Genomic DNA, 108,950 nt, shown 5'->3' with positions numbered 1-108,950 from the left:
AAACTCACAAACTTTTCCCAAATGCGAATCTTTTGGTTGATGTTTCTACGCCACAGTGCATAAATCACGTGGTCAAACGCAAGACCGCTTTGCGGAGATCTCGCTGGCTATTGTTTTGCGAACTTTGTAATGGCGGACGGTATTTACGCACTTTTCAGTGGGAAATTTCCAGCCCCCGTACGCAAGTATCGTTCCAATTTTTCGCTATTTGTATAATTTTGAACCTATACAAAAGATTTATGTTAAAAAAACTCGGAAACAAAAACAAAAATTTTCGTCGTAGTAGCACTTTAATAATTTGGAAAACTACGCTCCGATCGTTTTTTTTTTGTCTCCAAGTTAAGACCAGGGTTGCTGAAATAACAAAAGATTCAAATACAGGAATATTTATTTGATTCATTGTCAGCGCTGACAGTATAAAACGCAAAACAGAATTTCAGAGTACCGTTTAATGGCTTTTTCTTAGTTTTGAACGTACCAAATCAGTGCTAAGTCGAGCTATTTGAATGCAGCCCCCTAATCTCTGTCATGTTGCTTCTGGTGATAATATCGTATGTATTTATGGTATAATATACAATATAATTTTAAAATTTATATTGCGCAGTTTTCATGACGAGATGATCAACTGCGCATTACAACAATACATAGAATAAAAAGGATTAAATGATTGAATTAAATTACATCATGTGTTGTGTAAAATATTAAAAAGCCTAGCTAAGAAAAAAAAGGCTTACTAAAAGGTACGTCTTTAAAAGTCTTGCTAAAAGTAAATAAAATGACATTGTCGTGTAAGTAAACCTAACTAAGAATGAAAAACCTTACTAAAAAGATGAGTATTTAATATTTTTTTAAAAGTGTCAGCAGATTTGGCCATTCTAATTTCCAGAGGTAAATCGTTCCAGAGTTTAGGCGCCGAAGCAACGAAAGTAGGATGAGACAGTAGTATTCCGTCGTTAGATCGCAGTCGCCATATCTTGAGGTTAAAGGCTTAATTTTAACAAGATCATTGAAATAGGACGGTGGTAATTCATGAATGGCTTTGAAAGTTAAAAGTAAAGTTATAAAATTAATACGAAATGAGACAGGAAGCCAATGCAGCTGATGGAGCACTGGGGTAATATGCAAAATTTGCCCTGCATAACGACAATTCTGGCGGCTGCGTTTTGAACTCTCTGCAACTTGTCAATATGGCATTTAGGCACACCATATAATAGACTATTACAGTAGCCTATTCTGCTACTATGAAAAGAGTGGATAAGAGTAGCAGCTGCATCCATTGAAAGGTATTTCCTTATGCGTCTAATGTCGTGCAAGTGATAGAAAGCGGCACTAGTGCACATTTTGGTAATATGTACGGCCATAGTAATTTGATAATCGAACCACCCACCCACATTCCGCACCACAGACACTTGCTTACATCGCAATCTCCGACCCTGATAGTGTTAACAGCAGCCTTTTTTAATAGATGCCGTGATGCCATTACAATAAATTCGGTTTTGTAGTCATTAAGCATAAGTTTGTCCGAGGTCATCCACTACTTAACGTCCCGAGGTACAGGTTTCCATTGATCTAATTACCTTATCTAATGAATAAAAGCACAGCTTGGGTTAAACGATAAATAAAGCTGGGAGTTATTTGCATAACAATGAACTTTTGGAAGGTGACCACCGACAATGTCAAAGATTTGGCTTGAATATATGTCAGACAAAAGGAAACCTAGGCATGATCCCTGGGGAACGCCATAATGAAGATGAAATACATTTGAAAGCGCTCCCTGAACAGATATTAGTTGTGTTCTATAAGAGCAGAGCCACGAAAGAGCAGTTCCATTCAGACCCAGCTTTGATCTTAAACGTGTTAACAAAATACTAGGGTCCACAGTATCGAAGGCAGCGCTCAAGTCTGACAGAACGAGAAGAGTCACATGCTGCTTGTTCATGTTTGTCAGAGTGTCATTGTGAACTTTCACTAAAGCTGTTTCCGTACTATGAAGTTTCCTGTATGCATACTGGAACACTGGATACAGATTGTTCTTAACAAAGTGCGACTGAATCTGATCCGCAACAGCACTCTCCGTGAGCTTGGAAATATAGATTACTAACAGGGCGTAGATTCTTAAAATTGGACGAGTCAGATCCACACTTCTTCAATAAAGGTATTACTATTGCCTCTTTCCATACTTCAGACCAGACCAGACTGCAAGGATGAATTAATAATTAACGTAATTAGTATAGGTAACAGCATGATTTGTAGTGATATTTGGCATAAATACCACGAGTGATATTTCGAAATTGTTATACGTAATTTCACGAGCCGTTAGGCGAGTGAAATTTGAGACAATTTTGAAATATCACTAGTGGTATTTATGTCAAATATCACGTACAAATCATGCTATTATTTGTTTATACTACTACCCACAAAAGGTTTGTAATTTTCACATGTAGGTAATTCAAATTAAGCTAAAATACCACTGTTCTAAGCCAATCAAATTGCAGTAATTTTTTGTGTAGTAGTATAAAAGGCAAAAGTTCATCCATACACTCAACTACCAATGACGTGGGTACAGGATCTAATGAACATGACTTTTTTGAAGATCGCATAACAATGTGCCGTATATCATCCATTGACAGCGATTTAGAACTGGTAAATGAATTATAAGCAATATTACTCTCTATGTCTTGTGTTGACACATTAGAATTCACAGCATTTCCTAGTTTAGAGTGAATGCTTGTCACCTTGTAAATGAAGAACCCGCCTATGTTATTTGCAACCACCACAGCGTTAGATCCACAGGGCAAGGATGATGTTTTTGGTAGAGGTCATGATAGTTCGTGAACGAGTTACAGTCTATATGTAATTTACTCAACCCTTTTTCTACTGATGGAGACATTTAATTTTGTTCTATCACTTGTGAGTCAGTGGACAAGTCAAGATCTTAAGCTTATATTATAATATTATTATTGAAATACATCTTTTTCAGTGATTCAGTGTTTTTTGAATTGAAATTTAGCATTTGTCTTGATTTTGAAGTGAGGTGCTTTTGGAACTCAGGGAAAGAATTACCCAGCCTAAAACACTGAGGATGTTTTGCATGTGGTATTTCTCGCTATTACAAGTTGTTTATCAACCAGTACAACTGTAGGGCATCAACAATGTTATTCACAATAAAAACATCACACAGATTTTCAAGCTGGAAAAGGTGCAGAGGAAGTGCAGTTTGTATTCAAGGAACTCCTGGATGAGACCTAAAATGGGCCACCCATGGTCTTATAGACATACCACCCCTCAAAGACTTACTCCCCACGCCATGTAAGAACACTAGAAATTTCCACGCAAAGAAGTATCGACCCCTGGCCTGCAATATCAAGTACTATATGGGAACATTTCCCCCCTCCACTGTCAATCTATGGAATACTCTCCCTCCTGCTGCCACATTGGACTAGCTGAACATTGCTAAATTCAAAGATGAGCTTGACCATCTTTATTGACTTTATATTTTCTGTGTTTAATAATCAATGTTTATGTTTTAGAAAGTACTGTATTTTTTTTCTTTTTTTGTACGTAATTATTATTCTACATCCACGCAATGATTACTGCCTTTGCGGATTAATAAAGTAAAAAATAAGTGATTAGGCAGAGGGTATGTTTTGCTCATTTAAACTGACAGAGAGCCAGGAACAGGCTAGAAGACATTTACCTTGCAAAGGTTCACGTATTCACTGAAAGTATATGTACCAGTAAAATTTAATCAGTTAGTAAGAACTTTCTGTGCTTTATGCAGTCTATCAACTATAGGTAGCAATCAGCCTGAGTAAATTATCTTAAAACTAGGGAAACAGGTTGCCTGCAGTAAGAATACATGTGTCTTCACATCTCCTTAATGTTAAGCAGGGGATCAGACTCACAAAGGAAAGCCTCCCTAAATTAAAACACAGTTATATTACATCCTACCTGGTGGAAGATGGCAATAAGATGCTGGACGAGGCTTACTGAACCTGGCCCCTGAAACCTCTGGGACAAGGTTTTAGCCAGAAGGGTGTTGAGCCGTGCTTTGGACGCCCATTTTGGGAAGAAATACAAGGAAAATTCACTGAAAACATACCTCAAAACGGACCAGAATATTCGCACAGTAACCTGGCATCACCAGGTTTCTGGTCACTGCGGTGAGAAAAAACATAAAGGGACATGCTGTCCTGGTTGGTCTCATTGTCAAGCTCAGTCCCTGAGCTAACTCGCCATGGGTTAGGAAGGGGCCTCCAATCCCTAGGTGAGTGGGAGGGTGCTGCAAAAGCGTAGTAGTGTCCGTTAGTCTTGCTCTGGGAGAGTCAGTGCACTCGTCATGTCTGCCTTTAGTTTGGCATGTCAAATTCTTTTAATGTTTGAGGCCTATTGGCCAATGAAAGCATTACCCTCAAGCACGTGCTAGGCGAGGGGGGGGGGGGTGGGATGAAGTCAGGGGTGTGATTTAACCTTAAATTTTCTACTTAGAACGTGGATCCTCTGTCATTTAGAGCCTTCAAGCAGCTTGAGTGTATGGCCAAGTCCAGAGTGCCGGTTCGATGGACTTGAATGTCTCTTTTGCTAGTCAGGAACCAAGACGAAGAGTCGCCTTAAGGACGGTGCCAGGGGGGGGGGGGGGGGGGGGAGAGCGAGCGCCACGACTCCAATAGCGCCTAGTACTTGTTTCGTGTACCTATGATCCACCGATTTATGACATCACATCCGGTTGCAAAGTTGCTGCTCTGTTTTGGCGCGAAGCACCAAGATGGACGCCCGATGCTATTTGGTTTCTTCGTTATTTTAACCAACAGGCTAACGGAATTATGTATCTTGAATGCCGAGAATGTTGAGAAGGTATCTAGCCGGCCTTTCAAGCAAATGTCATAACCAAACAAAGAAGATTTAGTATTATTTTAATGATAAATATCATGCAGCTGCGTGGAATGTCATGGCGAGTCTTGCGATGTTTCAAAACGAGTGTCGTTAACGTTTTTCGGCTGTTGCGGCCTATGATTTAGAGAAGTCATCAATCCAAATATATTTTCCTGAGCGGAATAGAATGGGGGAAAACGCCGATGGCCACAGTTAAAAGTGTTCGCCGCTGGAAGGCTGGATCACGCCCCGTAAAGTTGCAGAAACTTGCACTAAACTGCATGGTTTTGAGGAATGTCATGGCGAGTCTTTCGCTGTTTGTAATCGAGCGTCACTCAAGAGTTTGGCTTTCGCGGCTTCTGATTCATCAAAGTCATCAATCAAAATTGCCTATCCTGAGTGAAATTCCGTGGAGAAAAAGCTTATGGCCACAGTTTAAAGTGTTAACAGCTGGAAGGCTTGGCACTCGACGTAAAGTTGCTGAAAGCTCTTCTCGACTGTAGGTTTGAGCAATGTAATGGTGAGTCTTTCTCTGTCTAATCGACCGTCACTCAAGACGTTGGCTTTTGCATCTTCTGATTCACCGAAGTCATCAATCAAAATGCCCTATCCTGAGCGAAATACCGTGGAGAAAAAGCCTATGGTCACAGTTTAAGGTGTTAACAGCTGGAAGGCTTTGCCACTCGACGTAAAGTTGCTGAAAGCTCTAGTCAACTAATTTCGAAATAGTCACATGTTGCGTGCTTCTGGAAGGTTAGTGTTGGATTTTTAGCATTTAATTTGCCCTCGAAGAGTTATGTTTAGAACAAGCCTTAAGCCCAAAAGTAGTCCAATTTGTCATTATCTGAGAGAAATCAAGAAAGTTTGTGCCCTTCCTTTTTTTCTAAGCTTGCAAGGGTAACGCACCTGAAAAGAAACCCTTATGCACTACAAGTTATATTGTCAAAATGACTAGTTCGAAATTACTCCTTATCTTAACTGATAACTACAACACTTATTTAAAAATGTATCGCTCCTGAACATGTGTTGATTGGTTCTTGACCTTTACAGTTAAAAATTTACAGTGATTATAGTTATGTAATTAATTAGTAAATCAAAAAAGAATGAAATTAAAGTTTAAAAAAAAAAACAGCTGTTTTAACTGTTTTAGAGGTTTGAAGGTCTGAAGGGATCACTAGAGCTGTAATATGAGACTCAATAAGAGGTCTAGTTACTTTAGAACACGTTAGAAGTTTCCTGCAGCAAAACACACATTTTGGCCTGGTAATTACTTGTATTTCTTGATGTAAATTGCATGCTATGAATTAAGTGTCAGTTAGGGTCATTCATAATGCTGTACTGCACCTTATTTTATCTGACGATTATCTAAGGTATAAAAAATGAATTTTGTGTATTTTCAAAGACTTCAATATATGCTTACTTTTGAATTTATAAACAATATATATTTAAATCCTACACTGTAAGTCTGGTTGTCAGTGCAGCCTGTGTCGCAGACATAATCTATTGCCGGTTAGTAACATCTGCAAAGCTGTGCCAGTATTCTGGGCTGCCAATCACAATGTGTTTCGATATTCCCTTCAACCTGATTGGCACAGTGACAATGGTATTTTTAAGAGGCCAATCATAGCACATATGCAAGTGCTAGTTCACAGGTGGGCCACGGGGTGCCCAGAAGCAGGATTTCAGTGCTGTCTCACAGGGGGACTTAACCAGAAGTTTAGTTCTGTTTGTGGCTCAGGCTAGTCCTCTGGGCATTAATGTTTAAATTATGTGTTTTATGTTGCTTAGCTGGGAAGACAAACATAGATGACAGAAGAGCACAAACAAGAGAATATCAAGAAGTATTAAAAAGTATATCTACCACACAACTCGTAAAGAGAGGTGAAAGTCTGTGAGGACAGAAATGTTGTTACAGAGCCATAAAACATTAATGTTAAGTACAACTCACTGTCAAATAAGTTAAAAGGAAGGAAGAATGCTGACATTTCGAGGAATACACTTTTCTGGTTTATGGAAAATCTGCAGCAACAGAAGACACTGAATCATGTTGAGCTGGTTCAGGATGTCAATTCTGTTTCGATGGAATCCTCTGACAGTGTCTAGGCCAGTGTACAGTAGTGTGCTTTGAAGCTGGTCCTTGGTAAGACATTTCTTGACTTTACATGCCAACTCTCTTTCAAGGACCTCAAGGCTAAGTGTCTGTTTCCCTGACATTCACTTTCTTGTCAGGGATCAGCAAATTTTAACTAGACGACTGTGTTAACTGTAGTTTTTTTTGTAAGACTTAAAAAACTTCACAGGAAAGACTGAAACTAATGATCTTGCACTAAGCAGCTTTGAAGAAATCAAGGTTTCTCGGGGGGGGGAGGGGGGAGGGGGGCGGGGAGGCTGTGCTGCACATATTTCCCTTGGAGATACGAAGGCAAACACCCTAGATGCAACTATAGGAAACCAAACTAACCTTGAATTTAATAGAGAGTATTCACTCACTTGGCTTATTAGTTTGGGACACCAATATGGCCACCGTGACGCCATGTGAATACTCTCTATACTTCAGTCAGTTTCTCATGTTTATTTTCCATCCCTAAGCATTCTGTTCCTCCCGTGGAAAGGAGTTGGTGGTTGTGTTATGACAACTTAATCCCTTAGTGTTCTTCATCCCTCAATTAATCAGTTTGAGTAAAGGATGGTTAATATGGTCCTGATTAGGAGAAGAAAGCTTTCTATTAAAGGCACCATGGTCTAGAAGACCAAATGTAAATCCCTATCTGACCTCATTGACATGGAGAAACAAAAAAGGGATTGGCTAACACCAACATAGTGATGTGCAGTATTAAGCTCAACAAGGATACAGGAAAAATCCACAACTGAGAAACTGGTTTTTAAGAACCTGTCACGCTAAAATTTTCCAGTTAGGCTGTCTTTATAAAAGAGCACTCAAATTTGAAACAGGTTATTAATCATAACCATTACAATTTCCTCAAATTTGATCGGTGCATTAACTGCTTTATTTTTCTTTAATCATTGTGTATAGTTGCCTGTAATCGGACAGTTATGTTAGCCAATCATATTAAATACACTCAGCTAAACCCACCAATCACAGAAGTTATTATGATAACCATAGCAACAATCACTTACCCAAACAAACTGGGGATTAATCCAAAATGGATGAATATGCAACATTTAGGCAGTGTCTCCACCAGTGATATTTTCCCTTACTTTGGACATTTGGTATGAACAAACACTCTTTCACCAAAAAGAAATGCATCTATTTTCTTGGAAATTGTAACGGTTATAATTATTAATTGGTAACAGATTGGTTATCAAAAATTAACATAGCCAGATGAGCTTATTTACAACTCCATTTTTCAGACCTGCAATTTATTTAAGGCTGTCTTTTAAAGGAACCACAAGAACAGCATGTATTTTTATTTTCAGCTTTAATAAATTCCAGACTATTTTAATGATCTGGGGCCGGTTGCTCGAAGCCTGGTTAGCGCTAACCGTTGGTTAAGAGGTATCAAAATGTATAGGTTTCCATGGTATTTAACGCTGGTAAGCACTAACCATGCTTTGAGCAACCCGGGCCTGGTTAGAAAATCCTCTTAACAGATGGAATAGCATAATGTGAATTAATAAATCCTTTGATCAAACTGTCTTCTGCTTTTCTCTTGCCAAACCATATTTCCCTACAGAGGAGCAAAGGTTGTAGCAAATCAGAAAAATAAAACAAAGACAAGAGGCTACACCTGAAACCCCTCTTTACTGTTACTTTAACACTCAGGGAGAAGGTTATGGTACTTCTGTACAGGTATGTGCCATGGAATAGGGAGTGGGTTTTGAGATGATCAGTCTTTATCCTACACTACTTGGCTTGGCTTTCTGATCCGTTGGTAGGGTTCCTTTGTAAAATTATACTAGCTCACCGTCAGTAGATAACCTTCAGGGGTTTCAAAATGTTTTAAAAGAGGCAGCCGAATCTGGAGGACGGGGGCACTGGAATTGCTGGCAACATACAATCAAGTAGCCGATGGAACTCCAGTGGTCACTGGCTTGTTTTGAAACCACTGAAACCTCTGGTAAAAACTGAAGATACATTGATGGGATCAACTGATATGAACTTGAGCCGAGAGCTACTGAACAATAAAAAAAAACACTCTTTTTATACAAATCAAGCCGTTTGAAGATTGAAATAGGAGTGTAAACACTTTTTGACACAAAAAAGATGTTTATAATTATCTACATTTACCCAATATTTCCTAGACCTTCACTTGTTGGGGGATTGTGTGTTAAAACAACTTGAACATTGCATTGAAAGCCTGTTGTCAAGGATACAACTAAGAAGAGATGGTATATATTTGACTGTATTTTTCAGTAGATACTGGAAAAGAATCAAAAATGCATTAAGAATCTAAGCACTAAGATTTTGAGCCAAATACAGGATCAAAGGACGTTAGTCAATAACAAGGAATGTGGATATTTATTTTTGGAAAAAGGAAATAAATACAGCTTGAATTTCTCAAGGCTGGTTTGCACGTTTCTAAAATTCATACATGTAATTTATTGAAAATATTTTGATGTTTCTTTTTGTTAGAACAATAACAATATCATTGATCAATCAAATAAAGTAGGTGAACAAAATTTCAGTATTTCCTTTAACACTAGAAGAAAAACTGTTGTATACATACTAATTATACACAGCTGTATATCATTATTATTATGGTTCAATTTTATCCCTGGATAATTTTAGTTTCCTTTATGTCATACTCATTATCATACATTTTCATACCCAAAAACACAGGAAAAAATTTAAATTGAAGTATAAAGCAAAAAAATAAAAATACTGTCCATGTATGGCCAAAAGAAAAAAATGATCACTGGCTCACTCAAAGCTGCACTGAGTGACTGTTTGTCCTAACAAGGTTTGAACTCTCTGTTGGATACTCCCTTTTGCCCCACCAGCTACAGGTACATACCCCTCCCCCTCAGGCATGCCATTCAACATTGTAATAAAAGAAGACCACTGTCAACCTTATTAAAGAGTAAAAACATTGTTATTAGGAAACAGAAAAACCATTCTACTGAAGTGAATTATTGCAGTAACCTTCGAATTTTGGTTCCATCGCTTACATGTATTGTTTCTAGTAACAAAAAGTGCAAGTCTTAAGATGAAATTTTCATATTACAGAACAAAAAATATCCTTCCTTTTTCCAGGGAGGCCATTTTCTCCCAACAACTCCCTACCAGGTAGAAATTTCATTCAAGTTTCATATAAAATACTTTTTGTTTGTTTTGGCCATGAAGACCCCCTCTCCTTACAACTTTTAAGGATCCTAGAATCAAATAATGCAAATATCCCTTATGCACAACTGTCTTACAATATGGATTTTAAGGCTCGGCAAGGGAAAATTGGCAAAAAATATACTTCCAGTCCTTCACATGTAATTGAACTGTCTATCCCCTACCACACAGACAGAAAATAACTGGCAATGCAATTTTGCTTATCTGTGCAAATTAAGTTTGCTGTCATCAAGTTTCACAATCCCCCATAAGCAACAATGCACTCTGTCATACAGTGTAGGAATGCTGTTACCACCCCTGAAATCCACTAAGCAAAAACCTTGCATGCCTCCCTCTAAAACAATAAATTATGATCACAGCAATTGCAGGCATGTGGTATCTTTCTGGTATACTATCGTACTCAAAAAACGCTATTAGTAATAATAATTGATCAACAAGATTATTGTTTTTGTTATAATATTGTTCTTCTTGGTGTAGGTTCTCTTAAAATCTCCACCTCTCCTGGGGCACCACCTCCCAAAGCAAACGGTCTATTCTCTGTCTCATTTTTTCTATTTTATGTGTTTCTTACACAATAAAATACAGTTTTAGAGATCCAGTAGAAAGTGCTGTGAGAAAAAGGGTAGTTCTTTCTGATGTTTTACTGCCCTTTTCTAATAGCAACCACCTGTTCTTGAAGAATTTCCCTTTCATCAATCATTTAAAAAATTATCTAATTCTCTTAACTATTAAAAGCTCACGATCTAACATAGAATAACTCTAATATTTCGCTACTCTACGCTCCTTGTAATTCTCTCACGTGCACTAAAGGAAAAAAGCAGCAAACCTACTAACCTTATCTATGCGACATCATGCCAGAGGGTCTTCGAACAGCAGAAGACTGAGCCCTTGCAGCAACTTTACGTCGAGTTATAAAGCCTTCCAGTTGTTAACACTTTAAAACTGTGACCATAAGCTTTTTCTCCACGGTATTTCGCTCAGGATAGGCAATTTTGATTGGTGACTTCGATGAATCAGAAGCCGCGAAAGCCAAACTCTAGAGTGACGCTCGATTACAAACAGCGAAAGACTCACCATGACATTCCTCAAAACCATGCAGTTGAGTGCAAGTTTCTGCAACTTTACGGGGCGTGATCCAGCCTTCCAGCGGTGAACACTTTAAACTGTGGCCATCGGCGTTTTCCCCATTCTATTCATTCAAGATACATAATTCCGTTAGCCTGTGGCTAAAAATAACGAGGAAACCAAATAGCACCGGGCGTCCATCTTTGTGCTTCGCGCGAAAACAGAGCAGCAACTGTGCAACCGGATGTGATGTCATAAATCGGTGGATCATAGGTACACGAAATTTCGCTAAGTCGTGGGCCCCCCCCTGGACGGTGCCCACTAATGTGAAGTATTTTTTCCCAGATAATGACTATGTGAGACAAGTAGATCATATCAGGGGTTATTGAAACCCAAAAAGAAAACTGGGGGTAACCACTCATTTTTCAGAGATAACTGCTCCTTAATATGGAGGAAAACGCTGAATAGGCATTTTCTAGAAAAATGATAAAAAGTTATTTTTTTCCCCAAATTTCAGGGTGTACGCGTGAACTGGCACAAATGCTATGATAATTGTGATAAGGTTTCAAAATAAGCAACAAATGATAACATAACAACTGCTCTTTATACGTCTTTTTTTTGAAATATCAGCACAACTGGGAAGTTATCAGCAGTTATCCCTCTTCGCGCGTTTGCCTTAAAAATAGTGTAAACAACATTTTCCCCGAACCAAAAATTGATCGTTTGCTGAGAAGGCTTATTACTTTCATTTGGTAAGATAAAGAGTAGGGGTTTTAGAAGTTAAATTGGTTGGTTTCGACCTTCACTTAATCGCTTTGGGGGTTATTTACAATTTTTCCCTCTCCGGTCAGTTTCACTATTGCTTCACTCAACGCGGAGTACTCTGGGATATCCACAATGGCTAACAGTCAGAGAGAACAACAACCCACGAAGGAGAGCAAGAACAGAAAGTGAAACAGGACATTCCATGGACTCTAAGGAAAACAAATTATACTATTGCATTCAACTGGAGCTTCTCCGTCTCAAAAATTTAACAAACATCTTTGGAGAAGAGAAATCTCCAAGGTATTAGAGATTACTTCCAGCGCACATAGAGTAGTATGGCGTGCTCAAGATCCAAGGCTGGTGCTGTAAACAAACTACTGTACTTTAGTGGAAAAAAGTTGACACGGACTGTTAGACAGATACTCCTTCAATCGTTTGCTTACCTGTTCATGTCCTCAAGATTTTTTTAACGGTGGATGTAATATGGATTGTAAACCTTCCATTGTTTTTAATCATTTTACCAGGTACGTCGATCGAAGTGTTATTTAACTTGCATACATTCAATGAGCTTATATCTGTACTTTGCGCCATCTCTTTCGGGTTTTGCCACAAGTGTCATATGACATAAATGATTTGCATAGACTCAAGTTCCATACATGAGCTCTCTTAAAAAAAAAAAAGGAATACTGCGAAAGTAGTTGTACCGAATGCGTTTATGTACCCTCATATATAAACTGGTCTATAATGATCATTTTATATATTTCGTTTTGATTTTTTTTACTGTAGCATTCTGTGTCATGATCATTCACTATTTTTCGTTCCTAAATGTTAATTTTCGACTTAAAAGTGTCAGTTAAACCTAAAAAAGTCTAAGAATGGAAATACTTTATTTTACCTTCCATCTTTAGTTTGTAAATATCCAAATGGCAGCTATGTCTAAATGTCCAGATTATGTGTGGCGTGGAATTGAACCTTAAGAAATACTATCTACACGACAAGCTGCCAATGAGTTAATAATTTCAGTGCTTAGTAATGCCAAAATGCTTAAATAACAATGCTAATAGTAAAAAGCATAACAATTTTTTACGATTTTTTTCCACGATGAAAGCGTTTCCTTTGCGGTCCGCAAGTATTTGTGAAGCTGCGATTTCAGCAATCTAAGCAATCTTGTGACAGTTTTTTTCTTGTTTGTTCAACAAATAAAAGCCTCGGACTCTCACTGAAAGGGACATCTGTATGTACTCGAACGCTTTAAATCTATCTTCTGGAGAATAATTACATAAAATCTTACAAAATTAAAGAAATATTCAGGAAAGTGTTTATAGCCGATTAGCCGATAAAACGCGAAGGACGCGAGGGAAAGGTAAGCTTGCAGTTTCTCAATTAAGCGGAGGACTTAGGGCTATTTTCCCTCTGATTTACTGATCCTTGCCTATTAAGGGAGTTTTTAGTACCCAAGCTCCAAGCGTAACTTCTCGAAGCAATAACTTTTGATATTTTTGAACTGACTTTTGTTTGACCATAAAATGTTTGGTCAGATCGATCATACGGCAGAAATAGCAACATGCGCATACTTCTTCGGTTTTCAAAGAACTGACAAGGTAAATAGAAATAATTTTTCATCTGTTGAAAAACGACGCATCTCTTCCACAAGAAATTACTAGTACCTCCCAGACTTACAGGGAACAAAACCAGTTCGCGTGTCCTGCGTGTTGCGCATTTCTTTCGCGTCGCGCGCGACTACCTTGGCATGCGCAGAAAATGTACGCAGTAACAATAGTGGACACCGTCCTTAACAGAACCATGGGTAAGAGCTGAGTTTCTTGACAATATTTACTTTAGTTGAGTTAGTTTAAGGTGTGTGGCCTCCAGGAGCCCGCTGGTGCGGTCTTCATAAATCCGGCTAGATATAATCTCTTATAATTTTATGGGAAAACATGACTTCTGGATGGCCAGTTTTCAATGTCTGACTAAACACCTGCTCTGGCACAAGCAATTAAGCATTTTTTTTAATACCTAGGAAATACATTCATAAAAAAAAAATACATTTACGCAGCAAAAATGCTGGGGACTTCAATTGCTTACCGTAATTTTCTGATTACTCTGTTTCTTCATTTCCACTTCATTTCCGCAGTTCATATACGATTTATTTCATATATCATTAACAGTCATTTCTTTTCACGGGAACATATGATCCCACAATTGACCTGCCCCCAACGTCAGTTGCTTCATAACTCAGTTGGTAGAGCATCGCACCGGTATCGCGAGGTCACGGGTTCAAACCCCGTTGAAGTCCTGATTTTTTTTTTTCAGGCTTCTTTACGCAATTGCATAAACTGTGTTCACTGCGACGGTCATTTCTTCATTTTCATTTCATTTCCGCAGTTCATATATGATTTATTTCATATACTAGGGGTACCTTCCGGCAAGTGCCAACGAGGCGAATTCGTTTATCTTTTGTGGAGTGAGCCTATTCAGATCTTCTTTCATAATTTTAGAGGTTTAAAATGGATTTGGATATAGAAAAGGATGGCACCCAACTTCAAAACAACAACTTTGGCACATTATAGGCTTTCACTTTTATCAGACAATAACAACATGGCTTGAAGCTTTGTTAGTAAACATGAGCAAGTTAGCACTTATGTGTCATGTAAAACACATGCTGGTTGACAAAATCTCTCGAAATACGTAAATAAATTTAAAAAAGGTCCGCAAATACGTTGCATTCCTCGCGGGAGGTGAGGACTGGCTCTATGTAAATCGACCTGCGAAGAAGACGCTGGTTCTGATATAAGTTTTGAGAATATAACCCTATGCCTTGATCAACTACCGCTTAAAATTCAGTTCGCAAAGGAAAAGAGAACACTGAAAACCCTGGTTCTGAGTCGCGAAGCGAACACCCTACCTCAATATAAGTCGAGCTGCAAAGAACAAGCTAGTTCTCACAACAATTTGAGCGTAAAACCCTAATAATAATAATAGTAATAATAATAATAATAATAATGGAATTTATATAGCGCCTATACATCGCTGTTCTAAGCGCTTTACAATGTAAAAAAAGGACATAAGAATATCATTAAGCACAAGCTTACATATAACCCTACTGTACACAACTTAAAAAGGAAAGAAAAAAACAAAAAACAAAAACAAATATGACGAAACTAAATGTCATATACCTTTTTAAGAAGAAACGTTTTCAACTTAGATTTAAAAAGATTAACATCAGAACAAGCTCGAATTTCAAAGGGGAGATTGTTCCATAGTCGGGGGGCAGTAACGGAAAACGCTCGCTGGCCATAAGTTTTCAAACCCTATTCCTTGATCAGCTGCTGCTTTAAACACAATTTATAAAGCAAACCAAAGCATTAATTGCCCTTTCAAACTAGAAATCGTATTAAAGCTTGCTCACCAGTTAGGTCCTCTTGAACAGACAACGAACAACTGCACACTGAATCACCCAATCTCGAACCACGAGTTGTAAATACAAGACCATGACGTCACTACCCAAATATGGTGTCTTACTTACTTACTTGTGCCTGTCTTACCTCCTAAGAGAGAACACAGACATAATCTAAGACAGTCCAGGGCTTATGCCATGCCCTGCACACATACAAATCGTTTTAAGAACACTTTTATTCCAAGTATGTGTACATAATTTTTTGGACCAGTTTGTACCTAGTTATATAGAGAGAGTTTTTCGCATTTTTATAGAAATGTTTTTTGTTATAATTTCAATTAGTATTTATATTTTTGGAATTTATTTAATCTTAGTTTTAAGTAATTGTAACGCAATTCAGTCTACGGACTGCCATGTTCGATATTTTAATAAACTATCTATCTCTATCTATCCAAATATGGTCAAAAATGCAAATTTTAGAGGGTTACGCAGAATTTGAGAGTTTTTGCCTTCATTGCGCGACGTTATAATTCTGCCGCCGAGTCAACCTCGCTTCTTAGCTCGGTTGCCCCGCTGGCAATCATTAACACTCATTTCTTTCACGGGAACATATGAAACCACAATTGACATGCTCCCAACGTCAGTGGCTTCATAGCTCAGTTGGTAGAGCATTGGACCGGTATCTCAACGCTTGACAACAACCAAGTTTTTTACAGTCATGTTTTTCGAAACAATTTGCATTTTTCCTCTAAAAAATAGGTTTTATTTCTTTTTTTATTTATTGAATTATTGCACCACACTCAATCATTATAAGCAATAAAGTATTTTATCAAATTTATGATTGTAATCCAGGCTTATTGGTGACTAAACTGAAAACCATGCTCGATCTGATTGAAATCCCTTCCAAAACGACTAATAAAGACTCTGGAGCGCAGGTTCATATCAACGGCTTACCCATTATGATGTAGCTAATAAAGCGTTCGGGTTTCATGTGTTAAAATCTAGTGAGTCGTTTGTTCTAGGCATCCTCCAAATTATTCTTAAGTGTCTTCCAACGGACGTTTAAGTTATCAGCGACATGTTAATAAGGGCAAAAAGGACCTTCTCAACACTATCGAACTATGGAACTTTTTTGAAAACCTTCTTGAATTGAATATTTCCTCTCAAGCCCAGCTGCAATATAGCTACTTAATGAATGTCATTATACCATTTCAAACGATATCTCTGTAGCCTTTGGGGTTTACTGTGTAAAGAAGTCAGCACTTCGGTAGCAATGAACCTCATTGCCTGCACCATCACTCCATGGAGGATTGCTGCCAATTACCCTTCTGCCTTACTCATGTATATATTAATAGCGAAAACTCTAACAGTAAATGAAGATAACCGTTTCAAATTAGCGATGAAACTTAATCACTAAAATCATTTCGCATGTACTTATATAAGGAATAATCTTGTGCAGACATGATCAAGGCGTCCAGGGCGGTTCTGTCGGCCATTGGATGCTAATGTTCACCTTACATAATTACTGTTTCTCTTTGGTGTTTTCTAATTTAAAGCAATGCTTTTTGGACGTTCTCTTACTGGGTTATTTTAAATGTTTTACAACAGGCTCAAAATACAGCGAAAAAACTCGTTTAGCACTTTCGTCCGCCACTCATAAGATTTCGTATCTTTCCTCCCGGGAATACTGTTGTATCGCCTTCATGTTTACACCATACAGACAATTTGCTTTTCCACTCTTCCTTTTTCCTAAGAGACTTGTCTGCGTGAAGTGACTGTTTTTACCAAAGGAAATCGAATGTAAAGTAGGCCACATAATCATTTTTAGAGATGCCCTGCCTGATCTAAATAACTTCGCGTTGCCAAAGGCTTTTCCACTTTGTTGTTGATGATCGCGTAGTTCAGGGAATTCAGCTCAGATAATATTTCACTTAGCTGAATTTTTATGTCTTCAAGGGATGCATATTCCACTTCATCACCACTGTCTTCAATATCAGAATGTTCCGGTGACACTAGTGGAGGTACTAGGGCATTTTCATCCTCCTCAATTTCATCTGGGCTTTCCTTCTTCCACACGGAGCGCATAAGGCTAATAAAGGTACCGGAAGATTTCTTCTTTCGAGAAACAATTTTGGAAGAATTTTTTTGCAACAGCCTCACTGCATGGAGTAGCTGGCCTGGGAAACTAATCATCTTACGTAAGACGGTTTTGTACATAAGCCGTCCAAGTTCTGCATCTTCAACCTGAGAACTACACTTCTCTTTTCTGACATCTTCGTAAGGCAAAACCAAAATAGCGACAAAAATGTTGATCAAAACGAAGACCATAGCGATAAAAAATAAAAACACGTAAAAGTACGCAAGGACCGGGAACGTCTCATGCATCTTTTTATTACCGATGGATTTGCCAATGGCTGCGTAAAGGAGTACCTGCAAGCATTTAGAAAACGAAGCAAACGAGGCCAAATAGGGTCCAAATGCCAGATACAAAAATTGTGTAAACGCAACACAAGCAACGAAAAACAGCGCCGAAAACGACATAATTGGTCGAGCGGAAGTCTTGAGGGTTCCGTACATCTGGCCAATGTGAGGATTAAACCGAGTGAGCCTCAACAGCTTTAAAGTTATTAGAAAAATTGCCAGTGATAGCAACAGTGTTTCCACGTCCAGCAAACTTGTGATAGCATCAGAGCTGAACGTTTCGAATGGGTTTTTCTGTATCCTCTTCACATACTTGGTGGTGTGTTTTGCCTTAAAGAATGACACACATATTGCTGCTATGGAGATCAACAGAGGAGTCAACTGCACCCAATTCCATACCTGACGAAAATATCTTCGTTCTCGAACACACTTAACTATTTCAATAACAACGAATATAAGAATAACAGCAAGAAAAATAAGCTGGCATGCCTCATAAAATGACTGAAAACGAGGGTTTGACGACGGGTACAGCGAAATCGCCCTCACGTCCACCGAAGTAACAGCCTGACCAGTTGGCAACACTTCATATGCGTTTCGGACGTTACAGAAAAGCGACGTCGATGGATTAAACAGCGTAAACTCTATGAATACAGCAGCAGTACGTTCATCAACCCAATCGTACTTCTTTAGTTCTCGTACTACGCGTGAGGCGGTTGCAATGTTGTAGCCGAGATCAGCTACAAACCCACCGCCACCATACTTCCTTTCCACAGCGTAGTGAGAAAGGGTATTAATCTCTGAGGAACTTTGGTATTCCCATGGCTTCGGGAAGAAGTCAGTTTTAGTTTCAAGGAGACTGCTATTTTCCAACTGGGTCCACTTTGGCCCATAAGTTGAACTTCGGTCTTCGGTATCACTGGAGTATGACTGACGACAGCCTGCGTAAAGGTCTCCAACAGCTTCATCCATTACGACTGCAGGGCATCCAATATCTTAATAAAGGCATAGAGTGAATTGGTTAAAAATAACAATTATTAAAAAGCGGGGATTTTCGGCAAGAAATTGGGGAGCTTAAAGAGGCTGGACTTTACTGCTGTCCAGGACATGTTGATAATATTGCCAATTAATTCCTTATTGTCAATAGAACTTAGCACCCTCGCTCACCATCAAGTCTCTAGTAGCTCAGTGGGTAGAGCATCCGACAAGATCACGTAGGGTCGCGGTTTCGAATCCCATCTGGGGCTCGCATTTTTTCCAAGCTTCCATTTCATGCCCCAAAATAATAATAATAATAATAATAATAATAATAATAATAATAATAATAATAATAATAATAGTAATAATAATAATAATAATAATTAATAATAATAATGGATTGAGAGCAGAAGAAAGATGAGGAAAAGACACTCAAGTATGGGCCCATGATGTGGGAGCTGAAGTAGAGATACAATGGTTACAGGGTTGAACAGTACAACGTAATAATTGACGTACTGGGTGGTTACTCTAAACACCTAGAGGTCGGTGAGGAAGCTACTTGGAGCGAGAGCACGGAGCGTACTTGAGCGAACGCAGAAGTCGGTCATCTCAAACACTTTAAACATTGCCAGAACATTTAAGATAAACACTTTGTTAAGGCGCTAAGGACTCCAGTTTTAAGGTTTTTGTTTTTTCTCTAGAAATCTAGAAACACAAGCTTGCTGATGTTTTTACTTAGATTTTTTAGAACATTAGAGTTTGATATTTTTATAAATAAGCTTTTAGTAGAGATAATCACATTATGATGGCCTCGTTTAGGTGTATAAGAGATAATGGGAATGTAAAAACTGAATAATTTTCTGAATAGGCCTCTATTAGAGATAATCATATCATCATGTCTTAGCGCAGGTTTTACAGAGTATCGGAATTTAATAATATTCTGAATTGGCTTTTTAAGTAGAGAGATTCATATCATTATGTATTTTAGGATCGTATTAGGTTTCGTATCGACCTTTTTCTACTTCTAAGTATAGCTTCTCAAGTGGTGTAGGTTACGCTATGTGCTCTATACTACTCATAATGTGGACAGCATTCCAAAGTTTCATACTGCGACATAATAATAATAATAATAATAATAATAATAATAACAATAACAATAACAATAACAATAACAATAACAATAACAATAACAATAACAATAACAATAACAATAATAATAATAATAATAATAATAATAATAAAACACTGCCTCATGTCAAATCAATTTGTCCCTTGAAAAGCTGTTAGGCTAACAAATTCTCAAAAACTTCAAATATCCGTTTCAGTCTTCTTGAAGTTTAACCACCCGTACCTCCTTTTGATATTTGCCGTGTTATTTTAACCTTTTTTTTTACTGTTTTGAGTTGTTATTTTTATGTTTCATTCAGTTTGGTTGCAGATTCCCCAGTTTGAATTTTGATACATTTCGTGACACAGCCCCTGTTAGCAACGACGACGGTGACGGTGGCGAAAAGGTCTCTTAAAATGATGCGCATCCAAAGTTGGTGTTTTGCTAATCTAAACATATTGCTTATGTGGGCGTTCTCTTTGTAAGCAGTCGAGAGGACGACAGAATCGAAGAATTGTTTAGCTCGGCTGCAGATATTCTCTAAATAGCAGATGTCATCTACAGAGTGCATTCTTGCTGATCTTCGTATGTCTTTAGGCATAATCTCGGCTGTTTCTTCTTCGCGAAACGTACCAAACAACGCAACCTTGTCTACAGGATTCTTGGTTACCGTTCCTTTTTTTTTTTTAGACGATGTCATCATTTTTCCGGATAGTTTCCCAAATTTGGTTTACACTAGCTGGTTGTAACAAATTAGCCATGGGATTTGAGCTAATCTGAATAAAAGAGAAATATTTTGAAAAATAACGTCAATGAGGTTGGCGTGTTTTAAATTTAAATACAAACCAAACTCACCTTTCTTTACTCTTAGTTGTCTGAGTCGTGGCATTCCCAACATAAAGGTTTGCTTGTCACTTATGAATCCCTCTTTGTACTTGAATGGCTGCCCATTGTACCATTTAGTGTTGTACAGGCTGGGAAGCAAGTCATTTTCAGTCCAATTCCACAGAGAGTCCTTACTGTCCACCTAATAAACAAGTACCGGTCAAGAGTAACTTAAAAATTACAAGCAGTCGCTGAAAACTTGGTTCATGAGGTCACAAAACTGTTTCTTGATTTTTCCGCAGTTGTCTTTTAAATTTAACTTTCGACAAGAGGGATGTTTTATGCTTGCCTTAAATGGTAAAGGTGACACGATAATGAAACGATAAATGAAAGTTTAACAAAAAGAAAAAACAAAACAAAACAACAACAACAACAACAACAACAATAAAAAAAAAACAGTATAATAACAAAGTAATAGGGCACAGCACACTTCAAATAAACTTTAACACGTTATGTCCAGCCACAAAATTTGCAAGTGATAAAAGTACAGTACCGTAAATGATCGATTAAGCGCCGCTCTCGAATAAACGCAGCGGCGACAATTCGGGTAAATAAACGCCCCACTTTTGTTACGGCGCTTGATATAAGGAGATATCAAAACCGTCTCTTTTGAGGAATAAGACCTCGACCAACTCGTGACCTCTAAAGCTGGAAACTCTTGAAACAGGATTCATATAACAGTTCGAGGCATACATATACTATATTTAATAATTATTCGCCAAAGGCGAAGTTAATATTGTTGATTAGTATATACACACTCAGTGATCTTGGTAATTCAAGCAATCTGATTGGTTAGCTATCTCGGACTATGACGTGATATTCACCACGCTAGGCGGTGAATATAAAGCAGAACAAAATCGCTGTCGTGAACTGGGTGTTTTGCAAAAGTTTCATAGTAAAGACTTTTTGAAAATACACGAATATCCAAGTGCTGATGACTTTGAAGGCAAGAAAAGACTTCATGGTGTTTAAACAGCGTGATTTATTGTGAAGTGGTTTACTGTAGCTGACTTTTTGTACGCTCGAAGCTATGTTTACCAATACAGAGGAAAACGAGGTCGCTTTGTCACTGTTTTTGTGATTTTGGGATTTTCTCGCAAGACCAATTTTGCCTGAATGAGAAAGTTTTCTTTCTCGCTTCTTGCAAATGCTGTAAACAGCGACTACGATCAAGGTGAGCGTTGTTTATCTCCAAAGTTCTATGCCTTGTTAACTTGCTGGCACGTACAATTTTCGAAAATATTTGCCCTCCTCTTTTCTCCATAAATTAACTTCTAATCTCAAAATAGGCAAAATTGGTCCTGCGAGAAAATCCCGAAATCACAAAAAAAGTGACAAGGCGACCTCTTTTTCCTCTGAAGTGGTAAACATAGCTTCGAGCGTACAAAAAGTCAGCTACAGTAAGCCACTTCACAATAAATCACGCTGTTTAAACACCACGAAGCCTCTTCTTGCCTTTAAAGTCATCAGCACTTGGATATTCGTGTATTTTTAAAAAGGCTTTACTATGAAACTTTGGCAAAACACCCAGTTCACGACAGCGATTTTGTTCTGCTTTATATTCACCGCCTAGCGTGGTGAATATCACGTCATAGTCCGAGATAGCTAAACAATCAGATTGCTTGAATTACCAAGATCACTGAGTGTGTATATACTAATTAATAATATACACGAAAAAAATAGTCAATTCTGATTGGCTGAGAAATTAATGCAGTTCTCCAGTAACACGAGTGCAAATTACAAATGGTTTCAAAATGATTACAAATGATTGGTTGAAAAAACAAAAGAAACCAACGAGAACCAATCGGATAAGAGCTGTTTTGACAACAAAATTCAGTAAGGAAGTGGCCGCGGTTTTCAGCAAACAACGATTTGATTTTGCATGCAAAACAATAGAACTTTTTAAAAATATTCCAGAACCCGAACTCAGTAAATAGTACGTCTCTCGGGCTAAATGTATTGAAAACGTAGTGCTAAAAGAAAAATACTGTCAACAAAATCGAGGAAAATGAGCCAGAGAAACTAAACAAGCTATTTAAAACAGACTTCGCTGAAGTAAAAGAAAAGAACAAAAACGGTGACAACCACATGCAAGCCATGACAGCTACATTTTTCAGGCATTTGCATGAACAAGGGTACAATTTTCCATCATAACAACAGAGACTTTAAGCCACGAATGTTGTCCGTTGGAGGAGAAAAGTGTCCGGTTGCTCTCTATAAGTTTTTTGTCGAGCGAAGACCTCTATTATAACATGAGATGGTGTGGTTCTTTCTACCTGAACAGTATCAAACGAAACCGAAAACTTGATGACAAACATCTGGTTCAAACTAAACCAAAGGGCGAAAATACCATGAGTAACCGATAATGAAAAGAATCTGTAAATGATACTAGCCTTGAAGTTTAAAGTGAGAAAAACGTGTTCACGAATCATATATAGCGCAAGAAAAACTACAGACAGCAAACATTGTACGCTCACATATCGCCAGAGTCACAGGACACAGAAGTGTAAAGTTCCTCGACGACTACGATGAAGACAAATAAATAATAATAATAATAATAATAATAATAATAATAATAACGAATATTTATACAGGATAGCCCTTCAGTGCAAGAGCACTGTTATCAAAGGGGTCCTGTCATAATAACATAATATAAGGATAAAAACTAAAATAAGATAAGAATGACTACGCAACTAACTAACTACACTATACAAAAAATTGATCTAAAGACTCCCTAAATAGTATCCTACAGCTAATTTGCTTGATTTTTAAAGGTAAAGAATTAAAAGCTGAAGCGCCTAAAAAGTAAAAACTTTTCCGAGCAAAGTCAAGTTTCACTTTCGGCAAAGCAATGGTGGTCCCGCTGTTCATCGTATTAAAATCGTGGATTAAAAGATTAAAATAATCTTTGAAAGGACTACAAACATTGCCTTTTAGGCAATCAAAAACAAATAAACAAGCCTTTTTCTTTAAAAAATTTTCAATTGAGGATAGACGGAGTTCACAGTTTAGACATTTTGAGTTTTGCAGAATAATCCTGTGGCTTCGTTGTTCCAGGTTTCTTATTTGGCACCTTCGTGTCTCTGACCAACCAAGCGTAATTTGACCGCAATAAGTAAATATGGGCATTATCATTGCTCTGTAGATTCGTTCAGCGCTTAAGGTGTCAGTGTTAGAACGGATTCGTCGTAATAAATTCACTCTTCCTGCAGCTTTCTCGTATGTTTTGTAAAAGTGCATGCAGTGACGACGAAAAAGAGCGACGACGACTCTCTGTTGCAATATACAAACGAAATAATTAAAACCCCAGCGCTGAGAAAAAGCAAATATTGGCAGTTTCCGACATCACAACAACTGTTGTTCCACTTGCCCATCGATGGCAACGTTGAAAGAAAACAAATTACCTTCTTCATTTTCGAGTTTTAAATCTCAAAAATATCTCCATGAATCCAGCCAGTCATGGGGGTCTCAGGAACGGACAATGATGAAAAGTCATTAAACACCGAAGCAAAAAGTATCTTTCATCTTTGGCTGCTCGAAGCGTTCTCCTGCTTTCAAAACAGCAGTATACTTCTTGCCGAGCTTTCTTAATCGAGGATGACTTTAAGAACATCTGCTCGCTCTACGGGCTCGTGCACTTTTGTTGCTCTTTGAAAAATTTACGCGTGCTTATTTATTCCAGATTAAGAAAAAAACATATCATTACTCATACAAACTGTGCCTAGCTAGTACGCGGCCACTTAATTCTCTTCATATTCCCCTCAGTGTTTTACCTGTAGTTGAAATTAGCGCCGCTCTCATATAAGCGCCGCACCTATGACAGGGAAATGAAATAAGCGCTGCTGAGCTCAATCGATCATTTACGATAAGCTGCTTCTTTAAAGAAACAAATTTTTACTGTTTAGCTTAGCAGCTTTTAAATGTGTTTATGGCTTGGTCTGAATGGGACTGTAGACTCATTTTACAACCCTTTTTTGGTGGACCGAATTTATCCGAAACTAAAATATTATATTTCGGTTTATATTTGATTTTCTGCGACAGAAAATGGGCGTCATAATTTGACATTTTCGTGTCAAAATATAAGCCAATTTGATTGGCTCAGTATTTCATATTTTCAGGCTAACAAAAATACTGCAAATTAACCAAAATAGCCAAATCTGATTATCCCTCTGAAGGGTGATCCGGCGTGAGCCTTTAAAAATGGTCTATTTATGCAATCGATTCGTCACAGGGACTTACGTTGGTTACAGGAAGGTAAGATGTTTTTCAGCATTCAGAGCACTCCACATAACAAACCTTATGGTAAAATTGTTTGCCCCTGGAGCAGATTTAGTTAAAAATATCGATCCAATGTTCGCCCTGGGGATTCTGATATACTAAGACATAGGACTGTCCTAACAAACGATTTTTCCAGCCCCTGAGTAACTTGTTATTCCTGAATTCCTATCTATATTAAAAGATATTTTCAACACCGTGGTAACTCGACTTAATTCACCTTATCAAAGTCACCTAGGAGGCTGATTGTTGAATTGGTGAATTGGTATCGGGATGAGTCTTGAGCTGCATAAACAACGAACATGAGGGCGATACTTAAGACCAGAAACGACACAAATTCTTTAAAAGCCTGAGCCATGTCCCAGTTTTTACTGCAGACTTCCTTTTCAGCTTTTTTGTCTTCAGTGGACGTAGCCTTGATTTGTTTTACCTTTGGGCTCTGAAAAATAGAAGGTCCCACGACAGTTTCATGCCCTGTTGGCTTTTTTATCAAAAGTGATAGGACTATCGCGAAGGCTACCAGCTTGACGGGTTGATTGATAAGGATATCTTGAAAAATGGACACCAGTATAGATGTCAACCATCGGTTGGACTTATCTCCCCCCCATGCGAGGCTATATAACACTGTGATGGTGGCTCCAGTCACAGCAATGGCAAGACAAAACAACCAGGCGATGTAAATAAAAAACGGTGGAAGGAAACCCCGATTCTTTGGTTTCTTTCTTCTCTCTACTGTATCATAGAATTCACCGCTTGATCTTATGTTCTTGAACATTAACGCCACGAGTAAGTTAGGTGGGAAAGCTATTAGACTGCTTTGAATTCCAATTATGACTTGTGTCCAGCTCATGACTAGAGGCCCAAACTTGAAGGTATCATCAGTCTGAGAATCACCTTTTTCATAGAACATAGCGTTGGTAGCCATGGCTGTTAAAAAAAGGGAAAGACAGCAAGATAAACGCTGGCATCGTGTGAACGGGTTCTGAGGGGGTCGTGTGAACAGTGAAATCCAAATATGTCCCTCGCTTAAGTTTCGCGCCGTTCTTCCGTAACAGAGAGGTTTAAATAACACAAGTCTGTCCCTTTTCCTGGGTTCAAGATAGAGCTCAACAGATCCAGCTCTTTTGTCCAGAGAAAGCCACTGGTTAGCAAAAAAGTACCACTCTTCCTCTGTTTCCTGGTTAGTTACGACAATTTCTTGAAGAAACCAGGCCGGATTGGATCCCTTGTTGTCATGCCAGATAAGGATATCTGTAAGGTTTCCTAAGGAATTCGGCAATGCAACAATGAAATTATTGACACTTCCTCGAGAAAACAACTTTTTCCTGGCCAAGGGATCTGTCAAGGAAATCATTCCACTGCTTCCCTGTTCACCATTTATAATGAGTGCAACATTTGCAGATGTCCCACAGTTAATCCACATTCCTGTTGCGATGCTCACGTGGTAAATGTTTTTGTTGGAAGAATCATCGGTTGAATGTAGTTGAAAGGGGTTATCCACTATCTCTGTGTTTCTTTTGCTAGTGTGGCCATCCATATGTAAAGATTTGGTTATGAACACATTTGCAACAACCTAAAACAAAGCACACAAACACTTAACCTGATATTATCAAAGAACAACTATTAAAATAAAACACTTAAATTCGCCCTCTATCAAAGATATACTGCTCGTTCTTTCCACAGCAAAAGAAATGTACTTGAAACTTCTTTTTTTTTATAGGGGGCAGCGGTTCTTTAGAATTGTCACGGACACCTTAAATTTGTTAAATGGTCGAATGGTAACATCATGGGATTTCGTCTTAAGATACAGCCTTTACAAGTGGTAACGCACTCATCTCTTTGTGATACTCTCTGTATTTTCGTTGAAATGTATATCATCTCACTAGATCCCTCAGTTCTAAATGGAAGGATAACCGCTTCAGAATGAAACCAGTGACTTTAAAGTCTGAAAAGGCCAATGGTCTAACGTCATTGCCCAACGACAAGACCGTATGAACTGAGATACGATGTTAGATCCCAGCGAGTATGACCTTACAAGCTAATTAAAGACCCCAGTTGAACAAGTGCCAACGGGATTGGAATTCGTGACCTCATGCTTGGCAAACTAGTGCTCATTCAACTGAGCTAACCGGGTGGTGGTTTCAGTCTCGCAGCCTACTACACTATGACGAACGAACCCCAAAGGGCGTCTGCGGAGAGGCTACCCACACTATTGAAGGAAATTACTTTTAATGAACTGTTTATTTATAACACTTGGAGCTAAAAACGCACCTTTCTTTTGTCGTTCTTGTCAGCTCGGCGAGCCAGCACTAGACCGATAAAGTATATGCCAAATATAATGCACACAGTAGCAAGCACGACAAAGTCTTCGGGGTCTCCCTTTTTTAAATTTTCCAAAATTACGTCAAAGTCGATTGGGTTAGGAGCTACACCTCCAAATGCTGACAGATGATTGCAAACACATTGCAGATTCTCACTGAGTTCATCCGATCCAACCTTTTAAACAGGAAATAATAGAAGCTTTTAGTCTGGCGCAACTCCCAAAATTAATGTTTTACCACGCCAACTTTCCGGGGACTTTCAGTAAAAATTCTAGTCGCCAAACGTGACCCAAAACAATTCATTAAATTAAGATGCCACTAAAATTTGGTCGAAATTAGATAGCAGGGAATTCGTTATGCTACTGGGCCGAGTTGTTCAAAGCTGGATTAAGATAACCCAGGGTTAGTTCGAAATTTGAATTCAGATACGACAGCTTAAAAAGAAAATTCAGTTTAATTATTTTTGTCAACGATTTGATCATTGGCTACTCTTAAAAGAATATGGAAAATTGTCCGAGAAAAGGCTTTTGATGAAAAGAAAAGGAGACCCGGGTTAAAATCTAACCCTGGGTTAGCGCTAATCGGCCTTCGAATAACTGGGCCCTGGTATTTATTTGAAGACATACATAATTTCAAATAAAAAAAATCTATGCGTGAAAAGTGGTCTTGCTAGCAGTGCTGACGTAGAAAACGACGTCATATTTCGTCAGTGATAATAATGACCGTAATGGCGATGGTCAAAGTATATGATGATAATGATGATGATGATGATGACAATAATAACGATACTGATATTAAACCCTGTCAGTGCCAAGTGTGGCCAAAGCCGAAAATACAACAAAAATTCCCAAATTTCGTTTTGTAAAACTTTGCAAACAAATAGCACCATTTGAAAGTGCAGGCCGAGAGGTTTCACTTGAATGGTCACATCATAGGATTCTGTCCACAGACTAAAAAGTTAAAACTGCCTTAAGGGACTTCAACATTCACTCTGGTAGTGAAAGGGTTAAAAATGTACAAGGAAACAACAACAACAACAACAACAACAAAAGACCTACCATGCATCCTTCATTTGTCCAATCCTGCTTATTCTCAGCCCAGTAGAGACAGGTCCCAATTTTTACTGACATCGAGTAATTAACGTCGGTTCTGCTGTCGTACTTTGGTACTATTTTTGGGATAGGAGTAGTGGGAGGTTCCTTCACAGTAATCCACCAACGATTCTGTCGTACGTGGCTTTTTACAGCGGATTTTAAAACATCATGCTTTGACGATCTGTTTTTGTCATCTCCTAGACGGATGCCTATGTAATGATCTCCCGTTACATTGCTCGAAAATGAAAACATATAGGGGCTGATGGCACAGTTAAAGAAGTCAGTTCCGAGATAAACATTTGCACACAAAGAGTTGTCAGAATAATCAGGAATTTGTCTTTTAAAGGTGTAGTTGTTCGGTTCTGGTTTAACACCCGCTCTTACAAAAACATCTAAAGATGCATCATTTTCTGTTTTAATTTCTATAAAAGCGGTGTCGTAAACACTTTTTAATTTAATTCTGTGATATCGAATGCCACGGGATTTAACAAAAAGATGATCCGGTGCCCCTTCCACTTTCTTTGATTCATTTATTGGAATGAACAGTTTTACAGGCTCACTAAGATTGGTGACATTAAGGCGTAGTCCATTCGTCCTCTTTAAATCCAGACTCAACAACGAAGATTTGATTAACGTGGAGGTATCTGTCCATAAGAATGGGTTCTCTCTAAAAGTTACAATCTAGGTTAAAAAAAAAATGAAAAAAAACAACAACAACAAAAATGTGTCGCGTTATATTCTGGCATATAAAGTGAATTAACAACGGACATTCATGTAATATGTAAGGTCTTGGATATAATGGGCGACCGGTGAACGTCGCTTCGCAGATCCAGAACGATATATTTAATATATATTCTATCTATGCTGGAATCGTTTTAATGAGATGGTCTGTGGCAAAATATGCGAAAACCTATTGTTCCTGGTAAACATGAGTAATTTATTGTTCAGGGAAACTTAAGATAAACGCTTAGCAACCAAATGAAGGTGACAAACATCAGATGACTGCTATCAATGAAAAGAGTGGGATAATTTAAGTGTCATATTAATATGGGATCGCTTCGCAGATCAGCCCAGGATATTAAACTCAAACAAGTCGTTGGCAGACACTTTTTTTAACACAGGCAGCCCTCTCCAATCCCCTAAAATACCCCTTGACACTCATCAACTCGATGAAGTCTATCCCTGAAAGAAAAGGGTCCTCTTTTTCATAGCTTGAAGGTTTGCAAGAATATCTTTAATTCCGCCTTTCCTGGCTTGTTTCTTTAAGCGCTTTGGGGTGTGACAATAAAAGAGGACAAAGATTTTATAAAAGGAAGGAATAAATCATGCGTTCCGTTTTCCGTCATTACGAGTTAAAAAAATACAACTGTGCTGTCAGGACAGACAAAATGCCTCTTTACGTAACTCATAGATAGCAGAGTCCATAATAGGTTGTTTTTGTTACTTCTTTAGTTTTCTTTCTACTTCAAATTTTTGTCGGAGTTTTGGCGGCTCTCCGAATTTGCTGGGTGTCTTTCAGTTCTGAATTAACAAACTTAGCCTGTATGCAAACAGGAGAAGTGAGCAGTAAAAACAGGGTATTTCGCTCCTGGCCTACATGTACGATTCTTGTGATTTCTAAACAAAAGGGATCTTAAATTCCAAGATATTGTGAACTTACCTGGACATCTACACTTGTTAATTCGTTTTCGCCGTTGCCAAACAAAACTTCCGCAGATGGAAACGTCACATTGCCGTCTTCCTTATTCCCACTTGTAAAATTCTTGTTTCCCAGATTTGCTGGCGTTTGTCGCTGAAGTCTCATTCTAATTATGTGGCTGTTATAGACACTCTCCTTCTGGCCAGTGGTCTCAATGGATAGAAGTGCTGTGGCAAGAGTGTCCACCAACAAAAGGGTTCTCTCAGTTACACCTTTAGCCTGTCATAGAATAACTTATAGTGTCAGTTTCCACTTAGCCCTAAAAGGGACAATAACATTATTGCACTTTGCATGAGCTAGCTCACGAGGAAAAAAACAAAAAAAACAAAGAAAACAAAAAACAAAAACAGAAACAAAAAACAAAAAACAAGGCAAAAACAAAACAAAAACAAAAAAGCATTGTGAACTATATAACGATCACGGGGTCATGTATGGTTTGTATTACCAATACCATTTACTTGTCACTGCGTACGTTAGGATAGATCTTATGCATGAGGTATAAAATCTGTGCGAAACACGGAAAAGGATGTCTTTGGGGCTATGCGTTTCATTGACAGTAGACTGACCAATATCAATACTTCACAGCCATCCACTCGATGAAGGGCGCGTTCGATAAAATGTCTGGGCTCAGTAGCAGGCTTTTTCTCTCCTTTCCCTCCCCTCCCAAAGTTCCCTTCCTTTTTCTCCTTTCTTTGGGGTTTCTCTCGCTTAACTTAAGGGAAACGGAGACGACTGCTACGCAGTCCATCATAGTAGATGCTATGATGAGCTGATTTAAGGATTTTCTGTGTGGAGGGAAAACATTCCAGAAAACCGTAGGATAAAGTTTGCTTAAGGTTAAAATAAATTTGTAAGACCTTACCTGCTTGTCGGATACTTTGGGAGAGGCTTCCAATATATTCGACAATCCTACTAAAGTATTCCTGCCAAGGTTCTCTTCCACCAAATCCATGTTTTTCACAGCATTTTCGCGAAGGAAGATAATTGTATTGTTTAGGACACTAGCAGTGTCCTCCTATTAAAAGGAAATCCACGAGATTAGTAAAAGGTTATGACACACCTAGGGCTTTTCACAAGTTGCTCGGCAACTTTTTGGCAACTTCTCGTCTTTCGAGTAACTTTTTTGCACTCTGAGTAATTTCTCTGGTTATCTTGTAATTCTGAGATATCGGAGCAGCTTTTCACGCGTAAATTGGCCTTTCTTTCATATTTCACAATGTTTTAGTGGACAATTTATGAATTTCCTGTAAAAAAAGGGAGCCAAATCCTTCCTTATGGGGGCGTATCATTGGCGCAAGATAATAGTAGCCGGGCTACTCGGTCAGCAATTTTTAGAGAAAATTCAAAATGGTGGTGCCAAGATTGACACTTAAATGACTCGAGTGTCTCGGGTGAAGAAGGTCATTCAACAATTTTATTAAATTTTTGGTTTTAATTGAGGATACAGTTTTTTAGCAACGCCGTTCCCGTCGCAAAAGTGCACAAAAATGCTTAGAAATCTTACTTTTGTTGTACAATTTACATATTTTAGCATACATTAGTTTTTCGAGCAACTTTTGAGCAACTTTCCAACTTTTGATTGTTTTTTGAGAAACTCAGATTTGAGCAACTTTTTGGGAAATTACAGTAAACTTTTTAATTTGGAAAATCTCGAGCAACTTGTGGAAAGCCTTAGTTACACACATCGTTTAAAATGCTAGAAGGTGTCTTAGCATAAGTTGAATTCCAAACATTATAATACACGTAGACTTGAGTTATTTAATAAGTCTATATTTAGGCATGGATATTGTTTCCTTTCGTCTGTCGCTACGGATGACAAAGATGGACAAGGAAAGACTGAAAAAAATAAACTTGATCCGGTACAAACTTTTCAAGTTTTAATGTTTTGCATGTAAAAATCACCAAAAAAAAAATAATTAAATTTTGACTAGTGCTCCCTAATGAAATTTGTATTATAACTTCTTCGAAACTTTAGAAGAGCTCATCGAGATTCTCAAGAAAACAGAAAAAAAAAAAAAACGTAATAGGCTGGCAGGCCATATAAAACTATAGGGGAGGAGAATGTATGCCGGTTTAACTGTTATTACCAATTGCTTTAATTAAAGAAGAAAATACCAGCACGCTCTGTATTCCTCTTTAGATAAAAGTGCGAAAATTATCCCAGTGTATTTCTTTAAGGGAGGACGTCGCTATAGCTTCTTATTTATCCTAGTGCGTCGAAGCAAGTTTTTATCAACGTTAAGAAAGGAGTGGATTCGCTAAAATGGGAAGCCCTATTTCCCTCTAATGAATTATCGATCAATTTGGTACTTGCCAGGGTTTTAAGAGGAATTTCACCCCTTTCTTGAGTTGCCAAGACAGCAATAGTGGTAAGCTGAGTTGCCTCGCTAATATCTGTGACATTGACTTCTGCCATGGAACTCAAAATTTTGTCTTTGGTCTGAAATGATAAGAGGAATAATAATAACAATGGCAATGATAATAATAATAACTATAAAAGTAAATTACAATTATCATAAAAAATCTCCCAGAATCCTTAGAGGCATTTTTTAAAAAAGCTTTATAACTTTGACAATTTATACGTAGACCAAAACAAGATAACATTTTGCCGTAAAATATCTTCCCATGTCACATCTAAGGTAATGACGTCATCAGTCATGTGACTATTTCTTGTTGTTCTGACAAGATTTCATTAACGAGTTGAAAATAAATATTTGAGATTTTAGTTGTGTGGGGCATTTAAAAATAACCAGTTTACGTCTGGCATTTAAAATTTAAGAGGGAAATGAACATGAGCGAAAAAGTCGGGAGACTAGGCCGAGGGCTGCAGAGAGTCAACTGGAATCAAACGACAGAGAAAATTTGCACGAAAGTAATGTTCTACCTGATAATTTTTTTCATGACCGAAAGAAGGACATGACGTCGTCGGTCACGTGATCAAGGCGTTTTGAATGCTTTAGTTCGTTTTTTAAGTACCTCTTTTGTCATAAATTGGCAAGTTTTTGCTGTTTTTTTAACAATTCTTTACACTGTATTGTCTCTAAGTAATTATTATTCCATTTTCAAAGCAGAATCAAACGTCAAGTTAGCCAGAATTTTAAATTTGAGTAAATTGACCGATATTGAAAGTTAAAACCGAATAGGAGACCTACTCTTGAGACTTTTGTAACATCATTTTTCAACTTAAGTATTACCGAAATAAATGTTCGACGTTTGTTAATAAAGGAGAACTTTATTTGGCAGCCATATTGTTTTTGTTCATTCCGGGGAGAGAGGCCATGTAGCAACTCTTCTAACCTTAAAAGCCGAATGACTTGCTTCCCTATCCTAAAACAATGGGAATAATGATGAACAAAGTTGTGTTAATGTTTTCCCCGATCGATGAAAAGACACCTTACGAGCAGGGAAAGAATCGAACGGTCATACTGTTCAGTCGGTAGCCGCGCGATCGATAGTTCACGAATTTCTTAAATCTTTGGCATGGACGAAGCCTGAAAGAGTATTAGTGTGTTTATTGTGAGCTTTACGTCTAGCTTCGATCAGTTAAAGATTTAATTCTACACGGAAAAAAAAAAAACGAAAATGCCATCGATGAAAACTGTCAATCACCGTAGAGGAGGAATATACACCTCTTTCAAACAGCCCGGAATATCCCCAAATTTAAGGACAGGGCTAACTGGTCACGCGACACTTTTCAACCAATGGGAAGGCGCACTTGTGTTCATCAAAACTTCAACCCAGTGATCAAAAATTGTTGGGGTGTTCAAATATTCCGGACCGATCGAAAAGTCCGTGGCTTCACTGGCATGGCTTGCAAGATTTGATAAAAGCAAGCTGGTGCCGTGTGTAAATAGCCGTAGAGAGTGTATTAAAATTTGTTGAGGTCGTACAAAACAGGTTTGGTACCACCTATTAACTTCTGCAGGCAAGAATCAAAGAATCAGTCATTATAACAAGAATAAAAAGCAATTCAAATTTATTCATTTTTCTTGTTGTTGTTGTAGTTGTAGTTGTCTGTATTTGTGTGTGTGTGTGTGTGTGTGTGTGTGTGTGTGTGTTGAATTTCAACCCAGATTATCAGTGTTCAGTGAGTAGCAAAATAGATCATTTACAGTTGAAATTTGCCCTTCTTTCTTTGATTTTTTTTAAACTGTTGATGACAATTTGGAGAATCAAATGGTATTAATAAATCTTTTCAGATTTGGTGAATTTCAGAAACAAGGCGGTTATCGTTTTCCTCGAAAACAATAGCTCCATGACGTCACAACTGTCCTTAAATTTAGGGATATTGCGGACTGTTAAACTATAATCATCAACATTTTTACCGAGGTGGTTCAATGGATCGAGAAGTCAACTTTTAGTTCTAACTAATTTTGAGGGTCCGGGTTCGAATCCCCGTGCTCGTAAAGCGGTTTTCGTAACCTCATTTTTTTAATTTTTTTTTTCAATCTCTTTGTTACACGTGTGGTGCATATTGCTAATAACATAATGTGGTAAACTGAAAGCAAAGTTTACAGGAATATAAAAAATGCGGTATGTATCATAGCGTGTCTACTGCGATATTTTTAGTAATACTGGACATTGTTATTATTACCCAGCTCAATCGTCGATTTTCACACGTGCCTTATTTAATTCGAGAGGTATTACTGCTTTGAGATGGAACGTCTGAACCAACTAAATTCGACAGTTTCAAATTAAATACGACTTTTGTCGAATCTGTGACTGAAACAGTCGAAATTCGACTTAGGTTCAAATTAGAAGTCGCATTTCACATGTGCCGTATATAACTCATTAATCAAAGAAACCCTTATCCATATTGAATGAAAAAAAAAAAATTCTAGACACTGGGAATATTTACAACAAACGGAGTTAAATTCGGCACCATCATATGTAACGTCTGAATCAAATGCCGTATTTAATTACTTTCATTGACTAAAATGTGTTTTCGGCACTCATAAGAAATTCCCCGTTTGAAATGGGACCAACATGAAAGTTTTAGCTCAGTGGTTATCAGGCTGTTATTAAGCTGTTGTTTTCTTTTCGGTAAGAGCAATTCGTATCTCTCTCTGTAAATCCATTTTATTAATCGGCTTGTGCCGCGACTTAAGAATCAGTTGTAATAGTTGATTTTTCTTTCTCTTTGACTTGATTTGCATGTCACTGGACGTGATTTGTATATCAAAAAGAGCGATCAATTTTCAACCATCCATTTCAACAAAAGCAAATGGAATTACTTCTCACTACAGCGGACAACCTCAAACCGTGACTTCGTCGTATAAATATGCGGCACTGAAGAAAGACGAAAACGCTAACCCTTTTTGATCAAATTATTTTAAGGTTTAAACTTGAAGCTTTAATTATATGGTGTAAAATAATTATAATTTACTTTACAGGTATCACTTGTAATAATAATAATAATGATAATACTAATAATAATAATAATAGTAATAATAATGATAATGATAATAATCACCTTTCTGAGTCGGTATCACAATAATTAACAGATAAAGGATAGTGATAATTATGATAAGGAGAATAAGGCAGATCGAGCATTCCAAGAGACCTGCGCGACATGACAATCTGAAATAACATGTTGAGGAAGGGTAAAGAGGGTAAATACCTACCTGATCGTCACTGGAGCCAAGGGAAGAAATTGCCAAAGTAGTCGCTTGACGGAAGTCTCCATTTTTCAGTAAGTCGTCGATCCTCTCTGTCACATTAGACGTTTTGGACGTGTTGGACGGCTTCACCTTTTTTAAGAAGAGCAGTCGAAGAGATTATAAGATACAGTCTGGAGCTTTGCGATCTATGAGTAATTGTTTAGGTCATTTAATGCAAGACTTGGGTTAAGGATACTTGAAGTAATTATGGTGTAGTTTTCCTTGAGGTTCTTTCATGGAATAAAAAAGAAATTAAGGACATTTCATGGCTCTTGCAGAGATTGGCTATGGAAATTGCAAAAATAAATGAATAAATAAATAATATAATGAAATAACTCTATATTTTCCGCCACAACGAGGTAAGAACTTCTGGAAGCGGAACTTTTGGTTTGAGTATGGTATGCAGTAGATGAGCCAAATTGAATGACCTTCTAGAGAACAGTTCAACAGGGGATCTAAGAATGCATAGGCAGAAAGCGAGATTAAAGCACGTGGGAGCACCAACGATCTGTATTCTTTGATGTAATTGTCATTCAACTTGATGCCGTATTGTAGAAGAACGAGAATGAGCGTCTATAATCAAGGAGAGTTCACGACATCGAGCATGTCAATAACATTCATTCACACCTGTGACCTTCACTACAACTAGCATCACGAAAGGGGAACAATATGCCAAACCCATATCATGTATTAGACCCAGGATCACTTTCGTACTACTAACGTCTACATTCATTTATCTCAGACGTTGTGAGAACTGTGTAAAAATGTTAAGAATGTTCGAAGGAGCCATCGATGCACACTACCTTATTTTAACTATTTGCCGAAATGATTCTTTTCTATATTTAAATAACCCTTTTTTGTCAACGTGAAAATCTAGGAAGCCATTAGATGACGCTAATACGACAAAATCCTATACTTGTCCACTGGTAGTTACAGATTTTAGGGACATTACCTTCATACTCTTAATTATAAAATACCAAGAGTAGTTATTTAACTCGTTTTGTTAGCCACAAGATTCCTCTTCTAAATGCAGCCTCCGTAATAAAGAAAAAAAAAATATTTGGATATAAAATACTGTGCTTAAATGTAATTCCGTAACCAACTTGCGTATAAAAATGCAAGCAACAAAATGGCTGATCAAGTTCGTTTTTATATCGACAGCATCAGCCAAAATACCTTTACAATGAACGTGTCCGTATAACTCGCACCGTCCTTTCCGTAAATGTCTACGAGTATCGTGACATTGAAATCATTAGAATCCGTTCCTCCAGGAAGACTCGTTGATATTAAATGGTTTGGGGTTGCACTTTCCAGAATAACCGGGCCAATTGAAGTATTGTACCTAAGAAAATTACAAAGCACAAAGAAACTGGTGTTTAGATGGCTTGCCAGCCAAAAGCAAAATATACTAGTTGCAACAAAATATATGCATTTTCTTCATTCTCTCTTAATTATTCATTTGATATTCAACTGAAATACTCATTTGAAAGTGTTCGGAAGTACTGCTGGTTTTTGAGGATGCGGGAAAGCCCCAGTAACTGGAGAAAAACAGCTCTGATCAAGAATAAGAAGGGGAAAAAAAAAAAACTGCAAAAATCAAGCCATGGGAAAATCGAGTACAACTCACACGATAACAAATTTTATTAGCGTTATGTTTTAATGTTTTTAGGGTAAACCTCTCTACAGCGTCTACGCCAAGACCATTTTGATGGTTTTTGATGGCAGGTAGGATTTGTCGCCAAAATAAACACAACACGAGTGCATAACGTCGTATTTAGCGTTTTTAGTTTAGCTGCCTCTTGGTTAGCGTATTTCCTTCTGGTTCATTTGAAAGGCACAGAAATGTGATAGGCAGCTCTTCAGTTCGGCTTCTGCTTTCGTTTATTTATTTACATTTTTTTAAAGGTGTCATAAAAAATTCTGGAGGCATTTAGATTGATTTCACACAAGCTTCTCAGTGGAAAGAGCCATTTATGCCAGTAGGAGCCATAATCAGGGTAGCAGACCGCAAGCGCGAGGTCCTCGCGGTTCCATCAAAATAGCCAAATGCGCTATTTTTAGACCAAGCTGCGCCACCCTTAACGTCACAAACTTGCCCGGGAGGCCGCAAATTTGCGTGGTTCGCGTGTGAAATTTCTGGAGATGGGAATTCGTCTTGCGACTTTATTTAAGTGCTCTCTTAACTTTCTATGTGCTTTTATCGCGATATACAATGCATGTACATTGTAAGAATGAGCCAATGTTATTTCAACACTACTAGAAATACCGCTTTATCGCAAAATCCTCGCGGAGCTGTAATGGGCCAGCAGTAAGAATAAAGAGAAATTAGCCAAAGGGGAAAAGTATGATTAACAAACAAACAAACAACCTAACTAACAAAACAAAACGAAACAAAACGAGAGAAAAAAATATACAACAAAGTAAAAACGGCTAAGCCGAGAGTCGAACCTGGACCATCTACACTGAAAGTCGGTTTACAGGCCATTGTGCCACAGTGCCGAGGGTGAAATGAGAAAATTATAATGTTAAAAGTGCTTTTTCGGTATTCCAGAATTACACCCACAGTCCTCATATTCCGAGTTATTGTCAAAGAGGTTATCCTAAAGGTCTTGCCTCAAATTCAGAGGAGGAAATGATGGCATAAATTGAAGTTACTCATCTCCTACGGAGGTAATTTCTGACGCCTTTGGGTTTGTTTATCCCTTGCTCGGCACCCTCGCAGAAAATGCGCGCGTCACACGAGATGGGACTGTTTGTGCTAAAAATAGCCCATTTGGGGAGATTTGAATTACGCGCCGTTGGACTTAGAAGGTGTAAAAAGGGAAATAGGTACAGAGCGGCAACCATTCATGAATCTCAGTTCCAAATCATTGCAAACAGCATAAACTAGAGAGTCGAACTCTCGAATAATAACTTACCTGTAAGAGTAAGTTCGGTTTGCGCTTTGGTGTTGCCAACCAGTACAGTCAACCGTGAAGTCCGTACTATAAGCAACGCCCACACTCGGTGTTACTTTGCATGTGTTATTGGGAACTGATAACAGAGATATCGTCTTAAACGTTGTCTCATTGAGACTCGAATAGTTTTTCTTGCCGTTCACTTCAATCGATGCATTTATCTTATAATCGGTATTCCTCTCTAGCAAATATTCTTCTCTACCACGCAGAACTATGTTCGGATTATTCCGAGGTGTTTCTATTCGCTTATCTAAGTCTGTGACTTCTTTCCAATAATGGCTTCCATCAGTAGGGATAAGTTGGAATAAATGCCACTCGTAGAGTGTAATGTTTTGGCAGAGATGTCCAGTACAGTGTAATTCTACGATCGTTCGTTTGCCTGGATCAACTGCGGTGGGGCCACAGTTATAAATGCAACTGAGAATAAAAGTAATAATAGATAAAACAACTTTAAGGGCAACAGCATGAAGTACAACTGTAAAATTACTTAGCAATAAAGAAATAAATGGTGTATCGACGCCCGCCAGTAATCGTTTGACACGTTTTGAACATCCAGCAGGTAAGCCCTTTCGTCCCAGTTGCTGCAATTGATGTGTTGATTTAAGAGAAATGCGAGAGAGTTTTGGACTCTGGATTCTACGCCGGGGATTCCGGATTTCCAGCTACCGGATTCTTGTTTCTTTATCAGTGGAACATGGAGTCCGGATACCATTCTTATATAGGGATCCGGATTCCTTAGGCTGTACTCCGGATTCCAAAGACCTAGATTTCGAATTCCATAAGAAAAATCTTTCGGATTCCTCATTCCCGATTCCACAAGCAAAAAGTCCTGGATTCCGGGATCCTGATTTTCTTATTGAATCGGCTTGTAGATAGTTTTCACTGTCACGCAACAAAAAAATAAATTGGAAACCGTCCAGTGGAAGAAGACAAGAAAATGAAATGTTATAAAAGACTACTTTCTAAACAATTTTCCAGGTCTCAGGTCTTTGTGGCCCACAGTTTATTTGTCAAAACGTTGCACGCACCTTTGTACAGCTTTTTATGGAGAGGCCATATTGGTGTACAGTTTTGGTGCACCAATATGGCCGCCGGAAATCAACAAAAATATCTTGAGTTCCTTTTTTCTATAAAAGCTCTTTCTTTTCATTCGAGAACTAGGATACGTGCGCATAAAAATACCTTCTAATGCTTGAAATGGTAATACTGCTGAAAATCAAGAGGAGAGACTTTTTTTCAACGAGACAGCGTTCCTATTTGGGTGTCACGCACTGTGAAAACTTGGAAGTTCAAATTGCTGTATTTTCGAAATGAAACAAGCTACGGGAATGGAAACTTGTACAGAGATTTACTTTTTGTTTATCTTCAACCTAGTGTAACTACGAATTCGTAAAACCTCGCTATTTTGACTTTAAAATTTGATGACGTCACTGTGAAAACCATCTATTCGCTTCATCCTGTTGCTATAGTCAACAGTTTGCTGGTCAGAATACAGCTTACCTAATAAAAAATTTGGTTTCCAAATTAATGGTCAGTTGATGACTGGCGTTAAATGTTTTCTGACCACTTGTAATAATCAGCTCAAACACATATGTCTGTCCCTCCTCCATCTTGTCCACATTAACGACTAGAAGATTTGTTGTAACGTTTAGTATTAAGTTTGTGCGCACATTTGGACGATCAGCACTATAATACGGAGCAGAAAATGTTTCATAAATTCGCCTGCAGAGCCAGGTAAAGTAGAGTTGTCCTCCTTGCTGTGGGTTATACGACAACGATCCATTTAGAGTAATATTCCCCTCTCCTTTACTTGCGTATGACGATCCAAAAATGCTTGCGTTTGGTGGATCACGTTTGACGCGAAGGTAACCATAATCGTATCCGATGATCCTGTTTTGTAGACGACTTCTGAAAAGATAACTTACGTAGAAGAAGACATCTTTTTCCAGGCTTCGCTTTACTTTAACAGAGTTTTTAGACATGTTTAACGGATAAGCAAGGAATTTTTCAAAGAGTTTTGAAGGTTCGTAAACTTTAATGATATGCCATTGTCTTGATGTTGCTGATAAGCTACAGTTTAAGCGGCTGAAACTCGCAGTAAACGGAACTCGCTGCTCTCCGGGCATATATAAGTTCAAATACAAATCCTGTAGGTCCTTGGTCAGGTTAAGGTTTACGTATACAAGAGGACATGTGCAGTTCTCTAGAATTGAAACAAAATAAACTTATTTAATATTTAAAGAAATGTATACCAGAGGACCTCAATGGGGTGGTAGCTTTGACGGTTATTTTTTTTTTCAGTTTTGACGGCTTGATGTTAAGTTTTGGAGCGTTTGACAGCTGACGGTTATTTTTAATGTAAATATTAACTTCTGTATTAACTTAATTCTATTAACACTAACTGTTGTGGTTTAGAACTCGTCTTGGCCTTTCACTTATATCTTTTCGAAATATTTTTAGATAAAAGCAGGTTGAAAGACTGGATAGGGTGGTTTTGAGAACATGAAAACTAGTTTTGCAGTTTTTCTTCAGGAGCCGGAGTGCCGTGAAGATCAATGAGGGATGCGAAATACTTTGAGGATTTTTGACGGTTAATCCTAACCTGCATTTTTGACGTTTGACGGCAAAAAAAAAAAAATCTTCTCTGACGGTTGACGGTTAATTTTAAATCCATTTGGCGGCCGACGGTAAACCCCATTGAGACCTTCTTACAAGGACCAGTATCTTACTACGTGGTCATTAGCTATTGAGTATTAGTTATTACGATACTACTTAGCAATTAGTATATGCGATAGGACTACATGGTGTCCAATTTGAAAAAAATTACAAAAATTCCGAAGACAGCTAAAATTTTCCTGATTTGGCTTTCAGATGACTTTTTTTTTTTTTGCAATAATTATTTCCAAATTTGACAAGCATGCATCCCACTTAACTACTTTTATATAGCTCGTTAGTTAATCCAGATTTGATAACAGGTTATGGAACTAGCTCCCGGACATTTAGGTTGTGGGTATGATAAAAACAGGATATGGATAAGTAACATATTCGATTGTTGCTGTTACCTGTGTCCACTATCTCCAGGAGACTATCATTAAACAGGTGTACCATAGTTTTTCGAAACTTTATTTCTGCTATCAACTTATCCTTCACCGAACAGTTTGTAGTGAACACTATTATATCTGCCATGAGCTCCACCAAATAGGGTCTCTCAGAGCGTCTTGTCTGGGCACTAGGAAAATAAAAGACTGCTTTGAGAATATATTTCGTTCTTAAGTGTACAAAAGCATTAACTTCTACACAATGAACCCAACTTCGTATGAAAAATTAATAACTGCGCTTTTCACAAACATGCGAATTCTGAAGTTCAAAAGCCAACTGATGATTGCGTTTTTCGCTGCCGTCAATCATCTTAACGAACCTCTTAGGAAACAAAACTTTACTTTAACGGGTTCAAAAGGTCAAGGTTTGTGATTTGTGATTGGTGGATTTGGATCCGTTTTGTGTGTTTCTGTGTTTCAAGGTTCGTTGCTTGTGATTGTAATTATGATTGACGGCAGCGAAAAACGCAATTTTGAAGGCGACTTTTGAACTTTAGAGTTCGCATGTTTGTGGAAAGCGCAGTAAGGAAAATGTAACGAAAGTCTAAAAGAAAACGAACGATGACCTAGTAGATGCATTAGATGCTCAATTAGCTAAACTAGCCAAACAAGTTAAACTTGATGACCGCATCGGTAAATTAGCTTAAAGACCACAAGCCCAATTTCCAAGACCACTCTAGCTAAAAAGATCGTCGATGAAATAGACACTTCTATCATCAGCAGCACGTGAATCAGTCAGTGGAAGAACACGTTCAGCTAGCGTCTTGAAATGGTTCAACGCCTTGGAAAATAAAGAAACGCTCTCATTCATAGCGGAGCTCCACGCGCGCGCGAAGCGCGCGTGGACGGAGCCCCATAGCTAAGGAAATGTGGTAATCTACCCATCCGAGAAAATTTGGTAATCACGTGACCGTACGACCGTCGGTCCGCACCACAGGGAAACCAATGTTTACTCTCACACTTTCTTGCTAATTTGGGAGCCCAATAGAAAACTAATTGCACATCAATGTTGTGATCAATTGACAGCTGTCAAAACAAGATATCCGCTGACCAGTATCACCTGACCGTAGCGCGGGCTCAAGTGTCGACCCATTTGAAGTTATTCGCTGACAAATTACCAGTTTCAAATGATCGCAGGCTCAGGTCTATTTTTCCAATGATTCATATGAAATATGTTGTGTTTATGTCACTATGGCCCCGCACTGTCAAGATTTTTATTTCAAACTGACCTCGGACGCGAAAATTCAGCCACTTTTTTAAAAATAAAGGCGGGGAAGACCTTTTCTTACCATGGTCACGCGTTGTTCACGCTCTACGTCCAATTTTTGTACTCTGATTGGTCAAAATTTGACAGATGAGTTCATGCGGAAAATTTATGCAGCATCTTGAAAGTTGTTTACTTTGACAGCTAAAGCTGACAGAGTTTTGTGTCAACTTGTGATGTTTTTAACTGTCTTTTTCCAATACAGCTGCTATCAAGAGTCTTCTGTTATCCATGGCTGGTTTGTTTATTGGGTTTTTGGTTGAGAAATGCGTCGCTTGTCAAAATTGGGTAATCCGATTTCGGATGGCATCGTTTTCGTCTTTCACCTTGCTCAATGCGTAAGAGGGTTTAAAAGTCTCAAGCAACTATGGCCTTCCTTGAGATCTTTCAGGAGCTGAATCTCGAATGGTAAGCCTGAGTAATTATTGCATTTGATGTTTGTTTTTGTTATATCTAATTTCATGAAGTCGAGCACAGTTTATGCGGCAAGTTTTTGCACGTTTGTTTACGATTTGAGTCAATGATCTAATCTAGTGTCAGGTTTGATATAACTTTAAAAGGCCTTCAGATATATTTTCTCACGGCAAAATTAATATAAAGAAAAACGTTCCGAAGAATATTTAGTTATAAATTTGGCTGTAGAAAGAAAACTTTGAGTGATTTTCTTGCTTCGAGGAGTTCATCTTTGAAAAAAAAAAAAAACAAACACCGAGAGGCCGGCTTAAAGTAAAACAAAATAAACTTAAGCTTAAGCTTTAAGCTTAAACTGCTCAGGATTTTTAGAGACACTTTAATACTTGTCTTCGTGAATAAAAATTGTTGTCTCTTTAAATGTTTTACCGAATTATATTTCTTTTATTGATTGTTAGTAGTCTCTCTTGCAATTTTAATCGCTTGTCCGTGGTGTTTGTTTTCATCGTTCATGAACATCGCTTGCAGGAGTACTTGGAAATGTCGCGCGTATCAAACGCTTTATAAGATTACACATCGTTATAACTGGAACCATTAAATAACAAAAAATAATGATAATAAATTCGTTATTATGTTGAAGCGTATCTCCATTAACGTTCATTCAAAAATTCGACCACACTGACAGCTCGCACTAAAAATGAGAACCGGCTGGCCGTATGGGTGATTTTGGAAATTTTTTGAACGGTTTCGCTAAAAGCCCAAGAGTGATCGTCCTGAACATTGAAAAATTGTGAAATGCCGTATTCTGCCCGAGGTCTGTATGATGAAAAATACTGTTTCACCTCAGATGTGATGTATAAAAAGTATAAAAGGTTGGTTTACACACACCCTCAGATTTGTTGGCAAGAATTTGTAAAGTAAACCTGTCGAACGCAAAAAAATGCGGCCTGATTTGTTTTCCAAGAATTTGTTTTCGAGGCCTAATCTACTGTGATCAAGAGCCATTATGGCTCTTCAATGTGATAGAAGATGTTTCCTATTTTTTGGGTGTACATACATGTATATTTGGGCTATCAACTCGATGTAAGATGTTTCACTCTAAAATAACTTATCCTTTCCCTCGAAAGTCACATGAATGTGCCCTTAAGTTAACTGATTTGTGGATTGCAAGTTTATTGTTTGATTTAAAATATAAATAAATTTATGGGAGCTTCGCTTTTAGCCCTGGCTAAATCTATATATTATGCTTTGATGTATCTGATTTCTACCCCTCAATAAATAAGAAGTTTCTCTCCAATAGCGTTGGACTTTGCTCATAATTTTCGACCCATTAGTAAACATGAGTGTGACATCATCATACACGAGAAGCGTTCATTGCTATTTAGCGGTGATCACCCATGGGAGAAAAAATTGACGTAACCATGGGATCCTTTGATGGAGCCGAGACGTGTGAGTTGGTTGGATGCTACTTGTTGTCTTTACCGAAAAATATGGCCAAAACATCGGGCTATACCGTGATGACGGATTGGCAGCTTTCAAAGAAAAGAATACAGACAACTAAACACACAGTGAACTTCTATTAGTTTCTTTCAGTAAATTGATTTAATTCACTTAGCCCTAAAATTCAGAATGCCTCTAGTATTGCTTTGTTTAATTCTAAACTTAAGTCATTTTTTCTTGGTACACTTTAGCTCTCTAATGCTTGTGTGTAGTCTTTCGCTTTTTTTCTCGTTTATTCTTGCATTTTTTTCCTCACCTTTTCTTTCACGTTTTTGCTCTTACACGTTCAGCCTTTTCTATTTTTATCCTATTTAATGATTATTTTCTATGTTGCAAACAAATTGTATGTACTTAGAGTTAAATTGCCGATGTCAGTATGGTAATTATTAATTCGATAACATAATTTTAAAAGGTGGTCCGATACACAAGCCTTGTGGCCATGTAAGTTCAATGAAACAGGAATATATCTCATATTGGCAAAACACCCTTCAACATTCTCAAAAACTTGATTTTTATAGATCTTTTAAAACCGATCATACCTCCTATAGTTACTTAGACTTAACAAGAGGAACGGCTGGGAGAAGGGCTTTAGTAAAACTACAAATAAGCAATTACAAACTAATGATAGAAATAGGCAAATACAATCAAACTACGAAGGATAATAGGCATTGTCCTTTTTGTGGATGTATTGTAATAGAAGACGATTTTCACTTTCTTTTTCATTGCCCTACATACTCTTTTTCATTGCCCTACATACTCTATGAATACTCAGTTACCTATGAACGGTTTGATTGATGAACTGATGAACTCTCCTAATTACTTTATCAATATAAAATTCATAAAATATATTTCAGCTTATTTTGATGTTCGTGACAAATTATTATCAAAGTAACGTAATTGCCCTGTGTTGTAATTTTGATTCCTAAACATAGCTTTTGCAATACCGTATGTGCTTGTATGGTCAAGCAAATAAAGCTCGTCGTTGTTGTTCGCGTCCTTGGGCTCCCTTGCCTCATCTTTTATTTAAAATTTAGTATGTATATTCTGTGTTTTTTGGCAAAATGATAATAAAAACAATAATAAAGACACGAGGGAAGAAGATTTAGAACTCGACCACATTACTATTAGTTAGGCTCGATCTCCCAAGTTAAGTATTTGTGTGAGCCCGTTTACCAGAACATGTACAGCGGCTCATAATGAACCCTACACGACGCATTACGGCTAATACCACAACAGTATAGAGGGTCTTCACTCACGTGGCCAGCATTTATGCAAATTCATTGGAACAAAAGAAATCGTAACGTTTGCATAAGAAAAGAGTTCAACTCCCACAGGATTGGTTTGGAACCCCCAAAATGGCCGCCGTTTCATTGTTTTGGGACACCAATATGGCCGCCGTGACGTCATGTGAAAACACTCTCTGATACAGCAACAGCCAATGACGAAACTATCTTCTAAGCCGCAAAAAAGCATTCATCTTAGCGTAAAGATTAGCAATGAAAACACAAATGCAACAATTCTTGTTTTGAAACAGAGGTTAACAGAAAAAACACTGTTCGCTTGCTCAACAGAGCAGGTGTTTTTTTTTACCCGGAGCTCCCGAAAAAAAGGCAAACAAACAAACATACAAACAAAAAAAAACAAAAACAAAAAACTACAGTCAAAAGCAAAGCACAAAACACATACACACAAAACGTCGAGAAGCCGACCCACCCCTTTCCTCTTTTAGAACCCCCCTTCCCCTAAAATTTCCGTTGCCTTTCCGCGTGGGGTTAGTAAGGCGGGTGAAAGCCATTTAAGAGCGGATGTCAGTAAATATCGACCAAAGGTCTACAAAAGTGAAAAATCGAAAATTCTCAAAAAAATTCACAAAGTAGCACTAGGTAAGCTATTAACACAAATGTAATTTTTACTTCGATCCGATAATTATTTTCCACGTACGGGGGGGTTATTGGTTTCGCGGCTCTCGGAACGGCTTCTCCAGGCCCGAGACCATGTGTCACAAAAAAATCGTTTTAAAATTCAAATCCATTGTAATGTGGACAACAAATAACTTATTCAGAAGAGTACTTAATTGCACACATTCTAAGTGGTGATTTACTCAGTTTGAACGAACGTGTAATATTTTGGAGATTTTTCATTATTTTCAATATTTTGAACGTTTTCGTTCAATGAAAAAAAGGCAAATTTCAAAGCCCAAAATCGTCGACTGGTACCTCGATTTCAGTAAGAAGTCTTATACCACGTTAAAGAGCGTTATCTCTTCTTTCAAAATCTGTTTTCAAAACTACGGGCAACTGAAAAGAAAATGTTTCAGGCCAAAAAATACTAGTAGTACTTTTCTGAAATTTGAGCTTTCCAGACTCAGCGGGTCGATGCTAAAAACTCAGAAAAATGCAATAAGAAATCAGTTTGAGCAACAGTGATTTAACGTTATCAGCTATCAGAAACTAACATGTGTTTATCGAGCGATCTGATAAAATTTAAAGCCGTTTTCCAATAAGAAAAGCAGAGTTTAGCCATCTTCTGCTACCAAACGCACGAGTGACGTAAGGTTGTCAAAGGGCAAAGCACAATAATAAACTTCAAAAAGCACAACGTTTCTGCGTTCAGGAATTAGACTTTAGCGGACAGAAAATTGCCTACGAGTGTATGTTTCATACCTTAGCATGGGTTTCCTAGATACTGGAAATAAAAAAACATCAAGGACAGCATCGGCAAGAGCATCTTCGGCTGCTCTCAAACGACGGAGATTGCGTTACTTTTCACAGATTGACCGCTTACCACCTGTTTTTGGGCTCGCATTTTGACGGAACGCTTGCCCCGAGAGGCGCGCGGCACGGATCTGAACTATTCTTCATGCATTGAGCTGAATTTATCGGAAATATGCCACCACCAACAACAACATGAGCTTTTTTCGGGTATTTGTCGTTTTTTATGCGAAAAGTTCGGGTAAGCAGATTCTCGCAAAAACCATTTGGCTTAAAAAATGTATTTAAAAGCCCACCCTGGATTTGAGGCAAAAAGTATTTCCTCGAAATAAGCTAAAAATACCCAATTCACGCGGTGAAGAAATGGATGATTATGGAAGGATTATCGAATTCTTGCCTAACCTGAGGGATTTCCCGTGATGTAGGATTAGGGCTAGGAAAAAAGGCCCATAACCTGCTGCTGTCGTTGTGAATTTCCTCAAGATCAAAAATTTAAGTAACAACCGAAAACAACAGCTTAAAGGAGGTGCACACACCTTGAACTAGCCAGGGAAAAGGGGCTTCTGATTGAGCTAAACTGTCATTGATGCACGGTGCAATTAGGTAGACCTGTTACTACCCCCCGCGCAACCACATGGGGAGTACTTTGAAGCGGTCCTGTTGGGGACTTTCGGGGTAGGGGGCGGGGCAAATAGAACATAACTTCTCTTTGTTTTTGTGAAGTACATCATTTCTCGCACGGTTGACAAGGTGACGGCGGACTCCGTACCTTTGGAAAGGCCCTTTTGAAACATGTCCTGGCAACATGGCAGGGCATCACGAAATTAACGTCAACACCTTGAATCAACTCCATGAACAAGGAGAGGCGATAAGTCCCATCTTAAAAGATGCTTGATGTCTAGACGTGAATAGTCTGTCCACAGTCATTTTTCATTTTGTATTTCGGGACCATTTGACAGCGTACGAGTGAACCGGAGTGCAGTAACGAGCCCTAAGCCCACCCCATTGCCCTTGCGGTCAATAAATCATCGCGTTTTTCATTTTGTTTATGCGCGTTCGAGAACCTCCAAAGGGAATATTGAGGGTCTTTGTACTGTTGCAGTTTATTTTACCGACAAAAAAGAACAAAACAAAGCAAAAGACAAGTATACAGAAACACGCAGAAGCAATGTGGTGAGGAAGCGCAAAAAGAAACCATAAGGCTTAGGTCATCCCCTTTTCGTTCGTTTGGCGTCGAATAGGTTTCCTGGTTTTGGGCGGGTCGGTCGGTGGGGTGAAAAAAAAAATGACAAGAAATCTGAGAACGGGAGGCCTGAAACACCAGCATCAATGCCGTGGAGACTGAAAACAACAAGACATGGTCACCAAATCGACACAAACTCAATATGGCGGAAAATTTGATGGTCAATTTCATAAAAAAGGCCCAAAAAGGGTAAAAAGCAAAGAGGATACACCACCGAACGTTTTATCGGCCTCGAAATGATGTTATAATGCTAATTTTTTAGATTAAAAGAATTAATCTAAGTCCAAAAAAAATAAACCTTGTCGTTTCTTTTTCTTGCTTTTTTTAAAAATGCCAAAAAAAACTGGGTCTTTTGGACGACACTAAACGAAGAAAAAATTAATATAGGTATTAAGCTCCCTTAAAGTATAAAAGTATAAGTTTACAAGGACAGGATCGAACGTATACTGAGTAACTAAATGATAAAAATTTGATCAAAATTAAATGAAAGGCTAAGAGCCTAAGCGCTGTCTGATAACGAAACGGTAAACAAGAAGTGCTGCCTCTCATTTAAAAGAGACGTGAAATACAGAGCGGACCACATCCTGAACTCCCGCGAAAACCGCAAGAGAGGAACGCTCAGGGCTAAGGAGACTAAACAGGGGCGTAGCTACTTGTACGCACGGTTTGCACGTGCGTACCCGAAAACGTTGAAGAAAAAAATAGAATGAAATAAACATAACTAAAAAAATCGGTTTCCAGAGAAGCGACGACATTAATCGGAGAACAGAATCTTGGATGATTTATTTATATAGCAAGCTTGATGATGTAAAGCGTGAACGCGTTGTTTTCTCCACGACCTGTCTTCGGAGTAGACGAGGTAGGGCACAATTATGTCAATGTGTGGTGCTTTTGTCGGTCAAACATAATTTGACAAAAAGGGGTAAAAAGAGCCATTTGTAAACTAAAGTCGGAGGTACTACAAGCTTGATTTTTAATAGCTGAATCAATGATAAACGGTTGACGTCAATGAACAAAACGAGCCGACAGAATTAAAGAATTTTAGAGGTTGTGTCATTTCATAAACAGCAAAAATGCTTTTGCTTACAACCGTTAACCCCACCTTTAATAAAGGCACCTTAAAAAAATGTTGAGATTTGGGGTGGGGGGGGGGGGGAGGGGAGGGGGGAAGAGGATGTAGAAAAAGTTGGGCGTACCTCCGGAAAAATCCTCACTACGCACCTGCTAAAGCCTGAAACTGAACAACAGGAGTCTTGACGAAACGTCCTCAGTTATCACCTGTCCGGGGTCGTACTTTCAAGGAAACGCTGATCAAGAATCACTCATGTCGGAATGAAAACTCCTCTTAGCTTCCAGCGAAAAAAAGGAGTGACAACGGTGGTAAGCGGTCGTTCTGTGAAATGTAACGAAATCTTTGCCGTTTACGATCTTTCGGCGCTTGGATTTGAAACGTTGGGTAGTACTTGGTGTAAGACTGCCCGAAATGTCCCGGGCCACCGCCCATACTGTTAGTACTGTAGTAGTACCTATGGTACCCGCAGGAGCTGCGTAGTACCTGTAGTAGCTGTAGTAGCCCTGTAGTACCTGTAGTAGCCGTAATAGCTGTAGTAGCTGTAGTACCTGTAGTACATGTAGTAGTAGTTGTAGTACCGGTAGTAGCTGTAGTAACTGTAGTAGCTGTAGTACCTGTAGTAGTTGTAGTACCTGTTGTAGCTGTACTAGCTGTAGTAGCCCTGTAGTACCTGTAGTAGCCCTGTAGTACCTGTAGTAGCTGTAGTACCTGTAGTACCTATAGTACGTGTAGTAGCTGTAGTACGTGTAGTAGCCGTAGTACCTGTAGTAGCTATAGTACCTGTAGTACCTGTAGTAGCTGTAGTACCTGTAGTAGCTGTAGTACCTATAGTAGCTGTAGTAGCTGTAGTACCTGTAGTAGCTGTAGTAGCTGTAGTAGCTGTAGTAGCTGTAGTACCTATAGTACCAGTAGTAGCTGGAGTAGCTGTAGTACCTGTAGTAGCTGTAGTAGCTGTAGTAGCTGTAGTAGCTGTAGTACCTATAGTACCTGTAGTAGCTGTAGTACCTGTAGTAGTAGTTGTAGTAGCTGTAGTAGCTGTAGTAGCTGTAGTAGCTGTAGTAGTTGTAGTACCTGTAGTAGGTGTAGTAGCTGTAGTAGCTGTAGTACCTGTAGTACCTGTAGTACGTGTAGTACCTGTAGTACCTGTAGTAGCTGTAGTACGTGTAGTACCTGTAGTAGGTGTAGTACCAGTAGTAGCTGGAGTAGCTGTAGTAGCTGTAGTAGCTGTAGTAGCTGTAGTAGCTGTAGTAGCTGTAGTAGCTGTAGTAGCTGTAGTACCTATAGTACCTGTAGTAGCTGTAGTACCTGTAGTAGTAGTTGTAGTAGCTGTAGTAGCTGTAGTAGCTGTAGTAGCTGTAGTAGCTGTAGTAGCTGTAGTAGCTGTAGTAGTTGTAGTACCTGTAGTAGGTGTAGTACCTGTAGTAGGTGTAGTACCTGTAGTACTTGTAGTACCTGTAGTACCTGTAGTACCTGTAGTAGCTGTAGTACGTGTAGTACCTGTAGTAAGTGTAGTACCTGTAGTAGTTGTAATAGCTGTAGTACCTGTAGTAGCTGTAGTACGTGTAGTACCTGTAGTAGGTGTAGTACCTGTAGTAGGTGTAGTAGCTGTAGTACGTGTAGTAGCTGTAGTACGTGTAGTAGCTGTAGTACGTGTAGTAGCTGTAGTAGGTGTAGTACCTGTAGTAGGTGTAGTACCTGTAGTAGTTGTAGTACCCGTAGTAGGTGTAGTACCTGTAGTACCTGTAGTAGCTGTAGTACCTGTAGTAGCCGTAGTACCTGTAGTAGGTGTAGTACCTGTAGTAGGCGTAGTAGCTGTAGTACGTGTAGTACCTGTAGTAGGTGTAGTAGCTGTAGTACCTGTAGTAGCTGTAGTAGCTGTAGTACCTGTAGTAGCTGTAGTACCTATAGTACCTGTAGTACCTGTAGTACCTGTAGTAGCTGTAGTAGCTGTAGTACGTGTAGTAGCTGTAGTACGTGTAGTAGCTGTAGTACGTGTAGTACTTGTAGTAGGTGTGGTACCTGTAGCAGGTGTAGTACCTGTAGCAGGTGTAGTAGCTGTAGTATCTGTAGTAGGTGTAGTAGCTGTAGTAGCTGTAGTAGGTGTAGTACCTGTAGTACTTGTAGTATCTGTAGTACGTGTAGTAGGTGTAGTAGCTGTAGTAGGTTTAATAGGTGTAGTACCCGTAGTACCTGTAGTATCTGTAGCAGTTGTAGTAGCTGTGGTATCTGGAGTAGCTGTAGCAGCCTTAGTAGGGGCGTCCAGTGGTGTAAGGAATTGTAAAGATTCCTTTCTACCTTCCAGCAAATTTTCCAAGCATTTATATCGACTAGTCTCACTTTAGTCAATCGACCAAACTTGGATAATTATTAGGCGTAAGGCAGTGAAACCGAGTCCATACTCAAAGGGATTGATATAAACTAATGGGCGAGAGAATATATAGAATATAAACGTGGGTATGTGAGTCCTGAATGGAACCTTCTACAAAGTACAAAAGACGATTTGCACAAGCTTATGAAAGGAACATCAAGGTTCACACACATTTGATGAAGTTAGTGATATATAGGAATATTTTCTAGCTTTTATATTTTTACGCGGCCTATCTTGTTCTTACGACTGTGGTGTCCCATGCTCAATTGCACAAAATTGACCCGGCGAGGCTACCAGGGGCACCCAAGGACAATTTTCTGATAAATATCTGTTCGGAGAAGCAAATATTGCCAAGAATTTGCTTTTGCTTGAGAAAGACTAAAAATTCCTAGATGGACCTTCCATTCATTTACAATTTTCGATGCTTTATACCTAATAAATTCTAGTATTCGGAAGCAGACACGACAGTTCTTAATAAACTTAATCTTCATACCGCATCCCAAATTCTTGACACAATCATATTCACTGGATATCCCCCATGTTAAGGGGTAAGGTAAGGGTAAGGTAAGGTAAGGTAAGGTAAGGGAGATGTGCACCGAGCAAGATTTTAAAAGTGGGATAGTTCCCCAATAGAAAAAAAAATCACCTCAAACTCTGTAAACGTAATTTACAAGTAAACAATAAGGCCTCTAACATAGCTTGCCGAGCTGAACTTGGTAGATTGCCGCTGCTTATCCCTAGAAATCAAAACATTATGAACTATTTTGTTTATCGAACCACCAACGATAAGGACTCTATAGTCAAACAGTCTTTCCTTATGTCAAAGAATCTACATTCTATGAATAATTCCGGATATTATTGCAAATTCATAAACATGTTTGAACAATACAATCTCATCAGTTTAGATACAGAATCTTTAGATAATGATAAAATTGGACGATATACCACAGAAATGAGAGAGAAATATCCGGTATCTTTTTTTGCGACACAGTCTTGAAAATTAAAAAAAAATTGAATTTTATAAAACTTTTAAAGATGAATATTCTGCAACTGATTATCTCTACCAGGTAAGACATTATGATGAATGACAACATTTTGGTTAAGTTTAAAATAAGTAATCACAAACTTCTGATTGTACAAGGTCGATACCAAAGAGATCATTTGTCAAGAGAACATAGATCAGGTAGACGATAAAATTCATTTCTTCTACCAGAAAAAAAAAAAAACAACAACACAGTACAGAGACAGGCATTCATTAATCAAATCAATCGAATAACACCGGACTTTGACAAGAAATCATCTCCAGAGAGCATGACACTGATAAAGGATTCGAAGAACCATGATGAAAACGAGTTAGTTATGGAGTTTATTTCCTCCTGTATGAAAATACATGACTCAATGTTAGTAATGCAGTTATTTTAATTTGGTTCATTACTGGTGTTGTTTGTTTTATATTTCGATTGTAATAGGTATGCTTTTGCAATACTGTACAATGATGCGGTCATGCAAAACTATTACTATACTACACCTACCACACGTACTACAAATACTACAGATACTACAGGTACTACACATGCTACAGGTACTACACCTACTACAGATACTACTGATCCTACACCTACTACAGCAACTACAGCTTCTACAGGTACTACGTCTACTACACGTACTACAGCTACTACAGGTACTACAGGTACTATAGGTACTACAGGTACTACAGGTACTACAGCTACTACAGCTACTACAGCTACTACAGCTACTACAGCTACTACAGGTACTATAGGTACTACAGCTACTACAGGTACTACAGCTACAACAGCTAGTACAGATACTACAGGTACTATAGGTACTATAGGTACTACAGCTACTAAAGGTACTACAGCTACTACACGTACTACAGCTACTACAGCTACTAGAGCTACTACAGGTACTACACCTACTACAGCTACTACACGTACTACAGCTACTGCAGGTACTACAGCTACTACAGCTACTACACGTACTACACGTACTACAGCTACTACAGCTACTACAGGTACTACAACTACTACAGGTACTACAGCTAATACAGGTACTACACCTACTACAGCTACTACACGTACTACAGCTACTACGGGTACTACAGGTACTACAGGTACTACAGCTACTACAGCTACTACGGGTACTACAGGTACTACAGGTACTACAACTACTACAGCTACTACGGGTACTACAGGTACTACAGCTACTACAGCTACTACACGTACTACAGGTACTACAGGTACTACAGCTACTACAGGTACAACAACTACTACGGCTACTACAGCTACTACAGCTACTACAGCTACTACAGCTACTACAGCTACTACAGGTACTATAGGTACTATAGGTACTACAGCTACTACAGGTACTACGGCTACTACACGTACTACAGCTACTACAGCACTACAGCTACTACAGCTACTACAGCTACTACAGCTACTACAGCTACTACAGCTACTATAGGTACCACAGCTACTACAGGTACTACAGCTACTACAGCTAGTACAGATACTACAGGTACTATAGGTACTATAGGTACTACAGCTACTACAGGTACTACAGCTACTACACGTACTACAGCTACTACAGCTACTAGAGCTACTACAGGTACTACACCTACTACAGCTACTACACGTACTACAGCTACTACGGGTACTACAGGTACTACAGGTACTACAGCTACTACAGCTAGTACAGATACTACAGGTACTATAGGTACTATAGGTACTACAGCTACTACAGGTACTACAGCTACTACACGTACTACAGCTACTACAGCTACTAGAGCTACTACAGGTACTACTCCTACTACAGCTACTACACGTACTACAGCTACTACGGGTACTACAGGTACTACAGGTACTACAGCTACTACAGCTAGTACAGATACTACAGGTACTATAGGTACTATAGGTACTACAGCTACTACAGGTACTACAGCTACTACACGTACTACAGCTACTACAGCTACTAGAGCTACTACAGGTACTACACCTACTACAGCTACTACACGTACTACAGCTACTGCAGGTACAACAGCTACTACAGCTACTACACGTACTACAGGTACTACAGCTACTACAGCTACTACAGCTACTACAACTACTACAGGTACTACAGCTAATACAGGTACTACACCTACTACAGCTACTACACGTACTACAGCTACTACGGGTACTACAGGTACTACAGGTACTACAGCTACTACAGCTACTACGAGTACTACAGGTACTACAGGTACTACAACTACTACAGCTACTACGGGTACTACAGGTACTACAGCTACTACAGCTACTACACGTACTACAGGTACTACAGCTACTACAGCTACTACAGGTACAACAACTACTACGGCTACTACAGCTACTACAGCTACTACAGCTACTACAGCTACTACAGCTACTACAGCTACTACAGCTACTACAGCTACTACAGCTACTACAGCTACTACAGCTACTACAGGTACTATAGGTACTACAGCTACTACAGCTAGTACAGATACTACAGGTACTATAGGTACTACAGCTACTACACGTACTACAGCTACTACAGCTACTAGAGCTACTACAGGTACTACACCTACTACAGCTACTACACGTACTACAGCTACTGCAGGTACTACAGCTACTACAGCTACTACACGTACTACACGTACTACAGCAACTACAGCTACTACAGGTACTACGACTACTACAGGTACTACAGCTAATACAGGTACTACACCTACTACAGCTACTACACGTACTACAGCTACTACAGCTACTACAGGTACTACGGCTACTACAGCTACTACAGGTTCTACAGGTACTATAGGTACTATAGGTACTACAGGTACTACAGGTACTACAGCTACTACAGCTATTACAGGTTCTACAGGTACTATAGGTACTATAGGTACTACAGGTACTACAGGTACTACGGGTACTACAGCTACTACATGTACTACAGCTACTATAGCTACTAGACGTACTACAGCTACTGCAGGTACTACAGCTACTACAGCTACTACACGTACTACACGTACTACAGCTACTACAGCTACTACAGGTACTACAACTACTACTACAGCTACTACAGGTACTACACGTACTACAGCTACTACGGCTACTACACGTACTACATGTACTACAGCTACTACAGCTACTACAGCTACTACAGGTACTACAGCTACTACAGCTACTACAGCTACTACAGGTACTACAGGGCTACTACAGCTAGTACAGCTACTACAGGTACCACAGGTACTACAGCTACTACAGCTACTACAGCTACTACAACTACTACTACAGCTACTACAGGTACTACAGGTACCACAGGTACTACAGCTACCACAGGTACTACACAGCTCCTGCGGGTACCATAGGTACTACTACAGTACTAACAGTATGGGCGGTGGCCTGGGACATTTTGGGCAGTCTTACACCAAGTACTACCCGAAACGTTGTTGTTTGGTATGTTCTCCCGTGTGGATACTTGACATTTCCAATATATAGAAACACCATGCTAAGGTACGAACAACAGACATTCACAACATTGTTTTGTACGCTAAAATCTGATTTCATGGACGTAAAACGTTTTGAATTTTAAGACTGTTTAATATTAGTGCTTTGCCTTCCCTTTGACAACTTCACGTGACTGGTGCACTTGGCAGGAGTTGACAGCTTAAATCTGCCTTTCTTGATAGCAAACGGCATTAATTTATATCAGATCGCAGTATAGACACGTCTTGGTTTCTGAAAGCTGATAACATGAAACCACTATTGCTCAAACTGATTTCTTACTGTATTTTTCCAAGTTTTTAGCATCGGCCCGCCGCGTCTGGAAAGCTCAAATTTCAAAAAAGTACTACTTGTATTTTTTGGCCTCAAAAATTTTCAGTTGCCCGTAGTTTTGAAAACAGATTTTGGAAGAAGAGATAACGCTCTTTAACGTGGTATAAGACTCGTTACTGAAATCGAGGTACCAGTCGACGATTTTGGGCTTTGAAATTTGCCTTTTTTTCATTGAACGAAAACGTTCAAAATATTGAAAATAATGAAAAATCTCCAAAATATTACACTTTCGTTCAAACTGAGTAAATCTCCACTTAGAATGTGTGCAATTAAGTACTCTTCTGAATAAGTTATTTGTTGTCCACATTACAATGGATTTGAATTTTAAAACGATTTTTTTGTGACACATGGTCTCGGGCCTGGAGAAGCCGTTCCGAGAGCCGCGAAACCAATAACCCCCCCGTACGTGGAAAATAATTATCGGATCGAAGTAAAAATTACATTTGTGTTAATAGCTTACCTAGTGCTACTTTGTGAATTTTTTTGAGAATTTTCGATTTTTCACTTTTGTAGACCTCTGGTCGATATTTACTGACATCCGCTCGTAAGATTCCGTTTAATAAGGCATTGTCGCTTAATTCTTATTTATTGTTGCCTGTTCAGCCAGGGGACGTCTGTTTGAGTACTTTCAGTGTCTATAAAATAACGTAGGGAATGGCAGGGTTTCATACCCAAATCGTAGAAGTTCAGCCAGAAGGAATCCATCCGAGTCAGAACCATTAAGAAGATAATTAAACTGCGGAAGAAAAAAAAAAACATTGATCAATCAATCAATCAATCAATCAATCAATCTGCGTCTGCGCAATAAATACTTCTCTTTCTATTGGCTTTTAGAGACCGCAACAGTACCTGCTAAGCCTGTTTGGACTTTTTTTTCGCGGCTGTACATGTATTTTGCTTTTGGCCACCTTTCTCTCTCTTTCCCTCTCTCGCTCTTTTTTTTTTTTAATTTTAGGTAAGTTCTTGTTTGCATTGAAATAAACATTTTTTTTCTCTTTTCGGCAGATGTTTTGGCTTAATTTGTGACGGTTCATTTATTTGTATGCAAATTGTGATGACCGTTTTATATTAATGTTCACCATTATCAGCATAGTATTATTTCAGTCATCGTATTTCCCCTGAGGCTGAATTTAAAGCCCTCCCATGATTTTTGAGTATGCTCAGTTTTTGCCAGGTACACAAGTCCTTGCAAGTGATTAAATTCGAGACGTCGATGGCCGAATAAGCCAAGCTCCGGTTATTAATGAGTTTTTGAAGATTATTGATATCATGGAATTCCTTACTTGAGGAAAGCCTAAAGTGTGCGAGTTTCGCGCTTTCTATGGTCTTATTGACGCGCTTTTTGCTTTTCCATCAGACTGATATCTTTCGCTACCCCAGCTCACTCGTTCAATTTCTGGTACATCGACAAACTGTGCTTATTAAATCCGTACTCACGCACTTCTGATATGATATTCTAAACTGATTATGTTGAAGAAAAAATAAATAAATAAATAAATAAATAAATAAACGTCTTATTAGCGCAGCCTACTCGAAGCAAATATATCTTGAACACTAACTAATGATGACGTACCTTATTCATCACCTCAGTTTCCGTTCGATTGTATTGAAAAGAAGTGGGCATTAATAAATCCATGGTAAATTTTTTATCAGGAATTGTTAGCCATACGTTAAAATGATAAGCTAAAGAGAAAAAAAACTCATACATTACACAAGAGCAAACCCTATAATGGAAATACAAATTCCATAAACACTAGAGATTGAAAATTACGTTGCGTGTAACATTAAGGTTAAGTACTACATGATGAACCTTGCATGAACCTTGCACAATCATAAGAATCCTATGCAACAGAAATAAGATTTCAGTGAAAATTCTCCTGATATGTGTAATAAACAGCTCACGTCATAGAAAGTGGTTTGTAGGGGGTTATATTCACTCCTTGCTTGTGTCAAAGTCCTCACTCGTTCGTTCCTTGCTCGTCCGGGTCTTGGCATAAACAAACTCGTGAACATACCCTCATACGCCCATCTTTGTACGATGTAAACTATATTCAGGTCTTTATAAAGATTTGCTCGCTCTGGTTGGTCTAGTCGACTAGAGCAAACTCTGATAAATCTGTTTACGAGATTGAGCGCGAACTGTGAACAATAAGTACAATGAATGAAAACGAATAAATAAAAAAAGGAAACAAACAAACAACAACAACAACAACAACAACAAAAACATGAATTCTAAAATCCCTTACAGCAATCTCGTCCCTAGAGCCTGCGTTTCTCTTATCCAGCGGAACGGTCAACGAACGATCTGGAGGAAGCCTCCCCGCTCGGAGGAACTGGAGGTGAATCAGTGACTTGTACAGGATATTCTCTGATTGAGTAGCCAATCAGAGCGCCCGAAAAATACTATCCACTGTTTTAGTATATACTAAATATATTTATTATATAAACACCGATGAAATACCAGGTGAGCTTTCGCGCGAAAACATGATATCTTCACATGTGAGAATAACATGTTATCTTCACATGTGAAAATATCACCGTTGCTAAGGCTACATAATAAATAACGCCTTCCACACTAAAAAACTATTAAAGTGAAATGGTTTGGTATTTCATTGGTGTTTATATAATAAATAGAACATTACATGGCCCGCTTAGAGATACGAAATTTCTCTTTTCGTGTTGAAAAATATTTCACTCGTTCGCTTATCTCCGCCAAGCCACGTAATATCCTCTATTTATTCAAAACTCCGCGACTGAAACATTCGTTAGTCATGACGACGTAAATTGCTTGGGTGGAATAAATTGTTGTTTTTGTAGTCGTACAGCACAGCTGTTTGCAAATATGAAAGACTCAGAAGCTATCTTTAAAAAAGAGATTGAACGACTTTCGAAAAACGCCATTCAAAATGCCATTGTAGCGTGGTTTCGTAATTTCACATCAAAATAAACTTTTTTTCCTCATCATTTCAACTCTTAGATTGGACAAATGAACTGTCAAATTCCAATCAATGTCCTCACAGTTTTTTTGATTGGCAAAGTAACTTTCGTATGATGGACAAGTCTTTTCGACCAATCAGATATGGTTTTCTTTTTTTTCGGATTCTTCCAGTATTTTGTCGTCATTAGTGCTGACCAAAAGGATTGCAGTACCTGGGAACGAGATACCTGTAACTTCTTTTGGAATAACACAAGATAAGAGTAAAATCAATGTAATATTCTTATTGTTAAATATTTAGTTGTTAGAGTTTTTCTATTCTTTGGCCTTGGCCAAGAATCATTGATTGCCTTCTTTAATTAATCATAAGTCACCTTTTGTTCCATACACTTCCACTCTAAGGCAATTGTGCTTGTGACGATTCGTTGGGAGGAAGCGAATGTACCGCGCGACAATTGCTTTGGGAAGATGATGCATGTCAATTGTCGTAGCATTGCCTTGACGATAGAATTCCTGTAGCAATCGGAAAAAAAACAAAAAAAACAAAAAAAACAAAAAACCGTCATAAGCTAATCTTTGTGTAAAATAGAGGGTGTACGTAACGAATAAGGTGATTCGGTCACCGTATAACGATAATTATTTTTAAAAAAGTTTTATTACATCTCCTGATAATTCACGGGAAGAAATGGACGCCATGTTTAAATTTCGGTTCTTTGCGTTCTTTAATTGCGCTATGTCTTTCTTTTAGTGTACAGAAATTCCAGTTCTGGTGAATCGGTCACGTGTTCATGAGATATCTAAATAATATGAACATGTAAATAGTATAAATTAATATTTTATCTGTGCCTAACCCGCCTCGATTAGTGTTGCAGCTACTTTGCGGGTCAGCAGTATCTTACAAAAGTATGCGAAGAAAATAAAGGCTGTTAAGGTTATATCTCAAATCACAGTCAGAAAGCGACATCAAAACCATGAAAAATATGAATAAATAAATAAATAAAATTTGCTTAACAGAGCACATCTTGAAGGCGATTTAATGAACATATTTCATTTCAACTTATCAGCCATACCCTCATTTTCTCTAAAAGTACTAAAACCTTGATCTTGAATGTAATTTAACCGAGTAGTGACTTCCCGGGTTTGAGCTTCGAAAAACGGGAACATGCATACTCATAACAACGGCAAATGTAACGAACACACAAGGGAACAAGATACGATGGCTTAAATATGAATTGAAGTCTTAAAAGAAATGATTATTTTTGCAAGAAAAAGGCGATTCAGATAACACGATTGAATCTACTGTGTGTCACGAAATTCTGCAATGTCTCCAATGCATCACTGGAAGTGACAAGGGGACTTTAAGATGACTCCTGGAATGAACAGTCTAGTCAATCAAAACATCTACCTGGTGGTATTGAAGTACTAGGGAGTTGTTTTTTGTTTGTTTGTTTGTTTGTTTGTTTGTTTTTTGACTTGCGACACATGGGCAAATTCAGGACTTGGTTGTGTTTTATCAATCCTATTCACACCACTTGGAAAGATGCTACCCCTTATCCTCTTTCTCGTCAACTGCATTTTGTTTGCTTGAATGTCTTTTTCACTTGGTTGTCCTGCTTAACACTGAATTTGGGGTTCATGACCAAAAAGTAAGCATTCAGGAATTTGCAAGGATAACCCACAAAGGACAAAATAGGGTGTCAGTAAGACGCGGGGTTGGGGTCAAAGCCCGGTTAGGGTTAAGGCTAGCGTTAGGGTTAGGGTTAGGGTTGACGAGGGTACTCAACTTGTCTTTCCCATCGCTGCACGACCAGGACGCCGAAATGCCTATTTTTACGATTTATTGACAGACGTAAACAAACGGAGGCGAACGTTTTTTCTCCATCAGTTCGTCTACAATGGACCAAGTAAGCGACTTGTAAAAATTGTGAAAAAGTTTGAAAGAATGCGGTTTTCGAATTTACTGTTATATTTAATTTAAAAAGCGACGTTTTGACCGCTGTCACCGTCGCAGTATGTTAAACCTGAGCAGATTGACGCGTGGCGGAAATATCATTTCCGATCACCAAATTAGACCCTTTCGAAGTCATTGCTTAAAGTCATTGCTTATGTTGTGTTGAAAAATGGTACGTTTTCCTCTGCTGACAACAAATGTAATCCTTAATAACGAAGGTGATTAAAGGTGTGGTTAAAGGTTAAATCAGCCACGTCCTTTTTACCTTGCGGTGAACGTTGTTGTATTTATTTACAATGCCTCCAGGAGAAGTTTACATTATACATTAGTTGCCATTACGTTATTTTTCGCTTGTCTGTGATTTGGACAAAAATATGTTCCATTTGGTGTGACCAGGTACCCTAGTTCACGCTCGAACATCCCTTGAGGTGTGTACTGAAATAGAACAAATAAATGAATAAATAAATACATACATAAAATCATGGAAAATAGCCGTACCATTTGTGTTCCATTGTCTTTTTTATAAACATTCCACCTTATTCCGTCTATAGAATAGTTTAATTTAAAGGCAGTGGTCCAAGCAAAGCCATATGCATCTCCTTGTGTAGCTACACGACAAATATTGTAAAAATCCCCTAGCGAGACCTCAAGCCAATCGTTGTCGCTATCGTTAGTTTGTGCACACCACCCTCCACCTCTCTCATCTCCAAGCCGACCAAACGCCGGTCGGTAGTTTGATTCTTGACGTGTAGAACTTGCGGTCATTTGGCTGTCAGGTACAATATTTGGGTCAGAAAGTCCGATCAAGCTTGCGAGACAACCATCTTCTGTAAATAAAATTCAAAAGAACAAAAATGAACATGTTCAAACAAATTTGTCGTCACAGAATCGATGCTGAAAAAACAAACAAACAAACAAACAAAAAAACAACTGTTTTATCTTGAGTAAATGGCGTTGAAACGTTTAACACCAACCCGTTGATTTCGTCAAAGCAAACCATTGACATTGACATTAAAGAAAATGATCGACTTTAGTAACAAAGCTAATTTTTATGATGGTGTAAGTGTAGGAGTACTTAGGAATCACGTACCGGTTAAACAGTTATTACTCAACCCCTATTTCATTGTTAAAATAATTTAAAATAAACTGAAACTAGTGTTTAATTGTGGTAAATTGTAACAAGTACAAACCGAATAAATGATGATGGTAACTCATCTGGATCCGTGATCGGGCTAATAATTAGCCTGATTTAGCAACAGAACGGGAACGTCAGTTGACGACGGCTCGCGCAAATCAAACAACTGGCTTGACCAAAGGCAGAGTGGCAAATTGGGCACCGGAAATCGAGTTTAGTCCTTTCCGTGCGCTTTCCCGTCGTCAAATGACGTTACCGTTCTGTTGCTAAATCAGCCTAATCACAGCAATGAGCATTCGAGGACGTCCATGACAGTCTTGGACTTTGGATTCCACGCTGAGGATTCCGGATCCCGTTTACTCGATTCCAGATTCGACAGCAGTGGATTCCGGATTCCAAAGAGGGCTAGATTTCAGATTTTTCTTCCTGTTTTAATGCTTTTCTTCGCATTTCGTTTTCGTGTTAGAATCTTGCTATATTGAAAGACGTTGTTAGGAAGCATAACCAGTTCGATTTCTTTTTCGATTTACGGGAACAAATGTATTACAGTTCATCAAGGGTTTGTATAGGTAATAGCATGATTTATAGTGATATTTGGCATAAATACCACAAGTGATATTTCGAAATTGTTATACGTAATTTCACGAGCCGTTGGGGGAGTGAAATTTGAGACAATTTTGAATTATGACGAGTGGTATTTATGCCAAATATCGCACACAAATCACGCTATTATTTGTTTATACTGCTACCCGCAAAAGGTTTGTAATTTTCACATGTAGGTATTTCAAATTAAGCTGAAATACCGCTGCTCTAAGCCAATCAGATTGCAGAGATTTCTCATGTAGTAGTATTTATGGCATAATAATATACTATATTATATACTATATTACGCAAATTTGTAAAACTTTCATTTATAGAGGCAAACTGACCTGTAGAGCACGCGCATTAGATATCACTTCTTACTTAAATCGTTTTTTACATTTCTCCTCGGACGGGGATATGCATACTCAGTAAAAGATTGACAATATGTAGCTCCAGAAAATATCCATAATACCCACGGAAAGCAACGGAAATTCAGAGGGGACGGGGGTCCGAGTAAGATTGATGATCAAGCTATCAGTTATTTTACCGTTAATCGGTGTTTCAAAGCAAAAATTACTATAATTTTCACCGATGGTTTATGTATTGAAATTCGTAAACCTAACTCAAAGCCATTTCTGATAGCTGCATGGTATAGACCTCCTTGCTCTTCGCTTGACTTATTTTTACATTACAAATCATTTCTTAAAAAAGTAGATTCCCTTGGTCTTGAATATTATCTTTTAGGTGATTTAAATTGTAACCTGGCCACTTTTCAATATGATTCAAATACTCGTCGCTTATGTGAAATTTCTGAATTATTTGGGCTTCAACAACTTATAACTGAACGTACTCGCATAACAGAAACCCCATGAACTTTAATTGCTTTAGTTTTTATAAACTACGCTGACAGGGTAGTCTGTTCCGGGGTCTCTCAAATTGGCATCAGCGATCACAGCCTTATTTACGTTTATAGGAAATTATCTCTTCCTTTTCCCTCAAAAGGCCATTCAACCATTTCTTACGGAAATTTTAAAAAATTTAATCGAGAGAGTTTTCGTACCCATATCACTCGGCAGGACTGGACTTTTAACGGCTCTGATGATCCTAATGTTTTGTGGGCTGACTGGAAAGCGAAATTTTTTGGATGTTGTTAACGTTCATGCTCCACTCCGAACTAAACGCGCTAGAATAAAAAAAGCACCCTGGATCAATTTAGAATTAAAGAAAGGCGAGCGCCATCGTGATGCGGCCAAAAGAGAAGCTATGGAATCGAATGATCCACGCGACTGGCCAAAAGACAAGTTGTGAAATACAATAAACAATAACATCAAGACTTCTAAAGCATCTTATTATTGTAATGCTTTTAGTCAATCTAAAGGTAATTCGCGAAAAACACGGCAAACCATTAAGGAACTTACTTCCCGTCGCACCAACAATAAACCGGTAAAAGAATTGAAGTTGAATGGCTCCATTATTTCTAATTCTAGTGAGCTTTCTAATGCTTTTAATGACCATTTTTCAACAATTGAGCCCCGCCTTGCCAATGAAATTCTTCCAAATAATAATAATAATAATAATAATAATAATGATTTAAGGTGTTTTGATACAGTTTTTCAGAGGCCATACCGATATTTTTCAATCGCCTTAAAAGTGTTTTATTCCTTGTCCGACCGTAATAAGCTATGGATTGAAATTTGTGAAAATGTAGTTTTAAGTAAAATCGAAATTACTATGACAACTTCATCTTGTCACGAACTCATAAATGACTCAAAACAAGCTGTCACATATTGTGGACCGGATTCTCCTCTCAACAAAGTTCGAGGCTGAGAGAAAAATTCAATCTAAATTAAATAAATTAAAAAAGAGAAGAAAATTAGGAATAGATTTTAGCTTTGACTGACAACACGTAACTGTGACAGTGTGCCGATAAAAGATCAATCCGTTCCTCAATGTTCATTACCTGCAAGTTCTCTGCGAAAATCTCCGCGTAGATTTTAGCCGTGATTCAATTAATGCAGTTACGGGACATTCCATAAGTTTTTTAAAATAAACTTCTTAAAATTGCATTTTAATTTCATGTGGAGATTTTTCACAAACAGCCGAAGCTGCGGGCCGAGAACCGGATGCACGCGGTCAACAGAGGTTTATCTAAAATAAGACCTTGAAATTACATAATAAATAAATTATCCAAGCTAAGATCTCACCTCGTATATATTGCATCAAGAAACAAAGCTCAGATCTGAATAAACTCCGACATATGGTTATCTTTCTTTCATAGATTATTCCGCACATGCATGGCATATTATTTCTAAGATGTCGCGCGCGACTGAAATCACGACTTCGCGCTGCGGTGATGTGACAAATGCACGTGATAAACAAACCGTCCTTTGTCCTTTGCTCATTTCAAATTATTGAACCGGCGGTTGCTCTGATTGCGGGTGCACTTGATTTTAATGTTTGTTACGATCGTACAAAAGTACATTTCAACTCTGCGGATTGTCTGAACACGTAGATGTTGCATTTATCACGAATCAAAAATGGGTATGACTCCTCAGCGACGGCTAAGTACTTTGAAAGGTTCTGGTTCAGGTTCTCTTCGCAGCACGCGGTCTTGTGCTGTCTTGTATATTAATCCAAGAGTCTTCTCTCATGTGAGTATTATTTATATACACTGTTCCCTCTATATGCATAACATGTTTGTAAGACGCTTAAGTATACGCCATATGAGAAACAAATGAAGGGTAGACCATAGTAAACATTTATATACTCCCGCCTGTACGGCAATTTTAGTTTTACAGGGTTCCATGCTCAGCCTCGCTGTTCTCAGTCACTTGATGTCACGTTACCGACCTCTTTCATGCTCGCGTAAATTTGATGGTGTTATTCTTATGTTGTTCTTTATCAGCCAATAATTAATGTTCAGGAGTAGCTTGCAAGCTTCTGATAATATTTGAGTAAAGCCGTGCATATAATAAACAATGTAAGTTACATGTATGTAGATTATTACTGTTTACTTGGAATACGATTACCATTCACTGTTCAGTGTTAATCCGAAAATCTCAATCCTTTTAAAGACTTGCTTTATTGCACATGGGAACTCCACAAGGGAAATTCCTTTGAAACTAATCTGGCCCAAATTACTGCGCTTTTCACAAACATGCGAACTCTAAAGTTCAAAAGCCGCCTTCACAATTGCGTTTTTCGCTGCCGCCAATCATAATTACGATCACAAGCAACGAACCTTGAAACACAGAAACACACAAAACGGATCGAAATCCACCAATCACAAATCACAAGCCTTGACCTTTTGAACCCGTTAAAGAAAAGTTTTGTTTCCTAAGAGGTCCGTTAAGATGATTGACGGCAGCGAAAAACGCAATCGTCAGTTGGCTTTTGAACTTCAGAATTCGCATGTTTGTGAAAAGCGCAGTAAAAATGGCCATGGCATAAATATGAATTACTTTTCCATTTTCCTTGTGTACAGGAATCTTCTTATTAAGTTTTAAAAGAGGTAAGGAAACTTGGATCTCTAACTTATACAAAACGACTTTTTCAAAAGGAGCGAGCGAGATCGTGCGGCGCTGAAGTTGGAATACGATTACCATTCACTGTTCAGTGTTAATCCGAAAAACTCAATCCTTTTAAAGACTTGATTTTTAAAGACTTACTATTTGAGCAATTCTTTCCTACAAAGCCAGGCACGCAAGTGCAGTTGTAGTCATTCACTCTGTCTGTACATGTTCCGTTGTTTAGACACGGGTTTGGATAACAGTCATCAGTGTCTGAAGAGAAAAAAGGACATGGTAAGAAATGACAATAATAAAATATCCATATCTACACGAAATGAAAGGCATTCAATTTAATTCCACAAGGGTACTCCAGAAGAGAAATTGTGTTGAAAGTAATCTTGCCGAAATTAGTAATCGCCAAGCTATAATTATGCATTGAGTTAGCATTTTCTGTTAAAAGAGGGATGGTCCTATTAAGTTTTAAAAGAGGTAAGAAAAAATGCATATCTTAAAACGGCTGTTCCAAAAATAATCAACGTCGATTTACTTGGAATACGATTACCATTCACTGTTCAGTGTTATTCCGAAAATCCCAATCCTTTTAAAGACTTGATTTTTAAAGACTTACTATTTGAGCAATTCTTTCCTACAAAGCCAGGCACGCAAGTGCAGTCGTAGTCATTTACTCCGTCTGTACATGTTCCGTTGTTTAGACACGGGTTTGGATAACAGTCATCAGTGTCTGAAGAAAGAAAAGGACATGGTAAGGATTGACGACAACAAAATATCCATATCTACAAGGAACACATAACTATACAAAATTCAAATGTCGAATTCATTTAAGGCACATTGTTTAATTCCACATGGACGCTCCAGAAGCGAAATTCCTTTGAAACTTCTCTTGTCCAAATAAGTAATGGCCAAGGCATAATTATATATTGACTTGCCTTTTGTGTGTATAGAGGGATGGTCCTATTAAGTTTCAAAAGAGGTAACAAAACTTCATATGATTCTGTAAGTTATACAAAACGACTTTTCCCAAAGAACCGAGCGAGGTCGTGCGCCGAGTTACTTGAAGAACGATAACTATTTACTTTTCAGTTTTAATCCCAAAATGTCAATACTTTTAAAGACTTGATTTAAAAGGCTTACTATTTGAGCAATTCTTTCCTACAAAGCCAGGCACGCAAGTGCAGTTGTAGTCATTCACTCGGTCTGTACATGTTCCGTTGTTTAGACACGGGTTTGGATAACAGTCATCAGTGTCTGAAGAGAAAAAAGGACATGGTAAGAAATGACAATAATAAAATATCCATATCTACACGAAATGAAAGGCATTCAATTTAATTCCACAAGGGTACTCCAGAAGAGAAATTGTGTTGAAAGTAATCTTGCCGAAATTAGTAATCGCCAAGCTATAATTATGCATTGAGTTAGCATTTTCTGTTAAAAGAGGGATGGTCCTATTAAGTTTTAAAAGAGGTAAGAAAAAATGCATATCTTAAAACGGCTGTTCCAAAAATAATCAACGTCGATTTACTTGGAATACGATTACCATTCACTGTTCAGTGTTATTCCGAAAATCCCAATCCTTTTAAAGACTTGATTTTTAAAGACTTACTATTTGAGCAATTCTTTCCTACAAAGCCAGGCACGCAAGTGCAGTTGTAGTCATTCACTCGGTCTGTACATGTTCCGTTGTTTAGACACGGGTTTGGATAACAGTCATCAATGTCTAAAGAAACAAAAGGACATTGTGAGGATTAAGGACAGTAGAATATCCATATTTACACGGAACGCATAATTATATAAGATTCACTTGTTGCATCAATTAAACGCATTCAGTTTCATTCCACAAGGCACTTTAGTAGGGAAATTTTTTTGAAAATAGTCTTGCCTCAATTAGTAATGACCAAGACATAATCATGTATTTATTTGCCTTCTTTTGCGTATGGAGGGATGTTCCTATTAAGTTTCAAAAGAGGTAAGAAAAAATGCATTTCTTAAAACGAACGGCCTTTCCAAAAATACCGAGCGAGGACGTGCGCCCCTTTACCATGAATACGATTACCATTCACTGTTCAGTGTTAATCCGAAAATCTATATCCTTATAAAGACTTGATTTTTAAAGACTTACTATTTGAGCAATTCTTTCCTACAAAGCCAGGCACGCAAGTGCAGTTGTAGTCATTCACTCTGTCTGTACATGTTCCGTTGTTTAGACACGGGTTTGGATAACAGTCATCAGTGTCTGAAGAGAAAAAAGGACATGGTAAGAAATGACAATAATAAAATATCCATATCTACACGAAATGAAAGGCATTCAATTTAATTCCACAAGGGTACTCCAGAAGAGAAATTGTGTTGAAAGTAATCTTGCCGAAATTAGTAATCGCCAAGCTATAATTATGCATTGAGTTAGCATTTTCTGTTAAAAGAGGGATGGTCCTATTAAGTTTTAAAAGAGGTAAGAAAAAATGCATATCTTAAAACGGCTGTTCCAAAAATAATCAACGTCGATTTACTTGGAATACGATTACCATTCACTGTTCAGTGTTATTCCGAAAATCCCAATCCTTTTAAAGACTTGATTTTTAAAGACTTACTATTTGAGCAATTCTTTCCTACAAAGCCAGGCACGCAAGTGCAGTCGTAGTCATTTACTCCGTCTGTACATGTTCCGTTGTTTAGACACGGGTTTGGATAACAGTCATCAGTGTCTGAAGAAAGAAAAGGACATGGTAAGGATTGACGACAACAAAATATCCATATCTACAAGGAACACATAACTATACAAAATTCAAATGTCGAATTCATTTAAGGCACATTGTTTAATTCCACATGGACGCTCCAGAAGCGAAATTCCTTTGAAACTTCTCTTGTCCAAATAAGTAATGGCCAAGGCATAATTATATATTGACTTGCCTTTTGTGTGTATAGAGGGATGGTCCTATTAAGTTTCAAAAGAGGTAACAAAACTTCATATGATTCTGTAAGTTATACAAAACGACTTTTCCCAAAGAACCGAGCGAGGTCGTGCGCCGAGTTACTTGAAGAACGATAACTATTTACTTTTCAGTTTTAATCCCAAAATGTCAATACTTTTAAAGACTTGATTTAAAAGGCTTACTATTTGAGCAATTCTTTCCTACAAAGCCAGGCACGCAAGTGCAGTTGTAGTCATTCACTCGGTCTGTACATGTTCCGTTGTTTAGACACGGGTTTGGATAACAGTCATCAGTGTCTGAAGAGAAAAAAGGACATGGTAAGAAATGACAATAATAAAATATCCATATCTACACGAAATGAAAGGCATTCAATTTAATTCCACAAGGGTACTCCAGAAGAGAAATTGTGTTGAAAGTAATCTTGCCGAAATTAGTAATCGCCAAGCTATAATTATGCATTGAGTTAGCATTTTCTGTTAAAAGAGGGATGGTCCTATTAAGTTTTAAAAGAGGTAAGAAAAAATGCATATCTTAAAACGGCTGTTCCAAAAATAATCAACGTCGATTTACTTGGAATACGATTACCATTCACTGTTCAGTGTTATTCCGAAAATCCCAATCCTTTTAAAGACTTGATTTTTAAAGACTTACTATTTGAGCAATTCTTTCCTACAAAGCCAGGCACGCAAGTGCAGTTGTAGTCATTCACTCGGTCTGTACATGTTCCGTTGTTTAGACACGGGTTTGGATAACAGTCATCAATGTCTAAAGAAACAAAAGGACATTGTGAGGATTAAGGACAGTAGAATATCCATATTTACACGGAACGCATAATTATATAAGATTCACTTGTTGCATCAATTAAACGCATTCAGTTTCATTCCACAAGGCACTTTAGTAGGGAAATTTTTTTGAAAATAGTCTTGCCTCAATTAGTAATGACCAAGACATAATCATGTATTTATTTGCCTTCTTTTGCGTATGGAGGGATGTTCCTATTAAGTTTCAAAAGAGGTAAGAAAAAATGCATTTCTTAAAACGAACGGCCTTTCCAAAAATACCGAGCGAGGACGTGCGCCCCTTTACCATGAATACGATTACCATTCACTGTTCAGTGTTAATCCGAAAATCTATATCCTTATAAAGACTTGATTTTTAAAGACTTACTATTTGAGCAATTCTTTCCTACAAAGCCAGGCACGCAAGTGCAGTTGTAGTCATTCACTCTGTCTGTACATGTTCCGTTGTTTAGACACGGGTTTGGATAACAGTCATCAGTGTCTGAAGAGAAAAAAGGACATGGTAAGAAATGACAATAATAAAATATCCATATCTACACGAAATGAAAGGCATTCAATTTAATTCCACAAGGGTACTCCAGAAGAGAAATTGTGTTGAAAGTAATCTTGCCGAAATTAGTAATCGCCAAGCTATAATTATGCATTGAGTTAGCATTTTCTGTTAAAAGAGGGATGGTCCTATTAAGTTTTAAAAGAGGTAAGAAAAAATGCATATCTTAAAACGGCTGTTCCAAAAATAATCAACGTCGATTTACTTGGAATACGATTACCATTCACTGTTCAGTGTTATTCCGAAAATCCCAATCCTTTTAAAGACTTGATTTTTAAAGACTTACTATTTGAGCAATTCTTTCCTACAAAGCCAGGCACGCAAGTGCAGTTGTAGTCATTCACTCGGTCTGTACATGTTCCGTTGTTTAGACACGGGTTTGGATAACAGTCATCAATGTCTAAAGAAACAAAAGGACATTGTGAGGATTAAGGACAGTAGAATATCCATATTTACACGGAACGCATAATTATATAAGATTCACTTGTTGCATCAATTAAACGCATTCAGTTTCATTCCACAAGGCACTTTAGTAGGGAAATTTTTTTGAAAATAGTCTTGCCTCAATTAGTAATGACCAAGACATAATCATGTATTTATTTGCCTTCTTTTGCGTATGGAGGGATGTTCCTATTAAGTTTCAAAAGAGGTAAGAAAAAATGCATTTCTTAAAACGAACGGCCTTTCCAAAAATACCGAGCGAGGACGTGCGCCCCTTTACCATGAATACGATTACCATTCACTGTTTAGTGTTAATCCGAAAATCTATATCCTTATAAAGACTTGATTTTTAAAGACTTACTATTTGAGCAATTCTTTCCTACAAAGCCAGGCACGCAAGTGCAGTTGTAGTCATTCACTCTGTCTGTACATGTTCCGTTGTTTAGACACGGGTTTGGATAACAGTCATCAGTGTCTGAAGAGAAAAAAGGACATGGTAAGAAATGACAATAATAAAATATCCATATCTACACGAAATGAAAGGCATTCAATTTAATTCCACAAGGGTACTCCAGAAGAGAAATTGTGTTGAAAGTAATCTTGCCGAAATTAGTAATCGCCAAGCTATAATTATGCATTGAGTTAGCATTTTCTGTTAAAAGAGGGATGGTCCTATTAAGTTTTAAAAGAGGTAAGAAAAAATGCATATCTTAAAACGGCTGTTCCAAAAATAATCAACGTCGATTTACTTGGAATACGATTACCATTCACTGTTCAGTGTTATTCCGAAAATCCCAATCCTTTTAAAGACTTGATTTTTAAAGACTTACTATTTGAGCAATTCTTTCCTACAAAGCCAGGCACGCAAGTGCAGTTGTAGTCATTCACTCGGTCTGTACATGTTCCGTTGTTTAGACACGGGTTTGGATAACAGTCATCAATGTCTAAAGATATAAAAGGACTTTGTGAGGATTAAGGACAGTAGAATATCCATATTTACACGGAACGCATAATTATATAAGATTCACTTGTTGCATCAATTAAACGCATTCAGTTTCATTCCACAAGGCACTTTAGTAGGGAAATTTTTTTGAAAATAGTCTTGCCTCAATTAGTAATGACCAAGACATAATCATGTATTTAGTTGCCTTCTTTTGCGTATGGAGGGATGTTCCTATTAAGTTTCAAAAGAGGTAAGAAAAAATGCATTTCTTAAAACGAACGGCCTTTCCAAAAATACCGAGCGAGGACGGGCGCCCCTTTACCATGAATACGATTACCATTCACTGTTTAGTGTTAATCCGAAAATCTATATCCTTATAAAGACTTGATTTTTAAAGACTTACTATTTGAGCAATTCTTTCCTACAAAGCCAGGCACGCAAGTGCAGTTGTAGTCATTCACTCTGTCTGTACATGTTCCGTTGTTTAGACACGGGTTTGGATAACAGTCATCAGTGTCTGAAGAGAAAAAAGGACATGGTAATAAATGACAATAACAAAATATCCATATCTACACGAAATGAAAGGCATTCAATTTAATTCCACAAGGGTACTCCAGAAGAGAAATTGTGTTGAAAGTAATCTTGCGGAAATTAGTAATCGCCAAGGTATAATTATGCATTGAGTTAGCATTTTCTGTTAAAAGAGGGATGGTCCTATTAAGTTTTAAAAGAGGTAAGAAAAAATGCATATCTTAAAACGGCTGTTCCAAAAATAATCAACGTCGATTTACTTGGAATACGATTACCATTCACTGTTCAGTGTTATTCCGAAAATCCCAATCCTTTTAAAGACTTGATTTTTAAAGACTTACTATTTGAGCAATTCTTTCCTACAAAGCCAGGCACGCAAGTGCAGTTGTAGTCATTCACTCGGTCTGTACATGTTCCGTTGTTTAGACACGGGTTTGGATAACAGTCATCAATGTCTAAAGAAATAAAAGGACTTTGTGAGGATTAAGGACAGTAGAATATCCATATTTACACGGAACGCATAATTATATAAGATTCACTTGTTGCATCAATTAAACGCATTCAGTTTCATTCCACAAGGCACTTTAGTAGGGAAATTTTTTTGAAAATAGTCTTGCCTCAATTAGTAATGACCAAGACATAATCATGTATTTAGTTGCCTTCTTTTGCGTATGGAGGGATGTTCCTATTAAGTTTCAAAAGAGGTAAGAAAAAATGCATTTCTTAAAACGAACGGCCTTTCCAAAAATACCGAGCGAGGACGGGCGCCCCTTTACCATGAATACGATTACCATTCACTGTTTAGTGTTAATCCGAAAATCTATATCCTTATAAAGACTTGATTTTTAAAGACTTACTATTTGAGCAATTCTTTCCTACAAAGCCAGGCACGCAAGTGCAGTTGTAGTCATTCACTCTGTCTGTACATGTTCCGTTGTTTAGACACGGGTTTGGATAACAGTCATCAGTGTCTGAAGAGAAAAAAGGACATGGTAATAAATGACAATAACAAAATATCCATATCTACACGAAATGAAAGGCATTCAATTTAATTCCACAAGGGTACTCCAGAAGAGAAATTGTGTTGAAAGTAATCTTGCCGAAATTAGTAATCGCCAAGGTATAATTATGCATTGAGTTAGCATTTTCTGTTAAAAGAGGGATGGTCCTATTAAGTTTTAAAAGAGGTAAGAAAAAATGCATATCTTAAAACGGCTGTTTCAAAAATAATCAACGTCGATTTACTTGGAATACGATTACCATTCACTGTTCAGTGTTATTCCGAAAATCCCAATCCTTTTAAAGACTTGATTTTTAAAGACTTACTATTTGAGCAATTCTTTCCTACAAAGCCAGGCATGCAAGTGCAGTAGTAGTCATTCACTCGGTCTGTACATGTTCCGTTGTTTAGACACGGGTTTGGATAACAGTCATCAATGTCTAAAAAAACAAAAGGACATTGTGAGGATTAAGGACAGTAGAATATCCATATTTACACGGAACGCATAATTATATAAGATTCACTTGTTGCATCAATTAAACGCATTCAGTTTCATTCCACAAGGCATTTTAGTAGGGAAATTTTTTTGAAAATAGTCTTGCCTCAATTAGTAATGACCAAGACATAATCATGTAGTTATTTGCCTTCTTTTGCGTATGGAGGGATGTTCCTATTAAGTTTCAAAAGAGGTAAGAAAAAATGCATTTCTTAAAACGAACGGCCTTTCCAAAAATACCGAGCGAGGACGTGCGCCCCTTTACCATGAATACGATTACCATTCACTGTTCAGGGTTAATCCGAAAATCTATATCCTTATAAAGACTTGATTTTTAAAGACTTACTATTTGAGCAATTCTTTCCTAAAAAGCCAGGCACGCAAGTGCAGTTGTAGTCATTCACTCTGTCTGTACATGTTCCGTTGTTTAGACACGGGTTTGGATAACAGTCATCAGTGTCTGAAGAGAAAAAAGGACATGGTAAGAAATGACAATAATAAAATATCCATATCTACACGAAATGAAAGGCATTCAATTTAATTCCACAAGGGTACTCCAGAAGAGAAATTGTGTTGAAAGTAATCTTGCCGAAATTAGTAATCGCCAAGCTATAATTATGCATTGAGTTAGCATTTTCTGTTAAAAGAGGGATGGTCCTATTAAGTTTTAAAAGAGGTAAGAAAAAATGCATATCTTAAAACGGCTGTTCCAAAAATAATCAACGTCGATTTACTTGGAATACGATTACCATTCACTGTTCAGTGTTATTCCGAAAATCCCAATCCTTTTAAAGACTTGATTTTTAAAGACTTACTATTTGAGCAATTCTTTCCTACAAAGCCAGGCACGCAAGTGCAGTCGTAGTCATTTACTCCGTCTGTACATGTTCCGTTGTTTAGACACGGGTTTGGATAACAGTCATCAGTGTCTGAAGAAAGAAAAGGACATGGTAAGGATTGACGACAACAAAATATCCATATCTACAAGGAACACATAATTATACAAGATTCAAATGTCGAATTCATTTAAGGCACATTGTTTAATTCCACATGGACGCTCCAGAAGCGAAATTCCTTTGAAACTTCTCTTGTCCAAATAAGTAATGGCCAAGGCATAATTATGTATTGACTTGCCTTTTGTGTGTATAGAGGGATGGTCCTATTAAGTTTCAAAAGAGGTAACAAAACTTCATATGATTCTGCAAGTTTTACAAAACGACTTTTCCCAAAGAACCGAGCGAGGTTGTGCGCCGACCTAATTGAAGAACGATAACTATTTACTTTTCAGTTTTAATCCCAAAATGTCAATACTTTTAAAGACTTGATTTAAAAGGCTTACTATTTGAGCAATTCTTTCCTACAAAGCCAGGCACGCAAGTGCAGTTGTAGTCATTCACTCGGTCTGTACATGTTCCGTTGTTTAGACACGGGTTTGGATAACAGTTATCAGTGTCTGAAGAGAAAAAAGGACATGGTAATAAATGACAATAACAAAATATCCATATCTACACGAAATGAAAGGCATTCAATTTAATTCCACAAGGGTACTCCAGAAGAGAAATTGTGTTGAAACTAATCTTGCCGAAATTAGTAATCGCCAAGCTATAATTATGCATTGAGTTAGCATTTTCTGTTAAAAGAGGGATGGTCCTATTAAGTTTTAAAAGAGGTAAGAAAAAATGCATATCTTAAAACGGCTGTTCCAAAAATAATCAACGTCGATTTACTTGGAATACGATTACCATTCACTGTTCAGTGTTATTCCGAAAATCCCAATCCTTTTAAAGACTTGATTTTTAAAGACTTACTATTTGAGCAATTCTTTCCTACAAAGCCAGGCACGCAAGTGCAGTTGTAGTCATTTACTCCGTCTGTACATGTTCCGTTGTTTAGACACGGGTTTGGATAACAGTCATCAGTGTCTGAAGAAAGAAAAGGACATGGTAAGGATTGACGACAACAAAATATCCATATCTACAAGGAACACATAATTATACAAGATTCAAGTGTCGAATTCATTTAAGGCACATTGTTTAATTCCACATGGACGCTCCAGAAGCGAAATTCCTTTGAAACTTCTCTTGTCCAAATAAGTAATGGCCAAGGCATAATTATGTATTGACTTCCCTTTTGTGTGTATAGAGGGATGGTCCTATTAAGTTTCAAAAGAGGTAACAAAACTTCATATGATTCTGTAAGTTATACAAAACGACTTTTCCCAAAGAACCAAGCGAGGTTGTGCGACGAGTTACTTGAAGAACGATAACTATTTACTTTACAGTTTTAATCCCAAAATGTCAATGCGTTTAAAGACTTGATTTAAAAGGCTTACTATTTGAGCAATTCTTTCCTACAAAGCCAGGCACGCAAGTGCAGTTGTAGTCATTCACTCGGTCTGTACATGTTCCGTTGTTTAGACACGGGTTTGGATAACAGTCATCAATGTCTAAAGAAACAAAAGGACATTGTGAGGATTAAGGACAGTAGAATATCCATATTTACACGGAACGCATAATTATATAAGATTCACTTGTTGCATCAATTAAACGCATTCAGTTTCATTCCACAAGGCACTTTAGTTGGGAAATTTTTTTGAAAATAGTCTTGCCTCAATTAGTAATGACCAAGACATAATCATGTATTTATTTGCCTTCTTTTGCATATGGAGGGATGTTCCTATTAAGTTTCAAAAGAGGTAAGAAAAAATGCATTTCTTAAAACGAACGGCCTTTCCAAAAATACCGAGCGAGGACGTGCGCCCCTTTACCATGAATACGATTACCATTCACTGTTCAGTGTTAATCCGAAAATCTATATCCTTATAAAGACTTGATTTTTAAAGACTTACTATTTGAACAATTCTTTCCTACAAAGCCAGGCACGCAAGTGCAGTTGTAGTCATTCACTCTGTCTGTACATGTTCCGTTGTTTAGACACGGGTTTGGATAACAGTCATCAGTGTCTGAAGAGAAAAAAGGACATGGTAAGAAATGACAATAATAAAATATCCATATCTACACGAAATGAAAGGCATTCAATTTAATTCCACAAGGGTACTTTAGAAGAGAAATTGTGTTGAAAGTAATCTTGCCGAAATTAGTAATCGCCAAGGTATAATTATGCATTGAGTTAGCATTTTCTGTTAAAAGAGGGATGGTCCTATTAAGTTTTAAAAGAGGTAAGAAAAAATGCATATCTTAAAACGGCTGTTCCAAAAATAATCAACGTCGATTTACTTGGAATACGATTACCATTCACTGTTCAGTGTTATTCCGAAAATCCCAATTCTTTTAAAGACTTGATTTTTAAAGACTTACTATTTGAGCAATTCTTTCCTACAAAGCCAGGCACGCAAGTGCAGTCGTAGTCATTTACTCCGTCTGTACATGTTCCGTTGTTTAGACACAGGTTTGGATAACAGTCATCAGTGTCTGAAGAAAGAAAAGGACATGGTAAGGATTGACGACAACAAAATATCCATATCTACAAGGAACACATAATTATACAAGATTCAAATGTCGAATTCATTTAAGGCACATTGTTTAATTCCACATGGACGCTCCAGATGCGAAATTCCTTTGAAACTTCTCTTGTCCAAATAAGTAATGGCCAAGGCATAATTATGTATTGACTTGCCTTTTGTGTGTATAGAGGGATGGTCCTATTAAGTTTCAAAAGAGGTAACAAAACTTCATATGATTCTGTAAGTTATACAAAACGACTTTTCCCAAAGAACCGAGCGAGGTCGTGCGCCGAGTTACTTGCAGAACGATAACTATTTACTTTTCAGTTTTAATCCCAAAATGTCAATGCTTTTAAAGACTTGATTTAAAAGGCTTACTATTTGAGCAATTCTTTCCTACAAAGCCAGGCACGCAAGTGCAGTTGTAGTCATTCACTCGGTCTGTACATGTTCCGTTGTTTAGACACGGGTTTGGATAACAGTCATCAATGTCTAAAGAAACAAAAGGACATTGTGAGGATTAAGGACAGTAGAATATCCATATCTACACGGAACGCATAATTATACAAGATTCACTTGTTGTATCAATTAAACGCATTCAGTTTCATTCCACAAGGCACTTTAGTAGGGACATTTTTTTGAAAATAGTCTTGCCTCAATTAGTAATGACCAAGACATAATCATGTATTTATTTGCCTTCTATTGCGTATGGAGGGATGTTCCTATTAAGTTTCAAAAGAGGTAAGAAAAAATGCATTTCTTAAAACGAACGGCCTTTCCAAAAATACCGAGCGAGGACGTGCGCCCCTTTACCATGAATGCGATTACCATTCACTGTTCAGTGTTAATCCGAAAATCTATATCCTTATAAAGACTTGATTTTTAAAGACTTACTATTTGAGCAATTCTTTCCTACAAAGCCAGGCACGCAAGTGCAGTTGTAGTCATTCACTCGTTCTGTACATGTTCCGTTGTTTAGACACGGGTTTGGATAACAGTCACCAGTGTCTGAGGAGAAAAAAGGACATGGTAAGAAATGACAATAATAAAATATCCATATCATATCTACAAGGAACACATAATTATACACTGAAGATTCACTTGACGCATCAAGGCATTCAGCTTTATTGCACATGGGCACTCCACAAGGGAAATTTTTTTGAAACTAGTCTGGCCCAAATAAAAAATGACCATGGCATAACTTTGAATTAATTTGCTTTTTTCCTTGTGTAGAGGGATCTTCTTATTAAGTTTTAAAAGAGGTAAGGAAACTTGGATCTCTAATTTATGCAAAATGACTTTTTTAAAAGGAGCGAGCGAGATCGTGCGGCGCTGAAGTTGGAATACGATTACCATTCACTGTTCAGTGGTAATCCGAAAAAACTTAATTCTTTTAAAGACTTGATTTTTAAAGACTTACTATTTGAGCAATTCTTTCCTACAAAGCCAGGCACGCAAGTGCAGTTGTAGTCATTATTCACTCCGTCTGTACATGTTCCGTTGTTGAGACACGGGTTTGGATAACAGTCATCAGTGTCTGAAGAGAAAAAAGGACATGGTAAGAAATGACAATAATAAAATGTCCATATCTACACGAAATGAAAGGCATTCAATTTAATTCCACAAGGGTACTCCAGAAGAGAAATTGTGTTGAAACTAATCTTGCCGAAATTAGTAATCGCCAAGCTATAATTATGCATTGAGTTAGCATTTTCTGTTAAAAGAGGGATGGTCCTATTAAGTTTTAAAAGAGGTAAGAAAAAATGCATATCTTAAAACGGCTGTTCCAAAAATAATCAACGTCGATTTACTTGGAATACGATTACCATTCACTGTTCAGTGTTAATCCAAAAAAACTTAATCCTTTTAAAGACTTGATTTTTAAAGACTTACTATTTGAGCAATTCTTTCCTACAAAGCCAGGCACGCAAGTGCAGTTGTAGTCATTCACTCCGTCTGTACATGTTCCGTTGTTTAGACACGGGTTTGGATAACAGTCATCAGTGTCTGAAGAAAGAAAAGGACATGGTAAGGATTGACGACAATAAAATATCCATATCTACAAGGAACACATAATTATACAAGATTCAAATGTCGAATTCATTTAAGGCACATTGTTTAATTCCACATGGACGCTCCAGAAGCGAAATTCCTTTGAAACTTCTCTTGTCCAAATAAGTAATGGGCAAGGCATAATTATGTATTGAGTTGCCTTTTGTGTGTATAGAGGGGTGGTCCTATTAAGTTTCAAAAGAGGTAACAAAACTTCATATGATTCTGTAAGTTATACAAAACGACTTTTCCCAAAGAACCGAGCGAGGTCGTGCGCCGAGTTACTTGAAGAACGATAACTATTTACTTTTCAGTTTTAATCCCAAAATGTCAATACTTTTAAAGACTTGATTTAAAAGGCTTACTATTTGAGCAATTCTTTCCTACAAAGCCAGGCACGCAAGTGCAGTTGTAGTCATTCACTCGGTCTGTACATGTTCCGTTGTTTAGACACGGGTTTGGATAACAGTCATCAGTGTCTGAAGAAAGAAAAGGACATGGTAAGGATTGACGATAATAAAATATCCATATCTACAAGGAACACATAATTATACAAGATTCAACTGACGAATTCATTTAAGGCACATTGTTTAATTCCACATGGGCACTCCAGAAGAGAAAAAACTTCTGGGTGCTAAGTGGTTTAAGGGAAAAGAAGGGGGGGGGGGGGGGAGGTATGGGTATTTTTGAGAAATACACAATCAAAAAGGGCACTACAAAAGATTAACTTGGACTTTAAGCTAAAAAAAGTGATCTCAGCTGGTTGGTTGGTTCTTTGCTGATTTTCTGGGGATTTAGTTTCTTTGCTGCTTTCGTTCTTTCTACGGCACAAGGACCGTTCCAATAAAAGTTCGATTGGTTCGATTGAGTTCGAAAAAACGAACTTAATCGGACACTTACGCAATTTTTTTGGTTCGATTACCAAACTTAATCGAACCCAATCGTTCGATTTAGTTCAATTGGGTTTTACTTCGATCAATTTCGATTACTGAACAGTTCGAATGGTTACGCCGGGGTACAGTCCGCAGATCGACACAAACGAAAAAAGGTTTCACAATCGAAAAAAAAAAATATAATAATACTAATAACAAAACTGAACGAAACAAGTAGTTAAGGGATTCTCTATTCTGGACCAACTCTAAAATACTATTTCCGTCATTTTCTTCCGATCCCGTGATCTATTTTTACGTTTTACAGAACTGTTCACAGACTGATGATCTTCACATAATTGTTCACATAGCGTGAAAACTTTTTTGTAACAATCTGATTGGTTAAAATATATCCCCCCCCCCCCCCATTTTCTAGACCATTCCGTAAATCGTTAAATATTCAACAAAGTCAAAAAATGACAGGTGTTGGCAATAGGGTATTTCCCTTGTGATGTAAAAGAATTGGCTGTTCTGAATTAACTCTAAAATACTATTTGCCGTCTTATTCCTTTTTTTTTTTTTTTTTTTTTTTTTTTTCCCCGAGATCCAGAAGGGGTCGAGGTCATATAATACTCTTTCATTTAGTTTTATGAGTTTTTTGACTTTTTTTAAATTTATGCAAATAATGACAGACTTTAATCAGTCAGAATTTACTTAGTAAATGACAGAAATGAAAATGACAGACATTAGAGTCATACATTTTAATTTCTTAAATTTTAAATTCAAATGGCAGAAAATGGATGACATATAAACAGGAATGAAATACCGGACCAAATTTTAAAAATAGATGACGAGAAAAACAAGAAAATGACGGAAAATGACATTTTAGAGTTGGTCAAGAAGAGACAATCCATTAACTAATAAAGCATAAACCTTCATCTATTATTCCTTCTGGGTCTTCTGAAATAAAATGTATGTAACTTCAAGTCAATTAACCTTTATAAAAGTAAATAAGGCCTAGTGCAGGTTTGCTTTTGGCATGTTTAGATATACAACACATTATTACACGCTTTCCCCCTCAGCTATGGTTGGCCGTTTATATTGCACAATTCAAGAAATGGACATATTTGTGTTCAACATAAAAAATGTTTATGTTCATGATCAACAACTGCATTTTGGTTCAACTTCAAAGATCTATTTTCATTCAAGTTCAAGAAAGAGTTATTCATTCAAGAATTTCATGTTGATTCAAGAAATTGATATTCATTCAACAAAACCACATTATTCGTTCAGGAACTCGAGTTTCCTGACCCTGGCGCTTATCTTTATTCAAAAATCAAGTTCCCGGACATCGTCGACAAACACATTCAACAAACTTGCCCGTCCCTACCCCAGCTGATTTGAAAACCTTACACCTCATTCACCGCGGCCATTCATGCCAGAAGGGAGGACAGGGAATAGCCAGTGAACAGTTGATCTTGAATTTTTTTGAGGATATTCTAAGCCTGTTAAACGTTTTTGAGGAGGAGCAAAATAAAATTTTACGACCTTTCGTGGAGTCAGTGATAAACCGATTGGAATCTGTAGGAAAATTTGTCGAGAACATCTTGCAATTTGTTAGTGACCACAAAGATGAGTTGATTGGAGCTGCTAAGAATTTGAGAGTTATGTTTCTTAGTTGGTGCAGAAAATTTCAAGAAATAAAACTCAGGCATTCTCCAAACTACACTCACCTTTCAGACCTATAAGGCCCAACTGAAAGAATTAGCGGGGAGAACTATATAAGAGATAAACGAAAATACTTTGTTACATCTTAGAGCCTTAAGTTTTACTAAAGTGGAAAGATATTGCAGATCTTCTTCTTGTCTCGCGCTGGACTCTATGGAGAAGCGTACAAGAACTTGGTATCGTCGAGAAAATTGAATGATGTGTAGGAATTTCAAATCAGCTGGGGTAGGGACGGCCAAGTTCGTTGAATGCATGTTTTTGTCGACGATGTCCGGGAACTTGATTTGTTGGAAAAATAAACGAGAGGGACTGGGAACTCGAGATCTTGAAAGAATATATATATTTTTTATTGGTTTTGTTGAGTGAATGTAAATTTCTTGAAAAAACAAAAATTTGTTGAATGAATGTAATTTTCTTGAACGAATAATGTGGTCTTGCTTTCTTGAACAAAAGTTTGTTGAATGAATATAATTTTTTTGAATCAATATAACATTCTTGAATCAATAAATCTTTCTTGAAGTTGGATGAGTATCGTTTGTTCTTTGAAGATGAATAAACGTAATTCCTTGAAGTTGAACACAAATATATCCACCTCTTAAATTTTGCAACCATACTCAGCCTTTTGTTTGTGCTTGTGCTTTTCCATGACGTCGTTTTTTTATTTTCTTTTATTTTTTTTTTAGTAGAAAAGAAAACTCAGAAAAACAACAAACTTCAAACTGGTCTGGTCTATCAGGTGGCGAGAATCCACTCGTATGTCGGGGATGAATGAAAAAGACACAAACTGCGTCCTTGCACGTGATTACTTTAGTGACAGCTGACTGGTAAGGTTCTGACAGTACCTAGCTTATTTCTCAAATAAAGATTATCGAAACCATGAAATTGTTCTTAGCAAAACTACGAGGACCAAATTAGGTACTAGGAGACTGTGAATTACTTTTTTTGGTAAAATGTTTAAAGTGGAGGTGTTTGGTAAACTATTGAAAGTGGACTTTCATTTTCAATTGTGAACCAGGGGGACCAGGAAGTTTCGAGAAGAGGGTCACCGCATAATAATTTAATCATGTGACCGTGACCTTTACCTTTCATATGGAGTTGGTAAACTATTGTTTTGACGCCAAAAATGTGACTTTAAATGTTTATTTTTACCCCTTCCACGGATTTTTTAATCCCCGCTACATACACACTCGTGTTTTAATGATCACAAGCGAGAAGAGAGAGAAAAACAAAACAAAACAAAACAAAAAAAAAAGCAAAAACAAAAGCAAAATCAGAAACGAAACAGAAAAAAAAATAATAATAATAATTCAAATATCTTTGAGTAAGAAGATCTGCAGTAATGGATAATGCAGCCTGTCATCCCAATGATAAATAACTGTTTAACATTTAAAGCCCTTTTCACCCAGAAAAAAAATACTTTTAATCATTTAAAAATGTTCTTCAAAAATCTTCTCGTACCTGTAGTGTTATTAGGAGTACTGGAACAAAACCTTGGATTTGATGCTTGTAAAAAGAACAAGAACAAACAAAACAAAACAAAAACAAAATTATTAGGTTATTGGTTTTGTCATGTATTGTCTAAACTAAAAAAAACTCTGAACAGTGATGTTTAAAACGATCAATAAACACATATGTTATACAGTCGAACCTATGTCTTAACTGACTTTACTGGAACGGGGAAAAGAGTTGGGAAGACTCTGGACTCTTTCCTCCTCAACTTATACGCCAGTCAATGTAAAGGGCAGGTGATGCTAATGCTATTGCAACGATGGCCCTCTCTTGCTCGAAATGTTTCTTGAATATTTTAGGGCGACAACCTTTCAGTTCGCTAGACCCATTACTGAACTAAACTCAGAAGGACCACTCCACCGCATCAGCAGCTTTTTTGGTCGGTTGGTGTTTTCCTGGCTGACATTTTCTGTCTTTCACCTTGCAGTTTATGAGGTGTATTAGTAGTTTTATTTACGCAGCTTGTAGTGTAATTTACTTTGGGAGAGGTGGATTGTGTCTTCTAGTTGTTCGCAAACTTCAGGTCGTTCAAATTTTTCTGACAGCTGAAACGGCTAAATTATAGTCTGTAGACCCCAAAGGTGACTTTAAACAGTCAAATATTTGCGGATCAATGTATAAGTACCTCTCTGCTAGCATTTTTGACCGTTCCCCTGACTCCATTAAAATTATCCGTCAAACCATTACTAATAGGATGATAAAGGGGATTTTGTAAGGTATGTGAGGCTTGGAATTCGAGTACGTTTTTTTGACAGATAAGAACGTTGAAGCTGGGTATCAATGTCACTCAAAATGTCTTTGAGAATTCCCAGCTGGTTGAATATATATAAAAGCGTATCAGTAGCATAACAGACGTGGTATCGACGGCGTACCTACCTCACTTCTACTTTATGCTCATTCTCAGTTGATTAAAGTCTGAATACCCTTTACCAGGAAGATGCAACTTAACCTTAACCAGAACGGGGGAAGGGAGGCGTTTTGAGCCCCCCCCCCCCCCCCCATCGTAAAAAAGTCGAATAACTTGAAAACCGTTAAAGCTATGACTGTGTAATTTTTGTGACCGTAGCGTAAGTGGTTTTGAAGTTATAGTGGGGACCTATAAAACCCCTCCCCCTTGTCGCAGGAATAAAAAAAACGGTCTCAATAGGGACAAGTTGTTTGACCGAGCATTGTGCAGGAGACGCGGTGAAACTTTTTGTTATCGTGTACTCCTTGTGCAAGGATAAGGAGAGAAGATCTTTGCCGCCTGGCTAACGCGTGCGAGGAGTTCTTTTGTAAGAAAATCCAGACCCTCACATGCGACATCAATGACACCACGTCCTTTATAACAAATCCAGATCCAGATGAACACCGTACAACAAAGAGGAATCTTGAGAGCTTCAGATGAGACGACATGGAAAGGTAAGTGCTTCATCAAACGCTTTTTCTCAGCTTGGTAAGCTCTCCCTATGGCTCCTCAGGAGTGCGCTGATGTCTCGACGCCTTCGACAACCAAACTAAAAAACCATTCTTCTCAGAAGAGACGGATTCTTGCGATGGAATTTCGCTCTCGTTATTATCTTTTTTCTTCAGTAACTGGGCGTAGAACTGATATAAAGGGCCTCTAGTCCTGTGCGAAACCTTCCATTCAACGGGAAGAGTGCAGAGAGGGAAGTGGTTCAACAATTCTTTGACTAATACACTGCTTCGGCGCTTCTACCGGAAAACCAGTCATCCTATCATCGAGGTCATACCACTGAAACGGCACTTTTTAAAGTCCATAACGACAACATGATGAACATATCGCCAAAGGAGATAGAACCCTTTTAGTTCTTCTTGACTTCGATGCGGCACTTTACTGTCATTTAACACAATCGAACACGAGACCTTGCATGGGTTAAAAAACTTGGCGACAGCTGACTCGGTTGGCAATGCGAAGAAATAGATTTGTCCTTCCTCTTTTGTCGTGATCAGAATTTTATCGTCAACCAGAACCCCTCCCTTCGGAGTAGATTTTGGCCTTGCGCAAGGTAGGTGGCTGGGGTCGAACCTATTTATCATGTATGCATCTGAGTGAGTGAATGTGACGAAGAGAACATTTGTGATGATGTGGAGGAGAATGTTATATATGATTGGGATAGTGACGAACAGATCGAAAAAAGAAAAAAAGAAAAAGACCATGAACCATGATATTTGCTGTCAATGCTTATGAAAGTTGCTTGAAACCTAGAGAGCTAAGGCTACGTTACTTTTTGAATTTTTTGTACTTAGCACTGGTATTGCCGTAGCCTGTATAGTTAGCAATACCTGCACAGCCATAAACTTCCATTCTTATGGCAGATTCGTTATGCGATTCTAAGGGTAGAATCCGGAGAAATCGTGCTGTAATCGGCGGGAATATTACGTTTTTCACAACGGTGTCCCTGTCTTGATTCCCGTCAAAAATCTAGTTATAAAAGAGGCAGATTGACACATTAGTAATTGAGATTTCCGGCTTTGACTCAATACGAATAAGCTGGAAATGAAATGAATATTTCTGCGGTATGGGAGCAGTTGGAACTGGGGCGGTTTAAGTTGAAGTAAAGCATCGGTAGAATGAAGTGCTTTAAAAAGAGAGTTTTAACTGATCTCCTGGTTCTAAATCTCCTGTATCAAAAAAGTTGTCGTTTTTTCATAATCTTGAGAACTTCTGTTAATAAATTCAAAAGCATGCTCTAACCCACTTCTCGTGGTTGTATAGGCCTTCCTGCTCTTCGGTCGAACTTTTCTCGCACTATGAGACTCTCATCGAAAAAGTAGATTCTTCCAGTTTTGAATACTATCTAATGGGTGACTTGAATAGCATTTGGCCTCTACCCAGTACCACTCCAACGCTTACTATGAGAAATGTCTGATATCTATAGGCTACAAGAACTTATAACAGAACCGATCGTATTACTGAATCATCATCGTCGTTAATTGAAGTAATAAAATCAGTAAAGTAATACTCTCCAGCTGAATCAACAGGGCAGTCTGTTCAGAAGTAATAAAATCAGTAAAGTAATACTCTCAAGCTGAATCAACAGGGCAGTCTGTTCAGAAGTTTTAAATACTCGCATTAGTGATCAAAGCCTCGTGTGTCGTAAACTATCCCCGGACTTTCCTTTCCAAGGGCATTCCAATAAAACTTACCAAACCTTTGGTAATTTTACTCGAGAAACCTTTCGCCGCGATATTTCTCGACAGGATTGGTCCTGTGTCTGTGAAGTTTTGTGTGCTGAATGGGAAGCTAAATTTTTTACTATTGTGAACAGTCATGCTCCAATCAAATCAATACGTATCAGGCCAGGCAAAAAAAGTACCTTGGATTATATCAGATCTGCGAAAGGGTATGCGCGATCGTTATATTGCTAAACGGAAACCTGTTAAGTCTCTGTTAAGTCTCACGATCCTCAAGACAGGGATTTGTACAAAAGGCTACGTAATAAGATTGATGGAGATGTTAAATCTAGTACCTAAGTATCCTATTACTGTACCAATGCGTTTCTTCAGTCTAATGGCGACTCATGTAAAACCTGGCAAATGACTAACAAACTCCCGTCCCGTCAGACTAAACGAGAACTCAGTCACCAGTTCTCACGAGTTCTCCAATGCATTTAGGGCCTGTTTCCATGGAGGCACGGGACCCTAGGTAGGTGAGATAACCCGCTTAGGTGGGGTAACCCACCTATCCATATAATATTTCAATTTAATTTGATCACGTGTACATAATAGGTGGGGAGACCCGCCGCATGTTACCTCACCTATCTGGGGTCCCCCACCTCCATTTAATTGGTGCTTAATGATCACTTTTCAACAATTAAAACCAAACTTGCCAATGGGGTACCCCTTTTTACCAGTGATTCAAATATGTTGATTACAATGTTGGCAGCAACAAGTTCTTTTTCATTCCAATTAGTTGTAGTTATGTTTTTTTCTTTCTTAAATAATCTATCTAAAACCAAAGCAACAAGTCTATATAGTAATTTATTTGTGCAAAACTAATTCGAGAATGTGTGGATCTTATCTCGATCCCTCTTTGTCAGTTTTCAATACGTCTCTAAGATCTGGTTTATTTCCAGATGACTGGAAATACGCTGTAATGACTCCATTATTTAAACAAGGTGGACGAACTATTGTGAATAATTATCGGTCAATCTCTGTAATCTCAGTAAATAGCTGAATTGTTCGAGAGAATAGTGTATGATCAATTGTATAGCTTTTTTACTATTATTAATGAAGAGATCATCACTAACCAACAATCAGGTTTTTGCTCCTTGCACTCGACTCTCACTGCTCTCTTAGAACCGACTAATAGCTGGGCTTTCAATATATATCGCAGTAATGTAAATGCAATGGTTTTCCTGGACCCGAAGGAAGCGTTTGATACCGTTGATCGCGATGTTGTTTTAACGAGACTAAGTCTGTACGGAATATAGGAGACTTCTTACGATTGGTTTAAATCCTGTTTAAACAACCTTACCTAGAAATGTGTTGTTAATGGTTTGCTTTCCAAAGTCTGTTCTTTGGGCTGAGGGGTTCCTCAGCGAACTATCCTAGGCCCTCTTCTACTTCTATCTATATTTAGCAATTTGCCAAACTGTTAATCGTTCTGCTACATTGTCTGAATGCCGTAATCTTGCGATAGATAATGCTTCCATAAAACACGTATCCACTACCAATTTACTTTGGATTGATTTATTTGTTATTACTATTATTTTTTTAATGATAACATGGCGTGGCATAGTCATATCGACAAACTATCCAAAAGATTGCCTCTGGCGTAGGTGCCATAAAACGACTTAGTCCCTTCGTTTCGCCAGACATACTACCAATCATTAATTATTCCACGAAAGCCATAGTGATTGAGCTTATCAAGCAAAATGTCGTGATCGACAGTGTCGAAGGCTTTTTTAAGATAAATGAATACTCTGCAAACCATCCTTAACAGTTTTGTTGCGATTATTAAAATCCTCTAGTGCAGATGTGACTTTTAAGTTGGTTTGTCTGTTTCTTTTTTTCCCGTCGATGTAAAAGTTTATTGATTCCTTTCCTTGCCAGGTTTTTTTTTTCATGTTGGCCATATTATTTTCGAAAAACGTATTATAGTATTTCATTTTCCCTACGCGTATCAGTGTACAAATTTTATTTCTATAGTGTTTGTACCTAACTTCGTCTCCAAATGCATACAATTTATTTTTAACATTAATAACCACCTTAATTCCATTAATTATCCATCCCATTTGCTCTTCTCGTTGTATTAGGGTTAAAACACTAAAACTAACACTGGTCAACACTAAAGCAATTTGATTTTAATCGGTGCAACGAATAGATCACGTTTTATCATAAAAATTGCCTAATCGAATGGGTGGCGAGAACGATTGAGACCTTACATTACAAATAGTCACGGTTTTGTAGAATTTACGGCGCTTTTATACATGAATACCTAATAAAATATGCATATTTGATGAATGCTATTTTCAGCAGCTGTTCGCTTCCATCAATGTTCCTGATAAATGAACTACAACAATTAATCGATAGCGTTGACACTATGTAAAATAAAAATTACAATTTCGAACATAACACCTATAAGTGAAAAGTTGACAGTAAACATTTTTACTCTAAACTGTGTAAAGGATAATGAGACTCATGGGATGGTTCGAGAGAATTCGCCTCGCATGCATGTTTATTTTAATCAGCAACAAAAAAATGTTCAGTTACACGATCGAATGTCCATTAGCAGTCTTTATATATCAGGTGAGGACAAGCCAAAATGAAATGCCGTTATGAAAAGAAAAAAGTATTTGTGGTAAAACAATATCAATGCTCGGAATTTGGATGACGTTCTATGGTGTGGCCACTTTGAAAGGACAAATGTCAGCACACACGAAAAATAATGAATTATAGTAACAATAGAAATAACAAATGCAAGTGGAGCATGATTGTCTGGGTGACCATAGTCGTGAATAGGAATGTCGTTGATAGTGATTGATGTTAAATATTGTAGAACCGGTCAATAGTTTCAAACACAAACATGTTGGATATTTAACTAGATGAAACACACAACATCAAAAAACACGAGTTTCAATAAGGCAATCCCCTCAAGAGCTGAGCAGCTCTAACTGCGTATGCGTATGACTACAACCGCTAACTAATGACTTGCGAATATTAGTGTAGCAACTAGCGGTTCGGCAATCGCTGTGTGGTGGTCATCTTTAGAATCACTGTGATTTTTTTGTAAAACGTCAGTTGATTGTCTTAAACTCTAGTTATTGACCAGCTGCATATATTATAGTCTATTATGGAAACTTCAGTCAATGTCAACATTAGTCCGATTGACTCTTAGGCACAAACTCTTCACATGATGACAATGATAACAATAGGGACCTTAAGATACTCTGGACGCGGCCGAGGAAGTGAAATATTCAATTCTTGGAACTAATTAGCATAATGCCACAGCGTCGACCTGAAGTCGCGGCGGTGAAAACTAGATGTTTGGCCGCCTCGTTAAACGGTGAGTTAGTTTTCTTGTTTTGAGTGCAGAAATTGCTCTTCGTACAGGATTTTCGATCCGTTTTACTTCAAGAGACACATTTAAGTGTTTTTAGTGTGGTGTTCTCCCGAGATTGACTCTTATTTTTTGCTATCAAGCCTTTTGGGTTCAGTGTTTCGGCGGCAACTGAGAATGAAAGCGCAGAGTCTTTCGACACAAATGTAACACTATAACTGCTCATTTGGGGGTAACGTTCTCGCTGTAGGGTAGTATTTGAAAAATTTAAGAGACGAGAAGAATAAAAATTGTTAGAAAACAAATTGTAATAAACTTGAACATGTCGAAGAAAATTGAGATCTTGAACAAGAAGCCATGGTTCATTTATTAACTTTCATAATAAATGGTTTTATTTTGTTCACTTTCAGTTTAGCGCTGGAGTGGTCTGAAAATCAAAATCGCCTTATTATGGGAAGTTCTCATAAAAGAACCATATTGTTTTAAAAGAAAGAACAACGGAAAGGGGAAAAGTCTGGGAACAGATAGCTGATAACCCGAACTCCGATTTCCCTCGAAGAAATTCGGGGGATTTTAGAGAAACTGGAGTCATAGCCGGCAGCACATATTTTTCTTCAATAAAAGATCAATAAGAGATCAATCAAACAAGATTAATTTCACGAGTTTTTCTAAAAGATGTCATGGAATTAAAACACGAAAGCATTACTTTATCCTCTGTCGTCAGGCGAGCGCTCAATGCAACCTGCTTAATCTTAATTTGTTTTTCCTGTCAATGTGGCGGCGTCCTCGCTCCAGGCTTTCTCCGGCAATTTTACCGCCGCGTCCAGGGTATCTTAAGGTCCCTAATGATAAAAATAAAAGTCATAAAAGCTTACCTTTGCCGAAGTGCTCGGAGGCTCCATATAGAATTTGAAAGCAACTCCGTTGTCACTGTAATTTAACTGGTATTTAGTAACCCACCAATATCCCCATTCATTTCTCCCCTGTGTGGCTATGCCTGTCACTATGGTGCAATTGCCAAAATCAACCTGAAGCCAAGGGTTGGAATCGTTAGGATGAGGGCACCAACCACCCGCCACATTGTGAGACATCTGGAAATTCAACCTGCCTTGTCGCGGAGAATGTGAAACATTGCCACCCCATTCGGAAGAAGCAGAAAGCTGGGCGTCAGTGATTACTTCGCTTTCCATACCAAGGGACCTATTGCAAACTGTTTCAATAAAGGAAATACCAGATTTCAACCAAACAAAGACGTACGAACCCATACTAAAATGTGCTCCTTGGCAAGTTCGTCTGGGAATCCAATCATTTTTTACTATTTAACTGGAAAAAGAAAATGCGTTGATACTTGGGACCCTTGCATGACTGGAGTTAAAAGCAACAAAGACCGGCCGGTTAAAGCTCTCGAGGAAAATCTCTCGAAGCATCGGAAGTCAGCCAAGCGTGGTCATTGCACGCGTGCTGAACAAGAATGCTGTATAATGACAGACTAGAAACAATGGACAACTCCCAAAGCACAAACTCAGCCAAAACGCTAAAAGTCTTCAATTTTTACTCAAGTTTGGGCCTATAGAAGATAATATCACAGTTTTCCAATGACCATGAAATTCAGAATTCGGGTAGTTAGTTAATCAATTGTGGCCCTAAAAAATTTGAAGGAAAAAAAACTACGAATTTTTAAGAAAATGCTTTTTTCGTGAGAAGGACTCTTAAAAGCTGACAAACGTCAACACATAGCTAAAACTATAATTTCTATATGTTTGCTTTGCTCGAAATCGCGAGCATTTACAAGGCCCTAAAGCTTTTTGCTGACTTGCAAGGACCCATCTGTTATAAAGATCCCCAACAAAATAATGCGATAATCACATAGTTTATTAGGTATAATCGTGAAAAGTTTGCTTATCATTTTAGCATAAATTATGACCTTAATTTGGAAACCGCTGAATTTCTCGAATTGGGTCTTTGCGATTTTGGTGAAACTCTCTTCAGCGCAAGGCACTAATGCGCACTATGTGTAGCCGAGAGATTTTCACGAAAAAATGCCGGCAACAGCAGTTTTTCGACTCAGAGCTCAAAGGGGCGTGGCATCATAACCACGCGACATTTATTCCGATCGCCAAAAAAGGTTATGTTATATTGTAGATTGATCTATATGTTATCCATTCTATTATTAGACTTACGATAAAAGAAAAGGTGGGGATTCCAGAGAGCTTCAAAGTAGGATGGTACCCCCCCCCCCAAAAAAAAAAACTGTGTTGAGTCACCTTAAGGTGCCTATTATTAGGCTGATTTAATAACAGAACGGGAACGTCAGTTGACGAAGGCGCGCGCAAATCAAACAACTGGCTTGACCAATGGCTGAGCGGAAAATTGGGCACCGGAAGTCGAGTTTTGTCCTTTCTGCGCGCTCTTCCGTCGTCAAATGACGTTCCGCTTTTGTTGTTACATCTGCCTATTATTACCATGGCATCAAATAATACATACTGAATAAATCCAACGACACTCATCACTAATCACTCACCGGATAAATTGACCGATTGATCTTCCTTCAACAAGCCACCAAAATAAAACACAGCGTAATTTGGGTCATTTGGAGTCTTAATGCCAACCTAGAAAACAACAAATAATTAAACTATTCCAACTTTCTAGTATATGGGACACAGGTGATCATCGACAGTAACTCTTTTCAACAAAGTTTACAAATAAAATAAAATTTAGATTTTTGTTTGAAAGCAAAGCTCTTTGGCTATAACTCACGTAGTCAAAAGCCCAGCTAGGATCACTGATGTTGTCGTCAGACTCCCTCAAAATTTTATCAATTTTGACTTCCAATCCAATGACATTTCCAACATCCTTTTCACCTCTCGTAAAAAGGTCAGCCCTAAAAACAGCACTAAAGGCAGTCAATTAAATTATAGATTAATCAACCAATCAATCAATCAATCATTTAATCATTCAATCGCTACTCTTTATCTCCACTTCATATGAGATCTTGTGGGGCAGCATCTATGACTAAGTAACCAATACAGCTAGTATAGGTAACTATGCTGGCCAAAGTTGTTTAAAATGTAGATAACACTGTCCACTGGATAATGAATCTTTATCCAGTACATGGGCAATTGGTTTCCCTAATGTTTATTCACTGCAGAGATTTATCTGGTGAATTGCACTATACAACGTGTGAAACTGGTTCATAGATTCTGCCAGACTTTACACAAGATTTGATCTCTAGATCTGTATCTAAAACATATTTTTCTCCCGTGGGACATCAACGAGGGAACCTGGTTACCCCAGTGTAGAGAAGATGGCACCTTATGGAGGATAAAAGAAACTTTCTGGATTATAGAGTGTGCCTTTAGTGCCGACTATTGAATACTGACTACCATGAAAACATGGCTTCTCAGTTTTGATTTTGTTACCCCTATCTAAACAAAAAAGATGAAGAGGTGATCCAATGCCTGAATTATACTCTGGTTCAGGGTTTGGGGTTTGACTAATGTTATGAAGGCCTCCAGGCAAGAAAGGCATCAGTGAAATTTTTGGTCGCTTTTTATTTTATTTTATTTCATTTTTTTATTTTGCTCAGATTTTCCCAATATGTCGCATGCAAACTAAGATAGATTGTTTCGTTCATCTGTGTAGCCAAATGAAACGAAATACTATATAATGATGATGATGATGATGATGATGATGGTGACGATGGTGATGATGATTGATGTAATAATGATACTACACTTACCTTCCTCTTTCAAAGTCATCTCGAGTTTTATTATCCAAAAGTATATTTCCAGTGACTCCTGTTTCACCATATATTCTGATATACATCAGTGCATTGGTCACCGCATCCGCCTTATTGGAAGTTACAACTTTGATATAGTACACTGGCGTGAATAAATGTTGCATTGCCATTTAATTAGAATGACCATGGTGTAAACTATCTAAGTGCTACCGAACATCACCGGTTGCTATTTACTAGTACTTCCTCGCCAGGTTCGTGCATTAGCAAAAAAACAAACAAACAAACAAACAAACAAACAAAAAACAAAACAGACAGTGATTCTTTAATATATTTTAAAGTTCGCGGCACCAGCTAATGACTTACTTCACAAGTAAGTGGTTTTCAATGGCGTATTGTTATATATGACAGCCATTGTTATTCATACCTGTGCTTAAAATAATAGCTTGCTGGTCTTAGGTACACTGCGTTTCTACCAGACTTTTTCAAACTCGCAGGGATGGTGGTTCCATAAATTTTAAAAGTTAAAACATATTCTGTTTAAGGAAAGAGCAATCTTACATATTCTGTCCGTGGTTTGGAGGATTTTTTTTTCCGCTTTCCAGAAAGTCGCGCCCAAAGTCAGCTTCCATACAAAAAATGGCCTCTTTTTACCAATTTTCAAGTGCAGCGGGATAGTACGTCTGCTACGTAAAATTTATATATTTTGTGCTTAAACCGTGGATAAATCATTTCTTTTTAATATTCCGTCCGTGGTTCTGTCATCTTGGAGCTAACGAAGTCGCGACAAGGAGTTTTATCAACGCTGGTGGACCAAAAAAAGCCCATTCTTCTCATATTTGGAGCTTATTCAAAGCGCTCGTGCATTCGAATTTGCCCCTCGGCGGTCATGAATAATTAACGATTTCCACTCATTCTGCGAGATGAATCTGTTGATTGGTTCGCTATCTCGGACTATTGAACAATATTCACCTCCTAGCGAGTGGATAATGTTTGAGCTCGATTTTTTTCCTATTTTTTTAGAAAAATATCTTTTAAAAGTCGACAAAATCCGAGAGCTGACTTTTTTTAAGGCAAGAACGGCGTTTTTCCATTTACTGTAGCGGAGTTTTGTGCTCGATGGATTGTTTACAACTCCTGTTTATTCCCATAGAAGAGGCCGTTTCGTGAACTCGGCGTTTCCTAACAAGAAAAATTAGGCCCAGAAATCGAAGTTTATTTATGACAAGCAAATTTGAAAGCAAACGTTTGCAGAAATTCTACATTTCAAGTAAATAAGAAAAAGAATGCTACAAGACGCTCAATTTTTGTCAGCATTTCATGCGAAGAACGACATAACAAACCCTTTTGGCTAAAAACTTGATGAGTCAACAGAAAACAACAAAGCTCTACTTTTCTTCTCAGATAAGGAAACAATTCAAACTTTTAACGGTTCCATTTAAGCCATAAAATTGCCATTTTTGAAAATTTTGCAAAGATCTATTTTTAAACCTTTGCGTGATTTAATCCGTTAATTAAATCGAACTTTTTAAAGGTTTCCTGTCTGATTTTTTTGAGATCACTTCGTATGTAGATACTAAAACAATTGTTCTTTTCGATCTCGGTGAATAGTGGCTTTAGGAATATTTACCTCGCCGCTTTGCGGCTCGGATAATAACGTGCCACTATTCAGCTCGATTTCAAAGAATAATTGTTAATATTAAACGAGATTTCTTAAGAGATCAAACGGTAAAAACGAACGATAAAATCCGACGTTTCGGAGTAGTCATGACTCCATTGTCAAGGAAAAATGTTTTTGATCATGCAAATTACAGGGTGCGAAGACTATGAAAATACTTTCGCACGAATAGAGTCTGATTTCTCGTTGAGAATTGGCTTTAAGGTTCTTATGAAAAGCATTTCGTACACTAAACAGTCAAATTTGTTCCTGCATTTCTTAAGCACTTGGAAACGTTTTAGCAGGTCCTGAGGGATCGTCCCGTGAAGCCACTATTCACCGATATTGACAAAAATAATTGTTTTAGTATATACACATGAAGTGATCTCAACAAAATCAGAGACGAACGAAACCATTATATAAAAAGTACGATTTGATTGACGGATCAAATCAGGCGAAAGTTTTAAAATGGATCTTTGCAGAATTTTCAAACACGGCAATCCTCTAGTCTGTCGCTTCGAAAACAACAGCGTAATGGCTTAAAAGGAACCGTTAAAAGTTTGAATTGTTTCCTTAGCTGAAAAGAAAAGTAGAGCTTTGCTTTTTTTCTGTTGAATCGCCAAATTTATAGCCAAAAGGGTTTGTTGTGACGTTCTTCACATGAAGGGCTGACAAAAATGGCGGCTAGGTTGCTCAAGGTAAGACGTCGTCTTTTTCCTATTTACTTGAAACGTGGAATTTTTGCAAACATTTGCTTTCAAATTTGTTTGTCATAGATAAACTTCGATTTTTAGGCCAAATTTTCTTTTCTTGAGCTCACGAAACGGCTTCTTATACGCGAATAAATGGGGGTTGGAAAAAATCCATCGACCACAAAACTCCGCTACAGTAAATGGAAAAAAAAAACGCCGTTTTTAATCCTTCCAAGTCTTTTCTTGCCTTAAAAAAGTCAACCCTAGCATTTTGTCGACTTTTAATAGATCTTTCTCTAAAACAATGGGAAAAACACTGGGCTCACACATTATCCACTCGCTAGGAGGTGAATGTTGTTGAATAGTCCAAGATAGCGAACCAATCAGATTGCTTAAATCACCAAGGTCACGGAGTGTGTATATACTAAAATGAAATATTGCTTGACCCAAAGTAACTGTTATTTTGTTATAGTTATTCAGCTTTGCAACATATCTTCCATTTCTTTCTTGCTTTTTTGTTTATTTGTTTGTTTGCACTGTTGTTGTTGTGCGTGTACTCGCGGAAATAGAAAAGGAATAAGAATTAGACAAATACAATTTGTGCGATTTATTAGGCGTTTAGCCTAAATTATGTCTTTCATTTCGCGCGAGAAATTTACGCCAGTGCCTGGCAACTTGAAAAAACGATTTTGAGGGGAACAAAAACTAGCTTAACGTCGAGTACAATTAAGGATTAATCGCACGAGCGTTTTCAAACTCGGAGTACTTAATTGTAGAACTAGAAAGTAATCATGTCTTCTATTACCAATAATTCCCTCTCTCTCTCTCTCTCAACCAAACGGCTGTCAGTAATTTTTGACCTTTGGTGATTAGGACATAAGTTGAGGAGAGTCAATCAGCTACCTTTGCGGAAGGATTTTAAATCAGATACACTTAAAGAATAGTATTGTATCACAATTACTTACAGGTGAATTTTATCCATCTTTCTGCTTCTAACCAGTCTGAGAAATTAAACCTCGCGTAATCTCTGTCATTTGATCCCTTCACTTCAATCTAAAAATTAATGATATAGAAATAAATCATTGCAACTGACGAGTCTATTGAGCGAGGTAAGTAAACCATTTGTCTACTACCGACTTAACTAAAGTCCTTATGGAACGCCTTGATGTATCATCATCATCGTCATCATCATCATCATCATCATCATCATCATCATCATCATCATCATCATCATCATCATTAATTACTATTATTATTCATTTCTCTAAAATATTTCGCTGTTTCGGGTTAGCTCTAATAAACAGTCTAATTCTTGGCGCTTACCATATTTGGAATATGCGAATATGCGAACCACTAATGCCTGTCTATGTCAAACTTTTTAACATCATTTTACAATCCGGAAAAATGCCAGATGTTTGGTGTCAAGGCCTCATAACCCCAATTTACAAATCTGGTGACAAGAGTGATCCAACAAATTACAGAGGCATCTGTGTTTCTAGTTGCCTTGGAAAACTGTTTTGTTCTATTCTAAATCGAAGACTTCACTTGTATTTTGAGGAAAATAAGATATTACATAATTCCCAAATTAGCTTTTTGCCTGAAAACCGCACTGCAGACCATGTTTTCACTCTAAGGACCCTAATAGATAAATATGTGCATTATCACAAGGAAAAAGTCTACGGTTGTTTCGTAGATTTCCGCAAAGCGTTTGACTCTGTTTGGCACGAAGGATTGTTTTATAAGCTGCTAAAAACGAATATAGGAGGAAACTTGTACAACCTCATGAAAAGTCTTTATTGCAACTCGACATGTTCCATCAAAATCGGTGAAAACAAAACACAGCCTTTTTCATATTCCAGAGGTGTACGTCAAGGCTGTATTTTAAGCCCTCTTTTATTTAACCTCTATTTAAACAATCTACCACATTTATTCGAAAACACCTTATCTGACCCATTTGTTCTTCCAAATGGGAAAAAAATAAATTCCCTTTTGTACGCAGATGATTTAGTTATTCTATCAAGATCGAAAACTGGATTACAGAACTGTTTAAATGCGCTTTCCTTGTATTATGACAAATGGAAGCTAAAAATTAATCCGAAGAAAACAAAAATTATGATATTCCAGAAACGCCCCAAAAAAATCTATTGACATCAAATTCAACATAGGCAGTGAGTCAATTGAAATTGTCCAAGAATACACTTATTTAGGTACACGTTTAACGCCAACGGGAAACTTCACACTTGCACTCGAACACTTAAAAGAAAAGGCCCTTCACGCGTTGTCTAGTATTCGGAAGCGGACAATTCTTAACAAACTTAATCCTAATACTGCATCCCAAATTTTTGACACCATGGTATTCCCAATCTTGAGTTACAACAGCGAGGTATGGGGAATGTACACCAAGCAAGATTTTAAAAAATGGGATAGCTCCCCAATAGAAAAAATCCACCTCAAATTTTGTAAACGATACTTAGAGGTTAACAATAAGGCCTCTAACATAGCTTGCAGAGCTGAACTTGATAGATTGCCGCTGCTTATCCCTATAAATCAGAAAATTATGAAATATTTTGTTTACCTCAACAACAAAGATAATGACTCTATAGTCAAACAGTCTTTCCTTACGTCAAAGAATCTACATTCTATGAATAATTCAGGATATTTTTCCAATTTCATAAACATGTTTGAACTATACAATCTAACCAGTTTAGATGCTGAACCTCTAGATAATGATAAAATTAGACGATATACCACAGAAATGAGAGAGAAATATTTATCTTTTTGGCGGCACAGCCTTGAAAATTCAAAAAACTAGAATTTTATAAAATTTTTAAAGATGAATATTCTACATCTGATTATCTCTACCAGCTAGGACATTATGACGAACGACAGAATTTTGTTAAATTTAAAATAAGTAATCACAAACTTATGATTGAACATGGTCGGTAACAAATCGATCATTTGCCAAGAGAAAATAGATTATGCCCCTTATGTAACTCAAATCAGGTAGAAGATGAGATTCATTTCCTCTTTCAATGTAACAAATACTCAGTACACAGACAGGCCTTTATTAATCAAATCAATCGAATAATACCTGACTTTGACAAGAAATCATCTCCAGAAAGCATAAAACTGATAATGAATTCGAAGGAACATCATGTAAATAAGTTAGTTATGAAGTTTGTCTCCTTGTGTATGAAAATACGTGATTCATGGTTAATAATGTAACTGAATTTTTCTAGATTATTATTAGTGCCGTTTGTTCTAATTATCTTGATTGTCACATGCATGCTTTTGCAATACTGTAAAATGATGCGGTCATGCAAATAAAGCAATTTATTACTTATTACTTTACTACTACTACTACTACTACTACTACTACCACTACCACTACCACTACCACTACCACTACCACTACCACTACCACTACCACTACCACTACCACTACCACTACCACTACCACTACCCCTACCCCTACCCCTGCCCCTACCCCTACCCCTACCCCTACCACTACCACTACCACTACCACTACCACTACCACTACAACTACCACTACCACTACCACTTCTACTTCTCCTTCTCCTTCTCCTTCTGCTTCTGCTTCTGCTACTGCTACTGCTACTGCTACTGCTACTGCTACTGCTCCTGCTCCTGCTCCTAGCTGCTCCTGCTCCTGCTACTGCTACTGCTACTGTTACTGCTACTGCTACCGCTACTGCTACTGCTACTGCTACTGCTACTACTACTACTAATAATAATAATAACAATAATAATAATAATAATAGCAACATTAACAACAATAATAAAATGCTTGGCGGTAACAGTTTCAAACATCCAGCGACCAGGTGTATATAGTCTTTTGTTTTTGTTTTGTTGATGTTTTTTTATTATTATTACTTACGTAGTCAAAAGCCCATTCAGGAGTATGGCCAGAATTGTCGCGGAGGATATCCAATCCAGTCACTGCCCCAACATCTTTAGCACCATGCGAGAACTCGTCGATGCTATAAACCAAAAATAATCAAAATAATCAAGTGAAACAAACTTACCAATTACCATTTATAAATTTCACTCCGACTTGAACAAGTTTTTGTGTGTGTATGTGTGTCACGACAAAAGTTTCTTTAAAATTTTTATGACTTTGAATTCCCTTTGAATCATTCAATTATAACTATATTTTGGGTGGTGGAGGGGGTTGGTGGTTTTAACCTCAACTAGTGTTAGACAGAAATGTTTCTGAGAACTTAAGTCGTTGTTAGCTTGCGCAACCACAATAGGGATCTTTAGCAGGCACGAAGGCCACGGAAACAAACCAAGGCGCTACCACGCAAGCTAATTAAAAACGAGCACTAGTCTTCACCCACATCTCGTTGAGTACCGGATTTCCCGCCATTTGCAGAGAGAAGTGCTGTAACCGGTCTGCCTAATGATTTTGTTTCCCGCTGAAATGCCGCCGTGGACGACGTTCTCGTTCCAGGACCCAATCGGTCATACAAATCCTCGTCCTCATTGCTAAAGGTCGCTAATGCTAATGACGTTACCACAACGAACGAGATTTGATTATTTATAAATTAATTATGAGCATTACCGTATATGCCCTAATGGACGCTCACCTCCAAATAAACGCCTCTTATCTACTAAACGCCCCTTGTACGCCCCCTAAGTCTAGCAAAACGGAGCAGAAACATTCGATTCATTCAGTTTCTTGCTTGATTAACAGCTAGCTAAGTCTCAAGCTGCCCTGTCATGTAGAGCATTTTTTTACAATATTTACTTTATTTAAGTGAAGTTGAGCCGTGGGGCCTAGAGTTGCCAGCTGGAGCGGATTTTATAAAGTTCGGCTAGATAAGGTATTTATAATGAAGGCTAATGTAATACACGCTTCTCCGAGAAACGAGAGAAAATAGTCAGTGGAATATCTAGCAGGGTTCTTAAAAACGGTACCGGCCGCTAGACCTCTTCCGTCACACCTTTTTAATTTTTTTTTTGAAGGCCAAAAACTTTCTCTCAAGGTAACCAATATAAAAGCTAATGGTCAATCATTCCTTATTTTCTCTTCTTCTCCTTCTCCCATCCCTCGTTGCCCTTAAATTGCCTTTCTATCTCTCCCTTCCTTTTTGTTCGCTAGTGTGATTTCTTTCTTTACGGGGAACAAAACTAAAAAAAATACCTTCGTTTGGTTCCTTTTTCACTCAAATGGCTGTAAATTCTATTTCTTTAGTTTTTTAAAAAAATCGGATAGATATAAATTGAAGATTTCTCTCATTGCAGTTTCACAGAGCTACGAACAACTAGTTTCCAAACATGAAATATGTAAGGAAAGGCAGGCAGGCAGGCAGGCAGGCAGGCAGACAAAGAGACATTCGTGTATCTTTGGAGTAGACAAGAATAAAAAATTATACTCACGCTCCTTCAACAAAGTCATCTCCTGGATTATCCAAACGCATTTCTGTTGTGACGCCGGTGTCGCCATGTATTTTAATATAGACATATGCGTTCGTCCCAGCACCCGTCTTGTTAGAGGTAGCAACTTTAGTATCGTACACTGTCATAAAGGAACGTTATATCAAAAGTCAACAAAAAAACGTTCAATTTTGTGTAGTATTAACTGCAGAAGCTTTTTCAAATTGAAAGAAAAAAATCAAACTAGGTACACTAAAGCCCCAAAATAAATGTCGTGTAAACACACGACATTTATTTTGGGTCCGGCACTCCTAAAAATGGCCACGCGGGCCGTTTCTTTTGGCACAGTCCGCCTGATTTTTTGCCGTGTAAATGCAATTTTTCTGGCACACAGTCCGAAAAAATCAGGCGTTCTGGACCACCTCCGGAGGTGGTCCTGGCCCGCCTAAAAAGTGGCCCGCGTACTCGTGTATCCGCCATTTTTTTCTTCTTCGACTTTAATGTTTTGTACAACCCGCAAAAAATTATACTAATCCTTTGCTGATCGATAAGTGCAGGTGACTTTTCGAAGGAATTTTATGTGAAGGCCTAGGGAACCGCTGTAAAAATACCTGGTGGCTCAATACTTTAAGAGTGCCTTTCCTTGTTCGGGGTGCCTGCTCGAAATCAACGTTGAAACAAATCGACCTTATCTTTGTCGTGTAAATGACGCAGGCCGTGCCCTAGATTTACAGCTCGCGAGCATTTAGGAGTGCCGGCCCCAAAATGAATGTCGTGTAAATGGGGCTTCAAGCCCCATTTACACGACACTGACATTAGAATTAAGGCACTGATATGACAATTACTTACAAGTGAATTTTATCCATGTGCCTGCCTCTATCCAGTCAGAGAAATTAAAATTCACGTAATTTGTTTCATTTGAGCGCTTCACTTCAATCTAAAATAGATGATATAGAAATGAATTACTACAGCTGACGAGATAATTCCTACGCAAGGTATAAGCTAAGCGAACCATTTATACCAAGGCTGTCCCAGTGTTAATGGCGCGTATTGTCGCCATCATCATCATCATCCTTATTATGACTACAACTATCATTATTATTATTATGATTGTGATTATGATTATTATTATTATCATCATCATTAATTTTACTATTGTTATCTAGCTATAAAAAATGTGAAGAAATCCTTTCTTAAAAACGTTTAAGGCAGTGTTGAAGAAAGTTTAAAAATATACGATGTTTCGACGTTCTCGGACGTCATTATCAAGAGAAAAAAATACAGTATGAATGTTCTATGAGTACAAACCATACTTCTCGCGAAGCGAGTTTATAATCTAGTCGTGCGTGAAGCGTGCGTGCATCACTTGAACCGCGCGTGGTCTTAGCCAGATGCAAAATATGATGCGCCATAAATCTCTCTATGAATATATGCTTGGTCTCCGCCAATGACGTCATGTAACGCCACGTCATGGAGCATTTTGCGTTCCAGACAACATAGACTTTGCCGCTGATGACCAGCGCATTTCATTTATTATTCATGAAAGGCTCATGTAATTGTTCATCCATGAAACAATCATATACAATCGGTGAATCACGAGGAATTTATTTAGATGACACAGAACAACAAACACAACAAGTGGCTGAAATCCTCCATTATCAACCGAGACTCCTCTGGAGAACGCCGACTAAAATTCATAACGAGCGGAGAAGACGACGACAACAAGAAGCCGCGCGCAAAGCACAAAGAACATCGCTTAGCACAGCGAAGGCAACGTCGTCCACACAGCGACCACAAACATGTCCAGAGGCAGCGACAAAGTGCTACAATACACTGCAAAATTTTCGTGTACAATTTTTATTACTTTTACTTCTCTCAAACCATCCCAAGTAAAAATATATGTCTATGATTAGCAGCTTAAACACAGCTGTGTCTTTTAAGTCAAACATGACAAAAATTTCTTGCTAGCCTCCTATTTAAGATCCTGTTTATTGGAAAAGAATATCTGTATTTCGGATCTCCTCGCAATGTTAATGTGTCACATCTGTTGCAATGCCAGGAAAAATTGACCAGGAGCACCCAACGAGAATATAGTTCAAAACCACTTAAACATAGCATTGTTAAACGTATTTTAGTATTCACTAAACTGTAGATATAGGTATATTTTTATCCCCTAAAAATTTTTCATCTGTTTGGATCTCCTACTCCGGTGAATTAAGGAATGGGTCTTCGTTAAATGCGGGGTTTTATGACTTGATATCTTTTTATCAAGTATCTTCCTTTATTTTAATCTTAGACCACTGTGTTAAAGACCAGAACCACTTTGGACCTTAAACACTCCCTTTTTAGATCAAGTGACCAGCCACGCCCATAATTATGCAAAATTTGGACTTTGCAGATTACACCAGTTTACTGAATGTGACCACAGTCGTTTTTCCTTCCATAATAATTCATTTGCAGTCAAATAAGCTAAATTAATCGGGGATTTGTGAAATGATCCATTCCTTCGTAATTATCAGATATTTTTCTCTCGTCCCAGTCTCCCTCTTAACAAGAAACGTTATAGCTTACAAAACGAAGATAATTTAAGAAAACCCCGATTAATTCCATAAAATATGTGTCAATAGTCATTGACAAAAAGTGAATTAAATTACAAGTGTTATTTATAAAGGGTGTAAATTTGAACTAAAATAAAAAGTCAAAAATGGGTGTGGTAAGTCACGTGACACAGATAATACATTAGCAATAATAAAAAAATGAATGCTTATGGGGAGTAGATATTGAATTTAAAATATTAATGCCAATGGTAAAATCCCCACTAAAACAGACCACCCCCCTCCAAATTTGCAGTGCCCCATTCCTTAATTCACCGGAGTAGCGGAAAGTTTAGTGATCCGAAAGTTATAGGGATCAAAACTTACCTTTTCGAAAATTTCAGCCACAAAAAAGCTCCCGAAAATTCTAGTTGACCTTTTAAGGGTAAAAATCCGTTAAAAATAGGAAATTATACCATTTTTTAGATTTTCGAAAATCCTTTTCTTCCGACAATTGTCGTTGGGTGCCCTGATTGATTCTTTTACCCGTAAGGGACAATTTATCAAGTCAGGGAACTTCAGTATAAGTCCGGGAAAATTGGACTCTTTCAAAGAAGTCTGTGCTTTAATTTGGAATTTATCCCATTTTCTCCCAAAATTCGAATTTCCTTTGATTCAAAGTTCGGTTTCTGGAGCATTTTCCCACGTAAGTTATCACTGACAAAGATTATTTCCCCATTACAATCACAAACGCTAATTGTGATGGTTCTGTACCTCATGTAAGACTTCATATAATGTCCTAAGCCGATTAGGGACTAGATCGAATTGTGCTTATGGGGGGGGGGGGGAGGGGGAGGGAAGGGGATCATTGATATTCGGGGCGGGTGGGCGGGTTGGGATGCAAAAGAGAGAGTCTCCGGATTTTAGATTTCCAGAGGTTGGCATCTCTGGATTATGTACTACAACAATAGTGCACTCTCATTGATCTAGCTCCCTTAACAATAAATATTTTTTGTCAATTACCAGCATTTACTTGTTATCTTCACTGCACTACTAATGACCCACTTCACAAGTAACTATTATTAAACTTATTATTAAAGATGGCCTGGGTTGGCTGCATATTTACCTCTCTTTCGCGCAGTTATTCACTATCACACCCATTTTCTTTTGACTATTTATTACACAAATAGGAGGGTCAAATGGCGCGAACACGTGACCTATGAAACATTGGCTACCCTTCCTTACATGACGAGCTTTAAAGCGCGAAAAAAATTTATGCAAATTAGCTGGCTGCACATTCAATGTGCAGCCAGCTAATTTGCATAAGTAATTCAAAACCAAGGTCTGACAGCTCTAGACTCTTGAGGTGTCGGCTGAATACCCTAGGACTTCCGTAAATTCCCCACAAAAGAGTAACTCAAGCTACCATAAACTGAAATGAAAGTAACCGCAATATCCGATTAAAGCGAGGTTTAAATCTTTTTCTGCTCAGCTAACCCTCTTCCGAGGCACTTACTATTTTGGTAATAATAAAACGGCATAAACATTTTACATAGCGCCTTTTTCAGTCTCGGGCAGTAAATTATAGCGGAGCTCCACCCGCGCGCTAAGGAAATGTGGTAATCTACCCATCCGAGAAAATTTGGCAATCACGTGACCGTACGCCCGACCGTCCGTCCGCACCACAGGGAAACCAATGTTTACTCTCACACCTTCTAGCTAGTTTTGGAGCCCAATAGAAAACTAATTGCACATCAATATTGTAATCAATTGACAGCTGTCAAAAGAGGATATCCGCTGACCAGTATCACCTGACCGTACCGCGGGCTCAAGTGTCGACCCATTGAAGTTATCGGCTGACAAATTACCAGTTTCAAATGATCGCAGGCTCAAGCCTATTTTTTCCAATGATTCATATGAAATATGTTGTGTTTATGTCACTATGCCCCCGCACTTTCAAGATTTTGATTTCAAACTGACGTCGGACGCGAAAATTCAGCCACTTTTTTAAAAATAAAGGCGGGGAAGACCTTTTTTTACCATGGTCACGCGTTGGTCACGTTCTACGTCCAATTTTTGTCTTCTGATTGGTCAAAATGTGACAGGTGAGTTCATGCGGAAAATTTTGCAGCATCTTGAAAGTTGTTTACTTTGACAGCTAAAGCTGACAGAGTTTTGCGTCAACTTGTGATGTTTTTAACTGTCTCAATCTTTTTCCACTGGTTGTACAAAATGAAATACAGCTGCTATCAAGAGTCTTCTGTTATCCATGGCTGGTTTGTTTATTGGGTTTTTGGTTAAGAACGGATGGCATCGTTTTCGCCTTTCACCTTGCACAATGCGTAAGAGGGTTTAAAAGTCTCAAGCAACTATGGCCTTCCTTGATATCTTTCAGGAACTGAATCTCAAATGGTAAGCCTGAGTAATTATTGTATTTGATGTTTGTTTTTGTTATATCTGATATCATGAAGTCGAGCACAGTTTATGCGGCAAGTTTTTGCACATTTGTTGAGATTTGAGTCAATGATCTGATCTAGTATCAGGTTTGATATAAGCTTACAGAACTTTAAAAGGCCTTCAGATATATTTTCTCACGGCAAATAGAAAAAAAACGTTCCGAAGAATATTTAGTTATAAATTTGGCTGTAGAAAGAAAACCTTTTGCGTGATTTTCTTGTTTCGAGGAGTTCATCTTTGAAAAAAAACAAACACCGGGAGGCCGGCTGAAAGTAAAACAAAATAAACTTAAGCTCAAGCTTTAAGCTAAAACACTCAGGATTTTTAGAGACACTTTAATACTTGTCTTCGTGAATGAAAATTGTAGTCTCTGTAAATGTTTTACCGAATTATATTTCTCTTATTGATTGTTAGTAGTCTCTCTTGCAATTTTAATCGCTTGTCCGTGGTGTTTGTTTTCATCGTTCATGAACATCGCTTGCAGGAGTACTTAGAAATGTTGCCCGTATCAAACGCTTTATAAGATTACACATCGTTATAACTGGAACCATTAAATAACAAAAAATAATGATAATAAATTCGTTATTATGCTGAAGCGTATCTCCATTAAAGTTCATTCAAACACTCGACCACACTGACAGCTCGCACTAAAAATGAGAACCGGCTGGCCGTATGGGTGATTTTGGAAATTTTTTGAACGGTTTCACTAAAAGCCCACGATTGATCGTCCTGAACATTGAAAAATTGTGAAATGCCGTATTCTGTCCGAGGTCTGTATGATAAAAAGTACTGTTTGACCTCAGATGTGATGTATAAAAAGTATAAAAAGTTGGTTTACACACCCTCAGATTTGTTGGCAAGAATCTGTAAAGTAAACCTGTGGAACGCAAAAAAATGCGGCCTGATTTGTTTTCCAAGAATTTGTTTTCGATGCCTAATCTACTGTGATCAAGAGCCATTATGGCTCTTGAATGTGATAGAAGATGTTTGCTATTTTTTGGGTGTACATATATTTAGGCTATCAACTCGATGTAAGATGTTTCACTCTAAGATGACTTATCCTTTCCCTCAAAAGTCACATGAATGTGCCCTTAAGTTAACTGATTTGTGGATTACAAGTTTATTGTTTGATTTAAAATATAAATTTATTAACGGGAGCTTCGCTTTTAGCCCTGGCTAAATCTATATATTAGAATGAAATGGAGGTAAACTCA

The 108,950-nt window shown here is 37.8% G+C and overlaps 2 protein-coding genes and 1 long non-coding RNA gene across 3 annotated transcripts; all 3 read right to left on the bottom strand.

The window, feature by feature from the left end:
- Positions 1-8,297: 8,297 nt before the first annotated feature.
- LOC140929627 (uncharacterized) lies at positions 8,298-11,142 on the bottom strand. Its single transcript, XR_012164757.1, has 2 exons — positions 11,009-11,142; positions 8,298-8,561 (listed from the first exon to the last, which is right to left on the bottom strand). It is a non-coding gene; the product is annotated as an uncharacterized lncRNA (long non-coding RNA).
- A 6,045-nt stretch (positions 11,143-17,187) lies between these two features.
- On the bottom strand, positions 17,188-38,324 carry LOC140932163 (polycystin-1-like protein 2). Its single transcript, XM_073381807.1, has 11 exons — positions 38,254-38,324; positions 37,016-37,181; positions 35,804-35,929; positions 32,494-32,619; positions 31,042-31,194; positions 30,141-30,398; positions 28,445-29,161; positions 27,337-27,561; positions 25,286-26,638; positions 20,761-20,932; positions 17,188-18,814 (listed from the first exon to the last, which is right to left on the bottom strand). Exons 1-11 carry the CDS (start codon positions 38,322-38,324, stop codon positions 17,226-17,228), a joined length of 4,956 nt encoding a protein of 1,651 aa, XP_073237908.1. The 3' UTR covers positions 17,188-17,225.
- A 429-nt stretch (positions 38,325-38,753) lies between these two features.
- Positions 38,754-101,735, bottom strand: LOC140932162 (uncharacterized). Its single transcript, XM_073381806.1, has 16 exons — positions 101,707-101,735; positions 101,244-101,346; positions 98,311-98,398; positions 95,000-95,141; positions 94,018-94,153; positions 93,782-93,869; positions 92,136-92,470; positions 87,042-87,180; positions 84,705-84,749; positions 62,698-63,026; positions 60,623-60,761; positions 58,887-58,996; positions 57,985-58,049; positions 41,859-42,025; positions 40,297-40,999; positions 38,754-39,213 (listed from the first exon to the last, which is right to left on the bottom strand). The coding sequence occupies exons 1-16, from the start codon at positions 101,733-101,735 to the stop codon at positions 38,754-38,756; spliced, it is 3,078 nt and encodes a 1,025-aa protein (XP_073237907.1).
- Between the last annotated feature and the right edge of the window lie 7,215 nt (positions 101,736-108,950).

This window comes from Porites lutea, chromosome 3 (genome assembly GCF_958299795.1).
Source record: "Porites lutea chromosome 3, jaPorLute2.1, whole genome shotgun sequence".
In the NCBI taxonomy this organism is placed as follows: Eukaryota; Metazoa; Cnidaria; class Anthozoa; order Scleractinia; family Poritidae; genus Porites; species Porites lutea.
The sequence above is the reverse complement of the archived record's forward strand: the minus strand, read 5'-3'. Positions and strand labels throughout refer to the sequence as shown.

Excerpts from the sequence above, each read along its gene's own strand:
- LOC140932163 (XM_073381807.1), bottom strand. The coding sequence starts at position 38,324 with ATGGCCTGTAAACCGACTTTCAGTGTAGATGGTCCAGGTTCGACTCTC. Across the intron at positions 20,933-25,285 it reads TCCTAGGTGACTTTGATAAG|GTGGACAGTAAGGACTCTCT; the intron begins GTGAATTAAGTC and ends CTTGTTTATTAG. Across the intron at positions 18,815-20,760 it reads ACAACTAAGAGTAAAGAAAG|ATATTGGATGCCCTGCAGTC; the intron begins GTGAGTTTGGTT and ends GCCTTTATTAAG.
- LOC140932162 (XM_073381806.1), bottom strand. The coding sequence starts at position 101,735 with ATGGCGGGAAATCCGGTACTCAACGAGAT. Across the intron at positions 87,181-92,135 it reads CTCCGAGCACTTCGGCAAAG|ATTTTTGACGGGAATCAAGA; the intron begins GTAAGCTTTTAT and ends TTTTATAACTAG. Across the intron at positions 41,000-41,858 it reads CCTGGAGATAGTGGACACAG|AGAACTGCACATGTCCTCTT; the intron begins GTAACAGCAACA and ends TTTCAATTCTAG.